The sequence below is a fragment of the Pinus tabuliformis genome, chromosome 4_1 (genome assembly GCF_031772625.1).
Source record: "Pinus tabuliformis cultivar Carrire ecotype Pingquan chromosome 4_1, CPIR1, whole genome shotgun sequence".
Classification (NCBI taxonomy): Eukaryota; Viridiplantae; Streptophyta; class Pinopsida; order Pinales; family Pinaceae; genus Pinus; species Pinus tabuliformis.
The window spans coordinates 265,919,187-266,063,365 of record NC_142303.1 but is presented as its reverse complement, the minus strand read 5'-3'; the positions used below and the strand labels follow the sequence as shown (position 1 = coordinate 266,063,365).

General features: G+C 40.5%; 1 protein-coding gene and 3 pseudogenes across 1 annotated transcript; all 4 read left to right on the top strand.

Annotated features, from left to right (window-relative positions):
- Nucleotides 1-54,620: 54,620 nt before the first annotated feature.
- Nucleotides 54,621-56,639, top strand: LOC149175292 (uncharacterized). The gene has a single exon (XM_089422800.1). It carries the CDS (start codon nucleotides 54,683-54,685, stop codon nucleotides 56,471-56,473), a length of 1,791 nt encoding a protein of 596 aa, XP_089278926.1. The 5' UTR covers nucleotides 54,621-54,682; the 3' UTR covers nucleotides 56,474-56,639.
- Nucleotides 56,640-57,826: 1,187 nt separating this feature from the next.
- On the top strand, nucleotides 57,827-59,203 carry LOC149175291 (uncharacterized; annotated as a pseudogene).
- Nucleotides 59,204-75,103: 15,900 nt separating this feature from the next.
- On the top strand, nucleotides 75,104-132,426 carry LOC149175290 (uncharacterized; annotated as a pseudogene).
- An 8,036-nt stretch (nucleotides 132,427-140,462) lies between these two features.
- Nucleotides 140,463-141,845, top strand: LOC149175289 (uncharacterized; annotated as a pseudogene).
- Nucleotides 141,846-144,179: the final 2,334 nt, after the last annotated feature.

Below are 144,179 nucleotides of genomic sequence, written 5' to 3'. Positions count from 1 at the left end.
AAGTGACCCGATCCTCCCCCCAGACATTCAGCCTCACATATGCCTCATCATCATCATCATCATCCTCAACCACTTCTAGCCTTCTTGACAAATCCAAGATACTATCTGAAAGTGTCCTGATGATCAATGATTGTTCGGTAAGCTTTGTCTCAACCGTAGACAATCGCTTACTCATGTCTTCCATCCACTTCTCGTCCTCCATTTGCATCACTGCCAACTTACAATTAGGCCTTGTCACTCCAATGGTTGGAACACCAATGGGTACATCTTCCCTTCCATCGTAAATGTACAGCTTCCTCAAATGTGGAACCATCATAGCATCAAACTGTTTCATGAATTCCATTCCGAGTACGGCTTCATAGTCATCAATCTGCACTATAGTGAAGTCGACCTTCCCTGTCCACTCACCTAGTGTTGTTTCCACCTTTTCAGCTACACCAAGAACATTGTCAGGAGGAGAATTGACTGTCTTCATCTGTGCCTTCACCGGTACAAATTTCAGCCCAATTCTTCTCGTAGTATCTTCACCCATGAAGTTGTGATAAGCCCCACTATCCACCATAGTGAGTATATCAACATCCCCAACCTTCATCCAAACATACTCCAACTTATTCCTCTCAGGATCCCTCTGAGGGACCACCTCTGTAGCAGCAACAGCACCAAGTATCTGCATCATCCCCACAGAAGCTTCTTCATTCCTTGTATTAGATTGTGCAATCGCAGCCACTTTCAGTTTAGAAGGACAATTCTTCACCGTATATGGTCTAGCACATATCCAACACTTCAAGGCCTTCTTCATCTTCGAATTATCATCTGATTTCGAAGCATCATCCTTCTTCTTCTCTTTTGGCTTATCAGACTTCTTCTTCCTATCATCAGAAGTCTCATCATAATGCTCCACCAACCTATCCACACCAGCAAAAGCTTCCTCAAGCGTTCTAATCCTCTGCCTTTTCACTTCATTGCGTGCCCAAGGCTTCAACCCAATAATGAAATTGAACAGCTTTTCCCTCTCCGCCATGTCAGGAAGTTCCAGAACCGCACTTGCAAACTCCCCCTGATATGTCTGAAGGTTCCCTGTCTGCTTTATGAACTTAATTTTCATCCTTACTTCCCATGTTTCATCCTAAGGACTGAAATGGGTCTGCAAAGCTTTCTTCATCTCATCCCATGAAGTAATGTCACCAGCACTGCCATTGGCAATCTGATCCATCCGTCTTTGCCACCACATCTTAGCATCCTTTGTCAAGAACTGAGCAGCTACCTTGACCTTCGTCTCATCATCAGATAGACCCAATCGTTCCAAGTACTACTCCATGTCCCATAGAAAGTTTCCAAGAGTCTTTGCACTCCTTGTACCATCGTAAGATTCCGGTTCCTTGACTTTCACATGAGGCACTCCTCCACCTGAGTTATGCCTCACGGCCTTCTTCAACACTACGATCTCATCTCTGGCTTCGTCAAGAGATTTTCGCAAGCCCACGATCTCTACAAGACCTTGGTCTCTTGCCTCTTCAACCTCCTTGACCCTTACTTCAAGTTGTGTACACATAAGATCAGTGTACTCGTGTTGAGTCCGGAGTTCATCGAGCTCTTCCTTCATCTTCAAATTGGCCTCTTGATCCCTATCGATCAAGTCCATCTTCTTAGTCCAGAAAGCTTCCAAGTCCTCCATCCTTTCCAACACTTTTTCCATAAGTGCCATAGTAGCATCCTGCACGCCGTGACTAGACCCAGCCTGAGATTCAGCTGCCATTGCTAACAAATTCCTTCTTATTTTCGATCTAGTTTCGACCATCCAACAGCTTCACCAAGATGCCTGCAACCTTAACCAGCTCTTGTTCCACTTATATGTGAAACAGATTCCTTCATCTGCAAGTACCTACTTCACTGTCTTCAACTGTTAAGCTTCTTCAACCCTCAATCATCTTCAATATCTGCACTTCGTCACGAGCAACCCTGCTCTGATAAACTCTTCATCGAGCTTTGATACCACCTGTCATGCCCCCAAGCCGGCGGTAGTCCTTCAACCGCTCTTAGCGAGGTTCGACACCACCGAACACTTTCTTTTCACCAATACTTATGTTCGTGGACTACACCTAACCACTTACTCCTACTTAGTTTGTGTTTCGCAACCAAGTATTATTATGTTATCCTTTATACCAATGAACACCCATACACATTCATTAACATCAGCAATTATAAACGAGAACACAATTGCACAGTATAAAGGGAGGGGAAACTCCCTGAACAATGAGTCTGCCCAATAATATATTATACAATATTTTACAAGTTACAAGCTTTACAAGTATACTTGGAAACTCCAAGTTTCATACTTAGCCAAATTTACAATCTTCGGAAAACTTGGTTGCCTAGCTTGTCGGCACCTCGCACGGTCACCGCATGACTCACCAACCCTTCGTTCACCTCGTCACACGATCGTGTTGTTTTCCCAACTTGGGCGCGCCTCCAAGTCGCCACACACGGGTGCCTCTGCCCGAGACACACCTCCGTTCACAATCTCAACACTTCACCAAGACACCATGCACACTTGCATGATGGGTGGGCGCTCACCCTAGTCACCCAAGAACCCGTGCCAAGTCATCACACAAATCGAGTGCTACACACCCGTGCACGCCTCACTCCAACCGGTGGGCGACCCTGCCCGCACCCTTCACCCAAAACTGAGAAGCGATCTACCTCCGTGCGGCCTTGCCCAAGGACGGGCGCATCTCCTAAACTGCGCCTTCTACTTGTGCGTCCACGCTCTTAGATCTTCGCACTTCTCTTTTGAGTGAAGTTGTTGTACGATGGTTGAATTCTCTCCAAATTCCATCCACGCATTACTTGTTTATACCAATCGTAGGGCTAGGTCGTGGCTTGCCCAGCTGACCTCCCCATGCCCACACTTCATCGCAAACGCCCTTAACTTCAAGTCGGCCTTTGTTTCTGACTTTGGTCGGCCTCCATATGTTTACCACCGTGCCACCATGCATATAACTCGTCCTCACTCCCTTCCTTGTGCGCATTATAACACATAACCGTCGCACATGAAGTCGTGAGTTGCTCTTCCATCGTTCATTCTCTTCCAACCGCACGCCCTCTGCGATCGCACTTCGATTGGAGCTGCAGGTCATTACACTTCTCATCGAGAGGTGTAGGATTGATCTAAAGATCATCTGATTCCGATAAGTAGTGGAGATATGAATTTATTTGTGTTATGGGACAATTCGTCAAGGTCGTCCACCAACCAAATAACCCCCATGTGTGCTCAACGTTTTAGTATAAAATGAGGTGACTTGATAGTAATTTGTACACACACTTCACTCTTGATTTCTCTCCACTTGTTTTTGGTTTTAGTGGAAGAGAAGTCTAAGAGGAGGAAGCCCTAAATGCAGGTCTAGAAGGAGACCTTATTTGTAGTAAAAGAAGGATGCCCTAGCCGCAAATCTTCTGAAGGTTTGGCCGCAGTTCAAAGGGAGATCTAGCACGGTGAAGGAGGCCTAACAGTTGTCCCTAAACGCATTCTGATCATACCCTAGATTCCCTAATCTATCCTTTGTTTGAGACAACCCTTAGACGCTGGAAAAGGGATACCCTGACCACAGTAAAGAGGCTCCCTGATTCGTTTTCTAAAGGATGCCCTAACCAACAAAGAAGGTAGGGACAACGTGGGTGTCTTAGGGCTATTGGAGCCTCTTGGTGTCTTCGTGCAGGGTTTTTCTATGCTACAACCAATCTGAGTTTGAAGAAGGGAGCACGCAGGTCTGTGAGGGTAGAAAGAGGTAAGGTATGACTATTTTGGAGGGATGTTAGGGTGCTACAGAGATCTATGGTAGGTCGCAGGCCTAGCCACTCCAAAACAGGGCGAATTGTAGGCTCGAGAGGCTACCATATGCCCAGAACAACAACATATGGAGGCAACACTTTACCTTGACTAGGGCGCAGTTATTTGGAGGTTGTTTGTGTGGGTTGATAAGGATTGTTGCAGCATGCACATACCCTAACTAGGAGCAGTAGTACAACAATATTGCAACAACGATTGTGTAGTGTGTTGGGTCAAAGTTTTGACACAGTCAACCCTAATCCTATATAGACTTGGAGCTGCATAGCATGATGTACAATGCAACATATGATGGTGCAACAACATATGATGGTGCAGCATGGTGTAGATCAATGTTGTTGGACATTAGAGCAGCAATGGGACAGCATGTTAATGATGGGCATATAGCTAGTAGTTAAGGCAGTATGGCAACATGATTAAAGTAGTGTGGCAGCATGACAGAAGTAATGATGTAGCATGGTGTAGATGAGTGTTGCTGGACATGGTGCAACATTGGTACAACAATGGTACATGATGCAATATAGTGATGGGTACAATCATGATTAGTGAAGCATGATGAAATGCAGCATAGTGATGATGGGTGCAGCATGGTGCAACACAGTGAGGTGCAGCATGATGATGAGATGCAACACAATGATAGGTGCAGCATGGTGATGGAGTCACCTTAGAGAATCAATTGAAGCAACTTGTCTTCAATTGAGTTCAGCTACCTCATGTATCATCTTCTTAGAGATGATCTATGCTCCTATTTAGATAAGTCAAAGTGTTGACTTCTATTGTATATGTACTATCTCTCTCTCTCTCTGTTGAAATATTGAAGAACATATAAGAAGAATTGATCAAGGGTTTCCCCACATTGGGGTTTGTCCTTGGCTAGCGCCACATCTTGTGTCCTCTTGTCTTGGATTTTCTTCTGCAATTTATGTTTATGATCTATCTGCAATTTACTATTATGTTGATGTCATTGCTAATTTGGAAAAGATATTGAGCTAACTGTGAAAATTGAAATAAATTTCTCTAAGCATAGAACTTACCTAAAATTAACAATGTCACAAGTTGATAATCAACAATCCTTGAGAGACTGTTATAAAGGAATTGCGGGGAAAAAGTGTCAATAGTGTAAACTATTAGGAGAACGTCTTGAATCATTTACAAAGGAATTCAGCTACAAAACCAGAAGAGGGCAAGCCTTTTCTCTCTCCTCCAGAGGGCCATGTGGCTGAATACCATTGGTCCCGATAAAGCCATGTGGCGTTTGACTTCATCATGACATGGAAGTACGGAGGAAACACGGCATGAAGATCTGGCATTTTTAAGGGTCCAAAGAGGCAAAAATAGGGCGACAAGTGTCAACACTCACAAGGTGATATGTGGCAAAGGATGATGTCATATCGCAGATCATAGATTAAAGGATGAGGAAAATCATTGTATCAAGTTTAAAACTTCGATTTAAAAACTATGATTGAAGGGCTTCGATTCAGGGGCTGGCATGTAGTCATAAGGAGTCAAAGAACCAAGGGCTAAGCACAAAGGGTTATCGAAGATCAATGATCTAAACCAGTGCGATATAAACATCTTATAGAGGAGCATATCAAGGTTTATTCCAATATTCATATCGGGGAAACACCCGATATTGTGGGCCCAAAGCAAGGTGGACAGATGCCATAAGGCGGGTCACATGAATATGTGTGCTTTATGTATCAAAACCAATGGTTGGGTGGAGAATTTTAATAAAGGATATATATGTTAAAAGATTTCGCACGGGCCCTCACTCATTCCCTCTCCATGTGGACCAAGCCATGTCACTAATCGAAGATCGCAAGTTTTGGAGGTGCAACCAAATACAATGTTATGAAATCATCGATTGCTGATTTCTGGCATTCAACTCGACCCAGGCATATATGTGTTGTGGTCTTATGAGTTATACATTTGGATCGTTGTAATGTAGTAATGCTTCAAAGAATCGGCCCCCATTCCATCCAGGGGTTTAAGCCCATAAAGGCTTTGGCCCTCAGTCCCGAGGCCTCTATCATGCAGTTTCCACCTATGCCCCTAGGGCTAAGGCATAAGGGGCCAAAGGAGATCAGCATTCACATTTTTGCAGAGTTTATTCAATTTAAAAGCTCCATATCAGAGCTTTGATACATTTGTATGATTGTTTCACAGGGCATGTTGGGTTCCAGAATTCTACACCTACGGGGTCCAAATTCTATGATTCCACTTTTGGTTCAATTTTCCTGTTCATGAGGGACTTGAGATATGTATTGCTAAATGTAATGGACTGGTGAATTGGGCTCATTTTGAGGATTAATGAAACTCTTTGGTGATTCTAATCAGAGCACTGCATAGTATGTTTTTCTCCTCTATATATCACTTCATGTATGTTCTTTCTCTCTCTAAAATAGTGTAATGAAGTTGGGTTTCACTCTTATTCATGGTTGTATGTTTGTTGTTAAGTAGTGAGAAGTACCTGTGTAGTTACATATTTACTTATGTTATTTGATAGCCTGCAGTACCTATAATGCTCACACATTTACTGTGTTGTTGTTTGGTGATAAATGTATCCATGATGCGTATAGTTTGGAACCTTAATTAGCGCTCCATTGTTTCTGACATTCCACCTCTTCAATCTTCCATACTTCTTCGGAACATTGTTGCTTAGGATTCTATCTTGTTTCCAGCCCTATACATCGAATTCCCTCCTCTCTTTTCTCCTCTTCACTTTTACTACAACTACAATATTAAACTGCTTATTGTTGTGTGACGGCTACCAGAACCAGACATTTCTCTTTGAGATTAGTCTAATTTAGCCCCTATGCATTTAGATCCATGTACTGGCTTGATCTCACCTTGATGAAAGACTCTTGAACTAGGCCCCCTTTATTATCTTTTCAAACTACGTGACAATTGGAGTGCAGCAAAAAGCCCTACTCATAATATCCAAAATCACTCCTCTCTTTAAGATGTCCTAGGTACTGGTCTACAATCAACTCAAAGGTTGTCTCTAGGAAGATTCCATATCTCCTGAAGCACTTGTACTAAAAGTGCTAGAAAAAGCGACAACGTCTTTCTGGCACCATTGTAGGGGAACGAATCAAAATAATTTTCCCTGGGTATGACAAATTTTTACATTCCCTCTATCAGGTGAGCAAGGGAAGTGTGGGTTGAAGATATCTCACCTTGGAAACTCCATTGTCTGAATTTCATTATAAACATCCCGGCAAATCCACTGTCTATATCTTTATTTTATCATCCTGGCTTTCAAGAGGCCTCATACTCGCTCTAGTGCTAAATAGCTGAAAATTTCCCCTACCTTTGAACTTGAGATCACTCACCTAAAGGGGTTTTCAAAATGGCCATTCCTACATTCCTGGCCAACAAATTTTCCCCACTGGATTTTTCTTCTATTGTTGGTTATCCCAATCATGTCCCTTCATTTCATGAATGGAATACCTATTTGCCTAGATTCATTGGAAACACAAATAGAATGTTATACCAACACCTTAAGGATTTTCATGAATCATGGAACAACAAGGTTTTTTTTTTAATATGCACAAATGAAATTATTCATGTACTCTTTAGAAGAAGATGTTAGAGTTTGTTACAAAACAATACCTCGTGGCAACATATCTTCCTAAAAAAGTTTTCATATAGCATTCAACCATTATTGCAAAAGATTATGTCCATTGAATGCTCTGTTTGAAGATTTTTGTGCACATTTTAATGTTGAAAATATTCCTCACTTAGGTGATTTGATACCCTATACATAAGTAGGAGTTGTATATAAATAAGCTCACTAGTTGAGCATTTAATTTCCAGATGTTAGAATTTATATTAATGTATTTCAGTTTGATGAGGAAAGGACTTTCCAAATAAAGTTCCATGGAGATTTTTTGGTTTTATAAACTCATTATATTTTTGACTCCATGCCCAATAGATAGAAGGCTGCTAGTCTGCAGGTTCTTAGCACGTTGCTAGCAAGGCATTGTCCCTAGTTGGAGCCAATGTTGTCACAAAAAATGTTCCAGCTATAAAAAAGAGTGCAAAGGAGAAGAGAGGTTTTCAGCCATCTTCCAAGCCATATAATCACACAAATCCCAAATGGGACCCTATCCAAAGGAAAGTTTTTTGAACAAGATTTCCAACGGTATGTGGAAGCCCTAGAATGGGCTTCTGGATCAAAAGTTAGAGCAAGTTGAAGTGCTGCCTCTCAAAACCAGAAGACAAGGGAAAACATGAAAAAATCTAAGTTTGAGTTCATGTCCATCTGTCACATGTCCAATCAAAAATCGGTGATTAGAAGTGGAGGCATATGATACATCAGAGATGAGAGATCCCTGGCAGCGATGAGGCGAATCAGAGGTTTGGGGTGAAATCAGTGATCACAAATTGCAACAGCGTTGGGCATGTCGCAAGTCGGAAATTGACAATCCTTGAGGGACCACTATATAGGAATTGTGGGGAAAAAGTGTTGATAGTGTAAACTACTGAGAGAATTCCTTGAAGCATTTACAAAGGAATTCAGCTGCAAAACCAGAAGAGGGCGGACCTTTTCTCTCTCCTCCAAAGGGCCACGCTTCTGAATACCATTGGTATCGATAAAACCATGTGGTATTTGACATAATCATGATGTGGCAATACAGAGGACACGTGGCATGTAGATCTGGGATTTTTAAGGGCCCAAAGAGGCCAAAATAGGGTGACACGTGTCACCACTCACAAGGTGACAGGTGGAAAAGATGATGTCATCTTGTAGATCGGAGATCGAAGGATGAGGACAATCTTTGTATCAAGTTTAAACCTCTGATTTAAAAACTCTGATTGAAGGGCTCTGATAGAAGGGATGGTACGCGGCCATAAAGAGTCAAAAAACAAAGGGCTAAGAATAGAGGATGATCGGTGACAGATGATTGCAAACAGTGCGATATCAACATTTTATAGGGGAGCATATTAGGGATTCTTCTAATATGCATATCGGGGAAACACCCAATATCATGGGCCCAAAGCAAGATGGACAAGTGGCATAAGGCGGGTCACATGAATATGTGTGATTTATGTATTATAACCAATGGTTTGGTGGAGAAATTTAATAAAGGATATATATGTTAAAAGCTTTCGCGCGGGCCCTCCTTCATTCCCTCTTCATGTGGACCAAGTCACATCACTAATCAGAGATCACAAGTTTTGGAGGCGCAACCAAATACAATGTTATGAAATCGTTGATTCCCAAGTTCCAACATTCAACTGGGCCCAAGTGCATATGTGTTGTGGTCTTATGACTTATACGTTTGGAACATTGTAATGTAGTAATGCTTTAAAGAGTCGGCTCCCATTCTAACCAAGGGTTTAAGCCCCAAAAGGCTTTGGCCCTGAGTCCCTAGGCCTCTATCATGAAATTTCCACCTAAGCCCCCGGGACTAAGGCAAAGGGGGTCAAGGATATCAGCGTTCATAGTTTTGTAGAGTCTATTCAGTTTAAAACCCTTGATCTCAAAGCTCCGATACACTTGTATGATTGTTTCACAAGGCAAGTTGGATTCTGGAATTTTTCTCACGAGGGGTCCAAATTTTGTGATTCCACTTTTGGTTCTCTTTGCATGTTCATGAGGGGCTTGAGCTATGTATTGCTAAATGTAATAGACTGGTGAACTGGGCTCATTTTGAGGATTAATGAAACTCTTTGGCAATTCCAATCAGAGAAGTGCACAATTTGTTTTTCTCCTCTGTATATCACCTCATGTGTGTTCTTTCTCCCTCTGAAATAGAGTAATGAAGTTGTCGGTTTCACTCTTATTCATGGTTGTATGCTTGCTGCTAAGTAGTGAGAAGTACCTACATAGTTACAGAATTACTACTGTTATTTGATAGCCTGCATTACCTATAATATGCACAGATTTACTAATTGTTGTTTAGTGATAAATGTATCCATGATACATATAGTTTGGGACCTTAATTAACGCTCCACAATTTCTGACATTCCACCTCTTCAGTTTTCCATACGTCTTCCAGAACATTGTCGCTTAGGATTATGTCTTGTTTCCATCCCTATGCATCGAATTCCCTCCTCTCTTTTCTCCTCTTCACTTTTACTACAACTCCAATATTAAACTGCTTATTGTTGTGTGTCGGCCACAGGAAATAGACATTTCTCTTTGATATTAGTTTGATTTAGCCCCTATGCATTTAGATCCATGTATTGGCTTGATCTCACCTTGATGAAAGTTTATTGAACCAAGCCCACTTTATTATCTTTTCAAACTATGTGACAATTAGAGTGCAGAAGAAAACCCTACTCATAATATGCAAAAACACTCCTCTCTTTAATATGTCCTAGGCACTGGTCTACAATCAACGAAACGTTGTCTCTAGGAAGCTTTACTATTTCCTTAAGCACTTGTGCTACAGGTGCTAGAAAAAGCGACAGCCATTTTTACAACCTCCACCTCTATTCATTATCGATACACTAATACAAAATACCAATGGGGCAAATTGAAACCAATTCCCCCAAATTTGGACTATCAGAACTGTGGACAGTTTGAAAGATATTGTCTCTACTTTTTTTCGGTAGAAATTGGTTGGAGAACATATATCCATGTCAACATCCCTAGGAACAAAACCCATGTTTTGCAATTTCTCATGGATTTATGTAGGTATGCCAATCTTGGAGGTTGGTTACAAGGACTTCATAATAGCTATAGAAATTGAACTAAGGAAAACCATCATTGTAAAACCAAACAAAATCCTCCCTAATCCATTAAAAATAAAGCAAATTAATAACAAATAACTATTGTTATTATTAGTAATCTTGTTACGGTATATTCATGAAGAAACACAGTAGGAAGGATAATGAACAGGTGATGGGATGAGCTAAAATGATTGAAAATGAATGCTTTAAGTGGTGAAAGAGATGAGAAAATCGTAACTCAACATTTATTTAGTGGACTAACACATTAGCACTCCATTTTTTGTAGGGTATATATGTGCAGTGGTTGCCAAAAAAGCTAAGGAATGGGGCGATGACTATTGGTTTGCATGTAGCATAGGGAAAGGGTGTCATCCTCATCCACGCCCCCAACCTATCAATAACACCACCCTACAATAGTCACAAGAGTTGGAGCATGGAATTTAAACAAAAAATTCCTATAATCAATTCAATTCGTCACTAAGAAAAAGGATTTCCACTGAATGATATTACCGTGAATTTCTCCTTTAATGATGGAGGTTCACTAATAGGTGGAGCACTTGACTGGACAACCATATAAAGAAGTGTCATATGGTTTATGGATGCAACCTCTATAGGTAGATGGGATGACAAAGGTGGTGGAGACATGTGACAATCAAAACACGTGGGTTGTACTGGTGAAGGAATTTCCACAATTGAGGTAAGATCAATCCCAAATATCAAAGTGATTTCACGATACTAGTGGATAGTCAAGGGGAGAAAATAGATGGTAGTGAATTAAGTGAAGTGGAAAGAGCAGAGAATGATGAAGATGAACCTGCATACACATTCATAATATTTCAATTCATAAACCAAATTAGGATAATGAAATAAACATTTCAACAAAATATAATTTTACACATGATACTTGAGAATGGGAATATATGTCCTCCTGTGGTGGGCTTGGCTCATCACCTGATATTACTACTATCTATAAAAGCATTAAATGAACACTACAGTTATATTAAAAATTTAAAAAAAATCTATATTATGCACTTAAAACATATAATTTTTTTTTGTGAAGGATAGTTTTAATTCACCATACCTAGTTGTGTGGTACACTGCATGAACAAACGACATCGATTGAAGCATTGATGGTTGAAAATACATTGATGCATCCAATAGGACTTGGGGGTGCTATCAAGGCATAGAAATTACAACCAACACACACACACACACACACATATAAGGAATGTAAATATGGTCAGATAATAACATTTTGTATAACTTGTGCAAACCCACAACCCACTATTAAATTTTAGCAAGAAAAGGCTTCATTTGACTTGTACCTTAGTCAAATGGAGAAATTTGAATTTCCACTTCAACAGGATGAGTTATCAGCCAGTTAGTAGGAGTGACATGGCTAAGTCACTCAGTTAAGTTAGTTGATTTTAGTTTGTGGGCATGAAGTATAGTTGTGCATGAGTTGAATCCTAAGATCTAGCTATCTAGTGGAGTTATATTTAGTGAAACTTATTTATATGAGCTCTAGTTTAGAATACAATCAGTCGGTATGAATTCAATTGAGTATTTGTAACTATTGTTAACTCACAGGTCTCTCAATTAACTAGTCAATTTACTAAATATAGCCCTAGTCATCCATGCAATTCGAATTGCCTAGTGGAGTGGAGGAAAAAGGCATAATTGTAAACATTATTGTATGCTAGTGAGTGTATAGAGTTTGCATTGAGAAGGTTATCCATTTCTCTTAATATTTAAGAAAGGAAATAGGAGCTTACCTATTGTTGACGGTGTTGGACTCGTCAACATTTAGGGGATCTCCCTGAAATGAAGTCCCAACTAGACCTCACACCGTTTTGGAGTAGGATTCCCAGCAATGAGTGGTAATGTTATGCCTTGACTGTGAAAACATGTAAAGTGAAGTATGGTAAAATTGGGTGAGAGAAAGTGTGTGACCCTGCAGATGCAGAGAGTCAAGTGCAATGCATGAAGGTTCCAACACACGAAGGGAAAAGGAAGTGTGCCCCTTAGAATCCTATAACAATACATAGTTTGAAAGGAACACACGATCGTAATGGCATCACAAACTAAGATGCAAAATAGTCCACAAGTTAAAGTGATGAATTAATACAACAACACGCATTCAACAAGATTCAAGTAAATGAAAAAAAATAGTTCATAAGCGTAAGAGTAAGTAAAATAACATACATTGAAAATACAAAAAGAATAGTCCAACTATATTCACAACATATGTATGAAAGTGTATTGGATATGATTTTATTAGAAGTGAAATTTTCATTCATATATACACCATTAACAGACCACTAGCCCCTATAGTGGAACATGTAGAAATTTTGAATAATATGACACTTATTCAATAGAGATTATCCCGATTATACACTATTGCGGAAAACATGCATAATACATAACCTCCTCTACGTTGATCATCAATTTGCAGAAGCAGAAACAATAACATGCGCACATAGAAGCATCAATCGCATATATCAACACAGTATTTACCCAGGGAAAGCATCTCGCTAAAAACCCCAACTATCTGTATATTATCTTGATTGAGAACATGTAACAAACATAGTACAATACTCCTCACAAGTATCCAGCACTATCTCCACCTGTTTCACACAATACAGCTCAGATCTGATCTCCAAATCTCCTCCACTGCTTGCCTGCCTCCACTACACAATCCCTGCTGAGAATGAATGAGAATGGCTGATCCAAACTCCTATTTACATTGTGAAAATCACCCACACTGTAAATCACGTGAGCACAAGCTATATTTCACTTGGTATTGGCCCACACTACGTAGATATCATTGGCATAACTCAATCCCATGCATGTGCACAATCTCATGCACAACTGATAGCAATCTCAACCTCTAACACCTGTCTCCACTGAACTGTACATGCACTGAGTTAACTGATGTATTCTTCATTTGCATTATGAGTTAATAATTAGTGAATTAATTAATAACTAATTCACACAACTCATCACTTAGTCTATTGATCAGTTAGACTAAATACAACTAGTTCAACTAAGTCAAACTGAACACAACTCCATTAACTGCTCATCCAACTCCACAGAACTCAACCACATGAGTTCTAACTGATGTCCTGCATGCAATAGCTCAACTAACACATAAGAAAACGTATTTCCTTCTGTTAGCTGCATGTGCCACATCTATAGCTCAAACTGAAGTGCTCCAAGAGAATAAGATAAAGTTTATAGTCTAAATATTATTATGAGACAATAATATTTGACTTTTCTATTTTTGACTAGCAGTCTAAAAATAGACTCTGATCACTCCTGCTGTGATCACTCCTACTGTAATCATTCCTGCTGTGAACACTCCTGTTGTGATCCAAAAATAGCCTTTTCGTTATAATTTGCCTGCAGGCCCACTTAGTGAAGGCGACTCCTTTCCACTAAGCTCCATCATCTTGTTGCATTCTCAACAAGCATTTCTTGTTGCACACTTTTCAACACTCCCTCTCAACAAGAAAGGCTTCCTCTCAAACCCGATCCTGTAACTCTGGAATGTTCTGCATGCAACACATCTGCCCGGTCCACTTTGCTCCAACAACACTTGGAACAAAAACACTCCCAACTGACCACTTTGTTGGGCTAGGAACATACTTTGATGCTGAAGCTCTACCTGCTACTGACAAGTGCTCCCTCTCTGACATCTGCGCTACTGCAACATCTCCATGCATCTCGCACCATTGCACATCTCTCTATGCCACCTAGCACTGTGCAAAACACTTGTTCCTCTCGCATTGCTGCAGCCTGCATGCTATGCGCTGTCCTGGGATTCCCTGCACTGTCGCTCTCTTTTCCGCTCCATCCGCATCTATCTCTACCCAATCAATCAGTTCCTGCTGCTCCACATCGGGGCTCCCGTAGCAAGGTCTCATCCAAAAGGTTGGGTACCTCAAGGATCCTGCCCCTCCTCCTTAGGACGATCAATCCACATCACCCCACCTCCTACCTGGAGGTATGGTTGCATGTGATCCCTCTACCCACCTGGCTCGAAGTTTCCCCCTACTGGAGGTCTCTGCATGAGTAGATGTCTCTACTCGATCTCCACTCAGCTTCCCTTGTTGTGGCTTCTCCACAACCTCCTGAAGCTGCTGCACCAATCGTGATTCCTCCACAATTGTCTGAGACTTCTTCTGGCTCTGCATGTTGAGAGGTAATATACGCTCCCTCTCAACCACCAAGTCTCCATCAGTTGCCTCGCTGCTAAAGGCTTTGCATGCATCTTGAACCTTAAGAGCATACATGTTCTTGACCCTTGAACCAATCGGCTCCACCTGTCTAGTGATGATGTGTCTAAGGAAAACCTTTCCCTTACTGAAGACTACATCATAGCCTCTGTCTTCCAGCATCGCAATCGACACCAAGTTTCTCTTCAGTCCTGGTACATACTTGACATCGGTCAAGGTAAGGCAAGCTCCATGCTCCCTCTGAAAAATAACCGTGCCTACACCTGAGACATTATACTTCTCATCATTACCCATCCCTATGAGTATCTGGAGATCTTTCACCTCCAAAGTACTGAACAAACTTTTGTCACCGGTCATGTGGAAAGAAGCTCCACTGTCAAGAAACCAACCACTTCCCACCATGGATGAAACCATGCATGCAAAGAGTGTGAAATCCAATTCAAATTGTGAAGCAAGTGCCTCACCTTCAGATCCTTCCCCGGATCCCTTCTTGGACTTCTTCTTTGGGCAATTAGTAGCATAATGGCCCAGCTCATGACAACGAAAGCATCGCACCTTCGACTTGTCAACCTTCTTCCTATCATTGGAAGAACTGGACTCGGAAAGAGAAACCTTCCCCTTCCCCTTCTTTGCCTTACTCGCTAAGGCACAGTTCTCCTCATCATGCATAGATGAAGAACTGTCTCTGGTGCGCCGTCTATTCTCCTCTTGCACAAGATCCGACCAAAATCTCTCCCATCTTGGCATTTTCTCCCTTCCATTCACCGAGTCCTGGTAGCTATGCCAACTCTTAGGAAAGCCATGGAGTGCTAGACTCACCATATCCTCATCCTCAACAGTTACCCCCATACTTCACAGCTCATCCCGGCATTGGGTGAACTTCGTGAGATACTGGGGCATACTGTCTCCATTCTCAGCTTTGATGTTTCTGAGTTTATCCTTGAGCGCCATTCCACCAGCTCAAGACTCAATCGTTTATGATCTAAAAATCGTGAGAACAAAGTATTTCTTGTACAGAGATCGACTGTATGAGCATTCACCGGATATCTCACCTTCCAAAAGAAGGATGAATCCAGAGGCTACCTGGCCCGATCACAGACTCTGCCTGAAGAAATAAAATTTAAGCACTTTCTAAATAATAGATCTGATGATCAATACAACACTGATATCATGTAGAACTTCTACAAATCAATTGGCTCTGATACTATGTAAATTTTTTGAATAATATGACACTTATTCAACAGAGATTATCCTGATTATACACTATTGCAGAAAACATGCATAATACATAACCTCATCTACGTTTATCATCAATTTACAGAAGCAGAAACAATAACATGCGCACATAGAAGCATCAATCACACATATCAACACAGTATTTTCCCGGGGAAAGCATCTCGCTAAAAACCCCAACTATCTGTATATTATATTGATTGAGAAAATGTAACAAACATAGTACAATACTCCTCACAAGTACTCAGTACTATCTCCACCTGTTACACACAATACAACTCAGATATGATCTCCAAATCTCCTCCGCTGCTTGTCTGCCTCCACTGCATAATACCTGCTGAGAATGAATGAGAATGGCTTATCCAAACTCCTATTTACCTTGTGAAAATCACCCACAATGTAAATCACGTGAGCACAAGCTATATTTCACTTGGTATTGGCCCACACTACGCAGATATCATTGGCATAACTCAATCCCATGCATGTGCACAATCTCATGCACAACTGATAGCAATATCAACCTCTAACACCTGTCTCCACTGAACTGTACATGCACTTAGTTAACTGATGTATCCTTCAGTTGCATTATGAGTTAATAATTAGTGAACTAATTAATAACTAATTCACACAACTCATCACTTAGTCTATTGATCAGTTAGACTAAATACAACTAGTTCAACTAAGTCAAACTAAACACAACTCCATTAACTGCTCATCCAACTCCACAAAACTCAACCACATGAGTTCTAATTGATGTCCTGCATGCAATAGCTCAACTAACACATAAGAAAATGTATTTCCTTCTGTCAGCTGCATGTACCACATCTGTAGCTCAAACTGAAGTGCTCCAAGAGAATAAGATAAAGTTTATAGTCTAAATATTATTATGAGACAATAATATTTGACTTTTCTATTTTTGACTAGCAGTCTAAAAATAGACTCTGATCACTCCTGCTGTGATCACTCCTATTGTGATCGCTCCTGCTGTGATCCAAAAATAGACTTTGATCACTCCTGATGTGATCACTCCTATTGTGATCACTCCTGCTGTGATCCAAAAATAGACTTTGCGCCATAATTTGCCTGTGGGCCCACTTAGTGAAGGCGACTCCTTTCCACTAAGCTCCATCATCTTGTTGCATTCTCAACAAGCATTTCTTGTTGCACACTTTTCAGCAGAACATTAAAGTCAATAAAACCTGGTCCTCCAAAGAATTATACTCTCTCTATGCTACGGAGAAGCCAAGGCTCTTCATAATACTCCCAAGCTCCTTATAAGCCTAAGCCTAGCCAAAATCTTGGCTCCCAAAAGCCCCTTACATGAGTTATGAGGCTATATTTATAAAAAGAGGGGGTGACTCTTCAACTCACCTTTGTGACCTTCAAACTACCCTCATGAATCTTCATCTTTTTTAAAAAATGACTCATTACATTACATCATGAGTCTTCATTTTCCAGTATTGAAACTTGGAATTTCACTTACAACATAATTACAAATAATATTACATTTTACATTTGTACCCATATAAGACAAAATAGAGTATAGAAAACTCGATAGCCTAACAAGACATAACATTATGATGCATGAGTTTGGGAGACTTCTACCTCAATAAAATCCACTTGCTTCTTCTTGATCACATATTGGTGCCAAGCTCGGTACTGTGTGATGATGTCCCCAAACTAGGTGATGGTGTCTCACTAGAAGTAGACGTTGGCCTCCATGCCATTAGGTTGCAATGCCTTGGAACCAGTTTCAAGTTCGTCCTGAAGCATGATAAACATTGTTCTAACTTGGATAGGACCACTGACGTAATTCTGCATGTTTTGTCTGTTCAACTCCAAGTCTTCCTTGGTGGCAGCTTGTCTTAGCTGCTCCAAGTACTCTTCGATCTCCTACCAGACTTGGTTCTTAGGTTTGGCTTTGGTGATTAAACCAACTGATGTGATATGGTGTGTTTTCACCAATACATCCAACCTACTGAAAAACTGTACATATGAGAGCTAAATGCTACCAATAAATGAGGTGATTTTCTTGTTGTTCTAAATCAACGCTTGAACTCTCACTTTCTCCATCTCTACCCATGGCTTCATTTTCTTCACTAAGTCAAGTGGTGCTCCTTTGTATCACATTGTCCACTCTTGCACATAAGTAATGGAAACTTATACGTTCTTGAGAGTTTTAACAAATTCTTTTCTCTACTATTGTGGCATATGCAAATGGACAACTGCTTTATGTACCGTCACAAACCCCTCATAGAGCTTCCACATGGTTTATCCCAGTGTTGATACTTGAGAAATTATCATTGCTCCCATATCCTCCAAGTAAACTTGTGAATAAATTGCATTTTGTGTTGCTTCGTGAAGTTGTTCTGCCTCTTACCTGCCAGCCTGCAATTTTTGTGCCAATTTCTCATTCTCAGCCATCAAAGACTGAATGTTTGATATTTTTATCCTGCAAAGGCCAAGTTGGCTTCAACAATGGCATTTGGATGCTTCCTGGTGTCTACCACTATCACCCTTTCTATAAAAAATACAGGTGAAACATGATCATCCAGAAAATGTTGGCATTATGATGCATTCATTGTACTTGATGGCAACCCACTTGTAGCAAAACAACTTACTTGTATATGATAACTAGATGAATCTATAGAAGAGATATAAGATGTGACAGAATGCATGGCAGTTGTGTTTATCGATGTGAAAAAATGCAGGAATCAGTTCAGAAGTAATGTACAATGGTAACTCTCTCATATGAAAGATCACAGTACAACAGGGTAACAACAAAGAATTACATATCAGTCTACACAGAATGAAGAAAGAGAGGTATACGTAGGTTCACCTTGACCAAGTTGCGTATACATGTAGGTTCACTGTATATAAGTAGCGATACGTACACATGCCCTTTCACAGAAGGAAAAGTGTGTATAAGTTGGAAAACTAAGCTTTTGGTCCGGGGTATTTGGTCCATGGTATTTTGATCCATGGTATTGGTCCAAGGTATCTGGTCCGAGGTATTGGCCCTCGGTATTTGGTCCAAGGTATTGGTCCTAAGTGGTTTTGGTCCATGGTATTGAGAAAGGCCTAAAACTATAAAAGGAGGAGAAGATCATTAGGCCAAGTGTGCAAGCGTTGAATATCTGATGAAGTGTGAGATCTAGTAGGCAGGTTATCGGCTTATGGTGCTTTGCTTGATCTAAACCAAGGATGAAACTTAGCGGTTGATGAGGGATAAGATCTAATAATGGATTGGGATCTTAAGGCTTGAAATGAATTATCATTATGTGGTTTTGATCATGTATAATCTAGGTATGAATACTAACTCATGTATTATTCTACAAATGTTATGATCTGGGTATAACTGAAGTCTGGAATAGTTGCAAAATTATGAATGAATATTTACAGATGTTTACGTTGGTTGGCCTTGATAAAAGCACATATACATGCTATTTCGACACATGGAAGTAGCGTATACCTTATGAAGTATGTTTCAGTTGTTTCTGTTTGCTGTTGCAGAGTTCTGGGTTTTTCTTTGGTTTCTGGTGACTGTATTCTAGTGACTGTGTTCTGGTGAGAGTATTCTGAATGATCAGCTTATTTGATTGTGATTTTCTATAGTGATGATGGGTTGTCAAAGTGATTGATTGATTCATTTGTGATGTTTGAGTTTCAAGTGATTGGTTGATGCAGATGTATTTGATAGTTGTATTGCAGTGGTGATTGATTTTTGAGCTTCAATGTTGTTAATGGGGCCTTCAGATTATGGTGTTCTGTACCAGGAGTATCTAGTCTGAAAATTTATGAAACGTGGTCCCTAGAGGAAGAAAGAAGGTTGTAGCCTTCTGTAGGTCAATGCCTATGTACTAGTAAACATATCGGCTAGTACAAGAGCTAGGGGGTTGTAGCTCCCTTCCAGCAGAAGCTGGAGAACGAGAGAAGGTTGTTGCCTTCTACAGGTAGAAGCCTGCATACTGGTATGAGTCTGCACCAATAAAATGTTGTAAACAGATTTTCTTATTATTAAAATAAGACAGAGACGATAGCAGCAAGTGGTTTTCACCCACATTGGGTTTCCACCTTAAATCTTGGTGTTCATGTGTGTTGCTTATGTGTGATGGTTCATTTTGTTATTAACTGCACATGGTTACTATTTAATGTTTAATAAAGTACTGATGCACAGATTAAAGATCAACATATGATGAATTAACAATCATAAGCTTGCTGGATATACACTAGTTTCCTTAAACCAAGTTGCGTGTACACGCGGGTTACCTTCATTGAAGTAGTGTATATAAATTTGAGTATGAAAAGAAAAATATTATTGATTTGACTAATACTGAATCACCCCCCCTCTCAGTATTATTTCCATGGTATCGAAGCAGGTCCTTTGGTAGAAGCTTGATCACTTGAACGAGATCCATAGAACAATGGGAAAGAAGCTAAAGAAGAAAGCATCTCAGAAGAAGAAGACATCTCAAAGGAACTATGACAGTGGGAGAGTCGATTGGGGATTATGTGGAAGCAACTCTTCAGATTCAGAATCACCTCAGAATGAAGATGAACAAACAAAAGAACTATCAGGTATGAACTTGTTATCCTCTAGTGATACATTTGCTTGTCCATTTGAAGATGATGAAAGCGATAGCGAAACAACTGAATTTGCTCTTATGGATGAGAGAGAAAGATATCAAATAGAGGCATAATTTAAAAGGCTCACAGACAAAATTAGAGATCAACAAGATATATTGGACAAAAGGGAGTGTGCCTTCAAAGAAGAAGCTACCAAACTAAAATCTCAACTAGAGGAAGGAAACAAGGAAAAGGAAGATCAATTTCAAAAGCTGCAGGATGAAGCAACATCATTAAGAAATGAAGTAAATAAAAGGAGCACAACAATCAAGAAACTCAAAGATAGATCCAGTTACTATGAAATTCTTGAAGCTAAGATCCTCTCTCTAAAAGACGATCTTGAAAAATCAAATAAGTAGAATGAAGAACAAGAAAATGAAGTTCTCGAATTAAGGCATGTTAGGCCCCTATACTACTAGTGTAACCCCTTATTGTTATTAGTATAACCCACTTATTATATTGATGTACCCATGTAGTGCCCATATTGTTACTATTGTGCCCCATAGAAGCCCACTATTGTTATTATTGTGCCCTTACATTATTATTGTTATGTCGGCTCTGATTATGTTATGACCCCTTAGACTCCTATATATAGAAAGGAGGTATTTTCATTTGTATCATCCAAGAATTGTTCATTTATGTAATGTAAAGGAGGTTGCCCCCTCAAAGAGGCTGAATTCTAAGGCGTTGATCTATCTTGTCTATCTTTTCTTGAGCTGGTTTCATAACATTTGGTATCAGAGCTTTGGATTCTAGGGTTTCGCTGCTCCAAACAGGTCATCGTGGCATTTTCACTATAACTTTTTTCTGTGACGTTTTAGAAGTCGCAAAAAAAACCCATTTGAGAAGAAATCGTACTGAACCTTGGGTCCGAATTTCAGAGATTTTAGCGCGATATTTGTAGAGATATGATCTGAGGAAGTTGGTCTTTTTGCATACTCCTGAATTACATTCAAAACAGGTGACCTGGGGAAAATCGTCATAACTTTCTCTCTGAGCATCGGATTGAAATTTCGTAAGAAGGTACAGAAAGAGGACAGACTTTAGTTTTATTGTATATATGTTTTAGAGTCAAAGGTTGAAAAATTGACACGTGGCACTTCATACAAGTTCGCTCTTCCGGAAAGGTCTATAATCAGGTCATCTTGGGAGATTGTGCATAACTCTTTTTTGGAGAATCCAATTTGGATCAGACCGGTGGAATTGGAAAGAGGACACAGAGGGCTACTACAGGTATCACTTTCAAAACTTAAATATCCTCAAGTACAAAGTTACAGACGTTTCAAGATCGAGGTCCTAAAATCAAGAAAAAGCAAGATGAGGAAGTTTGATGGCAAGGATCCGATAAATTGGATACTTCAGATGGAGCAATATTTTGATCTACATGGTGTACCACTGTTACAAAAGGTATGTATTGCATCTTCATATTTAGAACCGAATCAATTTTTATGGTATAAAGGGCTTTGTTCTCGTAAAAAACTTGTTACGTGGTCAATTCTCACACAGGAAATGATAGCACATTATGAGGATACAAAGAGCAACACCTTCTTTAGAGCAACACCACAACAATTGGAAAGAGTAAAAGGGCTTTGTGACATATTTGAAAGTAAAATCATGGAAACAAGGAAGTCTACCCCTCACAACTTTAAAGATGGACGTGTTGTTTCTCCTAGCCTTCCACAACCTACAAGGGTTACACCACAACAATTGGAAGAAAAAAGAGAAAAAGGGCTTTGTTACAATTGTGATATCAAATGCACTAAAGGTCATAAGTGTGTTGAGAAGAAATTATTTTACATAGAATATGAAGAGGAGGAAGAAAAGGATCCAGAAACATCAAAAGAAGAAGATATACGCCAGGACCCCACCCCAGAGAAGGAAGAAATGAATTAGACCATATCTTGTAAAGCATTGGCAAGAATTACCACTCCTCAAACTCTCAAGATAGAAGGACATATCAAGAAGAAAAAGGTGCAAGAAGTGAAAGATCACATCGGGAAAGAAGAAATGAATCCAACCATATCTTGTAATTCATTGTTCGAAATTACCACTCCTCAAAGTATCAAGATAGAAGGACGTATCAAGAAGAAAAATGTTCAAGAAGTGAAAGATCACATCAAGCATCAAGAAATCAATCCGACCATATCTTGTAAAGGATTGGAAGAAATTACCACTCCTCAAACTCTAGAGATAGAAGGACATATCAAGAAGAAAAAGGTTCAAGCAGTGAAATATCACATCGAGCATCAACAACAAGTTCTCCAACTTTTAAAGGATAACGCCGCTTCGGTGCAAAATCAAACGAAACAACAGGTAGATCAACATGGTAGTGAAAAATGTTTTGATGTAGGTGATTGGGTATTTTTACTGCTACATCTCAAGCAAGCTATTTATGAGAAGTAAATGGTGGCAATACTACATGCACTTAAAAAATGGCGACCTTACTGAATGGGAAGACTCTTCAAGGATGAGGATGTGGAAGCATTGTTTTGTGCTATTTATATTATCCAACTAGATTGGATAAACGGAGCAAGGGATGAATGGAAGAAGGACGAAGAAGTATGGCCACTCATTCAAAAGTTGCAAAAGATCCCAATTCAAACAATATTGCCAGAAATTGAAGAGGAAAGAAAAATCATATTGGAACCAGGAGCAGTCTGTTAGGGTCCCACCCTAACCCCCTTATTTATGTCATGGGATCACGTCATAGTCAAGAGCCAATAAAGCCCATATTAATATTTGTAAGTGGTTAACCTGCAATTAATGACGGGACCACAGTTAGTTGCAAATGGGCAGTAGTATTAGATAGATGGTAAATGGGCGGTAGTATTAGATAGATGGTATTAATAAAACCCACTATATTGGCCCGTGGTATTGCATGTATGAGTCATATATAAAGGATAGAGACTCCCTGCGAGGAGCATCATGTCTTGTTTTGTAATTGAGCTCTGCTCTATTGGAGGTTGCCCCCTCGAAGAGGCCTATGAACATTTCTCTCTGAATAATAAAATCATTGCTATTCTGTGTTCTGGGTATATTTTCTTCGCATATTCTGTGTTCTCGGTATCTTTTCTTCGCAAATTCTATGTTTGGGTATTGCTTTGCAAGTTAAGAGCATAACAAGTGGTATCAGAGCACTTTCCAGGGCTCGGTGGGATCTCCAAATTTTAGCAAATTTTTTTTTGGCTAGAGACGTGTTCCGGCGTCTTTAAACCATGGGATCTGTCGTTAAGCGCATAAACCTGCGGATTTGGGGAGGCATGCACGCAGGAAATACAAGAGGTGGTCACGTCTGTTGGACTCCCTTGTAACCCCTGTGGGTACCCCTTCGAGTAGTAGCGCATTAGACAAAACCGCGCATGGACTGTCTTCCACGTACCCTCTGGGTATATAGGAAGCCCCTTAGCTCCCTTGAAACCCCGCCATAGATAAACCTTCGGCCGTCTTGTGGCTACAATACACCGAGAACAGCACTTGGAGAGATTACTTGCCCGTATGATAGGGTAGTCGGGTTGTACGGCTAAGGGTACGGTCGATCCTCCTTAGTTAGAGCCCTGAAACATTGGGCCGAGTACTACTGTCAGACCCTTATGTATATTGCGATCTGTAGCACCTGACACTCCCCAAGACCATAGTTCCTTTTCTATTCCACTTGTTGTAGATCTAACCCAGAAATATATGATAATGGAAATAAACCCAGAAACAATAAGAGAGAAATAGATATAAAAGCTTCTTTATTGATCAAACCCTTAAGGTAGGGCAACACCATACATTCACTCCTTAAGGAAGGAGAACACTCCACAAGCCATATGCCTGTTCATACAATAATTCTTCACTAAGTTGGATCTTCGCTCAGGCTACCACCAAATTCGCATGAAGGAAGTCGACATTCCCAAGACAACTTTCAGAACTCATGAAGGCCATTATGAGTTCCTGGTGATGCCATTTGGTCTCTGTAATGCCCCCTCTACTTTTCAGAGCCTTATGAATCACCTCCTCAAACCATATCTCAGAAAATTTGTCCTTGTCTTCTTCGATGACATCCTCATCTATAGTGGCACTTGGGCGGCACATCTTCAGCATGTAGATCTACTCTTACAACTGCTCCGCACGCATAAATTATTTGTCAAGATGTCTAAATGTTCATTTGGCATGGAAGAAGTTGAGTATTTGGGCCACATTGTGGGGCGTGAAGGTGTCAAGGTGGACCCAAAAAAGATCCAGGCAATGCAAGAATGGCCTCAACCTAAGACCTTGAAAAGCTTGAGAGGATTTTTGGGTCTCACAGGCTATTATCGTAAATTTGTCCGCAACTATGGCCGCATAGCGAAGCCCCTAACGCAACTCCTAAAGAAAAATTCCTTCTTCTGGAACGAAGAAGCACAACAGGCATTTACCGCTCTCAAAACCGCCATGTGTTCCACTCCTGTATTAGCACTACCGGACTTCACCAAATCATTTGTCATTGAATCTGATGCTTCAGGAACAGGTATTGGAGTGGTCTTAATGCAGGAAGGGCGACCATTGGCCTTCACCAGCCAACAACTAAGTGGGAGGAATCTGGGCCAATCTACCTACGAGAAGGAAATGATGGCCACCTTACATGCAGTCGAGACCTGGCGACCTTACTTGTTGGGGCGACGTTTCCAAATCCGCACAGATCATCACAGTCTTAAATATTTTTTGGAGCAACGCCTATCTTCCCCACAACAAAATAAATGGTTAACCAAAATGTTGGGATATGATTATGAGATCATTTACAAGAAAGGGAAAGACAACAGGGTAGCAGATGCATTGTCGCGTCAATTTGAGGAGGAAAGTACTCTGCTAGCAATTTCCCTCCCCATTCCAGACTGGATTGAAGAGGCTCGCAGGGAATGGTTTTCACATCCCGGGCTCTCCCAACTCATTTCTTAATTGCAGATAGATCCTAATTCCAGCAAGGGCTACTCGTGGCAGAATGATATTCTTCGCTACAAGGACAGAGTCGTAATAGCACCAACATCCACCCTCAAAAGTCGCATTTTGGCAGAATTGCACTCATCTCCCATTGCAGGACATTCGGGCTTTCAGAAGACATATGCTCGCACCAGAAGATCATTTTTTTGGGTCGACATGAAACAGGACATCCTTACTTTCGTAGCAGAATGTGACGTCTGTCAACGCCACAAAGGGGAAACCGTCAACACACCAGGCACATTACAACCATTGCCCATTCCAGCATCAATTTGGACGGAGGTCTCCATGGATTTCATTACAGGTCTTCCAAAGTCTGGGAACAAGTCAGTCATCATGGTGGTTGTGGACCGACTGTCGAAGTATGCTCATTTCTGTGCCCTACCCCAACCATTCACACCCACTTTGGTTGCTCAAACTTTCGTGGATCAGATCTTCAAATTGCATGGCATGCCCACTTCTATTGTGTCCGACCGCGACCCAATCTTCACCAGTAATTTTTGGCAGGAGCTCTTCAGAATACAAGGCACTCAACTCAAACTCAGTACTTCATATCATCTGCAAATAGATGGTCAAACTGAAGCCGTCAACAAATGTCTAGAAACCTACCTTAGGTGTTTCACTTCAGAAAAACAACACCTTTGGGTACAGTGGTTACCTTTGGCGGAATGGTGATATAACACCAACTATCATGCCACCACCAAAATGACTCCCTATGAAGCAGTCTATGGACAACTTCCGCCTTCCCCTACTTCTTATCTCAAGGGGTGCTCCAAAGTACAAGCCGTGGATCAACTCCTACAACACCGCGCAACCATGCTTGCCCATCTACGCGAGAATCTTCATCAAGCTCAGAACCGTATGAAGCAACAGGCTGACCAACATCGCTCAGAGCGCCAATTTCAAGAAGTGGATCAGGTCTTTTTGAGGCTGCAACCATATAAGAAAACATCACTCAAAGACAAGGGTTGTCAAAAGCTCTCTCCAAAATTCTACGGACCATACCAAGTACTTCAATGTTAGGATATTCCGACACATAGGATATAGTTAAGTTCAACTTGGTCTAGTGTAGAGTTAGGTAAAGTGTGTTTCTTTACCGTTGTACATTTTGTAACTTACAATCCGACGGTCACGATATGTAGTGATCCGACGGTTCATTCTCTCCTCGGTATTACCGACACTTGATCCGTGGCTTGACACCCGATTAGTCCATGAGTTGTTATTTAAAGCGCATGGAGGGTCTTTGTTCGGGTAATCCGTGCATGAGAGAAGCTTATGTAAATTTTCATTCTTTGATTAATAAATTGCCTGTAGTACCCACGTTGGGACAGGCCGTGGACTGTTTCCCTCCTTGCACTTTGAGGGTTTTAACCACGTCAAAAATACTGGTGTATTGATTTGAAATCTAGTTGTGAGTGGTGTCCTTTTGGTGTTCTTTCTGAGGAACTTACCCTGTAAATTCCTACATGGTATCGAGCTATTTGAGGGCCGCGTCCGTTGGTGATCCAAATCTGAAGCCGGTTGAACTGCATGCGGCTGTCGTTTCCTAGATCTGCTGTTTCTGACTGCTTTCGGGCCGAGAGGACTGCTCTGTTGCGTTCGGAGCATCTGTTCCAGTGAGGAACCCCTTTCGTTTCACGCGAAAAGGTTTCCGGTAGCCCTAGCTGCGTCATTTTTCAGATCGGGAGGTATACAGTGTTTTTTTGCAGTTTACTATTATTTTCTCTCTGCTTATTTCGGTTTCGGTTTATTTAGCCCTTTTTTTTAACCGGATCTATACCTTTCATTTCTGCGTATGCTCTTTGCCCTGCGACTCTGTGTGATCTGGGCAAATCAGAAACAGAAAGGAAGGATTTTTCTCATGCGTATGCTCTTTTCCCTGCACCTTAGTGTGATCTCGGAAAATCAGAAACATTGAGAAAAATATTTAGTTTTTCGGCTAAAGCTAACTTTGATATTTTTTTTAAAAAATTTCTAGTTTTTTGGCTAAAGCTAACTTCGAGCCGCAAGGTTCGTTTTTCTTTGCATATTCGTGTTGGGTTTTGTGTTTTGTGTTTTGTAGGGAAAAAGAGCTTTCTCAAGGCAAGCACGCAAACCAAGGCCCCCCCCTCTCTCTCTCTCTCAAATTTTTTGTATAGATCAATTGGTTCAAAGCTATTTTAAGAGAGTAGAGGTCTCTCTTTCTCTCTCTCTCTCTCTCTCTCTCTCAAATTTTTTGTATAGATCAATTGGTTCAAAGCTATTTTAAGAGAGTAGAGGTCTCGGGTTCAAGTCTCCATTTTGTGGGGGCGGATTTTTTCATTCCCGCACATTCGCGCACTTTGCTGGCAACTTCAACAATTTTTTTTCAAAAAGCCATAACTTCTTTATCCGGAAGCCTTTTTCAGAGCCGTTTTTTTTAAAACCGCCTATTTTTTCGAGATCTATCCATTGGAACACTTACTTTCAGCATATTCAGCTTCAGTTTTTTTTTTAAAATGGAAAGTCCATGCCAAGTCATTCTTGACAGCACTAACTACTTCCAATGGGTAGCCTACATGGAAGATTTACTTAGAAGTAAAGGTCTCTTCAGAATAGCCACAGACCAAGAGAAGAAACCAAAAGATGAAGACAAGGTTGCAAAATGGGAAAATAGACAAGATCAAGCACGTGGTTTGATAGGGATGTCTATTTCTCCTGATCTTAGATTCCACATTGCAGACCTTGAGACTCCTCATGAAGCATTAGAAAAACTCGCTAAAGTTTTTGGGATTAAAAATGAAATTAGAGCCCATCAACTTGAAAATGAGTTGCTTACTTTGGATCCTAATAATTTTTCTTGCATTGAAGATTTCTTGTCCAAATTCAAGACCCTTAGATATCTCTTGGAAGGTGTTAAAGTTAAGAAAGAAGATGGTAACCTTATTTATTCCATCCTTACTAAGTTGGGACCAGCCTACTCTGTATTTGTTTCCACTTTCCATTCTACAAGGGAAGCTTTCATTTGTCAAGGAAAAGACTACAAGGCCCCTTCCTTTGACTCCTTTTGTGATTCCTTAATAAGAGAACAAGAAAAACTCTTACACCTTGGTCTTCTTAATCTTGGAAACTCTTCCACGAAAGCATTAGCCGCCCAACAGCAACCAAATTCAAAGAATCCTAAGAAGTCATATCCTCAAAAGAATGGTCCTAAACCAACTCAGCCTCAAAATGAAAGATCATTTCAGCAAAATGATAAGACCAATAAAAACAAATGGAAGAAGACTGACAGACATTGTAACTTTTGTAATCGAGATGGCCACTTAGAATCTAAATGCTTTAAGAAGATGGAAGCCTTGGAAGCCGCAATGAAGAAACATAACATCCATGTGGAGCCTACTTCAACTTCAACCTCCGGAATGGCACTTTCTGCATGTCGTTGTCAATCATCTCAGTCTGGTTATGCATTAAATGTATCTTCTTCTTCTTCTCATTCTCATGAGTGGCTCATTGATTCTGGAGCCTCTTATCACATGGCCAAAAACCAAGCCATGTTTTTTTCTTTAAATGATTGTAACACCAAAAATATATATGTTGGTGATGATAGATCTCTTAATGTTGTAGGGACTGGAACTGCTCATCTAGACAATGGTCAGTTTAATGATGTATTATGTGTTCCAACCTTATCCTGCAACCTTCTATCTGTCTATCAGATAACTCATTCAGGTGAAGGTAAAATTGTTGAATTTTCACCTCATGATGTTGTAATCAAGGATCTAAAAGATCCTAAACAGATTCTAGCTACTGGTCTTGCTGATGATTCCACAAGGTTGTATAAGTTTCACAACTTTGGGTCATCAAATCTTCCCTCAGTATTTGTTGCTCATAATGATGAAGTGAGCAAACTTTGGCATGAGCGATTTGGTCACTTAAACTATCGCTCCCTTCAGCATCTATGTAAAGAAAATATGGTGACAGGTCTTCCTATGGTATCTTGTAGAGATGGCGTTTGTTCCGGATGTGTACTCGGAAAACATCATCGGGACAGTTTTGACAAACGTGCCTCTTGGCACGCCTCAGCCCCTTTACAGCTTGTGCACAGTGATTTATGTGGTCCTCTTCCTGTTGCTTCATTCTCTGGCTGCAAGTACTTCTTAACTTTCATTGATGATTTCTCCAGACGCACTTGGGTATACTTATTAAAACTCAAGAGCGAAGTATTTAACACATTTTTGGCCTTCAAAGCCTTTGTTGAAAAACAATCTGGACATCAAATTCTTAAGCTAAGAACTGATAATGGTGGAGAATATGTTAAAAACACATTCATCAACTTTTGCACCGAAAATGGAATTCAAATGCAACATACTGTTCCATACACTCCACAACAAAATGGTGTAGCTGAAAGGAAAAATCACACCTTAAAGGAAATGGCTAATTGTATGCTGCAATCTAAAGGACTCAGTCTTAGTTTTTGGGCCGAAGCAATTAATTGTGCAAATTATATAATCAATCGCACTCCTACTAAGGTTCTAGAGAATATCACTCCAGAAGAAGCTTGGAGTTCCATTAAACCAGATGTAAGTCACTTTCGTGTGTTTGGAAGTGAAGCATGGGCCCATATTCCAGATGAAAAGCATAAAGCTTTAGAACCTAAGAGTGAGAAATGTACTTTTGTTGGATATTCTGAAGATGTAAAAGGTTATAGACTTATTCCATTTAAATCCAAAAATGTTATCATTAGAAGAGATGTAAAATTTGATGAAAATAAATCGGCCTGCGAGCCTAGTCCGGCGGATGTGCCACCTCTTCCTATCTCTTCTACTTTTGAAAACATTTCTTCTTCAGATGATGAAAGTGAGGATGATAATCCTCCCCCACCTTCTCAGGATCCTCAACTTCCAAGATGGGTCCGTGCTACTCGGGATGCAGCAGGTAATCATGCCGGTGATCCTACAGATCAGCGACGTACACGTTCTCAGTTTGAAAGAGCCTCTTCTCTACTGGCTCAAGCTCCAGTAAATCATGATCCTGACACTTTTGCAGAAGCTTCAGGCCATCCACATTGGGAAGCAGCTATGAATGAAGAATATCATTCATTGATGACAAATGATACATGGGATCTTGTTCATCTACCAAAGGGACGCAAACTTGTTAGATGTAAATGGGTTTACAGAACCAAGTATGGACCAGATGGAAAAGTTGATAAACATAAAGCTTGTCTCGTTGCTAAGGGCTTTTCACAGGTTGAAGGCATTGACTACACTGAAACCTTCTCCCCTGTTGCCAAAATGAACTCTATCCGCCTTGTTCTTTCCCTTGCTGCCTCTTTAAAATGGGAAGTCCATCAGATGGATGTTAAATCTGCCTTCTTGCATGGGGACTTACAGGAAGAAATCTATATGGAACAACCCATTGGCTTCATACAAACAGACTCCAACCTTGTTTGTCGACTTAAGAAATCCCTTTATGGCCTCAAGCAAGCTCCTTGGGCTTGGTATGCCAAAATGGATAGCTTTCTTTTAGAATCTGGCTTTTCTAGGTGTCATTCTGACAATACTGTCTACACCAAGAAAGTGGGCAACTCTCTTATCATCCTTTTTCTTTATGTTGATGATCTTATTCTTACTGGTAGTGATCCCAACCTTATAAACCATGTGAAAACCAGCCTTAAAAAGAAATTTGAAATGATAGACTTAGGACACTTACAATATTTTCTCGGTCTTCAAGTCTTGCAATCCACGGAGGGTATTTTCCTTTCCCAGTCCAAGTATGCTTGTGATATTCTTCGTCATTTTCACATGGAAGACTGTAAGCCAGCCCCTTCTCCCTTTCAGTCTGGAGTCAAACTTTCAGTCTCTTGTACTTCTCCTGAAGTTGATGCTACCTTATACCGTCAACTTGTAGGAAAACTCTTGTATTTAACCCATACTCGTCCTGATCTTTCCTTTGTTGTTGGCCTTGTTGCTCGTTTTATGCAAAACCCCCGTGAAAGTCATTGGAAAGCAGCTAAAAGAATACTTCGTTATGTTTGAGGTACAGTTCAGTTTGGGATTCATTACAGTGCCAAAGCAGCTCCTCTATTAGTTGGTTTCACTGATTCTGATTGGGCTGGTGACCCTGATGATCGGAAGTCTACTGCCGGTTATGTCTTCACTCTTGGTTCAGGACCTATTACATGGGCTTGTAAGAAACAGGCTGCCATTTCTCTTTCGTCAGCAGAAGCAGAGTATCGTGGTGCCGTGGAAGCTAGTAAGGAAGCCTTATGGCTTCGTCAGATCCTATCAGAGTTTGGCTTTGAGCAGCAGCATCCAACCACACTTTGGTGTGATAATCAAAGTGCCATTCAGCTATGCAAAGATCTAGTCCAGCATCAACGCAGCAAACACATTGAACTACACATGCACTTCATCAGAAATCTCATTCATGACCATGTTCTTGAAGTGCAATATTGTCCAACAGATGATCAGGTTGCAGACATCTTCACAAAGGCTCTCACAGAGGCGAAGTTCACTAAACTTCGAGATATGCTTGGAGTTCAGGAAGTTGTCACTAAGGGGGGATAGGCTCTAGTGCCTCCTTCCTTCTCCTATTGTGTCATATTTGTAAATCCTTCAATCCTATCCCAAGTTGTTCTTAAGGGGGGATGTTAGGATATTCCGACACATAGGATATAGTTAAGTTCAACTTGGTCTAGTGTAGAGTTAGGTAAAGTGTGTTTCTTTACCGTTGTACATTTTGTAACTTACAATCCGACGGTCACGATATGTAGTGATTCGACGGTTCATTCTCTCCTCGGTATTACCGACACTTGATCCGTGGCTTGACACCCGATTAGTCCATGAGTTCTATTTAAAGCGCATGGAGGGTCTTTGTTCGGGTAATCCGTGCATGAGAGAAGCTTATGTAAATTTTCATTCTTTGATTAATAAATTGCCTGTAGTACCCACGTTGGGACAGGCCGTGGACTGTTTCCCTCCTTGCACTTTGAGGGTTTTAACCACGTCAAAAATACTGGTGTATTGATTTGAGATCTAGTTGTGAGCGGTGTCCTTTTGGTGTTCTTTCTGAGGAACTTACCCTGTAAATTCCTACATTCAACGCATTGGAGAAGTGGCTTACAAGTTGGCTTTGCCACCTACAGCAAAAATCCACCCAGTTTTCCATGTATCGTGCCTCAAGAAAGTGATTGGGAACAATTGCCGAGTTCAAACCAGTCTACCTGAATTGGACGAAGAAGGATCAATCTGGCTTCAACCGGAACAGGTTCTAGACACACGAGACAAGCACCTGCGCGGCCGCATGCTTAAGGAGGTCCTCGTCAAATGGAAAGACACCTCTCTGGAAGATGCAACTTGGGAACCAGCCACTATTCTTCAGCAGTTTCCGCAACTTCAGCCCTGAGGACAAGGCTGGTCTTAAGGGGGAGGGCATGTTAGGGTCCCACCCTAACCCCCTTATTTATGTCATGGGATCACATCATAGTCAAGAGTCAATAAAGCCCATATTAATATTTGTAAGTGGTTAACCCGCAATTGATGACGGGACCACAGTTAGTTGCAAATGGGCGGTAGTATTAGATAGATGGTATTAATAAAACCCACGATATTGGCCCGTGGTATTGCATGTATGAGTCATATATAAAGGATAGAGACTCCCTGCAAGGAGCATCGTGTCTTGTTTTGTAATCGAGCTCTGCTCTATTGGAGGTTGCCCCCTCGAAGAGGCTTGTGAACATTTCTCTCTGAATAATAAAATCATTGCTATTCTGTGTTCTGGGTATATTTTCTTCGCATATTCTGTGTTCTCGGTATCTTTTCTTCGCAAATTCTATGTTTGGGTATTGCTTTGCAGGTTAAGAGCATAACACAGTCACAGAAACAAGAACCCGACAGCTACGAAATCGATCAATTTCAGAGTATCTCATCAAGTGGAAGAACTTACCCGCTGAATATTCCACATGGGAGGATAAGAATTTTATACAGAAGCATCAAGAACTACTCAAGCGTTGAGGACAACGCTTTTTGAAGGAGAGGGGCATGTTAGGCCCCTATACTACTAGTGTAACCCATTATTGTTATTAGTATAACCCACTTATTATATTGATGTACCCATGTAGTGCCCATATTGTTACTATTGTGCCCCATAGAAGCCCACTATTGTTATTATTGTGCCCTTACATTATTATTGTTATGTCGGCTCTGATTATGTTATGACCCCTTAGACTCCTATATATAGAAAGGAGGTCTTTTCATTTGTATCATCCAAGAATTGTTCATTTATGTAATTTAAAGGAGGTTTCCCCCTCAAAAAGGCTGAATTCTAAGGCGTTGATCTATCTTTTCTATCTTTTCTTGAGTTGGTTTCATAACATAAGGCAACAAGTGGAAGAAGGAAGAAAAGTTGAAGAAATCATGAAGAAGTAGTATCTTGAAAAGGAAGAGCAATATCAGGTTGAGGTAAATATACTAAAAGGTAAATTAGAAGAAAAGGATAAGATTTTACGATTCCAAGATAGTATTAAGATTTTGGATGATATTCTTAGTAGTCAAAGGTCTCCTGCCATCAAATCTGGTCTTGGTTTTCATGAATCTATTGAAGGTGAATCTAGCTCACAAGTTGAGGCAAGGAACTCTAATCCAAAATCTAAAATGCTCAACAAGGAGATTAGAGGTCAACCCCATCAACAACCAAGGAAAGAAAATATTCAAAGAAAATCTTTTACTCCTAACTATGGAAGCGACAGTCAGTTATTTCCTCGAATGAATAATGTCGAATGTTTTATATGTCATAATCTTGGACATGCTGCAGCGAGATGTGGAAGTAGAATGGTTCAAGGCCATCAAACAGAAAGACCATCAGCTTCTAGGTACTTTAAGGGATATTGTTTTTCGTGTAATATGTTTGGTCACAAAGCCATTGACTGCTATAGAAGAAATATGAAACATGTAAGATGTTATTCATGTAACAAGTTTGGACATATAGCAAAGGAATGCAAGAAAAATTTTGGACACCATACCAAAAGGAAAAAAATTCATCATCGAAGATATGGAAGAAGAAAGAAGTACAATTAGAAAAATGTGGCATGGCACAGTGCACAGACATGACAGACTCAGGAGAAGCCAAAACTATGAAACTTCAATGTTCTAAATCTCATACGCAAGTTTCATGAAGACAAGTCGCTTATATATGTGAGTTAGAAGCTGCACAGTCGCGTATATGTGGTTTGAGCTAAAATGCAGTGGGACAGACTCAAAAAAACTAATTTGATATGATTCTGACGATTATTAGTTATCTTTTCTGTTGTGATGATAGATGACTACAGTCTATGGATGCTATTTAGAAGTGTTTTTGATCCTCACAAGTTGTTGATAACTTCATGTATATCTGATTAATGATGATGCCTTGATACTTCTTACTGATATATGCAATGATCAGATTTGATAGTCAACAGGTGGAACAGGTTCAGGGGGAGAACATGCTATGCTTCTAACAAAGAATTGTTGGCATTATGTTTAGTAGTCTTTTCAATGATGATGATGCTTATGTGGCTAAAGTGTTTTCTTGCTATGTGACAGTTATGAGTTCCCCATGATGAAATCTCAGATGATACTTGTATTGATTGGGGTTACATAGTTATTATTCAGATTAGATTTATGGATGATTGTGGATGACTTTTGATGATGTGTACAACACATATATGTTTCTTACATGGTTATCTTCATAAGGACAAGGAGAAGTACAAAGGTTGAGTACACAACTTTGTTAATTGATGATAAACCACTCATTTCTTTTATGTTGATGTCATCATGCCTTCAAAGATGCATAAAGTTCATATGGTACAGTTATGATGCAGGATTCCTATAGTTCTTGGCTCTCACATGGTTGAGGATTGTTGTTGTTGATGATATCAAGAAATCTTGACAAATGACCATGAGCTCATGGTTTTCTAGATACATATTGCTATCTCTTTGATGGATATACAATATGTTGGATACATGGATGATTACTTCAGTTGCATACTGATAAATATTGTTGGTTGGCCAAGAGAATGGTGTTATTGCAGGTCACATGAAGACATTACTTACTTAATGATGATGAGTTCTTATGGTGATAGGTTGATACTCACATATGTTGATTATCATGGTTGATGCTTATCAGATGTAGGATGTTCCCTAGTATTGATACATGGTTGATATATTGAAGGTTCTTGTGGAAAGATCATGCAACCCTTGATGACGATGTTATGATCATAGATGATGCCTATGGTGTTTTCACATACATATGATATGATGTGAATGATTTTGTGCTATTACTTGGAGATATGGCATATGCTTAGAAGGATTCTTTTACTAAGGAAACGAAGCAAGTTGATCTTGATGAGATCAAGAGGATAAGTTGATATCTATATGCGGCATACATTGTCACAGGTTGATCATATGTACACTATCATATCTTGGGAACTAATGATGAACATATACAGGTTGTTGGTTTGGATGCTGACAAATGCTTATGGTGCATATCATACATGGTGTATGATAGTTGTTGATGACTATCATGGCCTTTTTTAGACATTTGGTCTCTGTTATAAATGTCATGTATATCATTCGATGCAAAAGGGCATATAAAGACCCATGATGTAATAATTTGTCTCTGTTTGTCATAGTCTTTTGATGAGTCCTTTTTGGTCATATGATGTAATTTATATCATGTATAAACAATTGGTATATACCCACTTGGTTGGGAGATTGATGTATGTATGAGTCATTGGTGATAGGAAGGTCAAACTCACATAGTTGAGTGATAGAGTCATGTTATTCTTTTGGAAAATATTTGTAGACTCTGCATGTGCTCAAGGGGAACATGGATGATATAGTGCATCTTAGCATGTACAAAGGGGGATGTTAGGGTCCCACCCTAACCCCTTTATTTATGTCTTGGGATCACGTCATAGTCAAGAGTCAATAAAGCCCATATTAATATTTGTAAGTGGTTAACCCGCAATTAATGACGGGACCACAATTAGTTGCAAATGGGCGGAAGTATTAGATAGATGGTAAATAGGCGGTAGTATTAGATAGATGGTATTAATAAAACCCACGATATTGGCTCGTGGTATTGCATGTATGAGTCATATATAAAGGATAGAGACTCCCTGCGAGGAGCATTGTGTCTTGTTTTGTAATCGAGCTCTGCTCTATTGGAGGTTTCCCCCTCGAAGAGGCCTGTGAACATTTCTCTCTGAATAATAAAATCATTGCTCTTCTGTGTTCTGGGTATATTTTCTTCGCATATTTTGTGTTCTCGGTATCTTTTCTTCGCTTGGGTATTGCTTTGCAGGTTAAGAGCATAACAAGTGGTATCAGAGCACTTTCCAGGGCTCGGTGGGATCTCCAAATTTTAGCAAAATTTTTTTTGGCTAGAGACGTGTTCCGACGTCTTTAAACCACGGGATCTGTCGTTAAGCGCATAAACCTGCGGATTTGGGGAGGCATGCACGCAGGAAATACAAGAGGTGGTCACGTCTGTTGGACTCCCTTGTAACCCCTGTGGGTACCCCTTCGAGTAGTAGCACATTAGACAGAACCGCGCACGGACTGTCTTCCACGTACCCTCTGGGTATATAGGAAGCCCCCTAGCTCCCTTGAAACCTCGCCATAGATAAACCTTCGGCCGTCTTGTTGCTACAGTACACCGAGAACAGCACTCGGAGAGATTACTCGCCCGTACGATAGGGTAGTCGGGTTGTACGGCTAAGGGTACGGTCGATCCTCCTTAGTTAGAGCCCTGAAACATTGGCCCGAGTACTACTGTCAGACCCTTATGTATATTGTGATCTGTAGCACCTGACACTCCCCAAGACCATAGTTCCCTTTCTATCGGGGGATCACACATCATCTATTCCAGATCAGTAGCAGCAGTTGTTCCACCATTCAGATCTCTCAGATCCACCAGATCAGATATTCCAGATCAGCAGCAGCAGTTGTACCACCATTCAGATCTCCCAGATCCACCAGATCGGATATTCCAGATCAGCAGCAGCAATTGTTCCACCATTCAGATATCTCAGATCCACTAGATCGGAGTAGTTGTGAAGGGTTCCTGTACCTGGATATAATTTTCGCAGGACTTTTGGCGGCATTGACAGTTTGAGGATTTGGCGACTGCAGTATTGATCAGGAAGGAGTAAAACTCCGTTAGGAGTTTTCCAAAAAAAAAGTCTGAGATCTTCCGAAGTGCTTATTTGTGACCTAGCCCATCAGCATCAGGACAACGAGCTGAGCACGGTGGTACCATTCAATTTCTTAGAAAAAAAATTTTTGGCGGTCCCAATTTTTCATCAAGTTGGTGTATGGTAGAAACTAGAGCTCAAGCAATGGCCAATGAAAGACTAGACAAAATTGAAACAGATATGAACGAGCTCAAAAATTCGCTTGATGACCTATCAAGCATGATAAGGCAAGCACTCGCTAAGGGCAAGGAGCCAGCTCTTGAGGTACCCTATAATGACCATATACACCGTGAGGGTGAGTCGAGCCACTCTCCTCACGTCTGGCACACCCATCCACCACCTCCTAAGTTGGATAGTCAGCGACCTCCCAAGTTGGATATGCAGAAATTTGATGGTTCTAACGCGTCCGCATGGCTAGCACAAATGGAACAGTATTTTGAATCATCTCCAAGATGATTGGACAAAGATTGGAGTGGGGACCATGTACTTGGACAATGAACGATGGCAATGGGCAGAATGGCATCAACGTCGCAATGCACCTTTTTCGAGTTGGGCCCAATTTGCCAAAGCTCTTCGAGATCGCTTTGAACATGGAGACTCCTTTTTGGGCCATCTCACTAAGCTCCGACAGACGGGTACAGTGGATGAATATATCACTGCTTTTGAAGCCTTGGCCTTCCGCACTGACCATCTCTCAGATGAGTTCTACATGGAATGTTTTATCAGTGGTCTTAAAGAAGCCATCAAAGCTCAAGTTCTACTCCACCACCCTCCCACATGGACGGAGGCTTGCCAGGTAGCCCGTAAGGTGGAGCGTGCCATAACAGCCCAATACAGCCGCTCCAATTTCCCCACTAAAGGGCGTCCCCCACAAGCTCATACCACGACTCAGACACTTAAGGTCCAAAAGGTGTCACCTCAGGAAATGGCCGAGAGAAGGAAGCAAGGACTATGTTACTACTGTGATGAAAAATATTCCCTTGGGCATAAATGCAAGGAGCCCAAGTTTTTTCAAATAGATGCCACTGACTACAGCTCCACCGAGGAAGATCCACCTCTTGAGGAACCGGAGGCGATTGAAGAAGACAACCAAAAGGAGATTGTACCTGATGACCCAGTTATTTCGCTCAATGTGTTGGCAGGAATCTCTTCCCCTCAAACTCTCAAAATCAGGGGTTTTCTTAAACATCGCCCAGTAATAGTCTTGATTGATAGTGGAAGTACCCATAATTTCATCCATCAAAAAATCGCCGAAGCAACGCATTGTTATGTAAGGGCAGTCTCTAACTTCCAGGTCCAAATTGCAGATGGGGTCACAATGAAATGTGAAGGCCGCTGTGAAAATGTCAAACTTCAAATGGGGGATTATCAGTTGAAAACCCACATGTTTGCCATACACATGGGGGGATGCGACATTGTCCTAGGTGATGAATGGCTCCGCACCCTTGGGCCAATCACAATGGATTTCCAGGAGTTATATATGAGTTTTAAGCAGAACAACTTCACACATACCCTCCGTGGACTTCAGGCAGGAGCCCCCTCTATCATCAGCTCGCATAGGATGGAAAAATTGTTAAAAAAGGGCCATCATGGAGTGGTAGCTCAATTTAATGCCATCCAGGTAGTAGACACCATGTCTCCGCCAGTTCATCCTGAGATGCAACAGATTTTAAATAAACATCGGACGGTCTTTGACAAGCCTCATGAGCTTCCACCCTCGAGAGGGGAACTTGATCATAGCATCACATTGGTTCCAGGGGCCCAACCCCCAAATGTGCGGCCATACAGATATCCGTTCACCCAAAAGAATGAAATAGAAAAAATCATCAAGGAATTGTTGGAAGCAGGTGTCATTCGTCCCAGCATTAGTCCTTATTCATCCCCAGTGGTCATGGTCCTCAAGAAAGATGGGGAGTGGTGGATGTGTCCCGACTTCAGGGCCCTCAATAAATTAACAGTTAAAGATAAATTTCCCATCCCAGTGGTTGACGATTTGCTGGACGAACTCAATGGGGCTCAATTCTTCACTAAGTTGGATCTTCGCTCAGGCTATCACCAAATTCGCATGAAGGAAGTCGACATTCCCAAGACAGCTTTCAGAACTCATGAAGGCCATTATGAGTTCCTCGTCATGCCATTTGGTCTCTGTAATGCCCCTCTACTTTTCAGAGCCTTATGAATCACCTCCTCAAACCATATCTCAGAAAATTTGTCCTTGTCTTCTTCGATGACATCCTCATCTATAGTGGCACTTGGGCGACACATCTTCAGCATGTAGATCTACTCTTGCAACTGCTCCGAACACATAAATTATTTGTTAAGATGTCTAAGTGTTTGTTTGGCATGGAAGAAGTTGAGTATTTGGGCCACATTGTGGGGCGTGAAGGTGTCAACTTGGACCCCAAAAAGATCCAGGCAATGCAAGAATGGCCTCAACCTAAGACCTTGAAAAGCTTGAGAGGATTTCTGGGTCTCACAGGCTATTATCGTAAATTTGTCCACAACTATGGCCGCATAGCGAAGCCCCTAACGCAACTCCTAAAGAAAAATTCCTTCTTCTGGAATGAGGAAGCACAACAGGCATTTACAGCTCTAAAAACCGCCATGTGTTCCACTCCTGTCTTAGCACTACCGGACTTCACCAAATCATTTGTCATTGAATGTGATGCTTCGGGAACAGGTATTGGAGCAGTTTTAATGCAGGAAGGGCGACCATTGGCCTTCACCAGCCAACAACTAAGTGGGAAGAATCTGGGCCAATCTACCTACGAGAAGGAAATGATGGCCATCTTACATGCAGTCGAGACCTGGAGACCTTACTTGTTGGGGCGACGTTTCCAAATCCGCACAGATCATCACAGTCTTAAATATTTTTTGGAGCAACGCCTAGCTTTCCCTCAACAAAATAAATGGTTAGCCAAAATGCTGGGATATGATTATGAGATCATTTACAAGAAAGGGAAAGACAACAGGGTAGCAGATGCATTGTCGCGCCAATTTGAGGAGGAAAGTACTCTGCTCGCAATTTCCCTCCCCATTCCAGACTGGATTGAAGAGGCTCGCAGGGAATGGTTTTCACATCCAGGGCTCTCCCAACTCATTTCTCAATTGCAGGTAGAACCAAATTCCAGCAAGGGCTACTCGTGGAAGAATGATATTCTTCGCTACAAGGACAGAGTCGTAATATCGCCAACATCCACCCTCAAAAGTCGAATTTTGGCAGAATTGCACTCATCTCCCATTGCAGGACATTCGGGCTTTCAGAAGACGTATGCTCGCACCAGAAGATCATTTTTTTGGACCGGCATGAAACAGGACATCCTTACTTTCGTAGCAGAATGTGACGTCTGCCAACGCCACAAAGGGGAAACCGTCAACACACCAGGCACATTACAACCATTGCCCATTCCGGCGTCAATTTGGACAGCGGTTTCCATGGATTTCATTACAGGTCTTCCAAAGTCTGGGAACAAGTCAGTCATCATGGTGGTTGTGGACCGACTGTCGAAGTATGCTCATTTCTGTGCCCTACCCCACCCATTTACACCAACCTTGGTTGCTCAAACTTTCATGGATCAGATCTTCAAATTGCATGGCATGCCCACTTCTATTGTATCCGACCGTGACCCAATCTTCACCAGTAATTTTTGGCAGGAGCTCTTCAGAATACAAGGCACTCAACTCAAACTCAGTACTTCATATCATCCGCAAACAAATGGTCAAACCGAAGCCGTCAACAAATGTCTAGAAACCTACCTTAGGTGTTTCACTTCAGAAAAACAACACCTTTGGGTACAGTGGTTACCTCTGGCGGAGTGGTGGTATAACACCAACTATCATGCCACCACCAAAATGACTCCCTATGAAGCAGTCTATGGACAACTTCCGCCTTCCCCTACTTCTTATCTCACGGGGTGATCCAAAGTGCAAGTCGTGGATCAACTCCTACAACACCGCGCAACCTTGCTTGCCCATCTGCGCGAGAATCTTCATCAAGCTCAAAACTGTATGAAGCAACAGGCTGACCAACATCACTCAGAGCGCCAATTTCAAGAAGGGGATCAGGTCTTTTTGAGGCTGCAACCATATAAGCAAACATCACTCAAAGACAAGGGTTGTCAAAAGCTCTCCCCAAAATTCTATGGACCATACCAAGTACTTCAGCACATTGGAGAAGTGGCTTACAAGTTGGCCTTGCCACCTACAGCAAAAATCCACCCAGTTTTCCATGTATCGTGCCTCAAGAAAGTGATTGGGAACAATTGCCGAGTTCAAACCAGTCTACCTGAATTGGACGAAGAAGGGTCAATCTGGCTTCAACCTGAACAGGTTCTAGACACACGAGACAAGCACCTGCGCGGCCGAATGATTAAGGAGGTCCTCGTCAAATGGAAAGACACCTCTCTAGAAGATGCAACTTGGGAACCAGCCACTATTCTTCAGCAGTTTCCGCAGCTTCAGCCTTGAGGACAAGGCTAGTCTTAAGGGGGAGGGCATGTTAGGGTCCCACCCTAACCCCTTTATTTATGTCTTGGGATCACGTCATAGTCAAGAGTCAATAAAGCCCATATTAATATTTGTAAGTGGTTAACCCGCAATTAATGACGGGACCACAGTTAGTTGCAAATGGGCGGAAGTATTAGATAGATGGTAAATAGGCGGTAGTATTAGATAGATGGTATTAATAAAACCCACGATATTGGCTCGTGGTATTGCATGTATGAGTCATATATAAAGGATAGAGACTCCCTGCGAGGAGCATTGTGTCTTGTTTTGTAATCGAGCTCTGCTCTATTGGAGGTTGCCCCCTCGAAGAGGCCTGTGAACATTTCTCTCTGAATAATAAAATCATTGCTCTTCTGTGTTCTGGGTATATTTTCTTCGCATATTTTGTGTTCTCGGTATCTTTTCTTCGCTTGGGTATTGCTTTGGAGGTTAAGAGCATAACAGGGGAATTTAATTAGAAAATTCAACATGTGCATAGGGGGAGCATGATCAATGTTTATATTCAGCTTTTCAGATATGGAAGTCTTCTTTTTGGTTAGCCCTTTGCCCTTGATATCAAAGGGGGAGAATATCTTGGTCCGCCCTTTGCCCTTGATGTCAAAGGGGGAGAGTATTTTGGTGTTGCTTGTTATCTCTAATAGTTCCTATGGCTTGTGGTAATCAACACCAACATAGTTGCCATCAAGTCCAAAGGGGGAGATTGTTGGCATTATGATGCATGTGTTGTACTTGATGGCAACCCACTTGTAGCACAACAACTTTCTTGTATATGGTAACTAGATGAATCTACAGAAGAGATATCATATGTAACAGAATGCATGGCAGTTGTGTTTACCGATGTGAAAAAATGCAGGAATCAGTTCAGAAGTAATGTACAATGGCAACTCTCTCAGATGAAAGATCACAATACAGCAGGTTAACAGCAAAGAATTATAGATCAGTCAAACACAGAATGAAGAAAGAGAGGTGTACGCAAGTTCACCTTGACCAAGCTACGTATACATGTAGGTTCACTGTATGTAAGTCGCGTATACATACACATGCACTTTCACAGAAGGAAAAGTGTGTATATGTTGGAAAACTAAGCTTTTGGTCTGTGGTATTTGGTCCATGGTATTTTGATCCATGGTATTGGTCCAAGGTATCTGGTCTGAGGTATTGACCCTAGGTATTTGGTCCAAGGTATCGGTCCTAAATGGTTTTGGTCCATAGTATTGAGAAAGGCCTAAAACTATAAAAGGAGGAGAAGATCATTAGGCCAAGTGTGCAAGAATTGAATATCTGATGAAGTGTGAGATCTAGTATGCAGGTTATCAGCTTATGGTGCTTTGCTTGATCTGAACCAAGGATGAACCTTAGTGGTTGATGAGGGATAAGATCTAATGATGGATTGGGATCTTAAGGCTTGAAATGAATTATCATTATGTGGTTTTGATCATGTATAATCTAGATTTGAATAATAATGCATATATTATTTTGTAAATGTTATGATATATGTATAATTGAAGTCTGGAATAGCTGCAAAGTTATGAATGAATATTTACAGATGTGTACACTGGTTGGCCTTGATAAAAGTGTGTATACATGTTGGTTCGACACATGGAAGTAGCGTATACCTTATGAAGTATGTTTCAGTTGCTTCTGTTTGCTGTTGTAGAGGTTTGGGTTCTGGTGACAGTATTCTGTTGACATTGTTCTGAATGATCAGATTGTTTGATTGTGATTTGCTACAATGATGATGGGTTGTCAAAGTGATTAATTGATTCAGTTGTGATGTTTGAGTTTCAAGTGATTGGTTGATGCAAATGTATTTAATAGTTGTATTGCAATGGTGATTGATTTTTGAGCTTCAATGTTTTTGATGGGTCCAATATGAAAATTGGATGAAATGTGGCCTTCATATTATGGTGTTGTGTACCAGGAGTATCCAATCTGAAAATTTATGAAACTTGGTCTTTGGAGGAAGAAAGAAAGTTGTAGCCTTCTGTAGGTCGACGCCTACGTACTAGTAAACATATCGGCTAGTACAAGAGCTAGGGGGTTGTAACTCCCTTCCAGTAGAAGCTAGAGAACAAGAGAAGGTTGTAACCTTCTGCAGGTAGAAGCCTGCGTACTGGTATGAGTCTGCACCAGTACAATGTTGTAAACAAATTTTCTTATTATTAAAAGAAGACAGAGACAATAGCAGTAGGTGGTTTTCACCCACATTGGGTTTCCACCTTAAATCTTGGTGTTCATGTGTGTTGCTTACGTGTGATGGTTCATTCTGTTATTAACTGCACATGGTTACTGTTTATTGTTTAATAAAGCACTGGTGCACATATTAAATATCAACATATGATAAATTAACTGAATCATAATCTTGCTGGATATACGCTGGTTTCCTTAAACACAGTTGCGTGTACACGCGGGTTACCTTCATTGAAGTAGCGTATATAAATTTGAGTATGCAAAGAAAAATTTTATTGACTTGACTAATACTGATTAACCCCCCCCCCCCCCCCCCCCCCCCCCCCCCCCCCCCCCCCTCTCAATATTATTTCCAAAAAAAAATGCTTTCTTTGTGCTTGTACAATCCTCTTCTAGAACTCATCAAATGAAAGATTGTACACATCCATCACCATATCATCATCGAGAGAAAAAATATTGCCTTCTTCTCTCAGTGTTGGCTCTACTATTGGAGGTGGCAGAGACTAAGTGGTGACCTGTGGTGTTCTCAGCATCAGATCAACATCTTCATTTTGCTGCTCATGTTCCATCTCCATGTTTGTTACTTCAATCACGTGCTCAATCTGTTGAGCAAGCTCTCGATCCTGAATTTGTTCACCTTCCTCCTCAGCTGCTGGTTGGTTTTGTTCCTACTCTTCAACCCGTATCGACATTATTTCTTTCGTCATTGTGCCTTTCCTTTGTTCTTCATCCTGCTTTTACTTCTCTTCTTGTTCTCTCCTCCTCAACTCGTGTTCTTCCTTCAGTTTTTGTTTTGTTTCCTGTAGCTTCAATTCTACTTCATACAACCTATGATTTTCTCTCTTCCTCTGCTCTGCTCTATATATCCTTTGGTTCCTCTTTGCTTATGCTGCTAAAGCTAGTTTCATGAGAATAGGATCTGCTTTCATCTTTCAACTTTGTTCTCCCTCTGAACTATCGGTAATCCTTCTCTTTCCCTTTTCCTACATTGGATTGATGCCTTATGTTGCTATTTATTCCAAAATTGCTATCGTTTGTGGAGCATATTGTGAAGTCCTTGCTAAACTAACTAGCTCATGGACTCTGGAGGCATTGTGGCAATTCATCCATGAAACTCCTCTACCCAAAGGAATGCCCCGTCGATCCGTGGAAAGTAAACTATCGCACAGTGGTCTTTACAAATACCACGAGGATTATACGGATTAAGGTCTCGATTACTGAATGAAAACCTCACTATTTCCTTTCCCTCAGCATTCACGACTTTCAAGTTATTTATCTTGTATAATCCAATTTTCAAAGGAAGAGTGGGCTAGTGCTTTCTTCTTCCTATGAAAATCTACTAACAACCCTGTGGCAAGATGATATGATACTTCTCGCATGACAAGCTTGTTAATGGCATAACTAGGTAAAACATGTGGAGGCTTCTCTCCACCGAACACTCTAAGGAAAGTGCCACCTGCTGAGGCATATCAATATGCGATGTTTGTTATCGCCTCCATTGCTCCTTGTGACATGCAAGGTGGATATTCTTCATAGATGAGCTTGTAAAGTGAGATGATGAAGTGGTCAGTTAGTTGTGCCATTAATCCTTGATCACTTCAATCCGAAAGAAACTTGCAATAGATATGCACTGCATATTCTTGTGGTGTCCACATCTAGTTCATGCCAGTGAACTTTTATTGTGCACATATTATATCAAGTAAATATGCAAATATATAGAACCTTGCTTGCTTAGCATCGAGAGGACTTTGGGCTTGTGATACAGGGGCTCTCAGTTGTCGAGCCAAAAATCTGACCAATTGAACAAGTTCCCCTCGTTCATAACTTGGTCCAATAAGACTACCCACCCTTCAGGAAAGGTCTCCATGCTTTGCTGGCCATGGATCATGCAAGCTAATATAACAAAGAGATGGTAGGCCTTCTTGAGGGACTTTGTCTTGTATACATGGGTGGGTGTTTGTCGAAACTTCAATGGCTCTTTCACCCAACCTTTGAAAATATCTCTTATGTTTGCATAGCTGTGGGTGGCATAGAACAATGAGTCCATGAGTTTCACCGGCTCGGGCAAGTGATACATGTGTTGATAATATTCTGCCCAAAAGGTAGCAAGCTTCTGGATGTTGGCACTGCTCAATGTCATGGTCTTTTTAGTAGTGTGTGAAACAATCTCGATAATGACATACGCACATGGGAAGGTTGGATATCTGCATGCAATCTTGTGTAGTCCTCACTGTTGGATACTGAGATACACCCGTCGGTCCTTTAGATGTGCCTCAAGGGTCTTTTTTGAAAGAGATTCATTAATTTGTTGTCATGTTAGTGTTGACCCTTTTTATAAACAATTGAGTTTCTACATACACTGGAAAGTCTACTAATGTTTTCTTAACTCCTTCCCTAGTACTGCTTTCAGTGGTCTCTTTTGAAGCAACACTCTTTGGTGCCATGGTAACAATGACTGCTGGAGAGAAGTTCTCAACAACTGTGGTACCTGTTCGACAAAAAAGACACTCATGGAAAGCAAATATCATTCCTTAGAAAACCTACTTACAAGGCATGATCAAGCACCAAACCAAGCATCTAATGGGAAGGATTGCATAATTTTCATTGGAAAGAGGAACTAGCTACCTATGGGAACTGCACACTGCATAGTCCCAACAGCCAAGGAATGATGCTTGAGGCTTGGGACTATGCAATGTGTAGTCCCAGCCTGGGCAAAGACTGGGAGAGACTGCATATTGCGCAGTATCAGTGGCCAAGGTGACAATCTGGCCCCTTGAACTGTATGGTGCATAGTTGGAGCCAACCTATACTATGAATTGTGCAGTTCCAGAGGCCAAGCTTGTGGCTTGATCCTTAGGATTGTGTAGTGCCTAGTTGCGCAAGGTAAGATCTGGCCAAAGAGAGTGCAGATATGCCAAGTGGAAGTGTGAAAAGTGAGCAGAAGTAAGTGATGATGTGAAGTTGAGTGCAAACCTGAGTAAGTTTGAGTAAGTCCATGTAGATCAAGTGCAAAAACTAATCAAACAAAAGGAAAACCAAGTATGTGAGGAGATTCACCGCAGCGATGACCATTGGTGCAAAAATAAGAAAACCAATGCAACCCTTGTCAAAGAAAAACACAAAACTTAAAAAAACACTTCTACAAGTTAAAATAAGTTGAAACGCCAACAACTACGAAGAGAAATAAGTAAAACAACACTCACACAAGCGAAACGACAAAAAAGTGGCAAAAGACAACAAAAGCGAAACTCACCTAGAAAAGCGACGATGACCGCAATGAAGGTTTCTTGATCTCCTCAAGAATGCTAAAGCCCCAAGATTGAATGTGAAAATGAGCTCTAGAGGCATCGATTAAATAGATTTGAGTGAATTAGTGTTTATGATGTGCATGCCTAAAATCAAGGAAGAAACAACACTTGGCGAAATTTTCCAAAATTAGCAAAAGTTCCTCCTTCGAGATACTAAAAATAGATCCCTATTTTTAGGGATTTTTTTGCTTTTTTAGTTTTTTTCTTCTTCTTTTTTCCTTTTCTAGGAAAACTTACTATGCACACTACCGGGAAAGACTCTACAGTTCCGAGGAGCTGGGAAACTTTCCGGCTCAGTGCACTGTGCAATTTCTGAGCTTCATGAGGGATTGCATAGTTTCTAGGCTCATTGCTAGGCTACCCTTCATGATTGCACAATTTCTTAGCTCAAGGCTAGCTGCTAGTCAAAACTACGCAATTCCCATCATCAAGGCTGCTTGCCCTCAAGGATTATGCAATTTCTAGAGGCAAGGCCATAACTGATATGGGACCAAGTTGGGAGATGAGCTTGTGAGTTAGAGAGACCAGTTAGGTGTAGAAGCAAGCCAACACAAGAAAAAATGAAAAATATAAGTCTCAATCAAAGCATGAATACTTGAAACAGTGCAAGATGAGCTCCTGTGGATAAGAAGGAAGGCTCCAAAATCAAAGCATAGGAAAAAATTTGAAGGGTGGTTGTAGTCGCTACAACACCTATTTTATTGGAGGAGGAATTGCACAAGGAAAGAGGTTTGAGTAGAGAAGACTCAAGAGGAGGAGATCAATATTGCAATGCAGCTTGACCTTCAAGGATTGAAGTTGTCATTGTAACAGATCATTGTTATCATCTGCTTTAATACAAACAGAGGTGGGCTTTTTCCGAGATGGGTTCCCCAGTAAAAATTGTGTTCATTGTGATTGAATGTTTGCATGTGTCTTCAGTCTGAATTCATTAGCAACTACACATTTCAAGTTATTTCTACATGGTATCAGAGCTATTGAAAACTACATAGAAACCGGGTTTGTTGATCATTTTTCAAAGAAATTTCAAATAGCTAAGTTTATGGTGCAAGTATTTCTTCAGTGCAGGAACAATGTATTTCAATTGATGAAAATGGAGCATTGGAGTACACACAAACATATATTCCAAAACTAGCAGCGTCAGATGCACAACAACTGGCTCAGTGGAAGAAAGACATGACAAAATCCAGGAGGATTATCTTGGAGGGAATCAAAGACCATGGGGTTTCAAACTTGCATGGAAAGGGGCCTCCATTTTCAATATGGGAAACCCTCATAGACCTATTCCAAAGCACCAGTGATGCCAGGAAACTGGCATTAAAAGATAAGCTCAAGAACATTCGAATGAATAAAAATGAAACTATTGTTCAATACCTATCCCAATTCTCTTAAGTTAGAGATGAAATTGGAGGAGTTGGAGAGAATGTGCCATCATCTGAACTTGTGAGCTTAGCACTCCTTGGTCTTTTGAAATTCTTGCACAACTATGAGGATTCAGTTAATGTTAGAGACAAGCTCCCATATTGGGAGAGACTTTGGTCTGACTTCGTCCAGGAGGAGATTAGAAGAAACACGAGAGATGGAGTCACATCCATAACCGATGAGGAAGAAAACTTTTCTTTAGCATGCACAGGAAAGAAAGGAAAAGGAAAGAAATCCAAAGGCAAGAAGGCCTAAGGAGAGGAAAAATTCATCCATAACCATGGCAAGAAGAAAGATCTTAGTAAAATTAAATGCTTTCACTGTCATGAGTATGGACACTATGCAACCAAGTGTCCACACGAGAAATCCATAAAGAATCTTGTAGCAAGAGCAGGGGGAGATGCTCTCAGATCACAATTCCAGTTGGATTTCACCCTCATTGCTTGCATCGCAAGTACTGTACAAGGTATTGTATGGTACTTAGACTTTGGAGCTTCATTTCATATGACAATAAATAAGGATTTGTTCAGTAGCTTAGAGGAGGACCTACAATTACACATAGAGCTTCGAGATGATGGAAGGTATAGTACCAAAGGGATTTCCACAATTGCCTTTAAGAGGCAGTCAGACTCCCATATTCACCTAAGGAATTTAATGTATGTGCCTATTCTAAATAAAAATCTAGTTTTTGTAGTTGTACTTGAAGATAGAGGATATGTTGTGGTGTTCAGTAGAGGGAAGGAATATTTGAAGCATGTTGCTACTAGACAAGTAAAAACAAATTGTGTTAGAGTTAAAAATCTCTACAAGCTAGAGGTGGATGCATGCACTACATTGAGTAGCAAGGAAGAACATGTTTAGAGTAGAGATGTTGGAGAGCTCTGACATAAGCGCATAGGACACCTACACCATGGAGCTTTGAAAATGATGTAGCAGATCGCCATTGGACTTAAAAGTGCACTCATGAACAACATGATATATGCAAAGGATGCACTCTTCGAAAATATGTTAAATCCTCCTTCGAGGGTCGATATAGAAGAGCTGGAGCCATCTTGGAGTGAGTGGAGCATTATCCATAGTATCAACTGCAAATCATAGGTATTATGTGATATTCATAGATGATTTTTCTTGCAAATGTTGGATCTATTTCATGAAGAAGAAAGATGAGGTTTAGTCAAAGTTTGTTGAATTTAAACCCTTAGTTAAAAATGAGACTGCAAAGAAAATGAAATCCCTAAGAAGTGATAATGGAGGAGAGTCTATGTCTAATTCCTTCAAAGAATTATGTGCCAAGGAGGGTATTAAAAAGGAGTTTATTTCACCCCACAACCCACAACAAAAAGGGGTTGCAAAAGAGGAAAAATAGAAGTATTGTAGGATCTTCTAGAGAAATATTTCATGACCAGGGATTGCCACTATCCCCGTGGGAAGAATCTTGCAATACAATTGTTTGTTTGTAGAACAGGAGCCCTCACAAAATTCTTGGAACGATTACACCTAAAGAGGCTTTCATTGGGAGGAAGCCAAATGTCTCCAACTTTCGCATTTTTGGATCCATAGTCTATTTTCATGTCTCCAAAGATAACAGGAAAAAGTTGGAGCCGACTACAGAGAGGGGGGTATTTGTAGGCTATATTGAGATGCCTCATATTTAATGAGTGTATTTTCCCTCACTCACGATGACTGTTATGAGGAGGGATGTGAGATTTGATGAGGAGAAGCCATGAGGAGTTCTCTAGAGCGAGAGTTGAGCATACCACCAGAGGAGGAGCTTCTAGTTCCAAAGGAGGAGTCTCGGTCAAATCCGCAGAGTTAGATCTTGCTCAAAGGCAAGAGGACATTCCAGGAGGATGATGTGGAGTAGGCACATGTGGAGGAGCAGAGATCAGATCAAGTGGAGACACCCACTCACACAAAGCCTTCTAAAGAAGGGAGGAAGAGGACTGAGATGGTGGGCAGGTTGGTGCAGGAAGCTCAGGAGCAGGTTGGAGGTCCTAGTTCCTTGCGCAGACAGAGGAGATTAGCAGAGAGATATACAGGGTATTTGGCACTCATGTCAAAGTTGATTGATTTTGAGCCATCTTCTTTTGAAGAGGAAATTTCCAAACAGGTGTGGATAGATGCCATGGTGGAGTATGACTCCATCATGAAGAATGATGCTTGGGAGGTTGTGCCTAGACCTGAGGGAAATTCAATTATTGGTTCCAAGTGGTTGTATAATGTGAAACATGTAGCTGATGGCAGTATTGAGAAGTGCAAAGACATTTGTTTCCAAAGGATTCTCACAAGTGGAGGGGATTTATTATGAGGAGACATTTTCTGCTATGGCAAGATACTCATCTATCAGGACCATACTTGCATTGGCAACACAGTTTGGGGGGAGGATCCAAAAAATGGATGTTAAGGCTGCCTCCCTCAATGGAGTGGTTGAGGAAGAGATCTACATTGATCAACCTAATGGGTTCGAGACCTTTAGCAGGGAGATACATGTGTGTAGGCTCAAGAGATCCCTCTATGATCTCAAGCAAAACATAGATTCTTATCTTAGTGGATTGGGCTTCACTAAGAGTGAAGAAGATGTGAATCTTTATTGCATTATGGTAGATGGTAGTCTGCGCATCTTAGTTCTCTATGTGGATGATTTGGTACTGACTCGAGACGACAGGTAGACCCAGTCTTATAAGGAGGACCTTGCAAGAGTTCGAGATGAAGGATATGGGTTTGATGCACTAATTCATTGGCTTGGAGGTGTGGTACGGAGATGGAGATATTTGTTGAACAAGGGAATTACACCTTTGAAATCCTTCAGAGATTCCACATGCAGTATTGCAAACCCATGGATACTCCTCTGGGTACTATTTGGAGGAAAGAGGATGCTTCTACAAAAGAGGCAGTGGATGGCACTATCTACAAACAATTGATGGGGTCTTTGATGTACTTGGTGAACATAAGGCCTGATATTTGTTTTGCAATGAACCAAATTAGTCAGTTTATGTTGGAGCCCACCAAGCTTCACTGGAAAGCAACAAAACATGTTATTAAATACCTTATAGGCACAACAAATTTTGGTTTATGGTACAAGCACACTGATAGGAAGAGAACATCAGGAGCAGTCTTTAGTGTTGGGTCAACTTTTAGGGCCATTGCCACTTTTAGGGCCATCATATTCAAATGTCACCCCTCATATACCTTCATATCACTTTTAAGTGATTTGACATGTTTGATACTCCATTGCACAAGGATAGAATTTACAAACAAAAATTTAATTTAGACTTGATAAAAGATCTTAATTTCTCATATTATTGTAATTTTGAATTGATCCCTACTAATGCATATTAAAATAAAAAATATGATAAGAATAGATAATTAAAAAAAAACAAAGTTCACTTTCAAAATAATGTGCTTATCATATATATATAAGCAATTAATATTTGTATTTTTAATACCTCTCTTAGAAGTAAATAAGAGTCGAAATAAATAAAGTTTGTGATAAAGAAGAAAAAAACTCAAATAGTTTCTACCATCTTTTCATGTATCTAATTAATGTTTGGTGACCAAGTCAAATAAGAGAATGCGCAAATCAAATAAGAGGTCATTCATCAAAATTTTATTTCTGAAAATCCAAAAATCCAAAATCATAATTTGATTAAGGCATCCCACTTGATCAAGTAAAATCTATATAATGTACAAAATGAATCATATTACATTTGGAGCAAGGACACTAATATATTTTTAAAAGCCATGTGTCAACTCTATGTTGAACATGGAAGGAAGTACATATATGGAACAAAACACCATTAAAATGTTTAAAAAAAATTAAAAATTAAAAATTGCACTAAGAGGTGCTTTATGTAGGTCATATATTATTAAATCTAAAAATAATAGTAAAAAAAAATAATAAAAATATGATGATGTATCAAGCACAAGGGATCATATATCTCTTAATATTAATAAAAAATCATAAAAAATAAAATAATAATAGTAATAAAAATAAAAATATGGGGATGTATCAAGCACAAAGAGGGATCAAATCTCTTGAGATAGGTTATACTGCATTTGAACCTATAACCTTTAACAAGGAAACACATGTTCTTAACCATTATCCACACTATTTATATAGTTGACATTGAAATATTACATTATAATTTTTGTTTATTAATATTTTTCTAAATAATATAATATTTTTTCCCTAAATTTTTCATTTCTCTCTATATAAAAGGTTGTTATTTAAATATTTTATAAAAAATGCCAACTCCAGATTTTTTTTCTTCCTTATGTTAGATTATAAAAAGTGCATATCTACCCAATAATATAATATTTTTTCCCTAAATTTTTAATTTCTCTCTATATAAAAGGTTGTTATTTAAATATTTTATTTATGATGAACATTATATTTTAATTTAATTTTGTTATTTTAATTTAAGGTTGTTATTTTAATATTTTATAAAATTTAATTTGTTATATTGTAGTTTTGTTTTTATTAATAAAATTATAAATAGTTTTTTAGAAGAAAGAAAACCACGATATTCACGTTAAAATATATAACATATAAGAGCTATAACTTAACATCCATTTTAACTCATAATTTAAAATAATAATTTTGTAACCATATTTAAATTTAATTAATAAGTATATAAAACTTTAATGCTTACAATAAATAAACAATATAACCATATTTTTATCTATGTATATTCACGCTCAATTTACCATAGATATTATAGGCTTTCTTACAATACCATGGCTCATCAAATAGCTCATGCCCAAAATCATCTCTCATTTCACTATCAAAATATTTTCTAAATATTTTGTTTAAATTTAATTTTATAATCTTTTTTTAATTCAATCTATAAGCAAAAAGATTAAAATTACTTTTGAGATATATCTAAACCCTCTCTAAGAACCAATCATGTAGACTAGCTATAATCGTAGAAACAAGAGACTAATCACCCACTCAAAATGATATAGCAGTTTAGAAATTTATTAACCAAAATTAGATAATGAGGTCAAACTTTTCTATGGTATTAGAGTCTTGGTCTAAGTTCGTTTCCCTCGGATTAAATTGGAAAAGAGATGTTGGACCTACTTACTGCACCTTTAAAAGTCAATCTCATCAACTAATGGCCACCTTGAAAATGATGATGCCAGTTTGGAAGTTTAGGATAGCGGTTGACTTTGTTACAACGTAAATTCACACTTTTAGTTTAAGATAGCAGTTGACTTTGTTACAACGTAAATTCACACTTTTTAACACAATAATAATGGCGAGCGCTATTTCCACCTCCATAGAATTATTGTAAGTTTATAAATCTAATTCACCAAGCCGACCAGCTGGTTGGACCTATTTACTCGGGGTAAGGTATATAAATAGTTCTCCATTTCACTTCCATACCATACACTTGAGCTAATTAGTTGCACAGGTTGAAGCCAGCCAGAGCTAACTGTGTCCAAATCTGTACTCTTAATTTCAAATTCTTTTGGTTTTGTAAACATGGAAGGCTCAGGTTCGAGTTCGAGTGGCAGCAACGTTCGCACTACAAAGCTGAAGGTGAGCGGGTTATGGTCGGGAGTAATTGAGGTGGATTTGGAGTGGAGTGTAGGCATGTTGAGAGCAGAGCTTGCCATGACTTCGCTGTGTTCACCACAGAATTTAAAGGTCATCTCTGGCGGGAAAATTCTGAAAGAGGAATTAGCGGATGAAAAGCTCAGAGAGGTGGGATTGAGGGCAAATTCAAGAATTCTGATAAGTAACGTTGATGCGAATGAAGCAGAGGCTGTAAAGGATGAGGTCGATGCCCAAAATCGACTTGCTCGTATAAAAGCCGCAGTAGATGCAATGGCCAAGAGACATACTGATAATTCCTCTTTTCCAGAGGATGGCTCCCTCATTGAACTGGAGACTCAGAGTGGAGAAAAATTGAAAATTGGTTCTGAGACAGATCAGAGGGCCCTGTTTTCGGGTTTGATGCTTCATTCAAACGGGCGGCGTCTGATTAAAATGGGAAAATACAGAGATGCGCTTGATGTTCTTGGCATGGGAGAGGAGGCCCTCTCCATTTGTGATCCAAAGGTAATGGAGAATGTGGTCAATGCATCGGTACTGCAAATAGACACAGTGTGGTGTTATTTCATGCTGCGTGACATATCCTGTTTGAGTATGGCTGGAATGCGGTTGAAAGAGGCGCGCAAACGGCTTCAATTTTGGTATGGTGCAAATATGGAGAGAGGAGGGTTAGGGTTTTGTCCAGAAACTGCAACATACATGCGACTGGAGCTTCTGGAAGGTGTTGTGGCTTACCACATGGGATTATTGGAAGAGTCTTACAAGGCACTAACATCAGCTCAAGCCAAATATCGACAGTTTCAAGTCTCAGATGAATCTCTGGCAACACTTGTGAATATGGGTTTTACAACGAAACAGTCGAAAAGGGCTTTAATAATGTGTAGCCAAGATGTTGGGCGTGCAATAGAATTTGCCATTGAAGAAAGGGAAAGAATTGCAAAGAAAAAGGAGGAAAATGAACAACATTACAGAGAGGTGAGGGAGCAAAAATCTTATGGCAGGACGCCACTGGGAAAGGCTGTAGACATGACGAAACTGACCGGACTTGCTTCAATTGGGTATGAGAGAACTCTAGCAGCAGAAGCGCTCCGTAGGAATGAGAATGATTTTGAAAAGACTTTGGATGAGTTAACGAATCCTGCATCTAATTCTGCTCTACAGGCTAGTCTCGAGTCCAGACTCAGAAGAAGAAACAGGAGAAAAGAGGAAATTGCAGAAATGATATCAAGAGCCTTATTACATGGAGGTACAAGGGAAGAAGCAATAGGCAGGCTTCTTCAACAACTCCAAGATGCAGGCGCAGGTTCGAGTGCCTTATTACATGGAGGTACAAGTGAAGAAGCAGTAGGCAGGCTTCTTCATCAACTCCAAAATGCAGTCGTTGGTTCGAGTGCCTTATTACATGGAGGTACAAGGGAAGAAGCAATAGGCAGGCTTCTTCAACAACTCCAAAATGTAGGCGCGGGTTCGAGTGCTTCTAGCCAGGGCCGTGCAGAGGTAGGTTCTGCAGCTTCTGAGGAAGAAAGACAGCCTCAAAGTGCAACCTTGGAAGGACAAGGGAAAGGGCGAGATAAGGAGATGGAAGAAGATATTGTAAATAACGTGAGGGGAGATCTAGTAGCAGACTATGACATCGAGGTTGAAGAAGAAGGCCAGGCAATTGCGGAGTATTTGTCCTTGCTTCTCTCTGCCCGGCACCGGCAATCAGTTTCACAATGAATGCTCCAAATCTTGGGTACCTGTTTAGGATTGACATATATGTATACATGTATATATGAATTTGATGTGATTCATTTCGTACATTATATACATTTTGTTGAATGATCTCTTATTTGATTTGTGCATTTTCTTGGACACCAAACCTTAATGTGATATATGAAAAGGTGGCCTCTTTTAATAAAATTTTCTTGAATGATCTTTTATTTGACTTGTGCATTCTCATTGGGGGTAGATCTGGTCAAGAAAAGGGGATTGGAAGTTCATGATCATCCAAGCCCATATCCATTGGAATGGGTAAATAGGGATACAAAGCTAAAGGTAACAAAATAATGCAAAATCAGATTTGCTATTAGCGTTGATTTTATTGATGAAGTAGAACTAGATGTAGTTCCCCTTGATGATGCAGAACGAGCATCATCAGATCCCTTTCCTTTTTCAAGAACTTTAGATCTACAGTCCTTTTTGAAGTGCCCTTCCTTTCTGCATTTCCAGTACACCTTTATAGTTTTTCTTGGAGATTTAGATCTCCCACTTGAGGACTTATTTTTGTTTCTATTATGGGACCATCCGCGTACAGACAATGCATCTCCATTCTATCCCTCTGTATTTTTCCATCTCATCTCCTCCAACAACAAGAATGAGACTATTTCATCAAACTTCAAGGTACTTGTATTGCTATCTATTGCAACAACGAGACTATCCCACAAATCTAGTAGAGAACACAGCAAATTGATGCACTTATCTTCATCTGAAGTTTTAATATCAACATATAAAAACTAGCTTACCACAGTGTTAAAGGCGTTCATATGCTCTGTCACCGATTCTCCATCCTTCATCCTCAGGTTATACATCTTTTTTCCATAGGAAAAGTTTGTTCACACGAGACTTAGATTCGTAGAAAGTCCCTAACTTGTCCCACAAAGCCTTCGTTGTGGCTTCCCCAATACATTCAACAATACTAAATTTGAGATACACAGCCGTATTGTGCTTTTTACCTTCTGATCCAACTTCGTACAATCTTCATCTAACATTGTCGTTGGTTCAATACCCTAACATATCGCCATCCATTGATATTTATACACTAGTAGATCCTCTATCTTGAGTTTCCACAACTCAAAACTCTAACCATTAAATTTTTCGATCTCTATCTTTCCACTGCTCACCATCTTCTTTCACCACAAGAATCTATCCCACAGATCTCCCATTGAACAGAGTCTACCACAGGCCGGAGAAAAACCCCTCAGCAACAAATGCATCCCCTTGAAGCCTAAACCAGCTTTGATACCAAATGTAGGTTTTAACCTTGTTTAGAAATTACTTGCAAAGCAATTCTTAAAAAATAGAAAATATACAATGGCGAGAAACAAGAAACAAATACACAAAGCTGTAGTAGATGGAATGGCCAAGAGACATACTGATAATTCCTCTTTTCTAGACGATGACTTCCACATTGAACTAGAGAATCAGAGTGGAGAAAAATTGAAAGTTGGTTCTGAGATAGATCAGAGGGCCCTGCTTATGGGTTTGATGCTTCATTCAAAGGGGCAACGTTTGATTAAAATGGGAAAATATAAAGATGCACTTGATGTTCTTGGCATGGGAGAGGAGGCCTTCTCCATTTGTGATCCAAAGCTAATGGAGAAGGTGGACAATGCATAGCCACTGCAAATAGACATAGTGTGGTGTTATTTCATGCTGCGTGACATATCCTGTTTGACTATGGTTGGAATGCGGTTGAAAGAGGCGCGCAAAGGGCTTCAACTTTGCTATGGTGCAAATATGGAGAGAGCTAGGGTTCTACAAGGAGGGTTAGGGTTTTGTCCAGAAATTGCAACATACACGCGACTAGAGCTTCTGGAAGGTGTTGTGGCTTACCACATGGGGTTATTGGAAGAGTCTTACAAGGCACTAATATCGGCTCAAGCCAAATATCGACAGCTTCAAGTCTCAGATGAATCTTTGGTAACTCTTGTGAATATGGGTTTTACGACGAAATAGTCAAAAAGGGCTTTGATAATGTGTAGCCAAGATGTTGGGCATGTAATAGAATTTGCCATTGAAGAAAGGGAAAGAAATGCAAAGAAAAAGAAGGAAGATAAACAACATCACAGAGAGGTGAGGGAGCAAAAATCTTATGGCAGGACACCACTGGGAAAGGATGTAGACCTGACAAAACTGACAGGACTTACTTCAACTGGGTATGAGAGAACTCTAGCAGCAGAAGCACTTCGCATGAATGAGAATGATTTTGAAAAGGCTTTGGATGAGTTAACAGACCCTACATCCAATTATGCTCTACAGTCTAGTCTGCAGTCCAAACTTAGAAGAAGAAACAGGAGAAAAGAGGAAATTGCAGAAATGATATCCAGAGCCTTATTACATGGAGGTACAAGGGAAGAAGCAATAGGCAGGCTTCTTCAACAACTCCAAGATGCAGGCGCAGGTTCGAGTGCCTTATTACATGGAGGTACAAGGGAAGAAGCAATAGCTAGGCTTCCTCAACGACTCCAAGATGCAGGGGCAAGTTCGAGTGCCTTATTACATGGAGGTACAAGGGAAGAAGGAATAGGCGGGCTTCTTCAACAACTCCAAAATGTAGGCACAGGTTCGAGTGCTTCTAGACAGGGCCGTGTAGAGGTAGGTTCTGCAGTGTCTAGGAAGAAGGATAGCCTGAAAGTGCAACCTTGGAAGGACAAGGGCGAGATAAGGAGATGGAAGAAGATATTGTAAATAACTTGAGTGGAGATCCAATAGCAGGTTGGCATCAAGGTTGAAGAAGGCCAAGCAATTGCGGAGTATTTGTCCTTGCTTCTCTCTGCCCGGCAATCAGTTTCACAATGAATGCTCCAAATGTGATATGGTTCATTTTGTACATTATATAGATTTTACTTGATCAAGTGGGATGCCTTAATCAAACTATGATTTTGGATTTTTGGATTTTCAAAAATAAAATTTTGATGAATGACCTCTTATTTGATTTGCGCATTCTCTTGGTCAGCCGAAATTAATGAGATATGAGATATATGAAAAGGTGGGCTCTTTCAATAAAATTTTGCTAAATGATCTCTTATTTGACTTGGTCACCAAACATTAATTAGATACATGAAAAGATGGTAGAAACTATTTGAGTTTTTTTCTTCTTTATCACAAACTTTATTTATTTCGACTCTTATTTACTTCTAAGAGAGGTATTAAAAATACAAATATTAATTGCTTATATATATATATGTGTGTGTGTGTGTGTGTGATAAGCACATTATTTAGAAAGTGAACTTTGTTTTTTTTTTTTTTTTATCTATTCTTATCATATTTTTTATTTTAATATGCATTAGTAGGGATCAATTCAAAATTACAATAATATGAGAAATTAAGATCTTTTATGAAGTCTAAATTAAATTTTTGTTTGTAAATTCTATCCTTGTGCAATGGAGTATCAAACATGTCAAATCACTTAAAATTGATGTGAAGGTATATGAGGGGTGACATTTGAATATGATGGCCCTAAAAGTGGCAATGTAGCCATAAGGAACATGTTTGCACATTTTTAGGAACACAAACTTTCGTTCTTTAGTGTTTATGCCTGGCAAGTTGTAGCCTCCAACCTAGATGTCAGCTAGGTTGCTAGCTCAGCATGGCTTAGGAATGTGCACACATTCTTGATAAGCAATTTTATTTATGCACCTGTGACCCCATCATTTACCAAATTTGGATAGCACATTACATTTTTTGAGAGAATTGAGCAAAATTCTTACTTCGAGAAAAATTCCATGTATTAAATTAACATTAAAACTTCCCTTTGGAGTTTAGGTAAGCATTATAATGGTTTTTATAGTGTATCAATGTAGGCTCCACCCCTTGACTGAAGAGACCAACCAAGATCTACCTCATCCAAATAGCCTAGCATGTTGCTTCTTCATGAAATACTGAGAAATTGTTGTTGAACCAACACTAAAGACTGCTCCTGATGTGCTCTTCCTATCAGTGTGCTTGTACCATAAACCAAAATTTGTTGTGCCTCTAAGGTATTTAATAACATGTTTTGTTGCTTTCCAGTGAAGCTTGGTGGGATCCAACGTAAACTGACTAATTTGGTTCATTGCAAAACAAATATCGGGCCTTATGTTCACCAAGTACATCAAGGACCCCATCAATTGTTTGTAGATAGTGCCATCCATTGCCTCTTCTGTAAAAGCATCCTCTTTCCTCCAAATAGTACCCAAAGGAGTATCCATGGGTTTGCAATACTGCATGTGGAATCTCTGAATGATTTTAGAGGTGTAATGCCCTTGTCCAACAAATATCTCCATCTTCGTACCACACCTCCAAGCCAATGAATTAGTGCATCAAACCCACATCCTTCATCTTGAACTCTTGCAAGGTCCTCCTTATAAGACTGGGTCTACCTGTCATCTCCAGTCAGTACCAAATCATCCACATAGAGAACTAAGATGCGCAGACTACCATCTACCATAATGCAATAAAGATTCACACCTTCTTCACTCTTAGTGAAGCCCAATCCACTAAGATAAGAATCTATGTTTTTCTTGAGATCATAGAGGGCTCTCTTGAGCCTACACACATGTATCTCCCTGCTAAAGGTCTCGAACCCATTAGGTTGATCAATGTAGATCTCTTCCTCAACCACTCCATTGAGGGAGGCAGCCTTAACATCCATTTTTTGGATCCTCAACCCAAACTGTGTTGCCAATGCAAGTATGGTCCTCATAGATGAGTATCTTGCCATAGCAGAAAATGTCTCCTCATAATCAATCCCCTCCTCCTGTAAGAATCCTTTGGAAACAAATGTCTTTGCACTTCTCAATACTACCATCAGCTACATGTTTCACCTTATACAACCACTTGGAACCAATAATTGAATTTCCCTCGGGTCTAGGCACAACCTCCCAAGCATCATTCTTCATGATGGAGTCATACTCCACCATGGCATCTACCCACACCTGTTGGGAAATTTCCTCTTCAAAAGAAGATGGCTCAAAATCAATCAACTTTGACATGAGTGCCAAATACCCTGTATATTTGTCTGCTAATCTCCTCTGTCTGCGCAAGGAACTAGGACCTCCAACCTGCTCCTGAGCTTCCTGCACCAACCTGTCCACCGTCTCAGTCCTCTTCCTCCCTTCTTTAGAAGGATTTGTGTGAGTGGGTGTCTCCACTTGATCTGATCTCTGCTCCTCCACATGTGCATACTCCACGTCATCCTCCTGGAATGTCCTCTTGCCTTTGAGCAAGATCTAACTCTGTGGATTTGACCGAGACTCCTCCTTTGGAACTAGAAGCTCCTCCTCTGGTGGTATGCTCAACTCTCGCTCTAGAGAACTCCTCATGGCTTCTCCTCATCAAATCTCACATCCCTCCTCATAACAGTCATCATGAGTGAGGGAAAATACACTCATTAAATATGAGGTGTCTCAATATAGCCTACAAAGACCCCCTCTCTGTAGTGGGCTCCAACTTTTTCCTGTCATCTTTGGAGACATGAAAATAGACTATGGATCCAAAAATGCGAAAGTGGGAGACATTTGGCTTCCTCCCAATGAAAGCCTCTGTAGGTGTAATCATTCCAAGAATTTTGTGAGGGCTCCTATTCTGCAAACAAACAATTGTATTGCAAGATTCTTCCCACGGGGATAGTGGCAATCCCTGGTCATGCAATATTTCTCTAGAAGATCCTACAATACTTCTATTTTTCCTCTTTGCAACCCCTTTTTGTTGTGGGTTGTGGGGTGAAATAAACTCCTTTTTGATACCCTCCTTGGCACATAATTCTTTGAAGGAATTAGACATAGACTCTCCTCCATTATCACTCCTAAGGGATTTCATTTTCTTTGCAGTCTCATTTTTAACTAAGGGTTAAATTCAACAAACTTTGACTTAAACTCATCTTTCTTCTTCATGAAATAGATCCAACATTTGCAAGAAAAATCATCTATGAAGATCACATAATACCTATGATTTGCAGTTGACACTATGGCTAATGCTCCACTCACTCCAAGATGGCTCCAGCTCTTCTATATCGGCCCTCGAAGGAGGATTTAACATATTTTCGAAGAGTGCATCCTTTTCATACATCATGTTGTTCATGAGTGCACTTTTAAGTCCAATGACGATCTGCTACATCATTTTCAAAGCTCCATGGCGTAGGTGTCCTATGCGCTTATGTCAGAGCTCTCCAACATCTCTACTCTAAACATGTTCTTCCTTGCTACTCAATGTAGTGCATGCATCCACCTCTAGCTTGTAGAGATTTTTAACTCTAACACAAATTTGTTTTACTTGTCTAGTAGCAACATGCTTCAAATATTCCTTCCCTCTACTGAACACCACAACATATCCTCTATCTTCAAGTACAACTACAAAAACTAGATTTTTCTTTAGAATAGGCACATACATTACATTCCTTAGGTGAATATGGGAGTCTGACTGCCTCTTAAAGGCAATTGTGCCAATCCCTTTGGTACTATACCTTCCATCATATCGAAGCTCTATGTGTAATTGTAGGTCCTCCTCTAAGCTACTGAACAAATCCTTATTTCTTGTCATATGAAATGAAGCTCCAGAGTCTAAGTACCATACATTACCTTGTACAGTACTTGCGATGCAAGCAATGAGGGTGAAATCCAACTGGAATTTTGATCTGAGAGCATCTCCCCCTGCTCTTGCTACAAGATTCTTTATGGATTTCTTGTGTGGACACTTGGTTGCACAGTGTCCATACTCATGACAATGAAAACATTTAATTGTACTAAGGTCTTTCTTCTTGCCATGGTTATGGATGAATTTTTCCTCTCCTTAGGCCTTCTTGCCTTTGGATTTCTTTCCTTTTCCTTTCTTTCCTGTGCATGCTAAAGAAAAGTTTTCTTCCTCATCGGTTCTGGATGTGACTCCATCTCTCGTGTTTCTTCTAATCTCCTCCTGGACCAAGTCAGACCAAAGTCTCTCCCAATATGGGAGCTTGTCTCTAACATTAACTGAATCCTCATAGTTGTGCCAGAATTTCAAAAGACCAAGGAGTGCTAAGCTCACAAGTTCAGATGATGGCACATTCTCTCCAACTCCTCCAAGTTCATCTCTAACTTGAGAGAATTGGGATATGTATTGAACAATAGTTTCATTTTTATTCATTTGAATGTTCTTGAGCTTGTCTTTCAATTCCAGTTTCCTGGCATCATTGGTGCTTTGGAATAGGTCTATGAGGGTTTCCCATATTGAAAATGGAGGCCCCTTTCCATGCAAGTTTGAAACCCCATGGTATTTGATTCCCTCTAGGATAATCCTCCTGGATTTTGTCATGTCTTTCTTCCACTGAGCCAGTTGTTGTGCATCTGACGCTGCTAGTTTTGGAATATATGTTTGTGCGTACTCCAATGCTCCATTTTCATCAATTGAAATAGATTGTTCCTGCACTGAAGAAATACTTGCACCACAAACTTATCTATTTGAAATTTCTTTGAAAAATGATCAACAAACCCGGTTTCTATGTAGTTTTCAATAGCTCTGATACCATGTAGAAATAACTTGAAATGTGTAGTTGCTAATGAATTCAAACTGAAGACACATGCAAACATTCAATCACAATGAACACAATTTTTACTGGGGAACCCATCTCGGAAAAAGCCCTCCTCTGTTTGTATTAAAGCAGATGATAACAATGATCTGTTACAATGACAACTTCAATACTTGAAGCTCAACTTGCATTCCAATATTGATCTCCTCCTCTTGAGTCTTCTCTATGTGGAGCACCTGGAAGGTATGCTTTTGACTAGCAATCTAGTGGTTTTTCAATAATAATTGTAACCTTTTCTGCATGAGGAATTCGAAGAAGATAAAGGATTTTGATAAAATGTGCAAAAATAGACAAAGGAAGCTCAAGTGCTAATAATTGACGTTTTCTATGCAGGAAGACATGCGAGCAAGGAGTTCCCGCCCAAAAGCGAGAAGCAGAGGAAAAATAACTGTTGTTCCTCCAGTAGGGAACCGGATGCGGACACGATCAAGCAAAATCGGAATTGAATAGTCCAGGAAAAGAATGCGGGATACCGGCTCGGCAAACGCAAGAAAGATTGAACGATTAGCGAATCCCTCAGGATCGATCGCTGCTTTACTTATCTCTGATTATCTAGATATCTCCGTCATTTCTGTTATATAATGGCACAACATCATTAAGCAAGAGGAGGATTGTTTTTGTAATTTTACAGTTCCAGAACAAACTTTAATCATTGAGTCTCACTGAGACCTGATTTTGTTATACTTTTGTGGATGCGATTAATATAAAAGACTTGGTGTTTATTCCGTCTCTGCATCTGGAGTAATCTAAGGCAGTGTACCATTGGCAGCTAAGGGCCCGGCTCCGAAGGACACTTGCTTTTGTATCATTATATGGTGATTTGTGTGTGGTTTGTTTATCGTTATTACTTAGCAGTCTGATGAACTCTTTATATGATACGCTATGCTCTGTTATGTTTAATGAATGAATGATTTCTCTATGTAAAGATTCTGCACTGTATAATTGGATTTACACAGGGTCGGATTGTATCTTTATTCAACCATTTCTGTAACAGAGTACTGGTATGAATGTTACTGTCATTGGATTTCTGTTAAACAATATTCGTGGGATTTGAGAGTAGCGTCATTCTGTTTAGAAACATAGTTGTATCATTCAATACTCTCGGATTGCTATATTAATGTAGAACATGTACATATGGGTGATGGTTGTTGTTTCGTAAATCATTAAGGGTTGCTGTTCCATTTGATTATTGTTGTTCCATTTGATTACTGCTGTTCCATTTTACTGCTGTTCCATTTATTGCTGTCCCATTTCCATTTCGCTGTTCCACTTTACTTTCCGCTGATTTATTTACCTGCCTTTGTTGCTTTGGTGTGAGAGAAGGCCTAAGGCTGTAGTGAGCCTCAGCAAGACGCTGCTTAGCTCCCAGACCTATAAGTCCATGCTCTAATTTCCCTTATTTAATCAGTTTCTAAAGGGATGGGATATTGTTTCCGTACCCTTGACTGATCAACTGTTTTGTGTGACTCCATCTTTTAGGTTAGTTTAGTTACAGCTTAGCATCTGTTTTCCTTTGATATTCTCAACCCTGTACTACTAAGCATTACTCGGACAAATAGCCTCGGATTGAGCTACTTCTTGCAATAACAAAACGTTCCCGGATTGACTTATTAATGTGGAATAATTAGCGGTGTGAGAGACCCTAGTTGCAGCTCTACATTTTGGCGCCGTTGCCGGGGAAGGAGTATATCCATTTGCCCTTTACAGAGTAGTGCGCAAAGTTGCTAGGGGGGAGTTGGATTTTAAAAACGGAAGGTAAGAACCTGCGTACGGAGCATGTAAAAGCCCTGCTCCACCGTCCGCTCTCTTAGCAGAATTGCTGGTTGAATAGGATTTAGTAGTTTTTAGAGTGCATGACTAAGCAGAAAAAGCTAGAAAAGAATATCAAACCTCCAGTCAAACCTGAAAAAGCCAAAGGACCGGTGACCCTTGGCCGAACAACCATCATAGACGAAATCTATAAGAAAACCGAATCTCAGCCGTCAGTAGGCCTCAGAAAGACTCATTCTAAGCAGCCTACTAGTTCCCTTCAGGCTACAGCATCACCATCTGGAGCCTACGCTGAGGTGCATAGTTGGACTGATGAACAGGACTTCCAAGAAATTGAAAATTCTGTGTCAGAACGGCTGCAAGAAGGGAATTTAAGTAATTTTTGTGAAGGAGAAGGGGAAACAGGGGAAATAGAGGAACCAAGGTCTCCTTCTAGGATAATCCAATTGTTAAACAGCCCAGACAGGGGAAGCGCGGCCAAATTTAACCTTGAAGGCACCCCATTCCCTCAGACAAAGATCCCAGATAAGGGAAGTGTCATTAAAACAGTTCCTGCCAAGGTCGTCCCTTCTCAACCTAGGAATACCCTCCTAGAAATTCCGGAAGGATATTGGCACATATTTGATCCAATGGCGCAGAATCAGCCAAATGCTCAAACTTCTACATTGCAATATCCTATAGTAGATTCTGCTGCAAATGCACCCATGAAAGCAATACCTCTTCAAGACATCCCGACGTTTCATGGACTTACATCAGAAGACCCCGATGCATTTTTATTCGAATTCGATGTGCTATGTAGAGGGTACGATTACACCACTGACCCCCAGAAATTAAAGTTGTTCCCCTCCACTTTAAAAGGAGCAGCTCTGAGATGGTTCATGGGTTTAGGTGGTGGAGTCATAAACAACTGGGAGCAAATGAAAGAATCCTTTCTTAAAAAATATCAGGATTATTGTAGATCGAGAGAGCTAAAAGATGAAATTTTCCAAATGATGGCCAGACCAAATGAAATTTTGGAAGAATACGTAAAACATTTCCAGTATAATTTATAGAGATCTCCCTATGCATCACTACCTCTGCCCGATAATGTGTTGAAAACTGCATTGATTAGAGGAATGAAAGAGCAGTGGATTGAAACGTTGAATATCATGGGAAAAGGGGATATTTACCAAGAGAATTTTGCTGATATCATTAATTTATGCATCAGGAGTTCAAGAGGCAGCACAAGGATAAAATCAACAGAATATGATAGGTTTGTTAAAGACAACAAAATATCAACAGAAGGGGTAACACGTGTAGAACTAGGGAATTTATTAGAAAATTTTTAAACTGATATTCTGGGGACATTAACTACTCAGCTTGATATTGTGCAGGTTAAACAAAAGCAAATGGAGGCGGAGAAAAATCTGGCAATTTTCTGCCCCCGATGCAGAAGAAAACACAGCCACAAGGAATGTCCGCTAGATACAGTTCAAGCATGTGCTATCTGTACGAAAGACCACCTTACTGAAAGCTGCCCCTCACTTCCTGGATTGAAGGCTGTATACAAGGAAGCAGAAGAAGAATCAGAACCAGCATACTTTGTTAACCAACGTCGCCAATGGCAACCTAGGCAATCTGGTATGTTTTCGGACCCAACTCCTTCTTTCCAGCCTCCGCAGTATAATGCTCAGCAATATGGTATGTGGCAAAACCAATCTACATCCCCAGTCCCGAATTGGTCATCACAGCCGTTTCCTTCTCCAAATCCATGGATGAATCAGACAAGCCAATTCGGATGGCCAAATTTTCCTTACACTCCACCATATTGGCAGAATAACTCATACCCTCCGCAATGGATTCCCCCTACTTCACAAGGTTCACCCTGGCAGACAAATTGGCCAAGATCGACATATCAGTCAACAGGAACTATTCCACTCCCTCAACCGACTCTGCCAGCCTTACAACAAAACCCCCAGTCTAATCTAAGGCCGCAACTCCCAGCCCAACCCAATCCCAATCCTAATAATAGACCAGTCCAATCCCTCCAAATTATAGAAACATCAGAAACTGGACTTGACCTAAGGGAGTGCAATGACCTTCAGTTACGATCTGGACGTATCATAGAAACAGAGGGAGACAAAACAGTTCACATTGAAGATCAGTTACCAATAGAACAACCACCACAACAAGAGGGTGTAAATAAGGAACAAACCCATCAACAAACAAATACATCCTCTCCTCCTTTCCCGGAACGATTAGTCATACCACGACCAGTACAACATCCAGACTTTGACATTCTGGGAGAGTTACAAAACCTGTACATAAAAATTCCATTCCTCCAGGCCATTCAAGATATTCCTATATACGCAAAAACTATAAAAGAACTGTGCATAAAAAAACCAAGGAGGAATACAACCACTAACCCAAGAGTCCAAGTAGTCGGCACCTTATCTGACTTATTATCGGGAAAAGAGACACCTATCAAATACGAAGATCCCAGAAATCCAATTGTGACTGTCCAAATCTATGGCCAAACCTTGACTAACGCTTTAGTTGATCTAGGAGCTGCAATCAATATTTTGACAACCTCTACCTGCCAAAAGCTTGGCATCACATCAGTAGAACCTACTTCTACTTTGCTAGAATTGGCAAATCGATCTGTAGTTCGACCAAAAGGCACTCTATACGATGTCATGGTTTCTGTAGACTCCTGGGAATATCCAACTGATTTCCTGATAATTAATCCAAAAACCCGACTGGAAGGACATCCGCTAATATTAGGAAGACCTTGGCTTGCTACTGCCGATGCCTACATTGGTTGCCGGCAGGGAAACATGACTATAACTAAAGGACCAGATGTTAAAAATCTAGTTCTATATCCTCCAGCACAGCCAAGCCTGCCAATGATCAAAACCAATCAGTATCCTGTGTCATACCTTACTAACAATATCAGATCCCCATTGACTATACAGAAGGCTTTAGATTTTAAAGATCAAATAGAAGATGATGCCATCAATAACTTCATTAGTCAAACTGAATCTAGATCTCACACACAGTGTTTTATGATAGAGGCAACATTTGATAGTGAGCTAGAGGAAGACCCATTGAAAGACGCACATGACCAAACAATACCAGTGACTGTTGTTGCCAATAGTAAAGTAGTGGAAATTGAACCTGGTAAGGCCCTAAATATCAACGCCAACCTTACACCAGACCAAGAAGCAAAACTTATAAATCTGTTACGAAAATATCAAGGAGCATTTGCGTGGGATTACCCTGACATGAAAGGGATCGATCCCCAATTATGCACCCACCACATCTACATAGAAAAAGATGCAAAACCTGTTCGTCAGCCGCAAAGAAGACTTAACCCCCATCTAAAAGAGGTAGTAAAAGCCGAACTTCAGAAACTTCTAGATGTTAATTTTATTTATCCCATCTCCGATAGTAAGTGGGTCTCTCCCCTGGTGGTGGTACCCAAGAAAAACGGAAAATGGAGGATTTGCGTAGATTACAGGGAGTTAAATAAAGCCACACAGAAGGATCACTTCCCTCTCCCGTTCATAGATCAAGTATTGGACACTTTGGCAGGAAAGAAATTCTTTTCTTTCCTGGACGGCTTCAGCGGATATAACCAAATCCAAATTGCCCCTGAAGACCAGGATAAAACTACCTTTACTTGCCCTTGGGGAACGTTTGCCTATCGAGTTTTGCCCTTCGGCCTATGTAATGCCCCTGCTACATTCCAAAGGGTTGTCCTTAGTATCTTCGCAGATCTGATAAATGATGGACTTGAAGTGTATATGGACGATTTTACACCATACGGAGATGATTTTGACCCAGCTCTAGATACCCTGGAAAAAGTTCTACAACGTTGTATCGCTACCAGACTCTGTCTGAGTCATGAAAAGTGTTACATGATGATGACAGAAGGGCTCATTCTAGGGCACTATATCTCAGCAGCCGGCATCCAGGTAGACCCGGCTAAAATCCAGATTCTTTTGCTTATTCCTACCCCCACTACTCAAACAGAGGTACGCAGTTTTCTTGGCTTTTCTGGGTATTACAGACGATTTATAGAACATTACTCACGTATTGCTGCACCTCTATATGCTTTAACTGGCAATGTTGATTTCTTGTGGACAGAAAAATGCGACCAGGCTTTTAAGGAATTGAAGAAGCTTCTATCAACAGCCCCAGTCCTTCGAGGACCCAACTGGAATTTGCCATTTCAAATCTCATCTGATGCCTCGGACACAGCAATTGGTGCAGTCCTAGGGCAAGAAGAGGATAAGAGACCATACGCTATCTACTATATCAGCAAAAATTTATCCTCTGCCGAACTCAATTATACTGTTACTGAAAAGGAATTCCTGGCTGTAATACATGTTGTTAACAAATTTAGACATTATATCACAGGCTATCCCGTTGTGTTATATGCAGATCATTCTGCTATCAAATATTTGGCAAATAAACCTGTTACGAAAGCTAGAATAACCAGATGGTTGATCTTATTGCAGGAGTTCGACATCACAATCAAGGATCGACCTGGCAAGGAGAACCCTGTAGCTGATTTCCTCTCACGAATACCGAAAGCAACTGAAACAACAACAGTGGAAGATCAATTTCCTGACGAGCACCTGTTTGTTGTTGCTGTTCGAACACCCTGGTATGCTGATGTCGCTAATTACCTTGCAGTCGGTAAGCTACCAAAACACTTAACCCCTCAGGAACGCAAGCAGATTGTTCAGAAGAGCACTCGGTTTTCGTGGATTGGAGGCCATTTGTTCCATACAGGGGCAGACATGCAAATCAGAAGGTGTATTCGAGAAGACGAAATCTTCGACATTCTAAAAGCTTGCCACGACGGGCCATGCGGGGGACATTTCGCTGAAAAAAGAACAACACATAAAGTATTGTAGACAGGATACTATTGGCCTACAATTTTCAAGGATGCGAAAAAATTTGCACAAGCCTGTGACAGCTGCCAGCGAGCAGGAAGACCTGGCCAAGCCGATGAAATGCCTCTGAGACCACAATTGGTCATTGAGCCATTTGAACGATGGGCTCTGGACTTCGTTGGGCCCATCAATCCATCATCAAATCAGAGGACATACATTCTGGTGGCGACAGACTATGTTACTAAATGGGTCGAGGCTGAATCATTACCTAGGGCTACAGAAGACTCTGTGATACAATTCTTGTTCCATTTGTTTGTACGTTATGGACTTCCGAGAGAACTAATCACCGATGGTGGACCACAATTTGTTGGAAATAAATTAGCTGCAACACTTAACAATTATCATGTCCAACATAAGATCACTACCCCATACCATCCGCAGGAAAATGGGCAAGTAGAAAGTAGTAATAAGGTAATAGAATCAATTTTAACAAAGACCATTGCATCGCATAGGCGAGATTGGGCCACTCGACTACCTGAGGCACTGTGGGCCTACAGAACCACATGGAGAAGTACTACAGGATATTCACCTTATCAATTAGTGTTTGGAAAGCAGCCAATTTTCCCCATAGAATTCGAAATCCGAACGCTACGAACTGCACAGGAAGTCGGCCTAGATCTGAGTGAGGCACAAATCAATCGATTACAGCAGATTAATGAATTGGACGAAATCAGGCTCTCTGCATTACAAAATACAACATTAATTCAACAACAGCGAGCTAAATGGCATGATGCACTTATCAAGAATAAAGTCTTTCATGAAGGAGACTGGGCTCTGTTATATGACTCTCGGTTTCAGGACTTCCCGGGGAAACTCCAGACTTGATGGTTAGGACCATACGAAATCCAGAAGGTACATGACAATGGGACCCTTACCCTGATCACAATTGACGGTTCTGGATATGCATTCAAAGTAAATGGCCACCGAGTTCGCCTTTATCGAAAGCCACTCACTCGGGAATCCTTCTGTCAGCAGCTGCGACAAGATACTGATATGGAAATCTTACGAGAGGAAGCGAAATCTTCCTCACCTATAGTTTAAGAAATTCATTTTTATAACTTGTACATAATATCTTGTATATATGTTTCTTTGATTTTTTTTACTCCAAGTGTTTTGCTGTTCCTTTGCAAAAAGGAACAACACTTGTGTTTTTTGCTGTTCCTTTGCGAAAAGGAACATCACTTGTGTTTTTTGTTGTTCCTTTGCGAAAAGGAACAACACTTGTGTTTTTTGCTGTTCCTTTGCGAAAAGGAACAACACTTGTGTTTTTTGCTGTTCCTTTGCGAAAAGGAACATCACTTGTGTTTTTTGTTGTTCCTTTGCGAAAAGGAACAACACTTGTGTTTTTTGCTGTTCTTTTGCGAAAAGGAACAGCACTTGTGTTTTTTGTTCTTCCTTTGCGAAAAGGAACAACACTTGTGTGCTTTTTGCTGTTCCTTTGCGAAAAGGAACAACACTTGTGTGTTTTTGCTGTTCCTTTGCGAAAAGGAACAACACTTGTGTTTTTGCTGTTCCTTTGCGAAAAGGAACAACACTTGTGTTTTTGCTGTTCCTTTGCGAAAAGGAACAACACTTGTGTGTTTTTGTTGTTCCTTTGCGAAAAGGAACAACACTTGTGTGTTTTTGCTATTCCTTTCCGAAAAGGAACAGCACTTGTGTGTTCCTGCTGTTCCTTTGCGAAAAGGAATAGCACTTGAGTGTGTCTGCTGTTCCTTTTCAAAAGGAACAACATTTGAGTGTCTTTGTTGTTCCTTTCTCAAAAGGAACAGCATTTGCGATTTTCCGTTGTTCCTCTCAAAGAAATGGTATCCTATGAATGAATTCTTCTCTCAGGAATGCCATCGACATATTTTTGCCCTTATGGAGGATGCTCTGCCCCATGTTCTCCTCAATCTTGTAGATACAGCAATGAACTTATGCGGTGAACATAAGCCATGATATACCGAAATCAGCACATCATAAATCGCTATCACTATGAAGCTAGTATGTATAAGAGGACAAGAGGAGGGACGTGAACTTTTCATCTTCGCGGTCATTGTCATTTACCGGTACCATTGTCATTGGTGATCTTTATCATGACGATTCCCCTAAAAATCTTTTTTTTTGATCATTACTTAGGAGTAAGAACGAACGATTTATATCTATCTGTTGGGATCGTAAGACTTCTTCCACCATTCCCCGCTCTTAAGGAGTGCGGAACCACCCTTATGTGAAAATAAACAAGAGAGGTGCTCTGCAAAAGAAAACAAAAACAAAATATGAAAATTGTCAAATGCAAGATAGGGGGTCTCATTCAGAGCCGGCCTACCATGATCATAAGGGTGGAAGCGAAGTGGCATTCCCATAACGGCCACCACACCAGGGATATGGTCTGAAGGTAAATTAACAAGCAAACCTTGGAACAGGAGGTCTCATCGCGAGCCGGTCTGACCACGTTTCGCGCCTACCTTGTGAATGGCATTATGGCTATCTGGTCACCAAGCCAGCATAATGGCCTACATTTTGACAAAGCACTCTTCAGAATATACACAAAGGATCATGGTTCCGGAGGGTGAAATAAACAACTCTGCCAAGGTTATGAACACCTGTTGGTAGCAGAGCTCTGTTAATGGCATAGAAGTCGTAATAATTACACCAACATGTATGATATTAAAATTTTTCTGTCTCTTATCCTTTGCAAAGATCATATGTCACACCCGATATATATATCGCATGAATATTTATTACCACCAATCATGGCAACGGAACTGACAGTGACCACTGGAGACTTCGTACGCTTGACAGATGTCCCATCCCCTAGCTCCTCATTATATCACGCAGGCTCTTATGCAAAACACGATCTACCTTTTTGCCTCGGTTTCGGCATTTCGTTGTTTTTCTAAAACATGGCATAATTTCATATGCTGTACTTTATGATTGGACCTCCGACTGGCTGCTGCTCCTCTCTTTGACGGCTGAGGACAGCCTATCAGATCGCGGGGGGGAAGGTAATCTCATTACTCCATGATTGCGTGGTTGCACACCATTCGGGCGAGACAATGTACGAAGGAATGACATGGTTTAACGGTATGATGCTTCCATTCTACGGAAATTGCCATCCACGATCTTTTTTTAGTTGCATGATCGGTGATCATCCTCTCTGCGTCGCAAACACCGCAAGCAGTTGCTGTTCCATTTCTAAGAAGAATCATGGGCGGAAAGACGGTCCGAAGTGAACCGCACAAGCTGACAGTTTCCGCTGCTGCTCGCAAAATTCTGGAAAACGTAGGATGGTTGAATTACTTCAGCCGCTTGCAAGAATCAAATGAAGCCGTGGCGTTGGAATTCTTGCAGAATTTGCAGGAAAATTACTCCATAGTAGGAGGGAAGCGGATAGCGGTTACAGAGGATATTATCGCAGAAGTTTCAGGATTACCAGCTGCTGGACCCATATGGACGCCGAAGAAGGAAAGATTACAAAAAGATATGGAAATTTTCCAGGACGAAGGCCAAAGCTTGACAGTCAAAGGGAAAGGAGTTCTGCCGGCAACACTAGGGGAACCCTGGACCGAGCTAGCGAAGACAGTACAAAGTTATATCACCTGCGAAGGGAGAAAAGACGTGGTAAGACCTCGTCACTTGAAACTTTTAGCTGTTTTAAAAGGAAAATGTTCTGTAAATCTCCCTGCACTTTTAAATTTGCTACTACATGACGCGGCCCGAAACCTGAGAAAGGCCCAGCACATAGATGCAGTCGTTAGCCACCATGGGCTGATTCGGTTGATAGTGAGCCACAGTCTCACTCAACAGCAAAGCACTTGGGAGGAATTGATCGCAATAGTCGAAGGAGGATCGGCTGCACCACCCCCGAAACCTGAACAGTCCTCTAGCACGCCGGAACGATTAGGGAAATGCAAGAAGACAGCAACAGAAAGACATGTCACTTCAAAACGGAAACAACCTTCCGATACGCCAAAATGACCAGAGGAACCCAGAGAACCTGCTGGCACGCCCGACCTACCTGAGAGACCAAGGAAGTCAGCTCGGCTGGCCCGGATACGAGGAAGGTTGGAAAGAATTCAGGAAGCAACGACCCAGCCAATTGAAATTGCGGACGAACCTCCAGAACCAGAAGGAGGACCTTCCGAAGGAAATGTGGAGCAATTAGGGCCTGGGACTGGCCAGCCGGAAGGGGAGGAAATGGTTATCGAACAGAACAATCAAGAAAATGAGCACTCTGAGGAAGAAAGGGTTACCGAACAGGGCAATCAAGAAGAAGAAATAGCACAGCCAGGGGGTAGCCCGTTGCAGGACCCTGTAGGTGAGGAGGAATTGGCAGTAGTTCTGGCCAATATGGGGGAATATGGCCAGCCCTCCAGCACAGCAGGCGTCCCTGACAGTCCCGCAGAGGAAGAACTACCCAAGGAAGCACATGCAGAAAAGGCAGGGGAAGAAAACCCGCCTGGTTATGATAATGAAATTGAAGACAAAAATCAGGGACAGTCTATCCCCAGGACGCCGGAAGATATCCCAGATGAAGAAGGAGCGGGCTTAAGGGTCAAACCCTCTGCCGAGGCAAAGGAGATTAAGAAATTAAGAAAGAAACAACAGAGGTTGTTGGGTACTATAGCCAGGCTCCGGCAGCAAATTCGAATTTTGAAAGCTGATTTGAGAATACAAAGGACCTCAAGGAAAAGGAGGAGGGCCACTACAGCAAAAACCCCGAGGACAAGAACCCGTTTTGTTGGTCGAAACCCCATCAGGAGACCTACTGCCGAGGAACAGTCTGCTGTTCCAAATGTTAATGAAGAACAGGGTGTTGTTCCAAATAACATAGAGGAACAGATTGCTGTTCCATCCGACCCTGGAGAACAAACTGACATTCCAATTAAGAGAGAAGAACAACAAGATGTTCCAATGGCAGGGGGACCTCAACAGCCTTTCATTCATGTCAAGAAGGAGAAAGAGAATAAGGAGACCCAAACAGAGGCACCACCCTCAGGGGTTATTCGGGTTCTGAACTCTAAACAGCGCAATAAAAAGTTGCAGGCAAAATTCCCGGCCTCTACGGCTCAATGGAACAAGGATCCAAAAACGAGAAACTTGCACAGGATGATGAAGCAAGCCCAACAAGAAGCGGAACAACTAAGAGAGCAAGCAATCCCCCGGGAGAAATATGAAGAATTACAATAGCAACTTCGGAATATTAGTCAATCCGAAAGCCAAGCCTTTGAGGGGTGGCAGAAGGAACAAGAAAAGGTTGCTAAGGTAACTCGTCGATTAGATAGTGTTGTTAAGCAGATGGACACTGTGTGTTCCTTATATAATGACGTTTTGACTTGTAGGGCCCCTGCTAAAAATTATGCTTTATTTTTGCTTGAAAGATATTTGAGATTGAAAATAAAAGCCGTTAGGGCAGGAGCACCTATCCACATCAACACTGTTAATGATTTTATAGACTGTTGCAAGCACTATGGGGTTAAGGTTCAAAGGTTATTATGCGATTTTTACTTGCACAACCTTGTGCTAGACCAGGAAACTGATTTAAATCCTGGCCCTTTTGTTGGCGATATACAATTCCAAGCCTTCATCTCATTTGGGGTTAATCAGGTGAAATGGCTCAGAGCTTATAACACCTTTCAGAGACAAGAAAATAGCCTAGACTTGTGGATACGAGATGAACCTAGAGACCCAGTGACGCTATGGAGAGAGCATAGGAGTCTTATGAGGATCCCAGGTGTCATTGAGATAATAGGACCCATGCACGAAGACTTGATCCGAAATGGTCTGGAATATTTCCCGACTATTAAAGATCTTGTCCTCGATGCTGCAAAATTTCGATACCGGACCTCTAGTCCAAGCATCCAGCTCAGGGAACCATTCAAATATGAGAATTTTGAGCTGGCTGCCAGCCGATTGAACCTTTATGGGGAACGGATTCAACAAGCAGGGCCATCCTGGTTAGGGTATCGATTTGGCAGTCCAATTATTTGGCACCCTGCACCCGGATATCAGGCCTTGTATGAGATGCCTGCAGATCAAATAGATCAGTTCTTTGATAATCTAGTTGCTCATCACGGTTGTCGACCTCCTCACGAGATCCCTTCTCCGGCCTATTCTCTCACCACCTTGCATGTCAACTACAATGTTCTCATGAGGCCATGAAACAGGGTAAGCAGGGGGGTGTGTGGAGCACCTGGAAGGTATGCTTTTGACTAGCAATCTAGTGGTTTTTCAATAATAATTGTAACCTTTTCTACATGAGGAATTCGAAGAAGATAAAGGATTTTGATAAAATGTGAAAAAATAGACAAAGGAAGCTCAAGTGCTAATAATTGACGTTTTCTATGCAGGAAGACATGCGAGCAAGGAGTTCCCGCCCAAAAGCGAGAAGCAGAGGAAAAATAACTGTTGTTCCTCCAGTAGGGAACCGGATGCGGACACGATCAAGCAAAATCGGAATTGAATAGTCCAGGAAAAGAATGCGGGATACCGGCTCGGCAAACGCAAGAAAGATTGAACGATTAGCGAATCCCTCAGGATCTTCGATCCTGAGGGATCGCTGCTTTACTTATCTCTGATTATCTAGATATCTCCGTCATTTCTGTTATATAATGGCACAACATCATTAAGCAAGAGGAGGATTGTTTTTGTAATTTTACAGTTCCAGAACAAACTTTAATCATTGAGTCTCACTGAGACCTGATTTTGTTATACTTTTGTGGATGCGATTAATATAAAAGACTTGGTGTTTATTCTGTCTCTGCGTCTGGAGTAATCTAAGGCAGTGTACCATTGGCAGCTAAGGGCCCGGCTCCGAAGGACACTTGCTTTTGTATCATTATATGGTGATTTGTGTGTGGTTTGTTTATCGTTATTACTTAGCAGTCTGATGAACTCTTTACATGATACGCTATGTTCTGTTATGTTTAATGAATGAATGATTTCTCTATGTAAAGATTATGCACTGTATAATTGGATTTACACAGGGTCGGATTGTATCTTTATTCAGCCATTTCTGTAACAGAGTACTGGTATGAATGTTACTGTCATTGGATTTCTGTTAAACAATATTCGTGGGATTTGAGAGTAGCGTCATTCTGTTTAGAAACATAGTTGTATCATTCAATACTCTCGGATTGCTATATTAATGTAGAACATGTACATACGGGTGATGGTTGTTGTTTCGTAAATCATTAAGGGTTGTTGTTCCATTTGATTATTGTTGTTCCATTTGATTACTGCTGTTCCATTTATTGCTGTCCCATTTCCATTTCGCTGTTCCACTTTACTTTCCGCTGATTTATTTACCTGCCTTTGTTGCTTTGGTGTGAGAGAAGGCCTAAGGCTGTAGTGAGCCTCAGCAAGACGCTGCTTAGCTCCCAGACCTATAAGTCCATGCTCTAATTTCCCTTCTTTAATCAGTTTCTAAAGGGATGGGATATTGTTTCCGTACCCTTGACTGATCAACTGTTTTGTGTGACTCCATCTTTTAGGTTAGTTTAGTTACAGCTTAGCATCTGTTTTCCTTTGATCTTCTCAACCCTGTACTACTAAGCATTACTCGGACAAATAGCCTCGGATTGAGCTACTTCTTGCAATAACAAAACGTTCCCGGATTGACTTATTAATGTGGAATAATTAGCGGTGTGAGAGACCCTAGTTGCAGCTCTACACTCTACTCAATACTTAGGAAAAGTAGGCCTCTTGCTTCCTCCTCTTTCCTTGTGCAATTCTTGCTCCAATAAAATAGGTGTTGTAGCACTACAACCACCCTTCAAAATTTTTCCTATGCTTTGATTTTGGAGCCTTCCTTCTTATCCACAGGAGCTCATCTTGCACTTTTTCAAGTATTCATGCTTTGATTGAGACTTATATTTTTCATTTTTTCTTGTGTTGGCTTGCTTATACACCTAATTGGTCTCTCTAAATCACAAGCTGATCTCCCAACTTGGGCCCATATCAGTTATGGCCTTGCCTCTAGAAATTGCATAATCCTTGAGGGCAAGCAGCCTTGATGATGGGAATTGTGTAGTTTTGACTAGCAGCTAGCCTTGAGCTAAGAAATTGTGCAATCATGAAGGGCAGCCTAGCAATGAGCCTAGAAACTATGCAATCCCTCATGAAGCTCAAAAATTGCACAGTGCACTGAGCCGGAAAGTTTCCCAACTCCTCGGAACTGCAAAGTTTTTCCCGGTAGTGTGCATAGTAAGTTTTCCTAGAAAAGGAAAAAAGAAGAAGAAAAAAACTAAAAAAGCAAAAAAATCCCTAAAAATAGGGATCTATTTTTAGTATCTCGAAGGAGGCACTTTTTCTAATTTTGGAAAATTTCGCCAAGTGTTGTTTCTTCCTTGATTTAGGCATGCACATCATAAACCCTAATTCACTCAAATATATTTAATCGATGCCTCTAGAGCTCATTTTCACATTCGATCTTGGGGCTTTAGCATTCTCGAGGAGATCAAGAAACCTTCATTGCGGTCATTGTCGCTTTTCTAGGTGAGTTTCGCTTTTGTTGTCTTTTGCCGCTTTTTTGTCGTTCGCTTGTGTGAGTGTTGTTTTACTTATTTCTCTTCGTAGTTGTTGGCGTTTCAACTTATTTTAACTTGTAGAAGTGCTTTTTTAAGTTTTGTGTTTTTCTTTGACAAGGGTTGAATTGGTTTTCTTATTTTTGCACCAATGGTCATAGCTGCAGAGAATCTCCTCACATACTTCGTTTTCCTTCTGTTTGATTTGTTGTTTCACTTGATCTACATGGACTTACTCAAACTTAGTCAGGTTTGCACTCAACTTCACATCATCACTTACTTCTGCTCACTTTTCACACTTCCACTTGGCATATCTGCACTCTCTTTGGCCAGATCTTGCCTTGCTCAACTAGGCACTACGCAATCCTAAGGATCAAGCCACAAGCTTGGCCACTGGAACTGCACAATTCATAGTATAGGTTGGCTCCAACTCTGCACCACACAGTTCAAGGGGCCAGATTGTCACCTTGGCCACTGATACTGCGCAATGTGCAGTCTCTCCCAATCTTTGCCCAGGCTGGGACTGCACATTGCATAGTCCCAAGCCTCAAGCATCATTCCTTGGCTGTTGGGACTATGCAGTGTGCAGTTCCCATAGGTAGCCAATTCCTCTTTCCAATGAAAATTGTGCAATCCTTCCCATTAGATGCCTGGTTTGGTGCTTGATCATGCCTTGTAAGTAGATTTTCTAAGGAATGATATTTGCTTTCCATGAGTGTCTTTTTTGTCGAACAGGTACCACAGTTGTTGAGCACTTCTCTCCGGCAGTCACTGTTACCATGGCACCAAAGAGTGTTGCCTCAAAAGAGACCACTGAAAGCAGTACTGGGGAAGGAGTTAAGAAAACATTAGTAGACTTTCCAGTGTATGTAGAAACTCAATTGTTTATAGAAAAAGGGTCAACACTAGCATGACAACAAGTTAATGAATCTCTTTCAACAAATACCCTTGAGGCACATCTAAAGGACCGACGGGTGTATCTCAGTATCCAACAGTCAAGACTACACAAGATTGCATGCAGATATCCAACCTTCCCATGTGCATATGTCATTATCGAGATTGTTTCACACACTACTAAAAAGATGATGACATTGAGCAGTGCCAAAATCCAGAAGATTGCTACCTTTCAAGCAGAATATTATCAACACATGTATCACTTGCTCGAGCCGGTGAAACTCATGGACTCATTATTCTATGCCACCCACAGCTATGCAAACATAAGAGACATTTTCAAAGGTTGGGTGAAAGAACCATTGAAGTTTCGACAAACACCCACCCATGTATACAAGATAAAGTCCCTCAAGAAGGCCTACCATCTCTTTGTTATATTAGCTTGCATGATCCATGGCCAGCAAAGCATGGAAACATTTCCTGAAGGGTGGGTAGTCTTATTGGACCAGGTTATGAACGAGGGGAACTTGTTCAATTGGTCAGATTTCTGGCTCGACAGCTGAGAGCCCCTGTAGCACAATCACAAAGTCCTCTCGATGCTGAGCAAGCAAGGTTTTATATATTTGCATATTTACTTGATATAATATGTGCACAATAAAAGTTCGCTGGCATGAACTGGATGTGGACACCACAAGAATATGAAATGCATATCTATTGCAAGTTTCTTTCGGATTGCAATGATCAAGGATTAATGGCACAACTAACTGACCACTTCATCATCTCGCTTTACAAGCTCATCTCTGAAGAATATCCACCTTGCATGTCACAAGGAGCAATGGAGGCAATAAAAAACATCGCATATTGATATGCCTCAGCAAGTGGTACTTTCCTTAGAGTGTTTGGTGGAGAGAAGCCTCCACATGTTTTACCTAGTTATGCCATCAACAAGCTTGTCATGCGAGAAGTATCATATCATCTTTCCACAGGGTTGTTAGTAGATTTTCATAGGAAGAAGAAAGCACTAGCCCACTCTTCCTTTGAAAATTGGATTATACAAGATAAATAACTTGAAAGTCGTGAATGCTGAGGGAAAGGAAACAGTGAGGTTTTCATTCAGTACTCGAGACCTTAATCTATAATCCCCGTGGTATTTGTAAAGACCACTATGCGATAGTTTACTTTCCACGGATCGACGAGGCATTCCTTTGGGTAGAGGAGTTTCATGGATGAATTGCCACAATGCCTCCAGAGTCCATGAGCTAGTTAGTTTAGCAAGGACTTCACAATATGCTCCAAAAACGATAGCAATTTTGGAATAAATAGCAACATAAGGCATCAATCCAATGTAGGAAAAGGGAAAGAGAAGGATTACCGATAGTTCAGAGGGAGAACACAGTTGCAAGATGAAAGCAGATCATATTCTGATGAAACTAGCTTTAGCAGCATAAGCAAAGAGGAACCAAAGGATATATAGAGCAGAGCAGAGGAAGAGAGAAAATCACAGGTTGTATGAAGCAGAACCGAAGCTACAGGAAACAAAACAAAAATTGAAGGAAGAACAAGAGTTGAGGAAGAGAGAACAAGAAGAGAAGCAAAAGCAGGATGAAGAACAAAGGAAAGGCACAATGACAAAAGAAATAATGTCGATACCGGATTGAAGTAACAAACATGGAGATGGAACATGAGCTGCAAAATGAAGAAGCTGATCTGATGTTGAGCTCACCACAGGTCACCACTTAGTCTCCACCACCTCCAACATTAGAGCCAACACTGAGAGAAGAAGGCAATGTTTTTTCTCTCGGCGATGATATGGTGATGGATGTGTACAATCTTTCATTTGATGAGTTCTAGAAGAGGATTGTACAACCACAAAGAAAGCATTTTTTGTTGGAAATAATATTGAGGAGGGGGGTTAATCAGTATTAGTCAAGTCAATAATATTTTTCTTTGCATACTCAAATTTATATACGCTACTTCAATGAAGGTAACCCGCGTGTACACTCAACTGTGTTTAAGGAAACCAGCGTATATCCAGCAATATTATGATTCAGTTAATTTATCATATGTTGATATTTAATCTCTGCATCAGTGCTTTATTAAACAATAAACAGTAACCATGTGTAGTTAATAACAGAATGAACCATCACACATAAGAAACACACATGAACACCAATATTTAAGGTGGAAACCCAATGTGGGTGAAAACCACCTACTGATATTGTCTCTGTCTTCTTTTAATAATAAGAAAATTTGTTTACAACATTGTACTGGTGCAGACTCATACCAGTACGCAGGCTTCTACCTGCAGAAGGTTACAACCTTCTCTTGTTCTCTAGCTTCTACTGGAAGGGAGTTACAACCCCCTAGCTCTTGTACTAGCCGATATTTTTTCTAGTACGTAGGCGCCGACCTACAGAAGGCTACGACCTTCTTTCTTCCTCCAAAGACCACGTTTCATAAATTTTCAGACTGGATACTCTTGGTACACAACACCATAATATCAAGGCCACATTTCATCCAATTTTCATATTGGACCCATCAAAAACATTGAAGCTCAAAAATCAATCACCATTGCAATACAACTATTAAATACAATTCAATCAACCAATCACACATATTCATGTGACCTTCCTTATGCCACTTTTCCACCTTGCTTTGGGCCCATGATATTGGGTGTTTCCCCGCTATGCATATTAGAAGAAACCCTGATATGCTCCCCTATAAAATGTTGATATCGCACTGTTTGCAATCGTCGGTCACTGATCATCCTCTATTCTTAGCCCTTGGTTTTTTAACTCTTTATGGCCGTGTGCCATCCCTTGTATCAGAGCCCTTCAATCGGAGCTTTTAAATCAGAGGTTTAAACTTGATACAATGATTGTCCTCATCCTTCAATCTTTGATTTGCAAGATGACATCATCCTTAACCACGTGTCACCTTGTGAGTGGTGACACGTGTCACCCTATTTTGGCCTCTTTGGACCCTTAAAAATCCCAGATCTACATGCCACGTGTCCTCTGTATTGCCACATCATGATTACGTCAAATGCCACATGGTTTTATCGAGACCAATGGTATTCAAACACGTGGCCCTCTGGAGGAGAGAGAAAAGGTCCGCCCTCTTTTGGTTTTGCAGCTGAATTCCTTTGTAAATGCTTCAAGGAATTCTCTCGGTAGTTTACACTATCGACACTTTTTTCCCACAATTCCTATATAGTGGTCCCTCAAGCATTGTCAATTGCTGACTTGCGACATGCCTGTTTGGTCAATTTAGTGTGATCTAAATTGCTATTTATAATGTCAACCCGGGGTTCGTAAACTGACGAAGTGAAGTGTACTATATGTACTAGATAACCATTTCCTTAGTCTTTTGTCGTTTTTTTTTTTAAGTTTGTTTTTGGATTTATCTTTCCCTAATGTGAGATGATGAAAAGGTGATAAAGCAAGTGAAATATGGATGATTATGGTGATCTCTAAGTGGTTTTTCAAAACTTAAAAGAAAGAAAGCTTTAAAATAACTGCAATGAAATTAATTCTTAAAAAGAAATAAAGACATCAAACAATGAACTAATGACATCGGCCTAGTATCTTTGTTGCTGAATGAAAATGAAAGTGAAATCTACACTAAATTCAATTAAAAATAAGAACAACTAATCCACACTATTTCAACTCTTCAACTCAATCTTCCTTGTGAAAAGATATCATGAAATGTTAAACAATGTGAAATCTAAAAGAAGTTAAACTGCATAAAAGAAACTAATCACACTACTTTAACTCTCTTGACCTTTTGCCTTTCAGCTTAATTTACCCTGTGAGAAACAATCATGAACAAGTCAAGCAACGTGAGATCTAAAGCAAACTAAATCAAGCTATAATGAGTGATATTCTGGTTCCTAATAAAGTTATTTGATTATAGAAAGAAACCGTTAATAGATGAATAACATGATATCTAAGAGTAGAAAATAAATGTACAACTTAAGGAAATGACAGTACTGGAAATCAAACTTCAGAAAACAAGAGTCGGCGACAAAGACAAGATGATCTCGTATGCCAATAGTTATAAAAATAAAAGGTGAAAAATTTCCCCGGCCTGCCTAAAAAAACCTACAGAAAACACTGATCAGTTGTAACCATAAAAGAGCAACAATGAAAATGTAAATCAACAGAAATCAAAAAGCTTTGTTATGTACAGCTAATATACATGATGAAATAAAACGCAGCATTTAAATGACAACTGTACAGCTAATATACATGAGCAGGAAAAAAGTAATGCAAGAGTTAAAGGACAACTGTACAAGGCTTTAGTGAGCAGGGGCCCTCTGTCACTTCAGCCGATTCAACGAACAGCTACAAGCTTAAGTTTAAACCAGTCTTCTCATATATTAAACAACAACGTAAAAGTGCAATGGGGAAATACAACAACTTCGAATTACATTACAAGAGATTAACTTTTGCAGCGTTCATGGACGCGTTATTTATAAGGAAAGAAAGCTAAACAAATTAACTAAATCTACGCTATTAACCACGCTGTCAGAGACACGTAAATCCTCTTCAGCCTGGATCTAGGTAACTGTCATCATGTTTATTAAATATGAGAGGTATGGCTGTTGGACTCACGCTACCAGGATGTCTTCGTGGCTAAGGACTGTGCCACGTAGCTTCACGTGCTCAAAAACAGAGCTACACAGAGCCGTGCCACCGCTGAACACTTCCGTTGACTATCCCTTGCCCCTTGTTTGACCGCGGGCTTTTATGGGCATGCTGGATGATCTGGAGGGACACGTTCCATGTCCTTGAATCCTGTAACTTGCCCATGTGGCTCGTTTCTTCAGAGGACACCTGTAGCATGGTGTTTGACAAAACGGCTGCGGAATCCTGTGCTGGCTGCAGAAACCTGGGTCGGCTGCAGAAACCTGTGTCGACTGCGGAAACTGAGAAGCTTCCGCAGCTGTCTGAACAAAATTCTAAACCAAACAACAGTCATCAGCGTAGTTAGAAAACCATGTCAAAAGCTCTTTTTTCAACTAAAATACAATGATTTAATCAACTTGGTGGATGAAATGAGTGGAAAAAGAAGGCTGAGAGGGTGTATAGGAAGGTGCAGGTTCGAGGCTCAACATACCCCCACTGTGAAGGTGTTGCATGTCCTCATGCAACCAAAACTTAGTTATTTTCCTTTAATCCATATGCTCTGAGGCTTCTGCAAGGAAATCTAGCCCTCTTCTCTTTCTCTTTGATGCTAAAATGGTCCTTGGTTTCCTGACTAGACATTTGAACTTAAGATTAATCAATGCCCTGCTTAACTTTTTACACTTTTTCTTCAGCTTCCTGTTCTTCTTTTGCCACAGTCCTAAATGGAGCATAGTGTTATCATGGACAATCTTGTCTACCTTACTCTGCTCTTTGAGTGCTTCGTTTTCCTGTTTGATGTGCCTATTTAGGACTTCAAATTCAAACACTTCCTGTTTTAAAGACTGTACTTGTGCATCAAGTGGCAAGGTGGTGCTTGGTCCTGCGGCTGATTGTTCCAAGGACTCTAGGTAGTTATATACCTCTTGCTGATTAGGATCTACTTCAGGTGTCTTTCTCGGCCTGAACTCAAATTCTGGTGAAGGAGGACTGCTTTCTCTTTCCAGCCGAAAATGGCTTTCCTCACGTGGAGGACTTGGCTCAATGCTTGGCTGAGTTGGAGATTTCTCAAGTGTCTCTTTATCTAAATCAATAAAGTGAGACTGTTTTTCTTTGGTTTTATTCCCCTTCCCTTTTAGCCTAGTGCTCCTTCTTAGGTATGAACTAGTACTCTTTTCTTGTGCAGTCTGTGTTCCTCTTTGCTTTTTCTTGGTTATGGCAGCAGCTTGAAGATCTATTAGTCTCTCTGACAGAGGTTGATAATTTTCTTCTATGGATTTCTCAGGGGATGGATAGACTTCTTGGATAGTCCTTTTACCTTTTTCATTTTTCTGTTCCTTACTTCTAGCTCTATCTTCTGTTCCTTTTTGCAATGTTTCTTGAATTTATATTGTAGGGGAGTCTTGGATTGTAATGCTTTTTTCTTTCCTCCTACTTTTCCTTGGAATTTTTGGGGAACTGCTTCCAGAGGTTTCAGTCAGTTCTTGGAAGTGGTTTCTTGTCAAAAACTTTTCCCAAGTATCCTTAGTGTTTTTCAACTGATCTTCAATAAGGATTTTTATGAACCCGTGATGGTAAAGATGGGGTTCAATATTGCCTACGTGTTTTTGAACAGTAGAGCTCACATTTTCTTCAAGCTTGATAACAGAAAATAAGGCAAATTAAGGGTATAACCTTCCATAAAATTCCTCATTAGCCTGGCATGATACATGTACATGGAACCAAAACGACCCTCGCATGTGATAAATTTCTGGATAAGTAATAACAGAGTGGACCATTCTTCTTTTATTGCATGCACAGGGATTCCTTTTGTAAATACAGAGGTATCCATACCTGGGTTTTGGAGCATGATTCTCCATCCTTGATCATCCACACTTCTGTTTTTGAACCACCTTTCACCTTCTTGTGGGAGACTTGTTGCAACTGCTATTGTGGCCTCGGTCACTGTAAATTTTAAGTCTCCTATCTCCACTGCGTGTCCATTAAAGGACCGTGCAAAAGCTTTAGTCACTTCTTTGTTATAGCCCCTGAACTTTTGAATGAATCTCAGCCACCTTGCTTTCTTCAACGACTCCTTCGTTTGAGGATAACCCTCCAGGTATTTTGGTCCTTCCGGTTCAGCTCTTAGTAGTTTTCCCATTCTCGGCTTTAAATTCCGACTGAAAATTCTACTGCGTATGAAGGTTCAGGAAAAAATGGGCTGATTACGGGATTCTTAGGGTAACTGGAGTGGCCGTAATCGAAGTTCAGGATGTATGTGGTGACTGTAGCCAGGGTTTGGAGCAAGCTGTAATGGATGCAACGGAAATGGAGAACAGGGAATGGTATGAGTACCGAGGGAGTAAAGGGTAAGCAACAGTAACGAGTTCAACATCGAATGCATGCGGGAGTGAAGTGATAAATGGGCAGAATAACGACTGAGTCCTTTTGGATCGGATGACTTGCGCACACGTCTCAGCAGACGGCTGCGAAAATTATGGTGAAGGAGAGTCGTAGTAGAGTAGGTCACGTCTCAAAAGTACGGCCAATAAATGGGAGAGCAGTCCATCTCGAGTTTAAATTTAGAATGATCATGGGACCGTTAGAAATGAATAAGGTGTGTGTGGAATGACATCGTGGAAGAGGAGTGGTATGGGGCTTGCCGTATCAAATCATTGCATTTAGTGGAACTTGCCATGGTTTAATAACTATGCATAATAATGACATTGAATTGTTATTTGGTAGAGATTTTTGATCATACCTTTGGAAGTTTATCATTTCTTGATTAAGGCTTCTGACCCATTGTTGTTCTTTGATCTTGAAGATTCCCCATGTCTTTGCTGCACTTGGTGATGATGACACTAACCTTTGACTGTGATTTTTTTGAAAACAAAGTGATGCCTGCTGTAGAGACAGAGTGATGCTGGCTGCGGAAATCGTTTTTGGCTGCGGAAACGGTTTCCAGCTGCGGAAACTAAGACAACACCCCTTTAACTGCACAAAGATAGTTAGAGAAGAACTAACTAAATCAAATAGTCCTGAGAGGGACTTTTATTGATGGAATGAAATGAAATGAGTGGAATGAGATGGAAATGAAGTGGAGTAAAGATGGAGATGAAAATGAGATGGATGAACTGAAATGGCAAACGAGGTGGAGTGAAGATGGAAAGAGAGAGAGATTTTTTTTTTTTTTGGAAAATATAGAGTGTCAGGTGCCCTTGATTTTCACTCTACATTTTCTGTATAAGACTGCCAATCTATGATTGGTTTTCAGGCTTATACAAAAGATTTTTTTTTTTCCTTTTTTTTTTTTTTTTTTCAATTGAAAGAAACAAAGACTAGGCTGATGGAGGAGAAGGATTCCTCTCCACCAGCCTCATTGCAGAATTTTCTTGAAACATTTTGACAAATTCCTCTTTTGAGAGTGGCTTATGATAAATTTTCAATCGGTGGCCATTCACAATGAGAGGAGTTTGAAACTCATCAATGGTCTTGACTCGAACTGCTCCATTGCTAAATATTTCGTCAATCTCATATGGTCCAAGCCAATGAGTCTGAAATTTCCCTTTGAAGTCTTTAAACTTGGAATCAAACAGTAACGCCCAATCTCCCTTTCGAAACTTTTTCTATTTGATATATCTGTCATGCCACTTAGTTCTTTGGTGCTGAACTAGATCAGTCCTTAAAATTGCATCTTGTCTTATTTCATCTAGCTCATTCAGCTGCTCCATTCTGTGCTTTTGGGCTCTTGATAGATTCATCCCCAACTGGACTGCCATCTTGAAAGTCTTGACTTGAAACTCAATGGGGAGCAGGACCTCTTTCCCATAAACAAGTTCATAGGGAGAATGTCCTGTTGTGTTCCTCCATGTAGTTCTGTAGGCCCATAAGGCTTCAGGAAGCCTTTCTGCCCAATCCCTTCTGTGGAGATGAACAGTTTTGGTGATGATGCTCTCAAGAACTTTGTTTGTAGATTCCACTTGGCCATTTGCTTACGGATGGTACGGAGTAGATTTTCTATGCTTGATTTTGTATTCTTCCATCAGCTTCTCCATCAAATTAGATGTGAATTGACTTCCCTGATCTGTCAGAATTTCTCTTGGGACACCAAAACGAGTAAAAATATCCTCAAAAAGAAATTGAACAACTGAATTTTCAGTGGCAGAAGGCAATGCCTTGGCTTCTACCCATTTAGTGACATAATCAGTGCAAACCAATATATATTTCTTTTGTCTAGATGGTGGATTAATAGGTCCAATGAAATCTAAAGCCCATTTTTCAAAGGGTTCGATGAGTACCTGTGGCTGTAAAGGCATTTCATTTGAAAGAGTCGGTCTCCCAACTCTGTGGCAGTTGTCACACCTTCTAACATATTGTTTTGCATCTTTGAAGAGAGAAGGCCAATAATATCCTAAAGAAAGGATTTTATAGGCCGTCCTCTTGTCAGCAAAGTGTCCACCGCATGGTTCATCATGACATGTCTTGAGGATGTCAGGCATTTCATCTTCCCGAACACATCTTCTGATCACACAATCTAGCCCTGTTTTAAACAATTCATTAGAAATCCATGAATAACTCGAACTCTCCTGAATAATTCTTCTCCTTTCATTAGGAAATAAATGTGGAGGTAGTTTCCCTGTAACCAAATAATTAGCAATATCTGCATACCAAGGAGTTTTAGTAGTTACTGCAAACAAATATTCATCTGGAAACTTATCCTCTACAGGAGAATCTTCGTTAGTATTTTGGATTCTAGACAAGAAATCAGCTACTGTATTTTGTTTCCCTGGTTTATCTAACACAGTAATATTGAATTCTTGTAAAAGTAAAAGCCATCTTGTAACTCTGCCATTAGTAAAAGGTTTGTTCATGAGATATCTAATTGCAGAATGATCAGTATGGACAAAAGTTTCATAGCCTGTTATAAAATGTCTAAACTTGTTGATTGCATGAACAACAGCTAAGAACTCTTTTTCAGTCACAGTATAATTTAACTCAGTAGGAGTCAAATTTTTACTGGTGTATTAAATGGCATAAGGAACTAAATCCTTTTGACCCAACACAGCTCCTAGAGCTGTATCTGAAGCATCTGTAGAAATATGGAAAGGAAGTTTCCAATTTGGCCCTCTCAAAACGGGTGCTTCAGATATTCTTGTTTTCAAAGTTTCAAATGCAGATTGACAATCAGGATCCCACTTGAATTCACAGTCTTTTGTAAGTAATTTGAAGAGTGGAGATGCTATTTTGGTGAAGTTTTCAATAAATCTTCTATAATATCCAGTAGATCCAAGAAAACTTCTAACATCTTTTTGACAATTTGGAATAGGTAACTTGGAGATGACTTCAACTTTTGATTTATCAACTTTAATCCCATCTCCCGAAATATGATGTCCTAAAACAATCCCTTCAGTAAACATCATAAAGCATTTCTCATGACTTAATGAAAGGTTTGTTTCTTTACATCTTATAAGGACTTTTTCCAAATTCTCTAATGCCTCTTCAAATGAATTACGATAAACTGTAAAATCATCCATATAGACCTCTACACAATCATGGATTATATCGGAAAAAATTCCTAGTACTGCCCTTTGAAATGTGGCAGGTGCATTACATAATCCAAAAGGAAGTACTCGGTAGGCAAAAGTTCCCCATGGATAGGTAAATGTGGTCTTGTCCTGATCTTCAGGTGCTACCTGAATCTGATTGTAACCACTAAAACCATCCAGAAATGAGAAATACTTTTTGCCTGCTAAAGTATCTAATACCTTATCAATAAAGGGTAAAGGAAAGTGATCCTTCAAAGTTGCTTTGTTTAATTCTCTGTAATCAATGCAAACCCTCCATTTACCATTCTTTTTAGGTACTATAACCAAAGGAGAAACCCACCGGCTATCTGAAATGGGGTAAATGAAGTTTACATTAAGTAACTTTTGGAGCTCTTCTTTCACTATCTCCCTAAGGTTTGGATTCATCCTTCTTTGAGGTTGTCTAATTGGTTTACTGTTTTCCTCAATGTGGATGTGATGAATGCAAGTCTTAGGGTCAATACCTTTCATATCGGTATACTCCCATGCAAATGCAGTAGAATGTTTTTGCAAGATTTTGGTTAGCTCCTCCTGTTGTGATTTTTCCAAGTTTTTGTTGATATTCAATGTTTTTCCTAGAAAAATCTCAATGGTAGAACTACCAAACTCTTCCATAGAGAAAAGAGACATTTGTCTAGATGATAGACACTCAATGTCAGAATCCAACTGAAATTGTGTGTGGTCATATTCTGAAGATGGTTCAAAGTTTTCTAATGTGTTCAGAATTTGACTATCTTCACTGATCTCAGAAATGGTAAAGAGAGGTTGTATAGTATCTTCATCATCAACCCACTCATTATCTCCTATTTCTGTAATTGCTTTTGCTGGAGGATACAAATTGAACTTCTTTGTCGAATTACCATCAGAAATATACATATCCCCAGACCTACAACTTATGAAAGCATCAGCTGTCGCTAGCCAAGGTCTTCCTAAAATAAGAGGATGTCCTCCTAGATTACTCTTGGGAGTTAAAATCATGAAATCGACTGGATATTCCCAAGAGTCTAAGGAGACTGGAATGTCTTCTAATACACCATCTGGTTTGATAATTGATCGATCTGCAAGTTGCAGTAAAGTAGGTGTAAAGAGAAGATTAGGAAGTTTTAGTTGTTCCATAGTCTGTCTACTCATAATGTTGATAGCAGCCCCTAAATCAATCAAAGTATTTGGTATTTCTACCCCATTGATATGTGTTTTGACAATTGGACTACCGGGATCTACATATTTCTGCATAGTAATTTTTCCCATCATGATATCTGCAATTTTCCCTACCAGGTGGATTCTTCTTGTATCTCTTGGTTTCCTTCCTGGTCTTTTAAGACTCAACTCCTTTATTGTTTTTGCTAGAATAGGAATCTCTTTAATGGCTTGTAACAAGGGAATCTTGATACAGACATTCTTCAATTCATCTAGAAAATTATAGTCAGGCAACCAAATTTGTTTTTCCACTCCTTTGTCAATTTGTAATCTTTCTGGAAAAGGAGGTGCGGATAAAGATGCAGGTTGCTCAACTACGGGAGTTGTGGGGGTTAACTCTTTTTCTTTTTCTTTTTCTTTTTGAGTGTTTGGGTTTTGAAGAGATGCTTCAGAACCCTTATTGGCTTCAAGAGAATATTCCTCAAAAATGCTTTGCTTTAGAGCATTTATAGAAGGCTTATCTAGGACTCTACCTGATCTGAGTTGTACATCATTGAGAGGAACAATCATATAGGCAGGAAATTGTTGACCTCCCATCATGTAAGCATTTTGAGGGTTTTTGTTATTGGGGTTTGGCAATGGCTGAGAAGGAAGTTGATTTGACTTTTGTTGGAATGGAAGCAAGAGTTGAGAATTTGGATTCTGTTGAGAAGGTTGTTGTTGTTGTGGAAATGGCAATGATAGTTGTGGATTTTGATTTGGAAGTTGTGGAGCTTGTTGGTTTTGAAAAGATGGGGGATATTGATAAAATTGAGCAAATCTCCCATAAGGATTTTGCATACCTTGTACCCATGATTGAAAAGGATTTTGAGGTTGGGACCAAGGTTGTTGCCAAGGATTCCAATTTGGTGGGGGTTGAAAGTTCATAGAGTTGCTAAACCCTTGATTTGGTTGCCCCTGCCAAGGTCTCCTTGCAACAAAACAGAGAGATTCGATTGTATTTGGATCTTCCTGAAAGACAGCTTTGAGCCCAGGAATTGAAGGACAATCCTTGGTCTCATGATTCTCTGAACAAATTACACATGTTTCTACAACTTTTGCATCCAAGGGACATTCCCTTAGAGCATGTTTCTTCCTACACTTTGGGCAAAAGATGGCCAAAGCCTCAGCTTCTGCTTTCTGCTTATTGTGAATCTTAAGGGTGTCTAGTTGCTCACTAAGACTCCCTAAGATGTCAGTTTTGAATTCATCAAGAATGTTGCCAATCTCAGCCCTACTTACTGATCTAGTTGCAGATTTGTTTGCTCTGATGAGAGAAGGCTCTCTAGGCCCTTTTTGAGTTTTAGATTTCCCCCTTGAGATATGGACACATAGCTCTGCTATATCATGAAGTGGAAGTTGAGATATGTCTCCTTTTCCCATCATGTTCAAAATATCTATCCATTCATCTCTAATGGCTTTTAATAGAAGGGCTTTCAAGGTCTCCTCATCTAAGTTACTCATTTTTTCTCTTTTCAGGTTGTATTGAAATCTTTCAAGCAAATCCTCCAAGTTTTCATCTTCTCTTTGCATCATTTTGAATACCTCATCCTTGTGATTGGTGGGCATACAATAGTCCAGGTACCTATCCAAAAATGTTTGTTTCATATCATTCCAATTCCTAATGGATTGCGTGAGTAATCCCATGAACCATTTCAAGGCTGCTCCTTTCAATGTTGAAGGAAACAGTTTGAGTTTTTGAGAGTCTTCCAGATAATCATAAGTTCGACACACGACTTCAAACTCAAATAGAAATGTTTCAGGGTCCTCATTCCTTAACCCATGGAAGTTTTGGAGGACAGATGGTGAGATGTTTTTCATTGTGGCTCGGGAGTCCTCATCAACTATAGGAAATCCGAATGAGTTATCTCCATCCCTATTTCCCCCAATGTTACCTCTACCTCCTCCATTGTTTCCTCCTCCTCCTCTACCTCTACCTCTACCAAATCCAGTTGCTCCTTCCTCTGTCATGGTAGTTTCCCTGGAAACTTCAGAGTGTTCTGGTTCTTCTACTAAGGGTGAACGAGAAGGAATTTCTCCGTCTTCTTCTTTAGATGATTATACTTCTTCAATTACAATTCGTCTCTCTGTAGAAGGAAGGAAAGGATCTCTTTCTAATTTAGATTCGATGGAAGGTGTGGGAGAGTCGACTCCTGCCTCTTGAATTCCAGGAATCCTAGGGCTAGGAGTGTAAGTTGGAGATGATGGAGGTGTCTCTTGTCTATTCCTTGAAGTAGATGGAGTTGTAAAATCGAACTCTTGGCTCTAGCTAAAAACCTTCCCCTAGAATCTCTTGCTCTATGCATGTCATTTTTTTTTTCTTCAAGTTGGGCTAATAATTCTCTTTCTGATCTTCCAGGTCACTCTAGGTGCAAGAAGAGAGCATACTAAAGAAAATATTAAATCAATAACTTTCTCTTTTTCTGATCCTCCAGATCACACTAAGTGCAAGAGGAGAGCATACTTTGAGAGGTTATCAATTTTCCTTCCTTGAAATTTTCTTGTTTTTTTTAGAAATTGGCTACCTAATTTCACTTCCCCGGCAACGGCGCCAAAATGTTTGGTCAATTTAGTGTGATCTAAATTTCTATTTATAATGTCAACCCGGGGTTCGTAAACTGACGAAGTGAAGTGTACTATATGTACTAGATAACCATTTCCTTAGTCTTTTGTCGTTTTTAGTTTTTTAAGTTTGTTTTTGGATTTATCTTTCCCTAATGTGAGATGATGAAAAGGTGATAAAGCAAGTGAAATATGGATGATTATGGTGATCTCTAAGTGGTTTTTCAAAACTTAAAAGAAAGAAAGCTTTAAAATAACTGCAATGAAATTAATTCTTAAAAATAAATAAAGACATCAAACAATGAACTAATGACATCGGCCCAGTATCTTTGTTGCTGAATGAAAATGAAAGTGAAATCTACACTAAATTCAATTAAGAGTAAGAACAACTAATCCTTGTGAAAAGATATCATGAAATGTTAAGCAATGTGAAATCTAAAAGAAGTTAAACTGCATAAAAGAAACTAATCACACTACTTTAACTCTCTTGACCTTTTGCCTTTCAGCTTAATTTACCCTGTGAGAAACAATCATGAACAAGTCAAGCAATGTGAGATCTAAAGCAAACGAAATCAAGCTATAATGAGTGATATTCTGGTTCCTAATAAAGTTATTTGATTATAGAAAGAAACCGTTAACAGATGAATAACATGATATCTAAGAGCATAAAATAAATGTACAACTTAAGGAAATGACAGTACTGGAAATCAAACTTCAGAAAACAAGAGTCAACGACAAAGACAAGATGATCTCGTATGCCAATAGTTATAAAAAGAAAAGGTGAAAAATTGCCCCGGGCTGCTTAGGAAAACCTGCAGAAAACACTGATCAGTTGTAACCATAAAAGAGAAGCAATGAAAATGTAAATCAACAGAAATCAAAAAGCTTTGTTATGTACAGCTAATATACATGATGAAATAAAACGCAACATTTAAATGACAACTGTACATCTAATATACATGAACAGGAAAAAAGTAATGCAAGAGTTAAAGGACAACTGTACAAGGCTTTAGTGAGCAGGGGCCCTCTATCACTTTAGCCGATTCAACGAACAGCTACAAGCTTAAGTTTAAACCAGTCTTCTCATATATTAAACAGCAACGTAAAAGTGCAATGGGGAAATACAACAACTTTGAATTACATTACAAGAGATTAACTTTTACAGCGTTCATTGACGCGTTATTTATAAGGAAAGAAAGCTAAACAAATTAACTAAATCTACGCTATTAACCACGCTACCAGAGACACGTAAATCCTCTTCAGCCCGGATCTAGATAACTGTCATCATGTTTATTAAATCTGAGAGGTATGGCTGTTGGATTCACGCTACCAGGATGTCTTCGTCGCTAAGGACTGTGCCACGTAGCTTCACGTGCTCAAAAACAGAGCTACGCAGAGCCGTGCCACCGCTGAACACTTCCGTTGACTATTCCTTGCCCCTTGTTTGACCGCGGGCTTTTATGGGCGTGTTGGATGATCTGGAGGGACACGTTCCATGTCCTTGACTCCTGTAACTTGCCCATGTGGCTCGTTTCTTCAGAGGACACCTGTAGCATGGTGTTTGAAAAAACGGCTACGGAATCCTGTGCTGGCTGCAGAAACCTGGGTCGGCTGCGGAAACCTGTGTCGGCTGCGGAAACTGAGAAGCTTCCGCAACTGTCTGAACAAAATTCTAAACCAAACAACAGTCATCAGCGTAGTTAGAAAACCATGTAAAAAGCTCTTTTTTAAACTAAAATACAATGATTTAATCAACTTGGTGGATGAAATGAGTGGAAAAAGAAGGTTGAGAGGGTGTATAGGAAGGTGCAGGTTCGAGGCTCAACAATGCCCAACACTATTGCAATTTGTGATCACTGATTTCACCCAAAACCTCTGATTTGCCTCATCGCTGCCAGGGATCTTTCATCTCTGATGTATCATATGCCTCCACTTCCAATCAACGATTGTCGATTGGACACGTGACGGATGGAGATGAACTCAATCTTAGATTTCTTCGTGTTTTCCCTTGTCTTCTAGTTTTGAGAGGCAGAACTTCAACTTGCTCTAACTTTTGATCCAAAAGCCCATTCTAGGACTTCCACATACCGTTGGAAATCTTTTTCAAAGAAATTTCCTTTGGAGAGGGTCCAATTTTGGATTTGTGTGATTATATGGCTTGGAAGATTGTTGAAAACCTCTCTTCTCCTTTGCACTCTTTTTTATAGCTGGAACACTTTTTGTGACAACATTGGCTCCAACTAGGGACAATGCCTTGCTAGCAACGTGCTAAGAACCTGCAGACTAGTAGCCTTCTATCTATTGGGCATGGAGTCAAAAATATAATGAGTCTACAAAACCAAAAAATCTCCATGGAACTTTATTTGGTGAGTCCTTTCCTCATCAAACTGAAATACATAAATATAAATTCTAACATCTGGAAATTAAATGCTCAGCTAGTGAGCTTATTTATATACAACTCCTACTTATGTATAGGGTATCAATTCACCTAAGTGAGGAATATTTTCAACATTAAAATGTGCACAAAAATCTTCAAACAGAGCATTCGATGGATATAATTTTTGCAATAATGGTTGAATGCTATATGAAAACTTTTTTAGGAAGATATGTTACCACGAGGTGTTGTTCTGTAACAAACTCTAACATCTTCTTCTAAAGAGTACATGAATAATTTCATTTGTGCATATTAAAAAACAATACCCTGTTGTTCCATGATTCATGAAAATCCTTAAGGTGTTGGTCCGACATTCTATTTGTGTTTCAAATATCTAGGCAAATAGGTATTCCATTCATGAAATGAAGGGACATGATTGGGATAACCAACAATAGAAGAAAAATCCAGTGGGGCAAATTTATTGGCCGGGACTGTAGGAATGGCCATTTTGAAAACCCTTTTAGGTGAGTGATCTCAAGTTCAAAGGTAGGGGAAATTTTCAGATATTTAGCATTAGAGCGAGTATGAGGCCTCTTGAAAGCCAGGATGATCAAATAAAGATATAGACAGTGGAGTTGTCGGGATGTTTATAATTAAATTCAAACAATGGAGTTTCCAAGGTGAGATATCTTCAACCCACTCTTCCCTTGCTCACCTGATAGAGGGAATGTAAAAATTTGTCATACCCAGGGAAAATTATTTTGATTCGTTCCCCTACAATGGTCCCAGAAAGATGTTGTCGCTTTTTCTAGCACTTGTAGTACAAGTGCTTCAGGAGATATGAAATCTTCCTAGAGACAACCTTTGAGTTGATTGTAGACCAGTACCTAGGACATCTTAAAGAGAGGAGTGATTTTGGATATTATGAGTAGGGCTTTCTGCTGCACTCCAATTGTCACGTAGTTTGAAAATATAATAAAGGGGGTCTGGTTCAATAGTCTTTCATCAAGCTGAGATCAAGCCAGTACATGGATCTAAATCCATAGGGGCTAAATTAGACTAATCTCAAAGATAAATGTCTGGTTCTAGTGGCTGTCACACAACAATAAGCAGTTTAATATTGCAGTTGTATTAAAAGTGAAGAGGAGAAAAGAGAGGAGGGAATTCGATGCATAGGGTTGGAAACAAGATAGAATCCTAATCAACAATGTTCCGAAGAATTATGGAAGACTGAAGAGGTTGAATGTCAGAAACAATGGAGTGCTAATTAAGGTTCCAAACTATACGCATCATGGATACATTTATCACCAAACAACAACACAGTAAATGTGTGTGCATTATAGGTACTGCAGGCTATCAAATAACATAAGTAAATATGTAACTACACATGTACTTCTCACTACTTAGCAACAAACATACAACCATGAATAAGAGTGACACCCAACTTCATTACACTATTTTAGAGGGAGAAAGAACATACATGAAGTGATATATAGAGGAGAAAAACATACTACGCAGTGCTCTGATTAGAATCACCAAAGAGTTTCATTAATCCTCAAAATGAGACCAATTCACCAGTCCATTATGTTTAGCAATACATATCTCAAGTCCCTCATGAACAGGAAAATAGAACCAAAAGTGGAATCACAGAATTTGGACCCCTTAGGTGTAGAATTCTGGAACCCAACATGCCCTGTGAAACAATCATACAAATGTATCAAAGCTATGATATCGAGCTTTTAAACTGAATAAACTCTGAAAAAATGTGAATGCTAATCTCCTTTGGCCCCCTATGCCTTAGCCCTAGGGGCATAGGTGGAAACTGCATGATAGAGGCCTCGGGACTGAGGGCCAAAGCCTTTATGGGCTTAAATCCTTGGATGGAATGGGGGCCGATTCTTTGAAGCATTACTACATTACAACGATCCAAATGTATAACTCATAAGACCACAACACATATACACCTGGGCCGAGTTGAATGTCAAAGCTCAACAATTGGTGATTTCATAACATTGTATTTTGTTGCACCACCAAAACTTGCGATCTTCGATTAGTGACGTGGCTTGGTCCATATGGAGAGGGAATGAGGGTATTCCCACACGAAAGCTTTTAACATATATATCCTTTATTAAATTTCTCCACCCAACCATTAGTTTTGATACATAAAGCACACATATTCATGTGACCCGCCTTATGGCATCTGTCCACCTTGCTTTGGACCCACAATATCGGGTGTTTCCCCGATATGCATATCGGAAGAAACCTTGATATGCTCCTCTATAAGATGTTAATATCGCACTGTTTTCGATCGCTAATCATCGATCACCCTCTGTGCTTAGCCCTTGGTTCTTTGACTCCTTATGACTACATGCCAGCCCCTGAATCGGAGCCCTTCAATCATAGTTTTTAAATCGAAGTTTTAAACTTGATACAACGGTTTTCCTCATCCTTCAATCTCTGATCTGCGAGATGACATCATCCTTTGCCACATGTCACCTTGTGAGTTTTGACACTTGTCGCCCTATTTTTGCCTCTTTGGACCCTTAAAAATGCTAGATTTGCATGCCGCGTTCCTCCGTACTCCCATGTCATGATGACGTCAAACGCCACATGGCTTTATCGAGACCAATGGTATTCAGCCACGTGGCCCTCTGGAGGAGAGATAAAAGGCTTGCCCTCTTCTGGGTTTGCAGTTGAATTCCTTTGTAAATGCTTCAAGGTGTTCTCCTAATAGTTTACACTATTGACACTTTTTCCCCGCAATTCCTTTATAGCAATCTCTCAAGGATTATTGATTATCAACTTGCGACATTGTTAATTTTAGGTAAGTTCTATGCTTAGAGCAATTTATTTCAATTTTCATAGTTAGCTCAATATTTTTTCCAAATTAGCAATGACATCAACATAATAGTAAATTGCAGATAGAACATAAACATAAATCGCAGAAGAAAATCCAAGACAAGAGGACACAAGATGTGGCGCTAGCTAGGGACAAACTCCAATGTGGGGAAACCCTTAATCAATTCTTCTTATATGTTCTTCAATAGTTCAACAGAGAGAGAGAGAGAGATAGTACATTTACAACAGAAGTCAACACTTTGACTTATCTAAATAGGAGCATAGATCATCTCTAAGAAGATGATGCATGAGGTAGCTGAACTCAATTGAAGACAAGTTGCTTCAATTGATTCTCTAAGGTGACTCCATCACCGTGCTACACCTATCATTGTGTTGCATCTCATCATCATGTTGCACCTCACTGTGTTGCACCATGCTGCACCCATCATCGCTATGCTGCATTTCATCATGGCTCACTAATCATGATTGTACCCATCACTATATTGCATCATGTACCATTGTTGTACCAATGTTGCACCATGTCCAACAACACTCATCTACACCATGCTACATCATTACTTCTGTCATGTTGCCACATTGCTTTAATCATGCTACCATACTGCCTTAACTGCTGGCTATATGCCCATCATTAACATGTTGTCCCATTGCTGCTCCAATGTCCAACAACACTGATCTACACCATGCTGCACCATCATATGCTGCACTGTACATCATGCTATGTAGCTCCAAGTCTATATAGGCTTAGGGTTGACTGTGTCAAAACTTTTACCCAACACACTACACAATCGTTGTTGCAATATTGTTGTACTACTGCTCCTAGTTAGGGTACGTGCACGCTGCAACAATCCTTATCAACCCACACAAACAACCTCCAAATAAATGTGCCCTAGTCAAGGTAAAGTGTTGCCTCCACATGTTGTTGTTCTGGGCATATGGCAGCCTCTCGAGCCTACAAGTCGCCCTGTTTTGGAGTGGCTAGGCCTGCGACCTACCATACATCTCTGCAACACCCTAACATCCCTCCAAAATAGTCATACCTTACCTCTTTCTGCCCTCACAGACCTGTGTGCTCCCTTCTTCAAACTCAGCTTGGCTGTAGCATAGAAAAACCCTACACGCAGTCACCAAGAGGCTCCAACAGCCCTAAGACACCCACGTTGTCCCTACATTCTTTGCTGGTTAGGGCATCCTTTAGACAACGAGTCAGGGAGCCTCTTTACTACGGTCAGGCTATCTCTTTTCCAGCGTCTAAGGGTTGTCTCAAACAAAGTATAGATTAAGGAATCTAGGGTATGATCAGAATGCATTTAGGGACAACTGTTAGGCCTCCTTCACCATGCTAGATCTCCCTTTGAATTGCGGCCAAACCTTCAAAAGACTTGCGGCTAGGGCATCCTTCTTTTACTACGAAGAAGGTATCCTTCTAGACCTGCACTTAAGGCTTCCTCCTCTTAGACTTCTCTTCCACTAAAACCCAAAACAAGTGGAGAGAAATCAAGAGTGAAGTGTGTGTACAAATTACTATCAAGTCACCTCATTTTATACTAAAACGTTGAGCACACATGGGGGTTATTTGGTTGGTGGACGCCCTTGATGAATTGTCCCATAACACAAATAAATTCATATCTCCACTACTTATCAGAATCAGATGATCTTTAGATCAATCCTACACCTCTCGATGAGAAGGATCCAAGAAAAATATCAGCTGCCATAAATAAGATGACCCACATGGAGTTTGGCCCTAGTTGCCAATTTTAATAGAAATGCCCAACACTGTTGCAATTTGCAATCACTCATTTCACCCCAAACCTTTGATTTGCCTCATCGCTCCCAGGGACCTCCGATCTTAGATATAACATATGCCTCCACTTTCGATTTTTGATTTCTGATTGGACACGTGGCGGATGGACACGAACTCAAACTTATAATTTTTCAACTTTCCCCTTTGTCTTTTGGTTTTGAGAGCCAAAACTTCAACTTTCTCTAGCTTCTAATCTAGAAGTCCATTCTGGGACTTCCACATATCATGGGAAAGTTTTTTCATAGCACTTTCCTTTGTAGATGATCTAATTTGGGCTTTGTGTGCTTCTATGGCTTGGAAGTTGGCTGCAAACCTCTCTTCTCCTTTGCACTCTTTTTTACAGTCGAAATACATTTTGCAGAAGGTGACAACACACTCAACCAAGAGTTCCTTGATGGCTTTGTCAGGTTCCTATCTTCCAACATTCTTCACATCAAATGGCTACTCTGGACCCATATAACATGAAAGTATCCCTTCTCTCAATATGGAGTCCCTTAATGCTTCCATTCGATATTTTCATGCATACATAGATGATATTCAACATGAATTTAGCCCTCTATAATAGGATAGGACTTAGTCACTGATAAATTGATGCCCACCTTAGATTTTCTTCTTTTTCTCCCCTTTTCTCTATGTCTTCCCCCACACCACACATCGATATATGCTCTTATCTTTCATTCCCATTTGAATTCTCTCTCTTTTTTTCTCCTCACTCTTGCACTTAAATCTTCTCTTTTTTCCTCACGGATGAGAATATTACTAGCATTTGTCTCCTTCTTCTTTGTTTTTCTCTATCTTTCCTTATATTTCATATTCAACTTCCTCGATTTGCTTCCCTTGATGGGATTACATGTTATATCTCTCCATGCTTAGTTAGATTAAAAATTATAGTGAATTTATCTCATGGTATGTTGTCCATACCTCTTGAGAAATTGGTACTACTTGCCAATTCTCTCATAATTGTTGGCATTTATTGATCTGAAAATCACTAGTGAATGATCTTAGTTAATTAATTAAGGTATTACAGACTCAAGTGCTAGGGTGTGTCTATGTTATTTTAAGCAATGGATCGATAAGATTGAAAAATACACAGACACTTGAAATAGTAAGAGAAACACAGTAAGCAAATACAAAAACACAACAAATTTAATAAGGAGTTCACTGAATCCTCCTGGGCTATGTCTCCTGGTCCAGCCTTTAGTGGTGGCCTTTCTATTGTATCTTAAAGCAGAGATTTTACAATATCATGCGTGTAAGTTGCTCAACCATTACTCACGCGATGTATGCAGTTTTCTCTCTCATCCGCTGGACACGCGTCGCCCGGTGTATGGCATTGCCCTGAACTCGTCCAAGCCCGCTTACCGCTCGAAGTGCATGCGATATCGTGCTGGTTTTGGGCGCGGGACCCGCCTTATGATGTTTTCCGCACATTTTCCCTGTTTTCCTCGTGACTGAGCACTTGGGGCTTTCTTTCTCTGAGGATTTTTCCCGTATCAGAAACTGCCTCTGTTTCTAGATCTAGGTTTCTGACTGCCTATTTGAATCCATGTGCGGTCTCCATGGGCCAATGGTCAACGCGCTTTGACCGAGGGTCCTCGTTGTTCCGTGGTGGCCACAATTGCCATTGTCCAGAGGTCATTTCTAATAAGTTCGTTATTCATAAGATTTGATCTGACATAATTTGAAACAGTCACGAAAATGTTTAAAGATCCAATTCGGATCACGACCTTCCCACTGAAAAAGCTTTTGGACCACCAAAATTTGGTTTTCAAGAATCGACTAAGTGAGGGTATAACTGTCTCACTTGTCCAATCTCTATGCATTTTGCACTGCTTGGCTTTGAACCCTTGATATTGAAAAATGTGCGACAAGAAATGTTAAATTTAGAATGTGCTAAAAATAGCATGTCTAAAAGTAGTAGTTTGGCCAGTGAGGTCATTGGCCACATTGGCTGAGAGGTGAAACTGCTAAAAATGGAAAGTTCTAAAAATAGCATTTCTGGGTCCCTTCCTATTTATAGCAGTCCCTAGGCTATCTATAGGAAGTAAAATTAATTTTGGTCTTAACAGTAGTTGGAAATGTTAATTAAGTAATTCAGTTGAGTTAATTAGTTAAGGAAATTCGAATTTGAAGTCTTTGTGAGCATGCACATGAGTTGTCCCACTAACTGAGGAATTTATCCTTAATTTCCTCCACTGATTGAGGGAATAAGTATGAGTTCTATAATGAGAGAATCAGTTGACTTAGTTCTAACTAGTCAAGTCTAGTTAGATTATTTTAACAAGTTGTTAAAATAATAAAATATAGTTTGTTAATGGTTGAATGCATGTGACAACTATTATTTTAGATAACTGTGGATTCACTCATGGATAACTGTTGCATGTCAGTTCTGTCAAAGACCCACTTGAGATCAGATGTGGGACAATGTACTATCAGATGCTTGGATATTTCTAGTAAGCATTCCTTGCATGGAGAAGGATCTATTATAGGAGATTGGAGGACTTGTGGCCTATATATTGAGGCCTAGGTAGTCCATGCTTTTCATCTTCTGATTACAGAGAGAGCAAGAGAGCTATTGAGCTTATTCTTTTTGTATGTTGAAGAGGGTTTCCACTTGATTGATAATACAGTGTTGGGGTTTTATGCTGGTGCTTTCCCCAGTGATATATTATGTGTTATGTGTGATTGATTTCTCTTGATCTGTTATGCATGTTTCTACTTGATGTTGCTCATGAATTCGATTATGCTTCCGCTTAATGTTTTATAGAAGTAGAACAAGTATTATGCTTTAGGACATTGCATATATCAATTTAATCTACAAGGGAAATTTCTACATGGTGTTAGAGCACAGGTGATCAAGCAAGAACAATATACTAAGAGGGTATTTCAAAGTTTGAGTTTTGGGCCGAGAGTTTGTAGAGAAGATCTTAAAATTTCTGTACAAAATCTTAAGAAACAAATAGAATATTTGGATTCCTTGCAGAAAAATACCCAAAATAAAAAAAGAAAAAATCGGCTGAATCGGAGTTCGGGTGAGGGAGATATCGCTGATTTAAAATCAGCTCCCTTTCTAGAAAATTTCGTGACAGCGGGAAAGTGAAAATAGATTGGTGTGCTAGCCAAGAACCTGTATGCACTTGGGGTACAAGATGCATGCAAAGCCTTGAGGAGCAAGGCAAAGGTTAGAGACTTGGTGGTTGAGAGGGAGGGTATATTACCTCTCAACATGTAGAGCCAGAAGAAGTCTCAAACGATTGTGGAGGAGCCACGATTGGTGCAGCAGCTTCAGGAGGTTGTGGAGCAGCCACAACAGGGGAAGCTGAGTGGAGATCAAGTAGAGACATCTACTCATGCAAAGACCTCCAGTAGGGGGAAACTTCGAGCCAGGTGGGCTGAGGTATCACATGCAGCCATACCTCCAGGTAGGAGGTGGGGCGATATAGAGTGATCGTCCCAAGGAGGAGGGGCAAGATCCTTGAGGTACCCAACCTCTTGGATGAGACCTTGCTACAGGAGCCCCGATGTGGAGTAGCAGGAACTGACTGATTGGGTAGAGACAGATGCAGATGGAGTGGCAGAGAGAGTGACAGTGCAGGGACTCATAGGATAGTGCATAGCTAGGAGGCTGCAGCAATGCGAGAGGCACAAGTGTTTTTCACAGTGATAGGTGGCACAGAGAGGTCTGCAATGGTGTGAAATGCATGGAGATGTTGCAATAGCGCAGATGTCAGAGAGGGAGCACTTGTCAGTAGTAGGTAGAGCTTTAGCATCAGAGTATGTTCCTAGCCCAACAGAGTGGTCAGTTGGGAGTGTTTTTGTTCCAAGTGTTGTTGGAGCAAGTGGATGGGATAGATGTGTTGCATGCAGAACATTCCAGAGTTATAGGATCGGGTTCGAGAGAAAGCCTTTCTTGTTGAGAGGGAGTGTTGAAAAATGTGCAACAAGAAATGTTAAATATAGAATGTGCTAAAAATAGAATTGCTAAAAATAACATGTCTAAAAATAGCAGTTTGGCCAGTGAGGTCATTGGCCACATTGGGTGAGAGGTGAAACTACTAAAAATAGCATTTCTGGGTCCCTTCCTATTTATAGCAGTCCCTAGTCTATCTATATGAAGTAAAATTAATTTTGGTCTTAACAACAGTTGGAAATATTAATTAATTAATTCAGTTGAGTTAATTAGTTAAGGAAATTCGAATTTGAAGTCTTTGTGAGCATGCACATGAGTTGTCCCACTGATTGAGGAATTTATCTTTAATTTCCTCCACTGATTGAGGGAATAAGTATGAGTTCTATAATGAGAGAATCAGTGGACTTAGTTCTAACTAGTCAAGTCCAGTTAGATTATTTTAACAAGTTGTTAAAATAATAAAATATAGTTTGTTAATGGTTGCATGCATGTGACAACTATTATTTTAGATAACTGAGGATTCACTCATGGATAACTGTTGCATGTCAGTTCTGTCAGAGACCCAGTTGAGATCAGATGTGGGACAATGTACTATCAGATGCTTGGATATTTCTAGTAAGTATTCCTTGCATGGAGAAGGTTCTATTATAGGAGATTGGAGGACTTGTGGCCTATATATTGAGGCCTAGGTAGTCCTTGATTTTCATCTTCTGATTGAAGATCATCAGGATCTTCTAATTACAGAGAGAGCATGATAGCTATTGAGGTGATTCTTTTTGTACGTTGAAGAGGATTTCCACTTGATTGATAATACAGTGTTGGGGCTTTATGCTGGTGCTTTCCCCAGTGATATATTATTTGTTATGTGTGATTGATTTCTCTTGATCAGTTATGCATGTTTCTACATGATGTTGCTCATGAATTCGATTATGCTTCCGCTTAATGTTTTGTAGAAGTAGAACAAGTATTATGCTTTAGGAAATTGCATATATCAGTTTGTTTTACAAGTGAAATTTCTACATGGTATCAGAGCACAGGTGATCACGCAAGAACAATATACTAAGAGGATATTTCAAAGTTTTGAGTTTTGGGCCGAGAGTTTGCAAAGAAGATCTAAAAATTTATGTACCAAATTTTCAGAAATAAATAGAAGATTTGGATTCCTTGCAGAAAAATACCAAAAATAAAAAAAAAAAAATCGGCTGAATCGGAGTTCGGGCGAGGGAGATATCGCTGATTTAAAATCATCTCCTTTTCTAGAAAATTTCGTGACAGCGAGAAAGTGGAAATAGATTGGTGTGCTAGCCAAGAACCTGTATGCAATTGACGTACAAGATGCAAGCAAATCCTTGAGGAGTAAGGCAAAGGTTAGAGACTTGGTGGTTGAGAGGGACAATATATTACCTCTCAACATGTAGAGCCAGAAGAAGTCTCAAACGATTGTGGAGGAGCCACGATTGGTGCAACAGCTTCAGGAGGTTGTGGAGCAAACACAACAGGGGAAGCTGAGTGGAGATCAAGTAGAGACATGCAGATACCTCCGGCAGGGGGAAACTTCGAGCCAGGTGGGCTGAGGGATCACATGCAGCCATACCTCCAGGTAGGAGGTGGGGCGATATAATGTGATCGTCCCAAGGAGGAGGGGCAGGATCCTTGAGGTACACAACCTTTTGCATGAGACCTTGCTACAGGAGCCCCGATGTGGAGTAGCAGGAACTGACTGATTGGGTAGATAAAGATGTGGATGGAGCGGCAGAGAGAGTGACAGTGCAAGGAATCCTAGGAAAGCACATAGCTAGCAGGCTACAACAATAAGAGAGGCACAAGTGTTTTGCACAGTGCTAGGTGGCACAGAGAGGTGTGCAATGGTGTGAGATGCATGGAGATGTTGCAGTAGCGCAGATGTCAGAGAGGGAGCACCTGTCAGTAGCAGGTAGAGCGTTAGCATCAGAGTATGTTCCTGGCCCAACAGAGTAGTCAGTTGGGAGTGTTTTTGTTCCAAGTGTTGTTGGAGGAAGTGGATTGGGTAGATGTTTTGCATGCAGAACATTCCAGAGTTACAGGATCGGGTTCGAGAGAAAGCCTTTCTTGTTGAGAGGGAGTGTTGAAAAATGTGTAATAAGGAATGTTAAATTTAGAATGTGCTAAAAATAGGCTTGGTAAAAATAGCATGTCTAAAAGTAGCAGTTTGGCCAATGAGGTCATTGGCCACATTGGGTGAGAGGTGAAACTGCTAAAAATAGAAAATTCTAAAATTAGCATTTTTGGGTCCCTTCCTATTTATAACAGTCCCTAGTCTATCTATAGGAAGTAAAATTAATTTTGGTCTTAACAACAGTTGGAAATATTAATTAATTAATTCAATTGAGTTAATTAGTTAAGGAAATTCGAATTTGAAGTCTTTGTGAGCATGCACATGAGTTGTTCCACTGATTGAGGAATTTATCCTTAATTTCCTCCACTGATTGAGGGAATAAGTATGAGTTCTATAATGAGAGAATCAGTTGACTTAGTTCTAACTAGTCAAGTCGAGTTAGATTATTTTAACAAGTTGTTAAAATAATAAAATATAGTTTGTTAATGCTTGCACGCATGTGACAACTATTATTTTAGATAACTGAGGATTCACTCATGGATAACTGTTGCCTGTCAATTCTGTCAGAGACCAGTTGAGATCAGATGTGGGACAATGTACTATCAGATGCTTGGATATTTCTAGTAAGTATTCCTTGCATGGAGAAGGATCTATTATATGATATTGGAGGACTTGTGGCCTATATATTGAGACCTAGGTAGTCCATGATTTTAATCTTTTGATTGAAGATCATCAGGATCTTCTGATTACAGAGAGAGCAAGATAACTATTGAGCTTATTCTTTTTGTATGTTGAAGAGGATTTCCACTTGATTGATAATACAGTGTTGGGGTTTTATGCTGGTGCTTTCCCCAATGATACATTATGTGTTATGTGTGATTGATTTCTCTTGATCAGTTATGCATGTTTCTACTTGATGTTGCTCATGAATTCAATTATGCTTCCGCTTAATGTTTTGTAGAAGTAGAACAAGTATTATGCTTTAGGACATTGCATATATCGGTTTTTTCTACAAGTGAAATTTCTACACTTGAGTCCAATCCTGAGGTACTCAACATCTCCCCTACGTGATGTTCTCACCTTCTTGTCCAGAACTATGTCTTCCTGTAATTCATTGCTATATTCAGGTAACAGGTCTTCAATAGAAGGCAATTGACTTTGCTCTTCGGGATATTCAATTAATGAAGGTTTAAATAGTCTCAAGTTGTCTGCATTAACGACTGAGTAGATGTGCATGTAAGCTGGTAAATCAAGTCGAAAATCATTCTCACCAATTTTCTCAATTATCTTGAAAGGTTCATACCTTGTTGGCTTTAGCTTTTTACCTTCACCTTGCATTTTTTCTTTGCTGATATACAACCAGAATTGATCACCCACTTGGAAACTATGCTCCATCCGATGCTTGTCATGCCTTGCCTTGTATTTGGCTTGGCTCTTTTCCAGTTGTTCCTGTACTGCCTGGTGAATCTCTTTGATTTGTTCAATGAACTTGGTTGCCTTGTCCACATCACTGTGTCCATGAACTGCTATGTCTTTTCTAAAGACAAAATCCAAGGGAGACATTGGTGTGAAACCAAAACAGGTCTCAAAAGGAGATCTTTGTGTAGAAGAATGTTTTGCTCGGTTGTAAGCATGTTGCACATAACACAAATGTTCATCCCAAAGTTTGGGATGTTTGTTGTAATAGCCTCTAAACAACTGGATCACTATCTTGTTGACAACTTCTGTCTAGTCATCTGTCTGTGGATGAAAGGCCGTGCTTTTCTTCAGTCTGGTGTCCATCAATTCCCACAGACTCGACCAAAACTTTCCAACAAATCGAGTGTCTCGATCAGATACAATGGAAGTGGGTAATCCAAAATGAACCCATACATGCTGAAAGAACAACTTTGCAGCTTGTTCAGTTGTAATCTGTTTATTACAAGGTATCAAAATACACATTTTGTTGAACCTATCCACAACAACATATAAATAATCATGACCTTTCCTATATTTAGGGAGTCCTCCAACAAAGTCCATGGAAATACTTTCCCAAGGATGAGAAGGAACTGGCAGTGGAGTGTACAAGCCTAGTTTTCTATTGATGGGCTTGCTTTTAGCACACATGGTACACCCTCTTACATATCTAGAAATTGTCTCATTCATTTTTGGCCAATAACAAAATCTTTGCAGCTGTGCAACTGTTTTACCTACCCCAAAGTGACCTAATATTAGAGAAGTGTGTGCTTCCCGAATTATCTTTACTCTTTCAGTTTGCGGAATGCATAGCTTCCCACAATGATACAAGAGTTGGTCCTTAATGTGATAATCCAATTCTTCTACTCGTTTTCCTTGACTTAAAGTTGCATATACATCTTTGAAATCCATATCTTGAGCATATTGTTCAATGTAGCTCTCCTGCAGTACTAAATTATGCTTAAGTATTGTGGATGCATTTATAATAGGTCTAGACAACATATCTGCAACTTTATTGTGTATGCCCTTTTTATATCTGATGACTAAATGAAACTGTTGTAGAAAACCCATCCACCTATAGTGTCTTGATTGTTGCGACTTAGTTTGGGAGTGTAGATATTGAAGTGGTTGATGATCAGTATGTATGACTATCTCTTTGCCCATTAAGTAATGTTTCCACTTTTTCGCACTCTGTACTAATGCATACAATTCTTTATCATATGTTGGATAGTTAACTACTGCAGAATTAAATGTCTCAGAATGATAACATATGGGTTTACCATGCTGTATCAACACTCCTCCTATGGCATAATCACTGACATCTATTTGGATCTCAAATGGTCTTTGAAGATCGGGCAGTGCTAGTACTGGTGTTGTACGAATCTTTTCTTTCAAGGTGTCGAAGGCTTTCTGCTGTTTGCCTCCCCACTGAAACACCTTGTTCAATCCTGTCAAAGCATGTAAGGGAGCTACAATTAAGGAAAAGTTAAAAATGAACTTTCTCCAATATTGTGCTGCTCCTAAGAAGCTTCTCACTTCTGTAGCAGATTTGGGTTTAGGCCAGTTTGTAATGACTGCAACTTTAGAGGGATCTATCTTCAATTCACCACCCCCTACTATGTGTCCCAAATAATTCAAAGATGTTTTGCCAAATTCACATTTTGAGATTTTAACATAAAGTTTTTCTCTTTTCAAAAAATCTAGTGTCTGCGTAACATGATTTAAATGTTATTCCCATGTTTTGCTAAATATAAGAATGTCATCCAGATATACAATAACAAAATCATCAAGAAAAGGTCTGAGTACATCATTCATTATTCTCATGAAAGTAGTAGGAGCATTAGTTAAGCCAAAAGGCATAACCAGCCACTCATACAATCCCTGCTTTGTTTTGAAAGCAGTCTTCCATGCATATTGTTTTGCAACTCTGACCTGATGATATCCACTATGCAAGTCTAACTTGGAAAAATAAACAACTTCCTTTAACTGATTTAGTAGATCATCTATGTGAGGAATGGGATAACGATTTTTTATCGTTATCTTATTCAGTGCTCGGTAATCAATTATCATTCTCCACGAGCCATCTTTCTTTCTCACCAAAACGATTGGTGCCTCAGATGGTGATGTGCTAGGTCTGATGAACCCCTTCTCAAGCAACTCCTGCACCTGCTTCTTGATTTCTGCATTCTCTAAAGCAGACAACCTGTACATCCCAATGTTAGGCAATGGAGCATCTTGCTACAAATTAATATCATGCACTATTTCCTTTTTGGGTGGCAGACCTTTAGGTTCTTGAAACAAGATATCATACTCTGAAAAAAAAAAATTAATCAGCTTGCTGTTTAGCATCACATCCCTCAAATACATTGGTTTTATCACTTTTCTTTTCCTTTACAACCATCAGTAAAAAATGTTTGCATGATTTTACAATTCATTTCATTTGCCCTGAGTTTATGAGAGTATAATTATTCTTGAGCTTATGAGCTCTTACAAAGTATTTGATTCCATCTTTTGCGAGTAGATACTTGTTCTCAGATCTATAGAAAATAGCTTTTCTATCATACAAGTAAGGACTTCCTAAAACAATTCCACATATATCTAGAGGAAATATCTAACTCAACCTCATCTACAAATGCAGACTGGTGAGCTCCAGTATTGTAGCAATACTGCTACAACTCCTGGGGCTTCCTGTCTCTCATTTTATCAACCCGGTAGTTCGTACAAACTTGGAAGTGACGGTGCTATATGCACAAGTACTAGCTCTTGTCGCAGCTGTCACTTGGTCAGCTGGCACAAGTCCGCTAGGGCTCAAGCCAACTTCTATAGGCTCTCAGAAGAAGCTTGCTAATTGATGGACGAAAGCTAATCTCAAAGGAAAGCTACTTTACTTGACAAAAATGAACTGAAAGCAAATCAAAGCATGTAAACCTAGGAAACCCTAATTTAACTAGTCTGACCTCTACAATGCAAGGAATGTAAATGCAACTTCTACCAATGCTGTCATTACCTCTAATAAGTGAAAATGCATGGATCTAAACTACTTGCATCATGAAAGTTATGTTTTTGTATTTTTCCTTTAAGTGTGTGGAATGATTGTGATCTTGTGCTAACTAGGGTTTGGTTGTGCAGATGGGATGGAGAAGGAAGGAAAGCGTGGGACAGGTTGGGGAGGCTAGGAGAGGTCCCTAGGGATCCTTAGCATCCATCCACAGAGGTTCCTCGCATTCAGATGCTCAGCAACCGAGAGAGTGGCCTCCTACAGGATGGCTGCAGGGGATCCTACAGGATACTCTGGTTTCTACAGGATGTCTACAAATGGCTACAGGATGACCTACCGTGAGTGTTTGGAGTGATGGAGGAGTAATGGAATGGTAGGGGGAGATGTGTAAGGTAGGAATAAGGCTGGTGATGGCTTTAGAAGTGAAAGAATAGGATGGGAAGTGAGTGTAGGGAGTAGGTTGGAAGGTAAAGGGCTATGTCAACGAAAGGGCTAGAGAATGGAAGTACGTGAGGAGTGAAAGACTTTGGGAGATAACAGAGCGGAGCAGGGGTCAAAGATATGTCTGCATGCGTGATCAAGATGGAGGACGAAGTGATGGGACGAGAGAGAGCAGTGTAAGTGAAACAAATGCTTATGACTGTCACTCAACCAAAAATGCATTAACCTAAACTACCTGTGCTTGTAAATTCAATGAGCAACAATCTAAACGCGAAGGAGAATGTGCATGAAGCTGTGGTAAGGGAGTGTGGTGCAGGTGTGAATCATGTGGAAGCATCTAACATAACGTGACTGTGTTTGCAGCAATCATGGAATAAAGAAATGCGTATTTTTGGTGGTTAGTCATGGACTTCACTCCAATCCCAGATGAGACGGCAGTGAGCCTTAACAACCTTTTTGTTGGAGCTCCAATCGATTATATCTATCCTCTGCTACACTAAGCAAGTGGAAACAAATTCACCATAAGCAACTCCTATCTAACTCATGAAAAAGACCAACTCAACAACCTGTAATTCGAATTGCATGTGCAAATGAAAAGCTCAAAGTGCTAAAATGAAATGGAAACAACACTACAGCAGAGGGGATCTATGGCTCTCAGGTTGGGCCCTAACCTGAGAGCTATAGTCTCCTTAAGAAAAACTCAGAACTAGATCAGAATCTGCCTTCTTTATTCATAATCTGATATCATGCCAAATTGGCTTACAAAAAGGAACGAAAACTGAGCTGTGCTCCAAAATTACAATAGCAATACGAGAGTTTCAACAACCTATCTAAGGCTAAGGCCTCTATACTTATACAAAAACGATGATCCAACAAGTGTCCTTGATTTTAGGAGCTCGACTGTCCAACTAGAGTTTAACTGCTGATCCTGTAGGACGGTCATAACTGTTGTTCCTGTAGAGCAGTTTAAAACTGCTGTTCCTGTAGAACAGCTGGCTGCTTCTAAGCTCGGAGGGGAGATGGATTAGAGCTCGGAGTTCTTGGGGGGAATCACGAGGGATGTCCCTAAGACCGTGGACATCCTCTCCTAAAAACCCGCAGTGCCACCTCATTGTCTCCTTATCTCCTTTTTCGTTGTCTTTTGCTCCCTTTTAATGCCAAAACCTGGAATCATAATGCATTAGTCACGTAGAGAGAGTGCCTACCCTTCTTCCTATAAACAACATGAATAAACTAAGAAATGCATGCATAAGCAATAAAAAATGAATGGTTTGAGCAAGTAGAATAGGCCAAAATGAGCCCAAATTGTACCAAAATTGGGGCTCATCATCACCCCCCAGCTGAACCATTTGCTCATCCCTGAGCAAACTTGCTCCTGCTCCTTGTCCTTGGCCGAGGACTCGGGACCGGAACAGGCTCTTTCTTTTCTGCTTTTAATGGCCCTGCCTTCTCTGCCCCTGGTGGTGACGAGGGTGATGCTTCCTTCCCCTTTTCTATTTCCTTGAGTCGGGCTTCGGAAGGCGACTGGCCTATCTTTCGTGTCCAGGAAGTTATTTTTGGGCTCCCCTTTTCGAGGGTGGCTGATGTTTTAGAGGGGGTCCTTGCACTGGGTGAAGTAGGGACATCCCCTGAAGTGGTTTGGCTGCTGGGTGGAGGTTGTGGCTTGCCCGTGGTCATCCTCTTGCTTCTCCTGGCTTCAGGTGGTAGAGGGGTCTCCCTCTCCCTTTTCTCTTTTGGTTTTGGAGGTGTGCTGAGGGCAGCCAGTGCAACTGCTGCCTCCTTTTCGAGAATGCCAGCCTTCTCTTTCTTGCGTTTTGCTCTCTCGGAGCTCCTTGTAGAGGGCCCCTCCTTTTTAGATTTCGGGCTTCCTGTGGAAGACCGTGCTTTGCCCGCTTCCGGGCCTCCTGTAGAAGATTCTTTCTTTGTCTTCGGACTCTCTATAGGAGGCTGTTTCTCAATGACCTTCGGGCCTCTTGTAGAAGCCCCTCTTTCCAATCTCGAGCTTCTTGTAGAAGCCCCTGTCTCTGTCTTCGGGCTTCCTGTAGAAGCCTGTGGTTGCACTTTCGGGCTTCCTGTAGAAGCCTCTTTCTCCGTTTTTGGGCCTCCTGTAGAAGCCTGTTCTCCAATGATTTTCGGGCTTCCTGTAGAAGCCTTGGTCGTTGCTCTTGGGCTTCCTGTAGAAGCCTGCTCCTTACTGATCTTCGGGCTTCCTGTAGAAGCCTTTGTCTTTGTTTTTGGGCTTCCTGTAGAAGCCTGTTTTTGTGTTTTCGGGCTTCCTGTAGAAGCCTGTGTTTGTGTTTCCAGGCTTCCTGTAGAAGCCAGTTTTTGCGTTCCTGCAGATGCAACTCTCACCACCTTTTCTTGCTTGGCTGCATGGATTTTGCTTTTGGCTTTGACTGCAGGAGCTGACGAGGTGCTTGGGTTGGCAGGGACCACCTCAGTTTTGACTGCCCTGCTTTTCAACCTCTTTTCCCTTGCTGACAGGATGGGGGTGTCCTCTTTTGCTCTGTCATCCTTTCCCTCCTCCTTCTCCTTTCGTTCTTTCTTCTGTGTTGGAGTCGGGACCTTTTGGCTTTTCCCTTTCTTACTCTTGGCTACGGGTTCTTCTTCTTCACCGTTAGAGGACCCCGTTTCTTCAAGCAACATTTTTATGTCCCCTTCTCTTGTTAAGTTCCTAAATGATTCCCATGTGAGGGGGACTTTATATGAGTGGAGAGCATCCTCCACAAGCAATTTTATCAACCCATGATGGGCTATCTGATCAGGGATTCCGTCCTTGAGCTTTGTAGAGCACTCCATCAAGGACTGCAGTAAAAAGTAAGGAATGCTCAGCCTCTGTGCTGCAGGGAGGTCAATCTGGTGTCTTAGTTCATTGAGCAGCCTGAAGTGATACGCATATACAATGCTGTAACGACCCTCACAGGTGATATATTTCATAATTTGCAAACTGACTTCGTTCCATGGTGGCAACAGGCTTGTCCTTTTCACCCCATTTTTGTCCTCTGTGAATGATTCTTCAGGTGGGAAGAACTCCTTCTTTGCTTGCTGGCTCTGCTTCCGCTCTTCTTTATCCCACGGCAGACCCATGGGCAGTTCTGTGATTCGACTTATATGCTCTGGGGTGAGTTGGAGGCTGAGACCTCTGAAGCTTACCGTGGCCAGTGTCTGGGATTTAGGCTTCAATGCCTGCAAGAATTCCTCGGCTACTTCATCATCGTAGCCCTGTAGCTTATCACAAAAAGGCATCCATTGTGCCCTGGTGAAGAGATCTACCACTGCTGGATTTCTCCTTAATTTGGTGGAATCTGTGGGTTCTCACCTGATAAATCCACCCGGCATGATGCACAATTTTCTTAACCGGAGGTGGTGATGGTGGAAGAGAGTTTAGTTTCGGTGACAGAGTGCAGAACAATGCGTATAACCCACAAAAATTTTACAACACAGTATAACCACGCAACAATCCTGTAGAATTGCAGTATGGGCACACAGACAACAATTGGTCTACTTTCTCCTTTACCCTGACAGTAACTGACAATCCTACCACCTTAAATGAGCAATTGCATGAGAGGTCCAGTGTTACCTCGTTACTCGGCCACCTTTTTTCGTGAACACCCGTGTTCCTGTAGAAGACTGCGTCCTGTAGGACTGCGTTCCTGTAGAAACTGTTCCTGTAGGAACTGTTCCTGTAGGAGCAGTGTGCAAACTTCGGGGAGGACTGCAATTGGACTGCGGTTGAGGTGCGCTTCACTGGTGTTCAGTCGGCCGAAAGCTTGGCGTATCAACATGCAGAGGTATTCAGAAGAGTTACTCAAGTTCTGAAGTGGAGGTGGATGGATATACGCGCACGATCTAGCCGATTAGATTTTGAATCGGCGCAGCTCGTGGCGCGGAGGGTGAGCTGTCCCCGCCGGACCGTTGGGTGACGTCGCCCATCATCCGCCTGCACATTCACCTGCTGCCACATTCATTCCCACAGATCTGCCGCCGCCCTTTTCGGTTAAACTCGTTTCTTGGTTGACGGGACTGATCTTCACGTGCGTGCTGCGTGTTTCCTTTGTCGTGGCTGCCACCCCATCATCTGACTATCCCTTCACTAGCCAACGTGGCCAGTCAACTGGCCTTACGGCCGCTCAACCATTCATTTCTACGCCATGCAAACAAATCAAAGTAATACTCATGCGATTTGATGGAAGGAAGGATTAGAACACTTACCTGCGCGCGTCTGCACATGATTTTCAGATTTTTGGACGACGGATCTACCTGCTGCATGTGGCTTACACAGTCCCGGAGGCTCGTGGTTACAGGATGCTGGCGCTGTAGTGGACGCTCTGGTTGCATGTGCCCGCGTGTTGCTTGCAGATGGCTGGGCGATGAATGGTATCCACTCCTGCAGGTTTGACTGCTACAGGATTCCCGCGGGGGCCTTGCAACAGTCTCACCTCCTTGGGTGCATGCTACTTGATAATGGAGATGACCTGCTAATCGCGCTCCCGAAGCTTCTGATGCTCGTCATGGACATGGTATGAGCTCTCGGTGTTCATTTTTCTCTGACAACTGATTTTTCCACGAGAACTCATTGATCTGGTTTGCTGGTGCAGGGATCTTAGTTGCATGGTGACGAGGATGGTGGAGCAAGGTATCAGCGTCGTGCATGGGCCCAAAAGAGGCTTGCATGCGTCCACACCAACCCGTAGTCATCAGATCTGCTCATGAAACGCATTCTGGCTCGTTCTGAGCTTCTACAGGAAGTTTCCTGTAGAAGTACAGAGCTTCCTGTAGACAAGCGGCTCTTCCTGTAGAAATTTGCACCTTCCTGTAGAAAATCGCACCTTCCTGTAGAAAATCTGTGTCTTCCTGTAGAAGACTCAGTTTATAATAAAAGTGCACATACCTTGAAGAACATAGGCATTCTTGGAGGAGGTGCTGGTGAGGTGTCCTGGCTGCATGATAAGGACTTCTAGCTTTGAGTTGAGAGGCTTCCTCTCCGCCTTAGAACACCTGCAATCTGCATGCAAATTTCACATAATGACTTATTGATTTTGTTTTTTTTTTCTTTTTGTTTTTTTCTTTTTTTTTGAAAGATAGCAGGGGCGCCTCAATGAGGTTTTCACCCCTACCACTTGCCTCAAGCGCCTCAGAGAGGTTTTCACTCAAGGATCTTCATCTCTTTTTCCTCTTTTTTGTCTTTTTTTTTTGAAAGATAGCAGGGGCGCCTCAATGAGGTTTTCACCCCTACCACCTGCCTTGGGCGCCTCAGAGAGGTTTTCACCCAAGGATCTTTATTATTTATTTTTTTATTTTTTATTTTTTTAGATGCTTCAGGGTGTGCCCAAAGCAGGGGCAAGACCCTTCTCTATGACCAATACTGCCTTCTCCATTGTTTTGATGAACTCTTGTCTTGAGGGAGGCTTCCTGTAGATCTTCAATCGATGCCCATTGACAAGCATGGGAATGGATTTCTCATCAATGGTTCGAATGAGGACAGATCCATTGTCATGACACTTTTCCACTGAATATGGTCCTAGCCATCTGGTTCTCAACTTCCCCTTGAAATCTTTGTATCTGGAATCATACAACAAAGCCCAATCTCCCGGCTGAAATTGCTTGTCATGGAGGTGTTGGTCATGCCACACCTTCCTCTGAAGTTGAACCACTTCTGAGTGAAGGAGGGCCTGCATGCGGTGCTCATCCAGTCCATTCAGCTGCAATAACCTTTCTTGCTGTGCATGGCTGAGATCTAGGTCCAGCTGAGCTGCCATCCTCAAAGTGTTATACTCAAACTCAATGGACAGCAAAGCTTTCTTCCCATAGACCAGCTCATAAGGTGTGAAGCCGGTGGTGGTCTTCCAAGTGGTGTTGTAAGCCCATGTGGCTTCAACCAGGCGATCTGCCCAGTCCTTTCTGCTGCTGCTCACCGCTTTAGTCAAGATCCCTTCTAATGCTCTATTGGTGACCTCCACCTGCCCATTTGCTTGAGGATGATAGGGAGTGGAGGTTCTATGCTTGATCTTGTGATGAGCTAGGAGTTCTTCAACCAGGTGGGAGGTGAACTGGCTCCCTTGATCGGTGACCAGCTCTCTTGGATAGCCAAACTTATAGAAGATGTTCTCTCTTAAGAACTCAACCACTTTTTCTTCTGTTGCTACTTTGATTGCTTTGGTCTCTGCCCACTTCGTCAGGTAGTCAGTGCACACAATGATGTAGGATCTTTGCCTCGAAGAGGGATTGATTGGACCCACAAAGTCCATGCCCCACTTCTCAAATGGCTCAAGAGTCACTTGAGGTTGGAGAGGCATCTCATCCCTTTGGGTCGGTTTCCCCATTCTTTGGCATTGGTCACACTGGCTGACATATCTTCTGACATCTTGATGAAGTGTGGGCCAATAGTAGCCTGCCTGCAGGATCTTGAAGGCAGTTCTCTTTGCTGCAAAATGTCCTCCACAAGGCCCATCATGACAGGTGAGGAGGATGTCAAAGAATTCCTCTTCCCTTACACAACGCCTTAAGATCTGATCGGGGCCAAGCTTGAACAGATTGCCCCCAATCCATGTAAATGAGGCACTCTTTCTGATGATTTTGCTCTTCTCTTTTGAAGAGAGGTGCGGAGGAAACTGAGCTGAAACAAGGTAGTTTGCTATATCAGCAAACCATGGAGAGAGTACTGAGATAGCAAACAGATGCTCATCAGGCATCTGGTCATCCACCGTCCCATCTTCATCTGCAGACAAATCCAATCTAGACAAAAGTCAGCAACAACATTTTCTCTCCCTGGTTTATCAACAATGGTTAGATCAAACTGCTGCAATAAAAGTAACCATCTAATAATACGAGCATTCACATCTGGTTTATTCATCAAATATCTAATAGCAGCATGGTCAGTATGTACAAAAGTCTGGTAACCAGTAATATAATGTCGGAACTTGTTCAGTGCATGGACCACAGCTAAGAATTCCTTCTCGGTTACAGTGTAATTCAGCTCTGCTTTGGACAAGTTTTTGCTAAAGAAGTAAATGGCATATGGAAGTTTTTGCTCAACTTGACCTAAGGCTGCACCTATGGCTTTGTTCGAGGCATCAGTGTGGATGTGGAAAGGTAGGGCCCAGTTTGGACCTCTCAAGATTGGTGCTGACACCAACTTGTCCTTTAACTCATTCAAACTCCTCTGACAATCGTCAGTCCACTTAAACTCCACATCTTTTGCCAACAGACCAAACAATGGTGAGGCTAACTTGCTGAAGTCCTTAATGAATCTCTGGTAGTATCCTGCTAATCCCAAGAAACTCCGGACATCCCTTACTTTTTGAGGAGGTGGAACCCTCTTGATGAGAGCAATTTTGTTAGGATCCACCTGCAATCCTTGGGAAGAAATAGTATGGCCTAGCACGGTCCCCTCAGTCATTAGGAATTCACATTTTTCAGGACTAAGGGACAAGTTCATCTCGGTGCACTTGGTTAGGACCTTTCCCAAGTTGGACAATGCTTCCTGGAAGTTGGCCCCATAAGGAGTAAAGTCATCCATGTATATTTCCACTGCATCATGGACCAGCTCCGAGAAGATGCTCAAGACAGCTCTCTGAAAAGTAGCAGGAGCATTGCATAGCCCAAAGGGAAGGACTCGATAGGCAAAGGTACCCCAAGGACAAGTGAAGGTGGTCTTATCTTGGTCTTCCGGGCTGATTTGGATTTGATTGTACCCGCTAAACCCATCCAGGAAAGAGAAGAACTTCTTTCCTGCCAGTCCATCCAACACTTGATCTATGAAAGGTAGGGGGAAATGGTCTTTCTTGGTAGCTTTGTTCAGCTCACGGTAATCTACACAGATCCTCCACTTCCCATTCTTCTTGGGAACCAACACTAGAGGGGACACCCATTCACTATCTGAGATGGGGTAGATGAATCCGGCATCCAACAGTTTTTGCAACTCTTCCTTGACAATGTCCTTAAGGGCTGGATTCATTCTCCTCTGGGGTTGCCTAACTGGTTTACAATCCTCTTTGATGTATATATGATGGGTACAGACCGAGGGATGGACTCCTTTCATCTCCTTATAGCTCCAAGCAAAAGCATCTAAGTGGCTGGCCAATAGGCTACACAACTCCTTCTCCTGGGAAGGAGATAGGGAGGAGCTGATCTTTAATGCTCTCTCAGGGCCGAACTCCACACTTTTGACTCTGGGAGTGACAGGGCTGGTTGTACAAAGGTCCACTAAGGTGCTAGCTTGGGCATCCTCCACCAACTTCTCTAAAGATAGTGCACTGGAAGGTGGATTCTGGATCAGGGTCTCAATCAAATCATCCTCGGTAGGAGGGTCTCTTCTAGTGGTATCTAGGGTGCACAGAGGTGCAGAGTACACCTCGTCTTCCTCTCCTTCCTCCAACCAGAGTGGTAAATCATGCTCTAAAGAAGGTTGGGCAGGAGGGTATAGGACTAGCTGCTTGGACATGGGACCATTTTTGATGGTCATGTTTCCTGCCCGACAACTTATGTAAGCATCTGCAGTAGCTAACCAAGGCCTTCCCAAGATGAGAGGATATCCAGTAAGCTTGGCCTTTGGTTGCAGAACCAGGAAGTCTGCAGGGTATTCCCAAGAATCAATAGAGACCAAGACATCCTCCACAATCCCTTCGGGAGTCACGGTGGAGCGATCTGCTAATTGCAGTACTGTCGAGGTCTTCTTCAAGGAACCCTGAAGATTGAGTTTAAGCATGGTATCCCTGGTCATCACATTGATGGCTGCCCCCAGATCAATCAAGGTGTGGGGGATAATGGTGCCATTGATGTGAACATCTACTACAGGACTTCCAGGATCTAGGTACTTTGGGCAGATGACTTGTCCTAGCATAAGGTCAGACAGCTGTCCTATGAAATTGATAGTTGAGGCATATTTCTTCCGTCTGCCTGGGTGTTTGAAACACTTCTCCTTAACCAGCTTGTTATATATTGGCACATCCTTGATGGCTTGGAGAAGTGGGATTTTTACACACAACTGCTTGAGCTCACCCAAAAGCTCATCTTCTTCTGGGTTAGGTTGTGTGGTGGCTGTTAGTCTCTCAGGAAAGGGTGGAATAGGCTTTGGTTCACTCTCCTGATGGTTTTCTTCATCCTCTGGGGGAGGAGGTTGGCGATCTGGAAGAGTCTTTCCAGATCTAAGATTGATCTCCTGGATCTCCACAGCATAGGTAGGGCATGAGGTCTCCCCAGTATATACCTGCTGAGCCTGTCTATTGTTGGGGTTCGGGTTCGGTTGAGCAGGCATCTGAGGTTGCCTTGGAGGAGCAGGAGGTAAAGGCTGAGGTTGAACTGGTGGTGGAGGCAAAATGGCAGGAGGAGTGTTGTATTGGGGCCTCCACCCCGACTGAGGAGCACTCCATTGAGGCTGCGACTGGATATGTGAGTGATATGGATGAGAAGGAGGTTGAGTAGGGTACTGAGGTGGATAAGACCATGGAGGAGGCATGGACCATGAAGGATGAGCAGGGGGACCCCAGGAAGGCATAGGAGTTGACTGGTTGGGGTTGTAATAAGCTTGAGATGCCCCTTGCATCCCCTGCTGATAAGGTCTAGATCGTTGAGGCCTCCTTTGGTTGATGAAGTAGAGAGGTTCAGTGGGGGCTTCGGTTCCTTGGTACATGGCTTTAAACCCAGGCAAGGTTGGACACTGATTTGTTGGGTGGTCCTCCTCACAAACGAAACACACTTCAACCGAATGCAATGGACATTCGTTCTTAGGGTGTCTTCTGGTGCACCTAGGACAGAAGACAGCCAAGGCTCTCTCAGCTTCTTCTTTCTTCTGCTGGATCCTGAATGTGTCCAGCTGCATGGCAATGGTCTGTCTCACCTCACTCTTAAGATCTTCTAATTGGTTTGTAAACTCATGTTTGGAGAAAGGGACACCAATGGAGAGGAGATTTCCTCTACCTTGTTTTCTAGCTGCCCTGGAATGATTTCGAAACACAGTCTTGATGTCCTCATAAGGCAGTTGGTAAATGTCCCCCCCAGCTAACATGTGAAGGGTGTCTAAGAGATCTTCAGGGACTCCTCGGAGTAGAACCAACTTGAGGCATTCAGGGTCAAGTGTGCACCTGGCCCGTTTATAGCTAAGTTGGAACCTCTCCTCGTAATCCTCTAAAGACTCATCATTCCCCATGGTCATTCGAAAGATCTCTCCCTTGGTTTCCTTGGACCTACAATAATCCCTATACTTGGTATTGAAGGCTTGCTGCATCTGAGCCCAAGTAGCTATGCTATTCCCAGGTAATCCCATGAACCAGCGTAGGGCTGCATCCTTAAGAGTGGAAGGGAAAAGCTTCAGCTTTTTCTCATCTTCAGTATAGTCATAGGTTCTACAAAGGACAGCAAACTCAAACAAGAAGGTATCAGGATCCTCAGTGGTCAGTCCATGGAAGTGAGGCAAGGCGGAGGGGCTAATGTTTTTCATTTTCATATCTCCATTGGTCTCTCGGATGGGGAAAGCTCCTTCTATTCTCTCATCTTCTCTCCTATTATCAGCCATGGCTTCAGATGGAGTGGTCTCTAACTCTTCTTCTTCTATAGGGTCTTGGTATATCTCCGGATGTTCACCTATAGGTTCCTCTGGGTCACTGTCACCAAAGAAGAGAGAAGGGTGACTCAGTGATGTGGTGGGCGTGTTTGGTAGGAATTTGCCTGATCTATCTCGGTTCCTACGAGGCATGAAATGGAAAGGACTTTTTTTTTTTTTTTTTTTGAGTGCTTTTGCTTTTTCTTTGGTACCTGCAAAACTGAAACAAAGTGATCTACAACTAACTATATTTCTCAAATGAAATTGCAGAATTGGAAAGCTACTCTAGGAAAGCAAGAAATATTAATCTATGAAAGCAGGAAATGCTAATCTAGGAAAGCAGGAAATGCTAATCTAGGAAAGCAGGAAATGCTAAGCTACTTTTGCAGAATGGAAATGAAATAAACTACTGAGCAGAAGTAAGAGTACGAAAGTAGAAGAAAAGCAACAATTACTAATACTCTGACGCTTCCCCGGCAACGGCGCCAAAAAGATGGTGAGCTCCAGTATTGTAGCAATACTGCTACAACTCTTGGGGCTTCCTGTCTCTCATTTTATCAACCCGGTAGTTCGTACAAACTTGGAAGCGACGGTGCTATATGCACAAGTACTAGCTCTTGTCGCAGCTGTCACTTGGTCAGCTGGCACAAGTCCGCTAGGGCTCAAGCCAACTTCTATAGGCTCTCAGAAGAAGCTTGCTAATTGATGGATGAAAGCTAATCTCAAAGGAAAGCTACTTTACTTGACAAAAACGAACTGAAAGCAAATCAAAGCATGTAAACCTAGGAAACCCTAATTTAACTAGTCTGACCTCTACAATGCAAGGAATGTAAATGCAACTTCTACCAATGCTGTCATTACCTCTAATGAGTGAAAATGCATGGATCTAAACTACTTGCATCATGAAATTTATGTTTTTGTATTTTTCCTTTAAGTGTGTGGAATGATTGTGATCTTGTGCTAACTAGGGTTTGGTTGTGCAGATGGGATGGAGAAGGAAGGAAAGCGTGGGATAGGTTGGGGAGGCTAGGAGAGGTCCCTAGGGATCCTTAGCATCCATCCACAGAGGTTCCTCGCATTCAGATGCTCAGCAACCGAGAGAGTGGCCTCCTACAGGATGGCTGCAGGGGATCCTACAGGATACTCTGGTTTCTACAGGATGTCTACAAATGGCTACAAGATGACCTACCGTGAGTGTTTGGAGTGATGGAGGAGTAATGGAATGGTAGGGGGAGATGTGTAAGGTAGGAATAAGGCTGGTGATGGCTTTAGAAGTGAAAGAATAGGATGGGAAGTGAGTGTAGGGAGTAGGTTGGAAGGTAAAGGGCTATGTCAACGAAAGGGCTAGAGAATGGAAGTACGTGAGGAGTGAAAGACTTTGGGAGATAAAAGAGCAGAGCAGGGGTCAAAGATATGTCTGCATGCGTGATCAAGATGGAGGACGAAGTGATGGGACGAGAGAGAGCAGTGTAAGTGAAACAAATGCTTATGACTGTCACTCAACCAAAAATGCATTAACCTAAACTACCTGTGCTTGTAAATTCAATGAGCAGCAATCTAAACGCAAAGGAGAATGTGCATGAAGCTGTGGTAAGGGAGTGTGGTGCAAGTGTGAATCATGTGGAAGCATCTAACATAACGTGACTGTGTTTGCAGCAATCATGGAATAAAGAAATGCGTATTTTTGGTGGTTAGTCATGGACTTCACTCCAATCCCAGATGAGACGGCAGTGAGCCTTAACAACCTTTTTGTTGGAGCTCCAATCGATTATATCTATCCTCTGCTACACTAAGCAAGTGGAAACAAATTCACCATAAGCAACTCCTATCTAACTCATGAGAAAGACCAACTCAACAACCTGTAATTCGAATTGCATGTGCAAATGAAAAGCTCAAAGTGCTGAAATGAAATGGAAACAACACTACAGTAGAGGGGATCTATGGCTCTCAGGTTGGGCCCTAACCTGAGAGCTATAGTCTCCTTAAGAAAAACTCAGAACTAGATCAGAATCTGCCTTCTTTATTCATAATCTGATATCATGCCAAATTGGCTTACAAAAAGGAACGAAAACTGAGCTGTGCTCCAAAATTACAATAGCAATACGAGAGTTTCAACAACCTATCTAAGGCTAAGGCCTCTATACTTATACAAAAACGATGATCCAACAAGTGTCCTTGATTTTAGGAGCTCGACTGTCCAACTAGAGTTTAACTGCTGATCCTGTAGGACGATCATAACTGCTGTTCCTGTAGAACAGCTGGTTGCTTCTAAGCTCGGAGGGGAGATGGATTAGAGCTCGGAGTTCTTGGTGGGAATCACGAGGGATGTCCCTAAGACCGTGGACATCCTCTCCTAAAAACCCGCAGTGCCACCTCATTGTCTCCTTATCTCCTTTTTCGTTGTCTTTTGCTCCCTTTTAATGCCAAAACCTGGAATCATAATGCATTAGTCACGTAGAGAGAGTGCCTACCCTTCTTCCTACAAACAACATGAATAAACTAAGAAATGCATGCATAAGCAATAAAAAATGAATGGTTTGAGCAAGTAGAATAGGCCAAAATGAGCCCAAATTGTACCAAAATTGGGGCTCATCACAGACCCAAAAGAAAACTTAAGTTTACATTGTCTAGTCACTTGTAGTTGTGCTTTATCACTTAACCAACCTAATGGGTATGGTTTCTTGTGAGTTGTAGTCAGTAATCCCAACTTCTTTACAATTGCTTCAGAAATTAAATTTACTTGTGAACTACTATCAAACAAAGTATCAATCTTTTGATGTTTGGAAACAACTCAAATATGGAAAAGCTCATGTCTTTTTCTCTCATTTTCTTCATCATTAATAGATTGTTCAGAATTACTAGTGGATGCTTCAGAATTTTTACCTTTTATACCTGTGGTTGCAATGGTTATTTCATCTCCTAAGTCCGACCCCAAATATTTTTGAATATCTGCAACAGTCTTCTTCTTCTTGCCCTCGAACTTCTTGGGTCTCAGCTTCGGATGCAGAATCCAACAATTCTCATCATCATGCCCATCCTTTTTACAGTGAGTGTATGAGGAATTTGTCTTTTGTGCAGTATTGGCCTTCCTTTCTTTCCATTTCTGTTTTCTTTTCTCCTTATTTTTGTTTGCAATGGGTTTGGATGATCCCCCAACTTCTGGGTTCCCATTCTTTCCTCTAGCTTCTACATGCGTAGCTTGAACAGATACCTCATCTATACTAGTGGGATTAAACATGAGGATAGTGTGCCTCATGTAGCTGTGTAGACCCCCTATGTACTTCAACAGAGTCTCAGGTGAGTCTAAAGAAATTCCCAGAATCAAAGCTCTCTTCCTAAATTCTTGAGTGTGACCCTGTACACTTTGCCCTTTCAATTGGTGAAGAGTTTGCCAGCTCATCATGGCTTGCTGCATGTAAGCTAGTCGATAGAACTGTTTTTTGATTGCAGAATCCAATTCACTCCAGACAGAAAGAATCTTACCATGTTTCTTCATGTCAACTTGTCTCTTGCCTTCCCACCATACCAAGGCAGTGCCTCTGAGGCGTAGGCTGGCCAGCTGAATATTACTCTTGTCTGAGTCAATACTCTACACTCTGCAATACACATCAATTTGTCTGATCCAATTATCCAGCTTCTCTGCATTCAACTCTCCATCATATATTGGTAAATAAAATTTAACATCTAATTTAATCAAAGATGCCTTCTTTTTATGTTCAGGGCTATTAGGAGGTGTGAGAAAGCTTTCTTCTTTCCCTTTTCCTTTTGAGTGGTCATGGAGGAGAGAATCTTCTCCTCCTTTATCTTGTTTGGAGCCTGATGAATCCTCATCTATGTTTCCTAAAGTCCTTATACATTTTTTCTACCATGGACCTCATGGCCAGGAAACTATCTATAAATTGAGGGTCTGGCCCCAAGGGACTTTCTTCTGAAATTTTCTTCCGAGGATAGACTCTTCCAATCTCTGGGTTAGTTTTGACCAACTCTCCTTCTCCTAATTTAAGCTTTGATCTAATTAGCATTCAACAGAAAAATCCAACACAAGCTTGTCTAACCTTAAACAACCTAGGAGCTCTGATACCACTTGATCTATAAATCATTCGTGAATGATCTCAGTTAATTAATGAAGGTATTATAGACTCATGTGCTGGGGTGTGTCTATGTTATTTTAAGCAACGGATCGATAAGATTGCGGAATACATAGACACTTGAAATAGTAAGAGAAACACAGTAAGCATACAAAAACACAACAAATTTAATAAGGAGTTCACCAAATCCTCCTGGGCTATGTCTCCTGGTCCAGCCTTCAGTGGTGGCCTTTCTATTGTGTCTTAAAGCAAAGATTTTACAATAAGGAGCTCAATTTGAGTCTCTCTTAACATATGATGATCAGTAGGGTGGTACTTGGATCCCCCAAGCCTCTAGAGTACACAGACTCCCCCTTATTGAATCTTGACCTCACTGGTCTCAATGGTATGAGCCCAATTTGGTACTCAATACGGGACAGGTATACACATAGGAGTTTCTTGAACCTCTCAAGCCTTCACTAGAGTTCACAGACTCTCAGACTCTCTCTGTTCTATCTGCTCGATGTTGCCTTTACTCTGCAGGTCAGCTCGGCTTCTCTGTTCTATGCAATTCACTTCCTTCTCTACTTTTGTTCCCCCCGTTCTTTATATGTTCGTGGCTTAAAGCTAATCTTCTCCTTGATTGTTCGTTTCCTCTTCTCGGCTCTCTGGATCGCCTGCCTCTATCCGCTGGAATTCCCCTGCTCTACGTCGTCATCGTTGTGTAACGCTGCACTGAGAGGTGGCCACTTGTCGCCTTACGGACTGAGTGTCAGTTTTCTTTTGAATGGTCATTATTTCCGTTACTCCAGGATTTGCCCGCGAAACTGATTCTTTTGCCAGCTCATCGATCATGGCGTACCTCAAATCTTTATGTGCCTCAGTCTATTCCCTCGTCGAATCCGATTATCCATCGGGTTGATTATTCGCCATTGATCTGGAGCCTCAAAATCCTACGGTCTCTGTCTATATCACACGGGTAAGTTGCTCGACTGTTACTCACGCGATGTAAGCGGTTTTCTCTCTCATCCGCTGGACATACGTCGCCCGATCTATGGCATCGCGCTGAACTTGGCCAAACTTGCTTACCGCTTGAAGTGCATGCGATATCCAGTCGGTTTTGGGTGTGGGACCCGCCTTGTGATGTTTTCTGCACGGTTTCCCTGTTTTCCTCATGACCGAGCGCTCGGGGCTTTCCTTCTCTGAGGGTTTTGCCTTGCGATATGCTTACGCTAATCGTGTATCAGAAACTGCCTCTATTTCTAGATCTAGGCTTTCGATTGCCAATTTGTGTCCATGTGCGGTCTCCATGGGCCAACGTTCAGTGCGCTTTGACTGAGGGTCCTCGTTGTTCCGTGCTGGCCATAGTTGCCATTGTCCGTAGGTCATTCATGATAAGCTCGTTATTCATAAGATTTGATCTGACATAATTTGAAACAGTCATGAAAATGTTTGAGGATCCAATTCGGATCATTTATTGTTGCACCTTCCCATTAGATATTTTACTAGGAAAGGTTGAAAATATTTATCCTTTATAGTATTATCAAGGCTTCACCACTTCATCAACAAGTATTTAAATTGTAATTACAATTATTCTAAGTATTTTTCCCATTTACATGCCCATACATGGACTAATGGCATAATTAAGTACAATTACAATATAAGTGGGATTAATTGTTGGGAATGTTACAATGCGCTCCCCCTTAAGGGAACAACATACTTGGTGTTCAAGATGTCTTACATGATGTTTTCCATGTTTCATGTTTGAAGAAAAAGTTGGGATCGACAACTACTATACGCACAACACTGATTGTTTTGGATGAACAAGGGAGATTAATAATAAAGCTGGAAAGAATATTAAAATATAGAATTCAATTTAAGATGGAAATATGCTAGTTACTAAATTAATTACTTTATATATGTGTTCCAACTCCATGTTTATCATATAGGGAATTAAAAATATCCCTCATATGCACATCCTTGAAATTTTTGAAGGATGATAATTTTTTTACTTTCAATGACTTATGTTCCTTATATAAAGTTGATATTGAAGTATTTTAATTAAGGTTTACAATGAAATAATTTTTTTTTACTAATATATTTTTAAAAGCCATGTGTCAACTCTATGTTGAACATGGAAGGAAGTACATATATGGAACAAAACACCATTAAAATGTTAAAAAAAAATTAAAAATTAAAAATTGCACTAAGAGGTGCTTTATGTAGGTCATATATTATTAAATCTAAAAATAATAGTAAAAAAAAAATTAATAAAAATATGAGGATGTATCAAGCACAAGGGATCATATATCTCTTAATATTAATAAAAAATCATAAAAAATAAAGTAATAATAGTAATAAAAATAAAAATATGGGGATGTATCAAGCACAAAGAGGGATCAAATCAAATCTCTTTAGATAGGTTATACTGCATTTGAACCTATAACCTTTAACAAGGAAACACATGTTCTTAACCATTATCTACACTATTTATATAGTTGACATTGAAATATTACATTATAATTTTTGTTTATTAATATTTTTCTAAATAATATAATACTTTTTCCCTAAATTTTTAATTTCTCTCTATATAAAAGGTTGTTATTGAAATATTTTATAAAAAATGCCAAATCCAGATTTTTTTTTCTTCCTTATGTTAGATTATAAAAAGTGCATATCTACCCAATAATATAACATTTTTTCCCTAAATTTTTAATTTCTCTCTATATAAAAGGTTGTTATTTAAATATTTTATTTATGATGAACATTATATTTTTTATTTATTTATTATCAATGGTTATTATGTGGATGGTAGTGATTTTATTTTTGTAAAAGCATATAACATACAAAAAGAAAAACGCTGATCTCAAAGGTCCACAACCTTAAAAGTAATATAGAGCTCATAGAGATGTATGTTCGTACAAAGTTAAAAGTAATAAGAATAATAAAATTCAATTTGTTATATTGTAGTTTTGTTTTTATTAATAAAATTATAAATAGTTTTTTAGAAGAAAGAAAACCACTATATTCACATTAAAATATATAACATATAAGAGCTATAACTTAACATCCATTTTAACTCATAATTTAAAATAATAATTTTGTAACCATATTTAAATTTAATTAATAAGTATATAAAACTTTAATGCTTACAATAAATAAACAATATAACCATATTTTTATCTATGTATATTCACGCTCAATTTACCATAGATATTATAGGCTTTCTTACAATACCATGGCTCATCAAATACCTCATGCCCAAAATCATCTCTCATTTCACTATCAAAATATTTTCTAAATATTTTGTTTAAATTTAATTTTATAATCTTTTTTTAATTCAATCTATAAGCAAAAAGATTAAAATTACTTTTGAGATATATCTAAACCCTCTCTAAGAACCAATCATGTAGACTAGCTACAATCGTAGAAACAAGAGACTAATCACCCACTCAAAATGATATAGCAGTTTAGAAATTTATTAACCAAAATTAGATAATGAGGTCAAACTTTTCTATGGTATTAGAGTCTTGGTCTAAGTTCGTTTCCCTCGGATTAAATTGGAAAAGAGATGTTGGACCTACTTACTACACCTTTAAAAGTCAATCTCATCAACTAATGGCCACCCTGAAAATGATGATGCCAGTTTGGAAGTTTAGGATAGCGGTTGACTTTGTTACAACGTAAATTCACACTTTTAGTTTAGGATAGCGGTTGACTTTGTTACAACGTAAATTCACACTTTTTAACACAATAAGAATGGCGAGCGCTATTTCCACCTCCATAGAATTATTGTAAGTTTATAAATCTAATTCACCAAGCCGACCAGCTGGTTGGACCTATTTATTCGGGGTAAGGTATATAAATAGTTCTCCATTTCACTTCCATACCATACACTTGAGCTAATTAGTTGCACAGGTTGAAGCCAGCCAGAGCTAACTGTGTCCAAATCTGTACTCTTAATTTCAAATTCTTTTGGTTTTGTAAACATGGAAGGCTCAGGTTCGAGTTCGAGTGGTAGCAACGTTCGCACTACAAAGTTGAAGGTGAGCGGGTTATGGTCGGGAGTAATTGAGGTGGATTTGGAGTGGAGTGTAGGCATGTTGAGAGCAGAGCTTGCCAAGACTTCGCTGTGTTCACCACAGAATTTAAAGGTCATCTCTGGCGGGAAAATTCTGAAAGAGGAATTAGCGGATGAAAAGCTCAGAGAGGTGGGATTGAGGGCAAATTCAAGAATTCTGATAAGTAACGTTGATGCGAATGAAGCAAAGGCTGTAAAGGATGAGGTCGATGCCCAAAATCGACTTGCTCGTATAAAATCCGCAGTAGATGCAATGGCCAAGAGACATACTGATAATTCCTCTTTTCTAGAGGATGGCTTCCTCATTGAACTGGAGACTCAGAGTGGAGAAAAATTGAAAATTGGTTCTGAGACAGATCAGAGGGCCCTGTTTTCGGGTTTGATGCTTCATTCAAACGGGCGACGTCTGATTATAATGGGAAAATACAGAGATGCGCTTGATGTTCTTGGCATGGGAGAGGAGGCCCTCTCCATTTGTGATCCAAAGGTAATGGAGAATGTGGTCAATGCATCGGTACTGCAAATAGACACAGTGGTGTTATTTCATGCTGCGTGACATATCCTGTTTGAGTATGGCTGGAATGCGGTTGAAAGAGGCGCGCAAACGGCTTCAATTTTGGTATGGTGCAAATATGGAGAGAGCTAGGGTTCTACAAGGAGGGTTAAGGTTTTGTCCAGAAACTGCAACATACATGCGACTGGAGCTTCTGGAAGGTGTTGTGGCTTACCATATGGGATTATTGGAAGAGTCTTACAAGGCACTAACATCAGCTCAAGCCAAATATCGACAGTTTCAAGTCTCAGATGAATCTCTGGCAACACTTGTGAATATGGGTTTTACAACGAAACAGTCGAAAAGGGCTTTAATAATGTGTAGCCAAGATGTTGGGCGTGCAATAGAATTTGCCATCGAAGAAAGGGAAAGAATTGCAAAGAAAAAGGAGGAAAATGAACAACATTACAGAGAGGTGAGGGAGCAAAAATCTTATGGCAGGACGCCACTGGGAAAGACTGTAGACATGACGAAACTGACCGGACTTGCTTCAATTGGGTATGAGAGAACTCTAGCAGCAGAAGCGCTCCGTAGGAATGAGAATGATTTTGAAAAGACTTTGGATGAGTTAACGAATCCTGCATCTAATTCTGCTCTACAGGCTAGTCTCGAGTCCAGACTCAGAAGAAGAAACAGGAGAAAAGAGGAAATTGCAGAAATGATATCAAGAGCCTTATTACATGGAGGTACAAGGGAAGAAGCAATAGGCAGGCTTCTTCAACAACTCCAAGATGCAGGCGCAGGTTCGAGTGCCTTATTACATGGAGGTACAAGTGAAGAAGCAGTAGGCAGGTTTCTTCATCAACTCCAAAATGCAGTCGTTGGTTCGAGTGCCTTATTACATGGAGGTACAAGGGAAGAAGCAATAGGCAGGCTTCTTCAACAACTCCAAAATGTAGGCGCGGGTTCGAGTGCTTCTAGCCAGGGCCGTGCAGAGGTAGGTTCTGCAGCTTCTGAGGAAGAAAGACAGCCTCAAAGTGCAACCTTGGAAGGACAAGGGAAAGGGCGAGATAAGGAGATGGAAGAAGATATTGTAAATAACGTGAGGGGAGATCTAGTAGTAGACTATGACATCGAGGTTGAAGAAGAAGGCCAGGCAATTGCGGAGTATTTGTCCTTGCTTCTCTCTGCTCGGCAATCAGTTTCACAATGAATGCTCCAAATCTTGGGTACCTGTTTAGGATTGACATAGGGGAGGGTCGCCAATACATGTGCGCCCTCCCCGCCACGTCACTTTACCACGCGTCAACCCGCATGGAGCCGGTACGACACCTGTCCACCGTGGAGCTCCATGTGTGGGCTATCACCTCGCTGCATAAAAATCCGAATTCGCGCCATTTCAACTGTTGGTGTGGGCTCATTTCTGCGATGTTCCATTTTCCCTTTGTCTTTCTGCTCGGGGCCGGTTGTTGGGCGAAGCCCCCACTGAAGATGGCGCGGGACGACCCTATAACCTCCGCGCATGGTGGTTTATTCGTGTGCTGGGGGAATGCTTTGTTCGGTTTACAGGGTTTGTGTACCTGCGCACAGAGTCGTTTATTCGTGTGCTGGTGCGAAGGTTTGATGGAGTTTCAGGGTTTCTGGTTGGGACAACGGTTCTGCTTTTCTTGTGCTTTTCCGCCTGGATTTCTTGGTCGTTCTGGAATGCAAGTTGTTTAACATTGAATGCCGGTTGTTTAGCATTTCTCTGGTGGTGGTCTTATTTGGCAATTTTGTTGTTTGGGGAGGAGTCGATCGCCATTCTACTGAGCTTGAGGTAACATAGGATTTTTCTGTTTTGCGATGCTGTTTTTGTTGTTTTTCTGATCTCTAATGGCTTTTCTCTTCCTGTTGCAGGTGTGGAAAAGGACGTTGCAGGTGTGGTGAAGGTCTGGCAAGCTCTGGGGAAGGTGGGGGAGGTCGGCGAGCATCCATGGCCTGTAATCGGTAGGATTTTAATCCTACCAGCTATTACTCTGTGTTTTTCAACACAAGCAACTCTAACAGGATATTTTGTGAACTTTCTATGGCATTTTATGGCATTTTTTTGAGCATTTTTTTGAGGGTTTAGGGTTTTAGGCATTCTATGGCATTCTATGTTATTTTTGCTGTTTTAGCCTATAATTTTTTTGAGCATTTTTTTCAGGGTTTAGGGTTTTAGGCATTCTATGGCATTCTATGTTATTTTAGCTGTTTTAGCCTGTAATTTTTGCTGCCCCGTGCCCTTGGCCATCCCGTGCCCTCGGCCGTCCCATGCCATTCTCGGCATTCTATGATATTTTTGTTGTTTTAGCCTGTAATTTTTGTTGCCCCGTGCCCTCGGCCGTCCCGTGCCCTCGGCCGTCCCGTGCCATTCTCGGCGGAGGGCTTCGCCCCACAGTCGGCCCCGAGCAGAAAGACAAAGGGAAAATGGAACATCGCAGAAATGAGCCCAGACCAACCCTCGAAACTCTCTGTAGCTGCTGTCAATTGACTTGCATAGCCGGCCCCGAGCAGAAAGACAAAGGGAAAATGGAACATCGCAGAAATGAGCCCAGACCAACCCTCGAAACGCTCTGTAGCTGCTCTCAATTGACTTGCATAGCCGGCCCTGAGCAGAAAGACAAAGGGAAAATGGAACATCGCAGAAATGAGCCTAGACCAACCCTCGAAACTCTCTGTAGCTGCTCTCAATTGCCTTGTTACTGTGTTTGCTTTATAGATAAAAACGCTGCATTTTTATTGTCCCTGCTATTGTATCTTTTTCATTGAATTCGGGATTTCATTCCATGTAGATATGACTACTTTTGTTCATTTTAGCAAGTTTAGTTTTTTAACTGTTTCTCTGTTTTGGTTGGCTCTAGCATCATAACCTGACCAGGAAATTTTTGCTAACATAACCTGAGTATTGTTTGTACTTTATAGAGTAGTTGTAGTATCATACTTTATTTCCAGCAATTCTTCTCGCACTTAACTGCAACTGTTATATTTCCTTTACTGCAACTTTCAAGATCAATTGTTCTAACTCTAATAGTTTTTGAATTGTTTCTCTGGTTTGGTTGGCTCTAGCATCATAACCTGGCCAGGAAAATTTTGCTAACATAACCTGAGTTATTCTTGCATGTTAACGTTTGTGTTTTTATGGTTTGTACATTTGAAGCGAGCAGGAGGTGTTTCTAATTGCGAGTGTAGACCTCTATTCAGTGTTAAGTGATTGTGGACTTGCGTAGTATCATACTTTATTTCCAGCAATTCTTCTCGCACTTAACTGCAACTGTTATATTTCCTTTACTGCAACTTTCAAGATCAATTGTTCTAACTCTAATAGTTTTTGAACTGTTTCTCTGGTTTGGTTGGCTCTAGCATCATAACCTGGCCAGGAAACTTTTGCTAACATAACCTGAGTTATTCTTGCATGTTAACGTTTGTGTTTTTATGGTTTGTACATTTGAAGCGAGCAGGAGGTGTTTCTAATTGCGAGTGTAGACCTCTATTCAGTGTTAAGTGATTGTGGACTTGCCCAGCACTGTCATCACATGATAACTGTTTTTGTTTCTAATAAAATTTATATGCTAAATATGTTCGATCTAACCCCTTATTGTTATGACTCTCGCCTCTGCTTACTTGGTGTGATTCTCACCATTGTTGTGACTTATAGCACATGGTTATTGCTACAACTTGCTCAATACTGTTGTTGCAACTCTAAGAAGGCTGTTGTAACTTTGCGTCAATTATAACAATTCATTAGTTAACCAAACAATTGTCATATGTGAATCACTCATATTGTCAAACAATTGATCTACTCATGAAGGAAAATGAAAAAGGTGAATAGGTGCTTAGAAAAGAATTAATGACTAAGCCACAATTCGTCATATAGCTGATTAGGTTACTGTGCACCCAAATTTCTCTATCTTTTGGAAAGTTGATGTAACAAGATGGAACAATATGATTCTCATAGTTGTTCATCAACTGATTTGATTAATTTAGATACTTCCATCATTTTTACTGACACATATAAAAACACATGCTCTCTATAAGTTGGGCAGTAGTAAAAAAATAGGCTAGCTAGGTGATTGATAAAAATCATAACTATGTTCTTTATTGTATTTCTAGTTTCCAGCAATGTAAAGTTCTTATTCATTCTAATTCAATCAATAACATGCTAAGTATAGAGTTCCTTACTACTAGTGCCTCGTACATTAGAAGCGAGCAGGAGGTGTTTCTAATTGTGAGTGTAGACTTCTATTCAGTGTTAAGTGATTGTAAACTTGCCCAGCACTGTCATCACATTATAACGGTCCACTTATTGGAGCCATAAGTGAGTTTATAGCTTTGTACAGTGTGCACAGAATAACTTATAGAAATAGTTTTATCATAATTAATATTTTACAGAAAGACATGTTCCATTGAAAATTTCTTATCAACACACAGTTAGGTTGCCACAAGAAATCACTACTAGGTTGTAAGCCAAAATGTTGCTGTGCCAAGAAAAAGATACAATCCATCCAAAATCCACATCATAATGTGGTTAGAACCGAAAACATATGACACCCCTATTCTTTATGGCCCTGAGAATCTTGAGTGCCAAAACTCCCCGAGTTACCTTCTTGAGCCAGGTAGGTTGGCCTACCAGTCAAGGGCTGATTAGGAAATGGTTGATTGTTGCCATATGATTGATTCCAATTTGCAGCTTCCAACCATGGAGGTATTGAGTACCCATACCTCACATTTGCACTACTGACCCCTGCATTAAGTGGAGGTGTGTAATGAGCATACAGAGAATTGACACCAACTCTGGTAGGAACAAGGCAAGTGGGTAAACCCTCGGTTTGATAGTGGGGCACTTGAATGTTTATGAGATCTTGGAATAATGGTGTATTATCTGCAATGGAGTCCAATGAGTTTGAAATAATCCTGGTTTCATCAGCTATTCTTGTATCGTTGATCATCCCTTGTTCCTTTTCAAGCATTTGTTGTGCCTTTCGTTTTTCATTTTCCTGTCTTGCCATTTGCTTTTGTTGGTCCTTAACTTGCCTTGCTTTATCTCTTTCAATCCTTTCTTCTGCTCGCTGTTGTGCTGCAACAATCCTTGCTGCGTTCTTCTCCTTGACCATATCCTTCTTTTTCTGTTTTAATTCTTGCATTTCAAGTTTCTTTTTTTCTGACTCAACTAACAGGTTTATATAGTCCTCTGAGGTGAGTAGCTGTGAGCTTCGGCCCAGACGAAGAGTACCCGGTGCACCTTGCTTTTTTCTCATTGATACTCTCTCTACTGGTAGCTTTAGGAACCGTCCAAGTGTCTTCTCCACCCCTCCCACTTGCATGTCATTGCTTGGTACTTCCCTTTCAGTATCTGTTGGAACTGATTGAACCATATCATTATCTTCATTTGATGCCTCATTATGTCCTTCATCTTCTTCCATTGATCTATTGTCCACAAAAAAATGAACAATTTCACTGTTCAATTCTGCTGGTTGTGAGGGCATGTTCATGCTTTCTTCATTGGTTGCTGAGACACTATGTGCATTCATATTGATCATTGCTTCTGCTAGCCATGAAGTTGGGGTTACTTGGCTTGGCAATGTCAATTGGTCATTGTCAACTGCATGTTCAACAATATCATTAGCAATATCAGCAACAGGAATTTGATGTTCTTGAGTTGGTGGAACAATCTCCATGTTACTAGGAATTTGTTCATTGTTATATTGTGTTTCACATACAGTTTCATCATCTTCAGCATATAACTGTCCTTGAGACAGGGAAATCATATTACCAGCTGCAACAACATCATCTTGGTCATCTACTTCTTGCACTTCAACACATGTTTGGACATTCCCTTCTTCCTGATCATCCACATGAAACGCTTGGCTACAACCAGTATCATGCATAAGAGCATCATAGTCCAGTGGCCAGATTCCTGTCCTCCTAAAGCCAGCCTTGATATTTGATGGTGTCAAAGCCCTAAAAGTGGCAATGGAGCCATAAGGAACGTGTGCTTAGGGATGTGCACACATTCTCGATATGAAATTTTATTTATGCACCCATGACCCCATCATTTACCAAATTGGGATAGCACACTATTAAATCAACACTATAACTTGTCTTTGGAGTTTAGGTAAGCATTAAAATGCTTTTTGTTGTTTTTTAATTTTAATTTGGTGTAAAATGGTAAAAAACAACTAAATTAATGCCATCAACACAATCATTGTATTTAATTGCAAGGAAATTGTATAATATAGAACCCAAACATAGCATCATGAAACCAAAAATTAGAACAACCAAACCAATATATGCTTGTTGACATGGGGAAATTCTAGTGGGGTGGGTGTACAAATAACTCAAAATTTGAAGCTATTAATGAATTCAGAGTAAAAACAATATGCACAAATTTCTTCTACTAAATTATGCATAAGGAAAATTGACAATAGAAACATATGCAATAATTCAATCACAATGAACATAGTTTTACTGGGGAACCCAATTGGGAAAAACCCCTTTGTTTGTATTAAATCAAATGAGAACAATTATTTATTACAATGACAACTTCAATCCTTGAAGCTCAAACTGCACTGCAATATTGATCTCCTCCTCCTGAATCTGTTTTGCTCAATACTTTGGCAAGGTAAGCCTCTTACTTCCTCCCCTTTCCTTGCACAACTCCTACTCCAAAAAAATAGGAAAGCTCCTATTTCCTTGCACAAATCCCAAGAGAAATTTGTACATTCACTATTATAAAATACTGATTACACTTATGTTTTTTTCCTCCCCCCCACTAGGCAATTCGAATTGCATGCATGACTGGGGCTATTTTTAGTAAATTGACTAGTTAATTGAGAGATCTCTGAGTTAACAACAATTACAACTACTCAACTATACTCATATTGACTATATTTTATACTAGAGCTCCCTCTTAGCAAGAAACTCAATCCAATGAGTACCCATCTACTCGTTGGATGCAGAATTTGATTCCTCATCCAAAGAGTACCCATGTTGCATACTATCGAGGGACCTTGCTAAATGGAAAATCAGAAATACATGAAAAACGTGATTGCAATCACGTTTTTTCATGTATTTCTCATTTTTCGTGTAGCAGGGTCCATCGAAAGTATGAAACGAGACTTAGTTTGGAAAATTGGGGTCTGAAACCTTCTAGGAGCATTTTGAGGCATCGAACAACATTTTTTGGGGGCTAAAACTTTGCCTCTTCGAGGTAGCACTATTTTATCATACTCTACACATATAATCCTTTCCAACAGTGCAAGAATCACCTCAAGCGGAGTCCATATGCAAAATGTACGCCAGTTCAAAAGTTGACCTTCCTGTTGTCACCCCCATATTTTAAAAGGATGCCACATCATCCCACATAACTCATGAAAAAGGGGCTAGCCACGTGATTATGATGAAGATGACTATAGAAGAGTCCATATTTTAACTATGGTTAAGATTTGAGGTAGTCAAACCTAACCACTAGTAGGCTATTTGGTTGTGTTATAACCATGCCACTAAGAGGAAAAGGGGGTTCCATTATTTTAGAATGCATTTGTTCCATATATGAGTAAAATAGTCGAGAGGGATAAGGGTTATATCACATAGAGAGGATTTGTAAAACCACCTACAGAAGCACATGATGTTGTTCAAGCCCAGATCAATGGATGAGGCTTGTGTACAGGAATAGTACTTAAATGGATCGAAGTAGAAGAAGCAACATGATGCTTCTAAGGAAGGGAAGAATAAGTGGAAAGGGGGAAAAGATAAAAAGACAACATCTAAAATATGCTAGTGTAAAGATCCCACAACCACTACAACATTGACAACCATATAGAGGATAAGTGTTAGAATTCTCATTTAGAGCTTAACCTGAAGAACAAAACGAAAGACAATAAGAAGAAGAATCTCATGGCCATCGATTCAAGCAACTAGGTTGAAAGCAACTCAAACAATGATGAGAAGATCGTCTATATGTCAGTGCAAAAGGAGGTAAATTTGAGTAGCCTTCAACAACATGAAGAGAAGGAAATGACTAAACTCTCTTTCATAAAGATACAAGTCAAGAAGACAAAGATAGATTCTATGTTGGACTTATGATTGCAATTGAATCTCATTGGGGTAGATCTGGTCAAGAAAAGGGGATTGGAAGTTCATGATCATCCAAGCCCATATCCATTGGAATGGGTAAATAAGGATACAAAGCTAAAGGTAACAAAATAATGCAAAATCAGATTTGCTATTAGCGTTGATTTTATTCATGAAGTAGAACTAGATGTAGTTCCCCTTGATGATGCAGAACGAGCATCATCAGATCCCTTTCCTTTTTCAAGAACTTTAGATCTACAGTCCTTTTTGAAGTGCCCTTCCTTTCTGCATTTCCAGTACACCTTTATAGTTTTTCTTGGAGATTTAGATCTCCCACTCGAGGACTTATTTTTGTTTCTATTATGGGACCATCCGCATACAGACAATGCATCTCCATTCTATCCCTCTGTATTTTTCCATCTCATCTCCTCCAACAACAAGAATGAGACTATTTCATCAAACTTCAAGGTACTTGTATTGCTATCTATTGCAACAACGAGACTATCCCACAAATCTAGTAGAGAACACAACAAATTGATGCACTTATCTTCATCTGAAGTTTTAATATCAACATATAAAAACTAGCTTACCACAGTGTTAAAGGCATTCATATGCTCTGTCACCGATTCTCCATCCTTCATCCTCAGGTTATACATCTTTTTTCCATAGGAAAAGTTTGTTCACACGAGACTTAGATTCGTAGAAAGTCCCTAACTTGTCCCACAAAGCCTTCGTTGTGGCTTCCCCAATACATTCAACAATACTGAATTTGAGATACACAGCCGTATTGTGCTTTTTACCTTCTGATCCAACTTCGTACAATCTTCATCTAACATTGTCGTTGGTTCAATACCCTAACATATCGCCATCCATTGATATTTATACACTAGTAGATCCTCTATCTTGAGTTTCCACAACTCAAAACTCTAACCATTAAATTTTTCGATCTCTATCTTTCCACTGCTCACCATCTTCTTTCACCACAAGAATCTATCCCACAGATCTCCCATTGAACAGAGTCTACCACAGGCCGGAGAAAAACCCCTCAGCAACAAATGCATCCCCTTGAAGCCTAAACCAGCTTTGATACCAAATGTAGTTTTTAACCTTGTTTAGAAATTACCTGCAAAGCAATTCTTAAAAAATAGAAAATATACAATGGCGAGAAACAAGAAACAAATACACAAAGCTGTAGTAGATGGAATGGCCAAGAGACATACTGATAATTCCTCTTTTCCAGACGATGACTTCCACATTGAACTAGAGAATCAGAGTGGAGAAAAATTGAAAGTTGGTTCTGAGATAGATCAGAGGGCCCTGCTTATGGGTTTGATGCTTCATTCAAAGGGGCAACGTTTGATTAAAATGGGAAAATATAAAGATGCACTTGATGTTCTTGGCATGGGAGAGGAGGCCTTCTCCATTTGTGATCCAAAGGTAATGGAGAAGGTGGACAATGCATAGCCACTGCAAATAGACATAGTGTGGTGTTATTTCATGCTGCGTGACATATCCTGTTTGACTATGGTTGGAATGCGGTTGAAAGAGGCGCGCAAAGGGCTTCAACTTTGCTATGGTGCAAATATGGAGAGAGCTAGGGTTCTACAAGGAGGGTTAGGGTTTTGTCCAGAAATTGCAACATACACGCGACTAGAGCTTCTGGAAGGTGTTGTGGCTTACCACATGGGATTATTGGAAGAGTCTTACAAGGCACTAATATCAGCTCAAGCCAAATATCGACAGCTTCAAGTCTCAGATGAATCTTTGGTAACTCTTGTGAATATGGGTTTTACAACGAAATAGTAAAAAAGGGCTTTAATAATGTGTAGCCAAGATGTTGGGCATGTAATAGAATTTGCCATTGAAGAAAGGGAAAGAAATGCAAAGAAAAAGAAGGAAGATAAACAACATCACAGAGAGGGGAGGGAGCAAAAATCTTATGGCAGGACACCACTGGGAAAGGATGTAGACCTGACAAAACTGACAGGACTTACTTCAACTGGGTATGAGAGAAATCTAGCAGCAGAAGCACTTCGCATGAATGAGAATGATTTTGAAAAGGCTTTGGATGAGTTAACGGACCCTACATCCAATTATGCTCTACAGTCTAGTCTGCAGTCCAGACTCAGAAGAAGAAACAGGAGAAAAGAGGAAATTGCAGAAATGATATCCAGAGCCTTATTACATGGAGGTACAAGGGAAGAAGCAATAGGCAGGCTTCTTCAACAACTCCAAGATGCAGGCGCAGGTTCGAGTGCCTTATTACATGGAGGTACAAGGGAAGAAGCAATAGCTAGGCTTCTTCAACGACTCCAAGATGCAGGGGCAAGTTCGAGTGCCTTATTACATGGAGGTACAAGGGAAGAAGGAATAGGCGGGCTTCTTCAACAACTCCAAAATGTAGGCACAGGTTCGAGTGCTTCTAGACAGGGCCGTGTAGAGGTAGGTTCTGCAGTGTCTAGGAAGAAGGACAGCCTGAAAGTGCAACCTTGGAAGGACAAGGGCAAGGGCGAGATAAGGAGATGGAAGGAGATATTGTAAATAACTTGAGTGGAGATCCAATCGCAGGTTGGCATCAAGGTTGAAGAAGAAGGCCAAGCAATTGCGGAGTATTTGTCCTTGCTTCTCTCTGCACGGCAATCAGTTTCACAATGAATGCTCCAAATGTGATATGATTCATTTTGTACATTATATAGATTTTACTTGATCAAGTGGGATGCCTTAATCAAACTATGATTTTGGATTTTTGGATTTTCAAAAATAAAATTTTGATGAATGACCTCTTATTTGATTTGCGCATTCTCTTGGTCAGCCGAAGTTAATGAGATATGAGATATATGAAAAGATGGGCTCTTTCAATAAAATTTTGCTAAATGATCTCTTATTTGACTTGGTCACCAAACATTAGTTAGATACATGAAATGATGGTAGAAGCTATTTGAGTTTTTTTCTTCTTTATCACAAACTTTATTTATTTCGACTCTTATTTACTTCTAAGAGAGGTATTAAAAATACAAATATTAATTGCTTATATAGATATATATATATATATATATATATATATATATATATATATATATATATATATATATATATATATATGATAAGCACATTATTTAGAAAGTGAACTTTGTTTTTTTTTTTATCTATTCTTATCATATTTTTTATTTTAATATGCATTAGTAGGGATCAATTCAAAATTACAATAATATGAGAAATTAAGATCTTTTATGAAGTCTAAATTAAATTTTTGTTTGTAAATTCTATCCTTGTGCAATGGAGTATCAAACATGTCAAATCACTTAAAATTGATATGAAGGTATATGAGGGGTGACATTTGAATATGATGGCCCTAAAAGTGGCAATGTAGCCATAAGGAACATGTTTGCACTTTTTTAGGAACACAAACTTTCGTTCTTTAGTGTTTATGCCTGGCAAGCTGTAGCCTCCAACCTAGATGTCAGCTAGGTTGCTAGCTCAGCATGGCTTAGGAATGTGCACACATTCTTGATAAGCAATTTTATTTATGCACCTGTGACCCCATCATTTACCAAATTTGGATAGCACATTACATTTTTTGAGAGAATTGAGCAAAATTCTTACTTCGAGAAAAATTCCATGTATTAAATTAACATTAAAACTTCCCTTTGGAGTTTAGGTAAGCATTATAATGGTTTTTATAGTGTATCAATGTAGGCTCCACCCCTTGACTGAAGAGACCAACCAACATCTACCTCATCCAAATAGCCTAGCATGTTGCTTCTTCATGAAATACTGAGAAATTGTTGTTGACCCAACATTAAAGACTGCTCCTGATGTGCTCTTCCTATCAGTGTGATTGTACCATAAACCAAAATTTGTTGTGCCTCTAAGGTATTTAATAACATGCTTTGTTGCTTTCCAGTGAAGCTTGGTGGGATCCAACGTAAACTGACTAATTTGGTTCATTGCAAAACAAATATCGGGCCTTATGTTCACCAAGTACATCAAGGACCCCATCAATTGTTTGTAGATAGTGCCATCCACTGCCTCTTCTGTAGAAGCATCCTCTTTCCTCCAAATAGTACCCAAAGGAGTATCCATGGGTTTGCAATACTGCATGTGGAATCTCTGAATGATTTCAGAGGTGTAATGCCCTTGTCCAACAAATATCTCCATCTCCGTACCACACCTCCAAGCCAATGAATTAGTGCATCAAACCCATATCCTTCATCTTGAACTCTTGCAAGGTCCTCCTTATAAGACTGGGTCTACCTGTCATCTCCAGTCAGTACCAAATCATCCACATAGAGAACTAAGATGCGCAAACTACCATCTACCATAATGCAATAAAGATTCACATCTTATTCACTCTTAGTGAAGCCCAATCCACTAAGATAAGAATCTATGTTTTTCTTGAGATCATAGAGGGCTCTCTTGAGCCTACACACATGTATCTCCCTGCTAAAGGTCTCGAACCCATTAGGTTGATCAATGTAGATCTCTTCCTCAACCACTCCATTGAGGGAGGCAGCCTTAACATCCATTTTTTGGATTCTCCACCCAAACTATGTTGCCAATGCAAGTATGGTCCTCATAGATGAGTATCTTGCCATAGCAGAAAATGTCTCCTCATAATCAATCCCCTCCTCCTGTAAGAATCCTTTGGAAACAAATGTCTTTGCACTTCTCAATACTACCATCAGCTACATGTTTCACCTTATACAACCACTTGGAACCAATAATTGAATTTCCCTCGGGTCTAGGCACAACCTCCCAAGCATCATTCTTCATGATGGAGTCATACTCCACCATGGCATCTACCCACACCTGTTGGGAAATTTCCTCTTCAAAAGAAGATGGCTCAAAATCAATCAACTTTGACATGAGTGCCAA

What these genes read in the sequence shown, in the direction of transcription:
- LOC149175292 (XM_089422800.1), top strand. Translation starts at nt 54,683, where the DNA reads ATGGAAGGCTCAGGTTCGAGTTCGAGTGGCAGCAACGTTCGCACTACA.